Genomic DNA, 144,179 nt, shown 5'->3' with positions numbered 1-144,179 from the left:
GTAATGCATGGAATGCATTGATTCTGGCTTTGTAGTAACCGGAAGAACAGAGAGAGGCAAATGAGGGAGGAGCTTTCTGTAGCTTCCCTTAAAAAATTTCACATAGGGTAAAGGACCAAATGTGATGATTCTGGCTTTGTAGTCACTTCTCCAATAAAGAGACACCTATGAGGCAAGCACATTCTGCAGCTCCTCTCAGAAATACTTCACGAAGTGTAATGGATAAAATGCGATGATTCTGATTTTGTAATAACCTTACCAACAACGACACGTCTTTGAGGGAGGAGCTTTCTGCAGCTCCTCTCAGAAATAGTTCACATAGGGTAAGGGATGAAATGTGATGATTCTGGCTTTGTAGTAACCATACCAACAAAGAAACAGAAATGAGGGACGAGCTTTCTGTAGCTTCTTTTAAATACCTCACATCAGGTAGTGGATGAAATGTGATGATTCTGTCTGTGTAGTAATCATACCAACAAACAGATGTAAATGAGGGAGGAGCTTTCTGTAGCTTCTCTTATGTACACCACATCAGGTAATAAATGAAATGTGATGATGCTGTCTGTGTAGTAATCATACAAACAAAAATTGCAAATGAGGGAAGGGCTTTCTGTAGCTTCTCTCAGAATTACTTCACATAAGGTAATGGATGAATTGCGATGATCCTGGCTTTGTAGTAACGTTACCAACAAATGTACACGTATGAGGGGAGAGCTTCCTGCAGCTTCTCTCTGAAATACTTCACATGGGGTAATAGATGAAATGCGAATATTCTGGCCTCTGAAGTAATCATACCAACAAACAGTCACAAATGAGGGAAAAGCTTTCTTTAGCTTCTTTCAGAAATACTTCACATCGTGTAATGGACACCCCATGAACAATGGACCTTCCCAATCGTGGGGAGGCTTGCGTGTCTCTGTGATACAGATAGCCATACCGTAGGTGCAACCACAACGAAGGGGTATTTGTTGAGAGGCCAGACAAATGTGTGGTTTCTGAAGAGGGGCAGCAGCCTTTTCAGTAGCTGCAAGGGCAACAGTCTGGATGATTGACTGATCTGGCCTTGTAACAATAACCAAAACGGCCTTGCTGTGCTTGTACTGTGAACGGCTGAAAGCAAGGGGAAACTTCCTGAGGGCATGCAGCTTTACTGTATGATTAAATGATGATTGGGTCCTCTTGGGTAAAATATTCCGGAGGTAAAATAGTCCCCCATTCTGATCTCCAGACGAGGACTACTCAAGAGGATGTCGTTATCAGGAGAAAGAAAACTGGTGTTTTACGGATCGGAGCATGGAATGTCAGATCCCTTAATCTAGCAGGTAGGTTAGAAAATTGGTGAAGTTCCGTGGCAGGAGGAACAAGACTTTTGGTCAGGTGACTACAGGGCTATAAACACAAAATCAAATAGAGGTAATGCAGGAGTAGGTTTAATAATGAGTAGGAAAATATAAATGTGGGTAAGCTACTACAAACTGCATAGTGATAGCATTATTGTGGCCAAGATAGATACGAATCCGACACCTACTACAGTAGTACAAGTTTATAGGCCAACTAGCTCTGCAGATGATGACTAAATTGAAGAAATGTATGATGAGATAAAAGAAATTATTCAGATAGTGAAGAGAGGTGAAAATTTAATAGTCATGGGTGACTGGAATTCGAGTGTAGGAAAAGGGAGAGAATGAAACATAGTAGGTGGATATGGATTGGGGCTAAGAAATGAAAGAGGAAGCCGCTTGGTAGAATTTTGCACAGACTTCAACTTAATCATAGCTAACACTTGGTTTAAGAATCATGAAAGAAGGTTGTATACATGGAAGAACCCTGGAGATACTAAAAGGTATCAGATAGATTATATAATGGTAAGACAGAGATTTAGGAATCAAGTTTTAAATTGTAAGACATTTCCAGGGGCAGAGGTGGACTCTGACCACAATCTATTGGTTATGACCTGTAGATTAAAACTGAAGAAACTGCAACAACGTGCGAATTTATGGAGATGGGACCTGGATAAACTGAAAGAACCAGAGTTTGTACAGAGTTTCAAGGAGAGCATAAGGGAACAATTGACAGGAGTGGGGGAAAGAAATACAGTAGATGAAGAATGGCTAGCTTTGAGAGATTAAGTAGTGAAGGCAGCAGAGGATCAAGTAGGTAAAAATACGAGGACTGCTAGAAATCCTTGGGTGACAGAAGAAATATTGAATTTAATTGATGCAAGGAGAAAATATAAAAATGCAATAACTGAAGCAGGCAAAATGGAAATCAAACGTCTCAACAATCAGATCGACAGGAAGTACAAAATGGCTAAGCAGGGATGGCTAGAGGACAAATGTAAGGATGTAGAAGCTTATCTCACTAGGGGTAAGATAGATATTGCCTACAGGAAAATTAAAGAGACTTTTGGAGATAAGAGAACGACTTGTATGAACGTCAAGAGCTCAGATGGAAACCCAGTTCTAAGCAAGGAAGGGAAAGCAGAAAGGTAGAATGAGTATATAGAGGGTCTATACAAGGGTGATGCAATTGAGGACAATAATATGGAAAAGGAAGAGGATGTAGATGAAGATGAAATGGGAGATACGATACTGCGTGAAGAGTTTGACAGAGCACTGAAAGACCTGAGTTGAACCAAGGCCACCAGAGTAGACAACATTCCACTGGAACTACTGACAGACTTGGGAGAGCCAGTCCTGACAAAACTCTTATCATCTGGTGAGCAAGATGTATGAAACAGGCGAAATACCCTCAGACTTCAAGAAGAATATAATAATTCCAATCCCAAAGAAACCAGGTGCTGACAGATGTGAAAATTACCGAACAATCACTTTAATAAGCGACAGCGGCAAAATACTAACACGATTTCTTTACAGACGAATGGAAAAACTAGTAGAAGCTGACCCCAGGGATGATCAGTTTGGATTCTGTAGAAATACTGGAACACATGAGGCAATACTGACCTTACGACTTATCTTAGAAGAAAGATTAAGGAAAGGCAAACCTATGTTCCTAGAATTTGTAGACTTAGAGAAAGCTTTTGACAATGTTGACTGGAATACTCTCTTTCAAATTCTAAAGGTGGCAGGGGTAAAATACAGGGAGCGAAAGGTTATTTGCGATTTGTACAGAAACCAGATGGCAGTTATAAGAGTCGAGGGGCATAAAAGGGAAGCAGTGGTTGGGAAGGGAGTGAGACAGGGTTGTAGCCTCTAACTGATGTTATTCAATCTGTATATTAAGCAGGCAGTAAAGGAAACAAAATAAAAATTCTGAGTAGGTATTAAAATCCATGAGGAAGAAATAAAAACTTTGAGGTTTGCCGATGACATTGTAATTCTGTCAGAGACAGCAAAGGACTTGGAAGAGCAGTTGAATAGAATGGAGAGTGTCTTGAAACGAGTATATAAGATGAATATCAACAAAAGCAAAATGAGGATGAGGGAATGTACTCGAATTAAGTTGGGTGATGCTGAGGCAATTAGATTAGAAATGAGACACTTAAAGTAGTAAATGAGTTTTGCTATTTGGGAAGCAAAATAACTGATGATGGTCAAAGTAGAGAGGATATAATATGTAGACTGGCAATGGTAAGGAAGGCATTTCTGAAGAAGATAAATTTGTTAACATCGAGTATAGATTTAAGTGACAGGAAGTCATTTCTGAAAGTATTTGTATGGAGTGCAGCTATGTATGGAAGTGAAACATGGACGATAACTAGTTTGAACAAGAAGAGGATGCAAGCTTTCTAAATGTGATGATTCTGGCTTTGTAGTAATGTTATCAACATAGAGACGCCTCTGAGTGAGGAGCTTTCTAAAGCTCTTCTCAGAAATACATCACATACAGTAATGGATAAAATGTGATGATTCTGGCTTTCTAGTAACCAATCAAAGAAACGGATATGAGGGAAGAGTTTTCTGTAGCTTCTCTGATAAACTTCATATCAGGTAATGGATGAAATGTGATCATTCTATCTGCATAGTAATCATACCAACAAACAGACGCCTATGAGGGGGCAGCTTTCTCCAGCTTCTCTTTGAAAAACTTCACATAGTATAATGGATGAAATGTGATGATTCGCGGTCTGTAGTAAACCTTCCAACAAAGAGACACAAATGAACATGGAGCTGTCTGTAGCTTCTCTCAGAAATGCTTCACATAGGGTATGGATGAAATACGATGATTCTGGCTATGTAGGAACCCTAACAACAGATAGATGCCTATGAGGGAGGAGCTTTCTGCAGCTTCCCTCTGAAATACTTAACATAGGGTAATGGATGAAAATGATTATTCTGGCTTTAGAGTAAGCTTACCAACAAAGAGACACAAATGAGGGAGGAGCCTTCTGCGGCTCCTCTCATAAATACTTCACATCAGGTAAAAGATGAAAAGTCATGATTGGGTCTGTGTACTAATCATACCAACAAACAGATACAAGAGAGGGAGGAGCTTTCCGCAACATCTCTCAGATATAGTTCAAATAGGGTAATAGATGGAATGCGAATATTCTGCCTTTGTACTAACCATACCAACAAAGAGACGCAAGTGAGGGAGGAGCTTTCTGTAGCTTTTATCTGAAATACACCACATAGGGTAAAAAATGAAATCCGATGATTTTGGCTTTGTAATAACCATACCAACAAACTAATGCAAATGAGGGAGGAGCTTTCTGTAGCTATACTCAGAAATACTTCACATAGGGTAATAGGTGAAATGCGATGATTCTGGCTTTGTAGTAAACATACTAACAATCAAACGCAAATGAGGGAGGAGCTTTCTGAAGCTTCCATCAGAAATACTTCACACCAGGTAATGGATGAAGTGTAATGATTGTGTCTGTGTACTAATTATACCAATAAAAGATGCAAGTGAGGGAGGAGCTTTCTGCAGCTTCTATCAGAAATACTTCACATAGGGTAATAGATGAAATGGGATGATTCTGGGCTTATAGTAACCATACCAACAAACAAACACAAGTGCGGGTGGAGCTTCCTGTAGCATCCCACAGAAATATTTCACATCAGGTAAGGGATGAAAAGTAACCATAGTGTCTGTGTACTAATCATACCAACAAACAGATGCAAGTGAGGGATGAGCTTTCTGCAGCTTTTCTCTGAAATACATCAAATAGGGTAATAGATGAAATGCAATGATTCTGGCTTAGTAGTAAACTTACCAACCAATGCACGACAATGTGGGAGGTGCTTTCTGTAGCTTCCCTCAGAAATACTCCATATCAGGTAATGGGTGAAATGTAATAATTGTGTCTGTGTACTAATCATACCAACTAACAGATGCAAGTGAGGGAGGAGCATTCTGTAGCGTCCCTCAGAACTACTTCACTTCAGGAAATGGATGAAATGTAATGATTGTGTCTGTTTAATAAAACCAACAAACAGATGCAAGTGAGGGAGGAGCTTTCATCAACTTCTCTCTGAAATACTTCACATATGCTAATGGATGAAATGAGATTATTTAGGCTTTGTAGTAACCATACCAACAAAGAGACGTAAACAAGGGAGGAGTGGGAGGAGCGTCCTGCAGCATCTCTCAGAAATACTTCACATAGGGTAATAGATTAAATGCGAGGGTCTGGCTTTGTAGTAACCATACCAAGAAACAAACACAAAAATAGGGTGGAGCTTTGTGTAGCCTCCCTCAGAAATACTTCACATCAGGTAATGGATAAAATGTAATGATTGTGTCTGTGTACTAATCATACCAACTAACAGATGCAAGTGAGGGAGGAGCATTCTGTAGCGTCCCTCAGAACTACTTCACATCAGGAAATAGATGAAATGTAATGATTGTGTCAGTTTAATCAAACAAACAAACAGATGCAAGTGAGGGAGGAGCTTTCATCAGCTTCTCTCTGAAATACTTCACATATGCTAATGGATGAAATGAGATTATTTAGGCTTTGTAGTAACCATACCAACAAAGAGACGTAAACAAGGGAGGAGTTGGAGGAGCGTCCTGCAGCTTCTCTCAGAAATACTTCACATAGGGTAATAGATTAAATGCGAGGGTCTGGCTTTGTAGTAACCATGCCAACAAACAAACACAAATGAGGGTGGAGCTTTCTGTAGCCTCCCTCAGAAATACTTCACATCAGGTAATGGATGAAATGTAATGATTGTGTCTGTGTACTAATCATACCAACAAACAGATGCAAGTCAGGGAGGAGCTTTCTGCAGCTTCACTCATAAATACTTCACATAGGGTAATAGATGAAATGCGATGATTCTGGGCTTGCAGTAACCGTACCAACAAACAAACACAAGTGCGGGTGGAGTTTTCTGTAGCATCCCACAGAAATATTTCACATCAGGTAAGGGATGAAATGTAACCATAGTGTCTGTGTTGTAATCTTACCAACAAACAGATGCAAGTGAGAGAGGGGCATATTACAGCTTGTCTCAGAAATACTTCTCATATGGTAGTAGATGAAATGCGATGTTTCTGGCTTTGTAGTAACCATACCAACAAACAAATCCAAATGAGGGGGGAGCTATCTGTAGCTTCCCTCAGAAATACTTCACATTAGGTAATGAATGAAATATAATAATTGTGTCTGTGTACTAATCATACCAACAAACAGATGCAAGAGAGGGAAGAGCTTTCTGCATCTTCTCTCTGAAATACATCAAATAGGGTAATAGATGAAATGCAATGATTCTGGCTTAGTAGTAAACTTACCAACAAATGCACGTCAATGAGGGAGGAGCTTTCTGTAGCCTCCCTCAGAAATACTCCATATCAGGTAATGGATGAAATGTAATGATTGTATCTGTGTACTAATCATACCAACACACATATGCAAGTGAGGGAGGAACTTTCTGCAGCTTCTCTCTGAGATACTTCACATAGGATAAAAATGAAATGCGATGATTCTGGCTTTGTAGTAACCATTCAACAAACAAACTCAAATGGGGGACTGTAGCTTCCCTCAGAAATACTACACATCAAGTTATGGATGAGATGTAATGATTGTGTCTGTGTACTAAAATGCAAGTGAGGGAGGAGCTTTCTGCAGCTTCTATCAGAAATACTTCACATAGGGTAATAGATGAAATGGGATGATTCTGGGTTTGTAGTAACCATACAAAGAGAAAAACACATATGAGGGTGGAGCTTTCTCTAGCTACCCTCAGAAATAGTTCACATTAGGTAATTGATGAAAGGTATTAAATGAGTCTGAGAACTAATATTACCAACAATCAGATACAAGTGATGGAGCAGCGATCTGCAGCTTCCCAACAAAAAACTTCACATAGAGTATTAGATAAAATGCGGTTATTCTGGCTTTGAAGTAACCATACCAGCAAACAAACGCAAATGAGGGAGGAGCTTTCTCCAGCTTCCCTCAGAAATGTTTCACATCAGGTAATGGATGAAATCTAATGATTGTAACTGTGTATTAATCTTACCAAGAAACAGATGCAAGTGATGGAGGAGTGTTCTGCAGCTTCTCTCAGAAGTACTTCACGTAGTGTAGTGGAAGAAATGCAAAGATTCTGGCTTTGTAATAACGATAACAACAAAGTGACGCAAACGGGGGAGTAGCTTTCGGTGGCTTCTCTCTTAAATACTTCACATTAGCAATGGATGAAATGTAATGATTGTGTCTGTGTACTAATCATACCACAAAGAAGAAGCAGGTGAGTGATTAGCTTTCTGCAGATTCTCTCATAAATACTTCGCATAGGGTAATGAATGAAATTTAATGATTCTGGGTTTGTAGTAACCATACCAACAAACAAACACAAATGAGGGATGAGCTTTCTGTAGCTTCCCTCAGAAATACCTCACATCAGGTAATGGATGAAATGTAATGATTGTGTCTGTGTAGTTATCATACCAACAAACAGATGCAAGTGAAGGAGGCGTTTTCTGTACCTTTTCTATGTAAAACATCACACACGGTAATGGATGAAATGCAATGATTCTGGCTTTGTAGTGACCATACCAACAATCAAAAGCAAATGAGCTAGGAGAATCCTGCATCCTCTGTCTGAAATACATCACAAAGGGTAATGGATGAAATGCAATTATTGTGGCTTTGTAGTAACCATATCAACAATCAAACCAAAATGAGGTGGGAGCTTTCTGTACCTTTTCTCAGCAATACTTCACATAGGGTAATAGATGAAATGCAAGGATTCCGGCTTTGTAGTAACCTTACCAACAAACAAACACAAATGAAGGAGGAGCTTCTGTAGCTTCCGTCACAAATAATTCACATCGGGTAATGAATGAAATGTAATGATTGTGTCAGTGTACTAATCATACCAACAAACATATGCAAGTGAGGGTGGAACTTTCTGCAGCTTCTCACTGAGATACTTCACATAGGGTAAAAATGAAATGCGATGATTCTGGATTTGAAGTAACCATACCAACAAACACACACAAATGAGGGAGGAGCTTTCTGTAGCTTCCCTCACAAATACTTTACATCAGGTAATGGATGAAATGTAATAATTGTGTCTGTGTCCTAATCATACCAACAACAGATGCAAGTGAGGGAGGATCTTTCTGTAACTTCTCTCAGAAATACATCACATAGGGTAATAGATGAAATGCGATGATTCTGGGCTTATAGTATCCATACCAACAAACAAACACAAGTGCAGGTGGAGCTTTCTGTAGCATCCCACAGAAATATTTCACATCAGGTAAGGGATGAAATGTAACCACAGTGTCTGTATAGTAATCTTACCAACAAACAGATGCAAGTGAGGGAGGAGCGTCCTGCAGCTTTTCTCAGAAATACTTCACATAGGGTAGTAGATGAAATGCTATGTTTCTGGCATGGTAGTAACCATACCGACAAACAAAATCCAGATGAGGGGGGAGCTTTCTGTAGCTTATCTCAGAAATACTTCACATTAGGTAATGAATGAAATGTAATGATTGTGTCTGTGTACCAATGATACCAACAAACAGATGCAAGTGAGGGATGAGCTTTCTGCAGCTTCTCTCTGAAATACATCACAGAGGGTAATGGATGAATTGCAATGATTCTGGCTTTGTAGTAACCATACCAACAATCAAACGCAAATGAGGGAGGATCTTCCAGCAGCCTCTGTCTTAAATACATCACAAAGAGTAATGGATGAAATGCAATTATTCTGGCTTTGTATTAACCATACCAACAATCAAACCAAAATGAGGTGGGAGCTTTCTGTAGCTTGTCTCAGAAATACTTCACATAAGGTAATGAATGAAATGTAATGATTGTGTCTGTGTACTAATCATACCAACAAACAGATGCAAGTTAGGTTGTAGCTTTCTGCAGCATCTGTCATAAATAAATCGCATTGGGTAAAATATGAAATACGATGACTCTTGCTTTCTAGTAACCATACAAAAAAACAAACACAAATGTGGTAGAAAGCTTTCTGTAGCTTTTGTCAAAAATATTTCTCGAAGTCCAATAGATGAAATGTGTTGATTCTGGCTTTGTAGTAACCATACCAACAAACAAACGTAAATGAGGGGCGAGCTTTCTGTAGCATCCCTCAGAAGAACTCAACATCAGCTAATGGATGAAATGTAATGATTGTGTCTGTGTGATAATCATACCAACAAACAAATGCATGTGAGGGAGGAGCTTTCTGCAGCTTCTCTCTGAAGTGCATCATTAAGGGTAAAAAATGAAATCCGATGATTCTGCCTTTGTAATAACCATACCAATAACCTAAGGCAAATGTGGGAGGAGCTTTCTGTAGCTATTCTCAGAAATAGTTCACACAGGGTAATAGATGAATTGCGATGAATCTGGCTTTGTAGTAACCATACCAACAAACATATGCAAATGATTGAGGAGCTTTCTGTAACTTCCCTCAGAAATACTTCACATCATGCAATAAATGAAATGTATTGATTGTGTGTGTGTACTAAACATACCAACAAACAGATGTAAGTGAGGGACGAGCTTTCTGCGGCTTCTCTCAGAAATACTTCACATTGGTGAAAAATGAAATGCTATGATTCTGGCTTTGTAGTAACCTTAAGAACAAACAAACACAAAAGAGGGTGGAACGTTCTGTAGCTTCCATCAGAAATATTTCACATCAGGTGATGTGTGATATGTAATGATTGAGTCTGTATTCTAATCATATCAACAAACAGATGAAAGTGAGGGTGAAGTAACTGCAGCTTCTCTCTGAAATACATCACATAATGTAATAGATGAACTGCGATGATACTGGCTTTGTAGTAACCATACAAACAAACAAACGCAAGTGATGGAGGAGCTTTTTGTAGTTTCTCTCAGAAATTCTTCACATTGTGTAATAGATGAAACGCGATGTTTCTGGCTTGTAGTGACCGTACCAGCCAACAGATGCAAGTGAGTGAGGAGCTTTCTACATCTTCCCTCAGAAATACTCCACATCAGGTAATGGATGGAATGTAATGATGGTGTCTGTGTACTAATCATACCAACAAACTGATGCAAATTAGGGAAGAGGTTTCTGGAGCTTCTCTGTGAAACACATCACGTAGGGTATTGTGTGAAACGCAATGATTCTTACTTGGTAGAAAACATACCAACAATCAAATGCAATTGAGGAAGGAGCTTTCTTTAGCTTCCCCCAGATATACCTCACATCTGGAAATGGATGAAATGTAATGATTGTGTCTGTGTACTAATCATACCAACAAACAGTTGCAAGTGAAGGAGAAGCTTTCTGCAGCTTCACTCTGAAATACATCACAAAGGGTAGTTTATGAAATGCAATGAATCTGGTTTTGTAGTAACCATACCAACAAACAAACGCAAATGACGGAGGAGCATTCAGTAGCTTCTCTCAGAAATACTTCACATCATGTAATAAATGAAATATAATTGTTGTGTCTGTGTACTAATCATACCAACAAACAAATGCAAGTGAGGGAGTAGCTTACTGCAGCATCTGTCTGAAATACATCACATATGGTAAAATATGAAATACGATGTTTCTTGCTTTGTAGTAACCATACCAAAAAACAAAACCAAATGAGGTAGGAGCTTTCTGTAGCTTTTCTTGAAAATATTTCACATAGTGCAATAGATGAAATGCGTTGATTCTGGCTTTGTAGTAACCATACCAACAAACAAACATAAATGATGGGCAAGCTTTCTGTAGCATCCCTCAGAAATACTCCACATCAGGTAATGGATGAAATGTAGTGATTGTGTCTGAGTACTAATCATACCAACAAACAGATGCACATGAGTGAGGAGCTTTCTGTAGCTTCTCTCACAAATACTTCATATACGTATAGGATGAATTGCGATGATTCTGGCTTTGTAGTAACCATACCAACAAACAAACGCAAATGAGGGAGGAGCTTTCTGTTGATTTCCTCAGAAATATTTCACATAGTTTAATAGGTGAAATGCTATGATTCTGGCTTTGTACTAACCATACCAACAATCAGATTAAAGGGAGGGTGGAGCTTTCTGCAGCTTCTCTCTGAAATACATCACATAGGGTAATAGATGAAATGCAATGATTCTGGCTTTGTAGTAACCATACCAACAACCAAACGCAAATGAGGGAGGAGCTTTCTGTAGCTTACCTCAGAAATACATCACATCAGGTAATGGATGAAATGTAATGACTGTGTCTCTGTACTAATCATAAAAACAACCATATGCAAGTGAGGGAGGAGCTTTCTGAGCTTCTCTCTGAAATACATTACATTGGATAATAGATGAATTCTGATGATTCTGGCTTTGTAGTAACCATACCAACAAACATACGCAAATGATTGAGGAGCTTTCTGTAGCTTCCCTCAGAAATACTTCACATCAGGTGATGGATTAAATATAATGATTGTGATGGTGTACCAATCATACCAACAAACAGATGCAAGTGAGAGATAAGCTTTCTGAGGCTTCTATCTGAAATACACCACATAGGGTAAAATATGAAATACGATGAATTTGGCTTTGTAACAACCATCCCAACAAACTAACGCAAATGAGGGAGAAGCTTTCTGTAGCTATTCTTAGAAATACTTCACTAAGGGTAATAGATGAAGTGCGATTATTCTGGCTTTGTAGTAACAATACTAACAAACAAACGTAAGTGATGGTGCAACTTTCTGTAGCTTCCCTCAGAAATACTTCACATCAGGTAATGGATAAGTAGCTGGAACTATTCTGGAATTTGTATCTATCATCGCCACCAAGAAATGACAGAGTCCAGCAATTCTACCCGCAATTCCACCTACTGACATGCAGTCGCCACTACATTGCGCAATCACTGTAATCGAGTACTATAATGATGTACAGTGATGGATCAGCCAAATGGATGTGTTAGTGTGCTCAAATATAAGGTAATTTATAACTGAGTTTATGTACCTACCTTGATTTTTCTCCTTACCATAACACCTATCAGGTTCCTCTCCGTTTGAAGTAAAGAGATTTCCAAGTGTCCCTACTGAAAGAACATTAAAGACCAGTGTTTTTGCTAATTAATGCCTCTTGAACATAGAAAAAGAAAGTTAATGAAAGTAATTTTCCTAATAATACTGCTTATTAATGCATTGTTGCCAACTTCAAATTAAAAAGTTCGTGAGGCTGAGGCTTATAAAGTTTTGCTTCGTAAATGTTCTCATTACCACCTGTTGTAAATCACAGAAGGTGAGTCAGTATCTTACATATATGTTAATTTTGTGTGTCAATGTAGTAAAAGTGGAAAACTGCAGTGTGGAACATTATATACTCAAGTCTGCTAAGTGTATGTCTCTCCTGTGTTTTAGAAGTGCTTATTAATAATATAACAGGATCCACAGTTTGTATATTGGGTTAATGCTTGGTAACAAGTAACAGAAAGACCACTAATTAGGAAAACCTTAATTTCTTTAATCAAATGATAGTGAGGAGCAACCTGTAAGTGGATTCAAATTAACTTTCATTTTAAATAGTAACGCACTGAACTGAGAGAGACTTAACCTATATCCAATTAATGATTCTGCAGTTAGTGGTAATAATGTTATAAAGACCATTCAGTTTGTGTAAGCCCTGAAAGTAATAGTGTGTTTCAGTATCTGTTATAATTTTGCAAATAGTTTGTGCTGCTTTAACTGTTAGTTTCAATCTTACCGTACCCACATGAATGTGTCAAGAGTATACTGCTCTCGCATGTGACAATGTATAGGTTGTGTTTATCCATTCAAGTTACTAATAACTATTTTCTTGAACGAGAATGTTAATCATTCTCTTGCCTACTTAGGCTGGCGACCGTTTTCTTTACCTGTTAAACAGTGCAGATAGGCAAAATTTTGTTTATTACTGTTCAAATATTTCCGTAATTCTGACTTTCATTTCCGATAAGCCACTTCCGTTAGGTACAACACGGTCAACACAACAAAATTCCTCCCAGAGGGTAACACTGCTCTGTTGCATTTACCATAATTGCTTTAATAATATTGTTTTACTTCACAACCTGCTTTAAGGTTATGGTTCAGCAGCAGCAGACAATAGTGTTATAAGCTTTCTGCAGCTTCCCGCAGAAATATTTCACATCAGGTAATGGATGAAATGTAATGATTGTGTCTGTGTAGTAATCATTCCAACAAACAGATGCAAGTGAGGGAGGAGCTTTCTGCAGCTTCCCTCTGAAATACATCACATAGGGTAATAGATGAAATGTGATGATTCTGGCTTTGTAGTAACCACACCAACAAACAAACGCAAATGACGGAGGAGCTTTCTGTAGCTTCCCTCAGAAATACTTCACATCAGGTAATGGGTGAAATGTAATGATTGTGTCTGTGTACTAATCATTCCAACAAACAGATACAAGTGAGGAAGGAGCTTTCATCAGCTGAAATAAATCACATAGGGTAATGGATGAAATGCAATGATTCTGGATTTGTAGTAACTATACCATCAAACAAACGAAAATGAGGGAGGAGCTTTCTGTAGATTTCTTTAGAAATACTTAACATTGGGTAATAGATGAAATGTGATGATTCTGGATTTAAAGTAGCCATACTAACAAACAAATGCAAATGAGGGTGGAGTTTTCTGTAGCTTCCCTCAGAATTATTTGACATCAGGTAATGGATGAAATGTAATCATTGTGTCTGTGTACTAATCATACCAACAAACAGATACAAGTGAGGGAGGAGCTTTCTGCTGCTTCTCTCTGAAATACCTCACAGAGGGTAATGGGTGAAATGCAATGATTCTGGCTTTGTAGTAACCATACCAACTAACAAACGCAAATGAGTGAGGAGCTTTCTATAGCTTCCTTCAGAAATATTTCACAACAGGTAATGGATGAAATGTAATGATTGTGTCGGTGTACTAATCATACCAACAAACAGATGCAAATGAGGGAGGAGCTTTCTGCAGCTTCTATCTGAAATACATCACATAGGGTAAAATATGAAATAAGATGATTCTGGCTTTGTAATAACCAGCCCAACAAACTAAGGCAAATGAGGGATGAGCATTTTGTATCTATTCTCAGAAATACTTCACATAGGGTAATAGATGAAATGCAACGATTCTGGCTTTGTAGTAACCATACCAACAAACTAAACGCAAATGACACTTGAGCTTTCTGTAGCATTTTTTAGAAATACTTCACATAGGGTAATAGATGAAATGCGATGATTCTGGATTTGTAGTAACCATACCAACAAACAAACACATTTCACTCATAAATACTTCATATCAGGTAATGCATGAAATGTAATGATTGTGTCTGTGTACTAATCGTACCAACAATCAGATGCAAGTGAGGGAGAAAATTTCTGCAGTCTCTTTCTGAAATACATCGCATGGAGTAATAGATGATATTCAAAGATTCTGGCGTTGTAGTAACCATACCAACCAACAAATGCAACTGTGGTAAGATCTTTCTGTAAATTCCCTCAGAAATACCTCACATCAGGTAATGGATGAAATGTTATGGTTGTGTCTGTGTACTGATAAGAACAACAAACAGATGCAAGTGAGGGTGAATTGTGAATTGTGAATTGTGTTTTATTCATCTCATGACGTACATTTGCAATCCATTTGGTTTGCGTACAGGAGACATGTCAAAAATTTATAAAACAATTACAATGATTTTTACATTAATTAATGATAGCACTATAATAAATAACAACACTATAAGGATATTTCTTGGAACATGTAACACATTGTACCCAGCTCAAATTTCCAGATTGTCCTGCATGAATTCATCCACTGAGTAATAACACTTCATTGTCAGTACCTCATATAGCTTTCTTTTAAGTGAACCTAAATTCATCTGCATCAACTTGTTCCCTTTTAATTTATTAAAAATTTTCATTCCCATGTATTGAGGTCCCTGGGCAAACAGTCTGAGGCGGTGGGTGGGGAGCATAAAATTTTCTTTGTTTCTGGTATCATGTGAATGGACAAAATGGTTTCCCTCAAATAATTCGCGTCTGGAGTACAAAAATATAATAATCTCATATATGTATAAGGATGGCAGAGTTAATATTTTGAGTTTCCTAAATAATGGTCGACATGGTTCTTTGTGATTGGCAGTGCACATATTTCGTATGATTTTTTTCTGTATTTTTAGTATCCGCACTATGTTTGTCGAGTTACCCCAAAAAACAATACCATACCTAATAATGGATTCAAAGTAGCTTGTATATGCTACTTTCCGCGTGTCAATGTCCGTTGCAGTTGATAATATTTGCATTGCAAATGCAAAGCTGCTCAATTTGTTTGCAAGGTATTCAATGTGTGCCTGCCACCTCAAATTTTCATCTACTTTTAGACCTAAGAATTTGACTGAGTCAACTTCTTCTATAACTTGGTTGTTGTGTACAATCTTAATTTGCTCACATTTTGACTGTTTGGTTTTGAACTGCATCACGTGAGTCTTAGATATGTTTAGATTCAGCCCATTTAGCTGAAACCAAGTTTCTAAGGTACTGAGGGTACTGATCACAGATTTGAGAATTTTTTCTGAATCCTGATCTTCAACTAAGACAGAAGTATCATCTGCGAACAGAACTGATGGGGAGCTGATATTTAATGGTAAGTCATTAACATAAAAGAGAAATAGGACTGGGCGTAATATGGAGCCTTGTGGAACACCCTGAGTAATTTTTTTCCAGTCAGAAAAATAATATGCGCCATTTGAAGAAATGCTAACTCTTTGCTTTCTGTTGGATAAGTAGGATTTAAGCCATTGTAGGGCACTGCCGCCAATGCCATACTTTTCAAGTTTGTAAACAAGCAATGCGTGGTTTACGGAATCGAATGCCTTTGTGAGGTCGCAGGGAAGTGCTTTCTGCAGCTTCCCGCAGAAATACTTCACATCAGGTAATGGATGTAATGTAATGAGTGTGTGTGTGTATTAATCATTATAACAAACAAATGCAAGTGAGGGAGGAGCTTTCTGCAGATCCTTTCTGAAATACATCACATAAAGTAATAGATGAATTGTGATGATTCTGGCTTTGTAATAACCGTACCAACAAACTAAAGCAAATAAGGGGGGAGCTTTCTGTAGCTATTCTCAGAAATTCATCACATGGGGTAATAGATGAAATGCGATGATTTTGGCTTTGTAGTAACCATACCAACAAATGAAACCCAAATGAGGGTTGTGCTTTCTGTAGCCTCCCTCTGAAATATTTCACAACAGGTAATGGATGAAATTTAGTGATTGTGTCTGTGTACTAATCATAACAAAAAAGGAGCAAGTGAGGCACGAGCTTTCTTCAGCTTCTCTCTGAGATACATCACATAGGATAATGGATGAAATGCGATGATTCTGGTTTTGTAGTAACCATAAAAACAAACAAACGCAAATGACACATGAGCCTTCTGTAGCTTTTCTCAGGAATACTTCACATAGTGTGATAGATGAAATGCGATGATTCTGGCTTTGTAGTAATAATACCAACAAACAAACGCAAATGATTGAGGAGCTTGCTGTAGCCCCCCTCAGAAATACTTCACATCAGGTAATGGATGAAATGAAATGATTGTGTCTGTGTACTAATCATAACAACAAACAGATGTAGGTGAGGGATGAGCTTTCTGCAGCTTCCCTCATAAATACTTCACATCCAGTAATGGATGAAAAGTAATGATTGTGTCTGTGTACTAATCATACCATAAACAGATGCAAGTGAGGGAAGAGTTTTCTGCAGCTTCCCTCAGAAATACTTCACATCAGGTAATGGATGTTATGTAATGAGTGCGTGTGTGTATTAATAATTATAACAAACAGATGCAAGTGAGGGTGGAAGTTTCTGCAGCTCCATGCTGAAATACATCACATAAAGTAATATATGAATTGCGATGATTCTGGCTTTGTAGTAACCATACCAACAAACAAACGCAAAGGACACTTGAGCTTCCTTTAGTTTTATTTAGAAATATTTCACATAGGGTAATAGATGAAATGCGATGACACTATATTTGTAGTAACCTTACCAACAAACAAACGCAACTGAGAGAGGAGCTTTCTGTAGCTCCCCTGAGAAATATTTCACATCAGGTAATGGATGAAATGTAATGATTGTGTCTGTGTACTCATCATACCATAAACAGATGCAAATGAGTAATGAGCTTTCTGCAGCTTTTCTCTGAAATTCATCACATAGGTTAATAGATTAAATGCGATGATTCTGGCTCTGTAGTAACCATACCAACAATCAAACGCAAATGAGGGTTGTGCTTTCTGTAGTTTCCCTCAGAAATATTTCACATCAGGTAATGGATGGAATGCAATGATTGTGTCTGTGTACTAATCATACCATAAACAGAAGCAAATGAGGGATGAGCTTTCTGCAGCTTTTCTCTGAAATACATCAAATGGGGTAATAGATGAAATGCAATGATTCTGACTTTGTAGTAACCATACCAACAAAGAAACACAAATGAGGGAGGAGTTTTCTGCAGTTTTTTTGAGAAATACTTCACATTGGGTAATAGATGAAATGTGATGGTTCTGGCTTCGTAGTAACCATACCAACAATCAAACGCAAATGAGGGAGGTGCTTTCTGCAGTAATCATTCCAACGAACCGATGCAAGTTAGAAAGTAGCTTACTGCAGCTTCCCTCTGAAATACATCACATAGGGTAATAGATGAAATACGATGATTCAGGCTTTGTAGTAACCCCACCAACAAACAAACGAAAATTACGAGGAGCTTTTACAGCATCCCTCAGAAATACTTCACATCCAGTAATGGATGAAATGAAATGATTTTGTCTGTGTACTAATATTGCCATAAACATATGCAAGTGAGGGAAGAGCATACTGCAGCTTCTCTCTGATATACATCACATGGGGTAATGGACTAAATGCGATGTTTCTGGCTCTGTAGTAATCATACCAACAAACAAACGCAAACGAGGGAGATGCTTTCTGCAGATTCCCTCAGATATATTTCAAATCAAGTAATGGATGAAGTGTAATGATTGTGTCTGTGTATTAATCACAACAACAAACAGTTGCAAGTGAGGGACGAGCCCTCTGCAGCTTCTCTCTGAGATACATCACATAGGATAATGGATGAAACACAATGTTTCTGGCTTCGCAGTAACCGTACCAACAAACAAACGCAAATGAGGGAGGAGCTTTTCTGTAGCTTCCCTCAGAAATTCCTCACATCAGATAATGGATAAAATGTAACGATTGTGTCCCTGTACTAATCATACCAACATACAGAGCAAGTGAGTTAGGAGCTTTCTGCTGCTCCTCTCTGAAATACCTCATATATGGTAATAGATGAAATGCGATGATTCTGGCTTTGTAGTAACCATACCAACAAACAAATGCAAATAAGGGAGCTGCTTAGAGAGCATCCCTGAGACATACTTCACATCATCTAGTAAATGAAATTTAATGTTTGTGTATGTGTACTAATAATAGCAACAAACAGATGCAAGTGAGGGAAGAGTTTTCTGCAACTTCTCCCTGAAATACATCACATAGAGTAATAAATGAAATGCAATGATTCTGGTTTTGTAGTAAGAATACCAACAAACAAATGCAAGTGAGGGAGGAGCTTTCTGCTGCTCCTCGCTGAAATACATCACATATCCCAATGGATGAAATGCAATGATTCTGGCTTTGTAGTAACGGTAGCAACAAACAAACGCATATAAGACAGGAGCTTTCTGTAGCTATTCTCAGAAATAAATCGCATAGGGTAATAGATGAAATGCGTTGATTCTGGCATTGTAGTAACCCCACCAACAAACTTAACGCAAGTCATGGAGGAGCTTTCAGTAGCTTCCGTTTGAACTATTTCACATCAAGCAAAGGGTGAAATCTACTGATTGTGTCTGTGTACTAATCATTCCAACAGACAGATGCAAGTGATTAAGGAGCTTTCCTCGGCTGAAATACATAGGGTAATGGATGAAATGCAATGATTCTGGCTTTGTAGTAACCATACCAACAAACAAACGCAAGTGACGCTTGAGCCTTCTGTAGCTTATCTCAGAAATACTTCACATCCGGTAATGGATGAAATGCGATGATCCTGGATTTGTAGTAATAATACCAACAAAGAAACACAACTGAGTTAGGAGCTTCCTGTAGCCCCCCTCAGAAATACTTCACATCAGGTAATGGAGGAAATGCAGTGATTGTGTCTGTGTAATAATCATACCATAAACAGATGCAAGTGAGGGAAGAGCTTTCTGCAGCTTTGACATGAAATACATTACATAGAGTAATAGATGAAATGCAATGATTCTGGTTTTGTGGTAACTAAACCAACATCCAAATGCAAATGAGAGAAGAGCTTTCTGTAGCTTCCCTCAGAAATATTTCACATCAGGTTATGGATGAAATGTAATGATTGTGTCTGTGTACTAATCATAACAACACACAGGTGCAAGTGAGGTACAAGGATTCTGCAGCTTCTCTCTGAAATACATCACATGGGGTAATAGATGAAATGCAATGATTCTGGCTTTGTAGTAACCATACCAAAAACAAACGCAAATGAATGAGTAGCTTTCTTTAGCTATTCTCAGAAATACTTCACATAGGGTAATAGATGAGATGCGTTAATTCTGGCTTTGTAATAACCAGACCAACAAACAAACACAATTGAGGGAGGTGCTTTCTGTAGCTTCCCTCCGATATATTTCACATCTGGTAATGGATAAAATGTAATGATTGTGTCTGTGTACTAATCATACAAACAATCAGATGCATGTGAGGGAGTAGCTTTCTGCAGCTTCTCTCTGAAATACTTCATATAGGAGAATAGATGAAATGCAATTATTCGTGCTTTGTAGTAACCATACCAACAAACAAACACAAATGAGGGAGGAGCTTTCTGTAGCTTTTCTGAGAAATATTTCACATAGGGTAATAGATGAAATCCAATGATTCTATCTTTGTAGTATCCATACCAACAATCAAACGCAAATGAGGGAGGAGCTTTCATTAGCTTCCCTCAGAAATACTTCACATCAGGTAGTGGATGAAATGCAATGTTTGTGTATACGTACTAATCATACCAACAAACAGATGTATGTGAATGAAGAGCTTTCTGCAGCTTCTCTCTGAAATAAATAACATATTGTAATAGATGAAATGCGATGATTCTGGCTTTCTAGTAACCATACCAACAAACAAACGCAAATGAGGGAGGAGCTTTCTGTAGCTTCCCTCAGAAATACTTCACATCAGGGAATGGATGAAATATAAGGATTGTGTCTGTGTACTAATTATTCCAACAAACAGATGCAAGTGAGGGAGGAGGGTTTTGCAGCATCTCTCAGAAATACTTCATATAGGACAATAGGTGAAATGCAATTATTTTATCTTTGTAGTAACCATACCAACAAACAAACACAAATGAGGGAGGAGCTTACTGTAGCTTTTCTGAGTAATATTTCACATAGGGTAATATATGAAATGCGATGATTCTGGCTTTGTAGTAACTATACCAACAATCAAACGCAAATGAGGGAGGAGCTTGCTGTAGCTTCCCGTCAGAAATACTTCACATCAGGTAATGGATGAAATGCAATGATTGTGTCTGTGTACTAATCATACCAACAATCAGAAGAAAGTGATGGAGGAGCTTTCTGCACCTTCTCTCAGAAATACTTCACGTAGGGTTGCGTACTAATCATACCAACTATCAGTCTTTAGCATTCTGCACCTTCTCTCCTAAATACATCACATAGGGTTATAGATGAAATGCGATGATTCTGGCTTTGTAGTAACCATACCAAAAAACAAACGCAAATGAGGGAGGACCTTTCTGTAGCTTTTCTCAGAAATATTTCACATAGGGTGATAGATGAAATGCCATGATTCTTCCCTCAGAAATATGTCACATCAGGTAATGGATGAAATGTAATGGTTGTAGTAACCATACATAGGGTAATGAATGAAATGCAATGATTTTGGCTTTGTAGTAACCATTCCAACAAACAAACTCCATAAAAGAAATGTAATGATTGTGTTTGTGTACTAATCATACTAACAAAGTGATGCCATTGAGGAGGCCTTGCGCCACCACTTTTATTCCATCTTAGCCACGTATCACGGCTCTGGCATTGTCTACACTGTTGGTTTGATGGTTGCTGGTCATGTCGGTTATGCCCTAACTCTAGTGGACCATTGTGAACAAGTTTCATTACCGGCTGGCTGCAGTTTTTACACTGCTTACGTGGTCACCATCTTTCGAGCTCTAGAGTATCTCCGCTCCTGCTCAGGTGAGTCCTTCATTATCTGTGGCGATTACCTGAGCGGTTTACCAGCTCTCGACCAGTGTTTCCCTCATTCTCATCTGGTGATGGCTATCCAGTTGTCCCTGCATAATCTTGCCCGTTGCGGCGGATCTGTTGTCTTTGTTTGGAACCCAGGCTATGTTGAGATAGCTTGCAATGAAACTGTTGACTGCCTGGCGAAAGAGGCCACCAGTAAAGCATCTCTGGAGATTAGCCTCCCGGAGACTGATTTGCGGGCAATATTACGCCAAAAAGTTTTAGATTTATGTTACAGTGATTGGCGCAACCTGCCCATGAAAAACAAACTCCGTCATAACAAGGAGACGATGACTGTGTGGTGGTCATCCATGCGAGCCATCGCAGGGACACAGTCATCCTTTGTCGTCTCCGCATTGGCCACACCTGACTGATGCATAGTTATTTCCTGTGTCGTGAGGATCCACCTCTTTGTCGTTGTGGGGCTTCCTTGACAGTGGTCCATATTCGGTTGGAGTGCGCCCTTTTAACTGTACTCAGGCAGACTTTTGCGATGGCTGAAATGCTCTCTGCGCTTTTAACTTATGACTGTTCCATAGCAGACTTAGTTTTGCATTTTATTCGGGCAGGGGGATTTTATTGCTTAATGTAAATGTGTGTGTTTTTGTGTTGATTCTGGCCTATGGGCTACAATTTTAGTCTGCTTTTTTTAATGTGTTTCTCGGTGGTTGGCTTTTCCTTTTCTGTTTCTATGGTCGGCCACCCACCATCACTCTCCGTATGATTTTAGTTCTTCTTGTCTGGTCTTTGTCTCAGTTTCTCTCATTCTGTGTCATCTGTCCTCTCGTTTGTTGATTGTTATTATTCTCTGTGGGTGTTTTTAGTATTAGAAAAAGGGACCAATGATCGTAGCAGTCTGGTCTCTTTAACCCCCAAAAACCAACCAATCCTAAGATGTCTACCTCAGTCGGAGATGAAATGTCAGAAATAATTTTATTCATCGACTGTGCCGTCCTCCCACAAGCCAGTCCAGAAGTTTTGACTAATGTGAACAGTCGCTGTGAAAGCCTATGTTGTGTAAATGTGTGCTTGTCTCCTGAAGTGTACCTTGTGAAAGGAGGAGTAGGAGGTGATTTAATGCTCGTGGTGTGAGTAGCTTCGCAATATTTTCTATCTTTCATGTAACATGTGTTTTCATTCTTGATAAAACACTGAATATTAGTCATCGAGAAAGTATTTGTTGTAGCTCGTGTATTTAGAGGAAACAGCACTAACCTGGCGTACATGTTTCCTTGGGATTGAACTAGAATGTCGTGAATTTCAGCCACAGTCTCCAACTTTTGTCACTATTTAACTTAAATTATTATAGGACCTGTCTGAGGAAATGTGTGTCAAGTAATGTACTTCAAAAGGCCTTTCTGCTGTGCTCTAATTCCTCATGTTCATATACAGGATTGAAGCAGTTGAGAGTTGAGAATCGTTATGGGTTTGGGAAAGAATAAGATCTTTAGTCGACGTGAAAACACAGACAATGCTATTGTGGTAAACTGCAGTATTAAAAATTCTGTAACTTTACAAAAGGTCTAAAAGAGTCAGTAGAATCAGGTGTGACTGGTAAACCATTCTTTTTCTGGTGGTATACATTTTGTTATTTTTCATTTATAAATGTATATCTATCCGCTCCAGGAGATACATTTTCCTGCCACTGGAATGAATATGCAGGTTTTTCTGCATATCATTAATAATGTGTTTGTTGTAGAACATGTCTTCCACAGTGGCCGACATTGAAAAATGATTTGAGTGAAAGCCATTTCCTTCTGTAAATGAGTGTCCTATGTCTGTGTGGTAAGGCAGGGCAACTTGGCCATTGTATTTTATATTCTGTACCATTGCAAGTTGAAATCAAGCTTCACACACACACACACACACACACACACACACACACACACACACACAGACAGACACACACACACACACACACTAACTACGTAGATCCTCTTTAGTTACATCTGAGCTTCCAGTGAACATAATTCATATTTATGCATTATATTTAGCACACGGGGAACATGTGCAAACTCAGTTGATGAGAAATAAAGGATATAATGTAAGTAACTAATTCATTTTTCACCTAATTAAATCTCTCCTCACTTTCAGGCAGAAAGCCTTAATCTATGTCACAGTGAAAGCCACATGCAGACAGTGGCCAATAGCCGCTCTCTCCGGTTTCGTAATAGGGACCCGCTCTGCCCTAGTCCAGCCAGTCTGGCACTCGCTCTGGGTTTTGTTTCTATCTCGGTTGTAGTGCATTCTGATTGTTGCTCGTTGCTGACATTTGCCTGCCTCTGGTTCCGAGTGGATTTACGTTTGGTGTTTGGTGTCCACAAGCCTCTGTTGTTTATCTCTTCCTCCTTGTGTCGCCTATAGTTGGTAGCGGTTGGTTGTTGTCAGGTGTCATTGGTCTGTCGTCCGACTTGTCCTGTGTTTACCTTGTGGTGCGTGCTCCACCGCTGGCGTCTTCCCTGCCTGGCGGCTCCTATCCACAGCCCAAGCCATTCCTGCTGTTGGTTGTGGTTACCACAATTTACTTCGCTCCTACCACATTGTCGTCAGTAATTGCAGTAGTCATTTTCAACATCTTCTCAACCATCTTTGAAACATTTGTACCACTTGTAAACTCTTGTACTCGTAGTAGAGTCGCCAAAAGCCACATTCGATGTTTCCAATGCGATACTGCACTTTGTTCCATTTTTAAACAAAATTTAATGGAGAATCTTTGATCCATCTTTTTCGAAAGTAAAAATTCTCTGAGCACTCAAAAACAAAGACCTCCTTTTCCACTGTCAACAATGAACTAAATACTGAAAATAGATGTAAATATATGTACGGTACATCAGGAACACGTGTACTAATAAGAAAAGAACAAAAATGTATACAGCCGACAGAATTAAATTCCTGTAACTTTTTGATCACACCTCGTATGCAGTGTCTGGAAAAAGGAAATAAAGCACCCATAACAGTGTAACTTTGTACAAGTACAAACTATTAGCGGGCATGTAAACAATTAGAGCAGTGGTTCTCAGCAAAAGTAGAAAGGCCACTAGTGTTGATGGTGGAGGGTATACAAGAGGTGTGAGCACCATCGGGTAGACTACTGATGAGAGGTGTCACATTGTGTTCAGTGTTGAATCACGGTTCTGCACTATCCCCGATGACCACTGTCAGCACGTGTGGCGGCAGCTTGGGGGACATTCCATTCTTCCAATGTTTTGGAAAGGCACAGTATGGCCAGCAAATGGTTATGAATGTAGGTTGCAGTTGATAGTGATTGAGGGAACTGTGATGGAACAACAATCATTCAGATGTCGATAATCCTCGTGTTACATCTTGTATGACAGTATCGTGATGTTATTTCCAACACAACAGTGCTCATCCACATAGTGACATGTGTATGTATCAATTGTATGCATGGTATTAGCTGCTCCCATAGTCAGCAAAATCCTTAGATATGTTCCCTGCAGAGCATATGTGGCACGAGCTTGGACGTAAACTCTGCCCCAGTGTCAGTATCCAGAATATTGTGGACCATTACAACAGTTTGAGGCCAGCTTGCCCGAGGAAGGAATCTAGTGGCCTTACGACACCCTCCCAAACAAACAAGTGTATGCAAGAAGGGCAATTGGGTGCATGTCATATTGATAAGTGAGCTCATACTGCCAAGTTCTTTGTAAATCTGACTCAATTTTGTAATCACTAAAGTAACATCACATACCGACTGAACCCATGGCATTTCTTTTCTTTCTGTGAATTTCAATTTCTTAGCCGGGCAGTGTTTATGAACATCTTGGGCTGAAAGAAAATCAGCATGATATAGAGACGTAAAACTATTAGAGACGTAATTAAATGTAAAAGTGTCACTAAAAACACATTTAAAGTGAAAAAGCCTGAAAAAACACCAAGTTGTGTGTCCAGAAAATCTGTATCACAATGGGTTAACAGTGAGCAGCAACTGCAACCAAATGGGAAAAATATCTTCTTCCGACCCAGGATGTTGTAGCAGATTTTCTGCAACTTCACATTCCTAATGCTTCTGTATATTTTTTCCTGTTTCTACAAAGTCCATTCCTGGCAACTATAATTTAAAATGATCCAAGTCACTGTCCTTCCTCTTTGTATACTAAGGTGTCTGTCTGTAAATAATTTACTCATATTTCTGAAGGCTTGGGCATTCCAATTCTTCTCTTAATATCTACTAGCTTTTGCCCTCAACTATGTTGGCACGGATCTTGAACCTGCATGAATTTTGAGTAGCCCTGAAACTTATTATCCATGGGAAAAATTGATATAAAGAACTGAAAGTGAAGTTGTCAAAACGATCCAATGGTAAAGAATTGATATGTTTGTAAGCACAGATACAGATATTTGAAGTATGAAATAGCAAAACGCCTGGATAGGGGAACAAGCTGATGGCGTATTTAATGAAAATACAAAAAATTAAAGAATCTGTAGTTACAAATAAGTCAGTTCTTTACTGTTGCACCCTTTTGACAGTGTCACCTTCAGTCTTTTATATCTGTTTTTCTTGCTAATAAGCTTCAGGATATTTATGAACATTCATGTCAATGAAGTCGTTTGCTTAATAAGCTTATCAGTGACAATAGTTACAGTAATTTGTGAATGAATTCAAGAATGTCTGTGGGTAATGGAATTAAACTGTTAACATTAGTAATATTTTGGAAAGTTTCATCATCATAACACTATTTACTACTTTTTACTGATTTTTCTCATTTCTGGTCCTGGTTTGTTTCGTTAAGTTTTATAAAACTTCCACTGTCCCGATGTTTTTTTCTTCCAGTATAATGAAATGATGCTTATATGAAACTGAGTTGATCCACATAAAGCACTTGCAGTCCCTTGCAGGCCTGCATACAATAAAAAGTATTTAATATTGCATTTTTTGTAATCAGTTCAGCATGCATCTCTGTATACATAACCTGTCAGTAGCTGCCCACAGAGTTATTTTCAATTTTCCTGTAATTTAATAACATAAAACATGATAAATAGATGTAAAAACTTTTTATAATATGGAAAAATGCCTGTACACCATTATTATTTGCAGTATGTAGATAGTCACAGGATATGTGATGCATTCCCTTATGGATCTGAGTTACTGGGTACACATTTGTTTCCATACTATTCGGGCCCACATAGTTAAATGTACAGTTCAGTTTATCATGTTTTATAGATAATTTCACTTCAAAATTTCTCTGAGGGTTGAAATGCTTTTATAAATATGTAATGTTGAATCATTGGCTGTTGTCAGCTTAGCATATAATTTTAATGGTCTATTATCCATTCTGGATCTTTCTGAACTCATCAGCTGTGAACAAATGTTGATTAAAAATGCAACCAACCATGAGCAATTCTAAAAGTATTTATTTAAATGCCATTACCAGTCTCAAGCTATTATGTCTGTCTACAGGTTTTTATTTTATTTACTTACTTTTTTTAAAGTAATTGCAACAATGTGCTAATATACGTGTATTTGATAAAATATAAAATGAAATACTTACATACCCTCGATTTGTTTTGTCGGTATCATTTAGGCTTTCTTTGGTCCTTAAGCATTTTCAGCATGACACACGAAGAGTTAAGAATTATAGACAATGCACTTCTTCTAAACAATCCACTATGTTGTGCACACACTTCACAGTATTTTTCATCAGTTGCAGCCTTTGACAAGTACTTCACATGTAATGATTTTGCTTACAGTGAAAAGTCTATCCACTGACCAACGATATCACTCATTTCTCAACAAGGAAACGTCTCATCTACTGTATGTTAAGTAAAGAATGTGTGGACGATACAAATCTAAATAACAGAAAAATGCTTTGTCCAGAAAAGTGCACTTCTTACAAGTGAGGAACTCTAATTGTAGCATGTCATAGGAGAAATTAACAAGAAGATTTATCAGGCTACTCTCGAGAAGCAATGGCATGTGTTTTGATTTTGGTCCCTGACAATATTCTTCAATGGATGTTAAGTTGGGCAGCTAGTGGAATAAGGATACCCTTGTTCAGAGTCCTAACACAGACCAATCATGTTTAATTTGTGTGAAAAGTGCAATGAACATTTTCAGGATTGTTTGTTAGCCAGCTGTAGTTGCTCATTTAGAATTTACTGAGATGAATTGAAGGTGTGAATGCATATTTCTAGTTATTTTAAGATACCCATTTTCCTCCATAAGTTAGTTGTATATTTTGTTTGTAGATTATCTTTAGTGTTTGAAACGCTGTATCTATATTGAGCCATGTGAGTGGCAGTTGCAGATGTAGTTAAATGTTTTTAGTCTAAAAGCATCCTTTTATTTAAGATATCTTGAAGTTGCTGCCAGTCAGACCAAGATAAAATCTGATGCAATTGTCACAATCAGTACTGTGTACTCCTCAGTTTTTAGTGATCCAGCCCAATGGTTTTGGTTTTATGTACTATGTTATGTTGCAGCATTTGGTGTACATCTATGGGCTTAAAGTCGAAATTGTGCAGAATTAGTAAGTTACTTTATTCAACCATAGAATGTTTATGAAATATTACATATGTCATGTTAATTGAAAGAGGAAACAGTATTTTAATTAACTAATCCATACATACAGCAATAACATCTTTTACAGTTGTAGATGATGATGATCTGCTGTTAATTTTGAAGTGTTTTGTACAATTTTTTATACACACTGCCAAACAAGTTTACAATTTACGTAAAAAAAAAAAAAATACAGTTTGTGTCGGATAAATACACACTGGGTGAGCAAATATTTGTAGTTTGGGCACTGCATTTCAGCTGTCTTAAGTACCTTGACAATACTTTTAGCATCCCCTTGTATTCTTTGTGTTGTCTCTTTAGCCCATTTGAAAAAGCAGAGTCATCAGCTCACCACAATGTTAAGATGACAAAATTGGATGAAGTATGGAAATTATCCATCACAGACCCTGGGTGCAGAATTTCACATTATTTCTAATTAAATAATAATAATTTTTTCAATGCCTGCTTGATGTTACATAAATAATCATGGACTTTTTAGTATTAACTATTTGAGAGGTATGCTTCATTTTTTTTAATATTAGGGTTTTAATGCATTCAAAAAATTTATGGTGCAGTTTTATTCCTTTGTAGAAAATACTGGCTGTTGTTTTGTTTATCTTGAAACATGAGTCGGACAAAACTGACATTTACTCAGATCATGTGAATACAGCTGTTTGTGAGATAACTGCTTTGTTCTGTATAAGCCAAAAATATTGTTATTCAGTCTGATATTATGTAATTGCCCAAACTATGAGGTTTGTGGTGGGATTATTTGGGACAGAGATGCTACATATTAGTATGTTGTGCAAACAATAATGTAAAATGAATGACTTACAGAGGATGATGTGAAGTTTGCACTATGTGCATATTTAGACTGCTCAGCTATAACTGAAGTTGTATTTACCAAATGTTGAAAATTGATCTTCTACCTTAAACTTATAATTACCTTTGATGTTTACATTCTGTATGTAGCAAACATCACTATAGAAATCTGCCATTATGCTGCTTGTAAAAGTTGTAACTGCTTGATAGTAATTTGTCATGTTGACATAATGATTATTCCTTAATCTAGAATGTTTCTAGTTACGTAAGTACTTTTATTCATGTTATATAGTAACCTGTTTATACATTATGTATGTAAATGTTTATTGTTCGCTAGGAAACTTAAGTTTGGGTCAACACAATTCCAAACAGACAGTTATAATTTATGATAATAATTAAAATAGTTGATGCACAATTATCTTAAAATATTCAAAATTAAATGTAAACTTAGTAACATTCAGATTAATGTTTAAAGACATTCTTTCCTTTCATACTGTACACTGATTTCTGCAGGCATTTTTAAGTGTAAAGATGCCTTGCTGGTACCTGATACTTAATGCTGTAAATGTTAGCTGTGTTAGCTTCAGTTTTGCTTGGTTACTTTATATTTGTATGCATCATATAGGAGAAGTCAAAACAATACTACTTTTGTGTAAAACAAATGAGCTCTGTATTCGCATGTTAACAATACTATCAGAGCTAATGACATTCTGTGATAATCAGAAACGTCATTTCTATGATGTTTCTGGATGTAACAGCATAACTAGTGCTACGATGGGGCTGATTTGACGATGGGACTAGTGCTACAATGGGACTGGCGTGGAGATGAAAACATTCTTGAGTGGATGACCATCTCTGGGGTGCAAGAATTTCTCTTGATAGGTGTGCAGCCACCAGGATTACACTCTGTTCCTAGCTGTACTGGACATTCCATATTTCTTAGACTCCTGGATCAATCTGTACTGCTATCACGCTGTCTACCACACCCTGTTCTTTGTACCTCCCTTTGCAGGTGCAGTGGGTAACATGTCACTTGTGAAGAGGCTTCAGTTTCCTTTCCAAGAGAAAATTGGTCCTACACAGACCCATCCTCACTCCACCCATGAACAACAGTTCTCAAATTTTATATGGATATGAATCTGTATGTGCATCAAAGCCCTTCTTATGCAGCACAAGACATGGGTAGCCAACATACGTTTGCGGCACTGTGAACTGTAACTTGACAGCTTACCACTACCTTATCCAAGACTGCCTCTAAAGTAGTGGCAATAAAGGCTGTGCATATGTGGCATGTACTTCTTTTTGAGAACATCCATCAAGGGTTTCAGAGTATTTAATTCTACAGCATCAAATGTGTCACAAAGTGCTCTTTGACCCAGTTAAGTTATAACATTATATAAATAACACACAGCACAGTGAACAGTATTAATGGCGATGATAACGATGTCGATGACATGAACAACAATTATAATAGTCTATTCACTGGACAGTAAATTTGTAATTATTTATTTATTCTGTTAGATGAGTTGATTGTTAATCAGTGCAATGATGACTGCATTACCACCTGAAGCAAGACTGCTTAATACAAATTTCTGCTTTATTCATTAAATTTTTGGTGTGCACATATGTTGCTGCAACAATAAAGTAAAATTAAATGATATGATTGAATTGTTCATTTGATGGAATTCTGTATTCATTTGGATGCTAAATACACCAGTGTATCATTTCTTTAATGCCTCTTCTGAATCCTTGTCAGTATAGCCATTTTTATCTCGAATTTATGTATAGCATTGCCTAACACTTGTTTGTAATTTAGTTTTCAAAGTTATAATTGTAAAAAAAAAAAGTTGTTTGTGTTTAATATGTTGTTTAAGTTTAGTATGTTGTTTCACTGTTAGTATGTTCTGAACATTAAAGAATATTACTAACTATCCTGAAATACATTATTAAAGTTATCCCCTACTGTCACTCGCAGTGTTTTTTGTAAGTCATTGTAATATGTTGATGCTGATTTACAATTTTATGGCCACTTACCATTATTTTGTTACTGATCTCTTATAAAAGCAAATTCTTGATTTATATACATCATCTATTTTTATATCTTTATTGCCTGTTGCGGAAAGTGGATGTTAACAATGTTGTTGGATTATAGTGTAAGCGGCTATGCCTTCATCCAGAAAGAAATAAAAATATGTTTGACATGTATAGGTATTTTAATTCATCTCCCTAAGGATATCTCACATATAACTTATTTCATCTCTGGCAGTGTTTATTAATTTGATGTGGTAGTCAGGAAGCAACCTCAAGATGTAAAACAAACTCTTGCAACATTTTTGTCCATAAAATTTGGAATTGGGAAGAAAGATAATAGTGGCAAGTGCTGTTATCAAATACACAACACTGAGATGGTTGTATCTGAGTGGTTATACACTACATTAGAACAGAATTTTCCAATAATCAAAATTTCTTTTGTGACAGCATTATGGGATAATTTTCTTCTATTCCCACATGAGGGTGCACAGATAGCTTGAGCATTTGGGAGCTTCTTCCATACTCAGTTAAGAGAGTTAGCTCTGCCAGTAACACTGTGACAGTTTTTTACATACAGAGGATGACAGTGTGCGGTTCAACAGGCAGGTCCTGTCAATAACAGAGAAGCTGTTAAAAGCTTGATTTCTCCCTAAAACCTTAAGGGGCAAGTAAATCTGAAAAACATTTCTAAAAATTTCATAATCTTGTTCTGATTGTGTAGAAACAATTGTTACTCCTAAGTAACACTCGGACGCAATAAATAAGCCCTGTTGTGGTAAGTAAATTTACACTCGTATTTAGGGTACGCTAATTATCACATTCGTTTAGGGAGTGACTCTTTATCATGTTAAGGCACCATTTTCTAAATTTTAAGTGGTATGTAAAATCTTGTGGCTTTTGCAAACTGAAAAAGAGGAACTTGCAGTTTATTCCATGCCATCAACAGGAAAACTGTGAAGGCCTAATGATGTAAACAGAAAGGTATACTAGGGTTTAACGTCCCATTCTTAATGATGCTTTCACCGTGCTCTCCCAGAAAGTGGGTGGTCACAAGTGCATGGCATACTGTCTCATCTGTTCCAAAACACAAATATTAGAGTATGAGATTGATAACCATTTACCATTCATTGTTCCACAGTGAGAAATATTTATTGGATTTTTCAGATTGGTGCAACAGGTAAATCAAATATACTGGTGCCCGTTGAAATTTATTGCTTCAAAATACCTATAGAAACAACTGTGGGAGCTCTCACACAGAATCTTTGGTTTGTCATCTCTCTGTACTTATGTCTGGTTTAGGCAGCGCACGTTCCACATCTCCATTCAACAACCTGTAGTAGTATTCACGGAAATCCATAGGAAACCCACCGTTCCATAGTAACACTCTTGTCTCTCATTTGCTGTGAATAGATCTTTAAATTTGCTGCTGCACTTTGTACTTTCTTGATGCAGTGGAGCTGCTGTGCAGTACCAATACTTCTCGCCATGTAATTTTATTTCTGTTTGCTGATGATTGAGGACCGTAAGAAAGCACATATCTACTCAGACTCATGATAAAGTAATTTAACCACTCTTAACAAACTCCTCTAATGAGACGAGTGTTCAACTGAAACAATGGTATTCTCAGGATTGCCCCTAGGGAAGTGTTTTCTGTAAACATAATGATTTGGCAGGCAGGGTGGGGAATAATTTGCGGTTGTTTGCAGATGATGCTGTGGTACAAGATGATTTAGACAACATTTATGGTTGTGTGTGTGAGTGTGTGTGTGTGTGTGTGTGTGTGTGTGTGTGTGTGTGTGTGTGTGAGAGGAGAGAGAGAGAGAGGGAGAGAGAGAGAGAGAGAGAGAGAGAGAGAGAGAGAGCAGACAGAGAGAGAGAGAGAGAGAGAGAGAGAGAGAGAGAGAGAGAGAAGGATGTGTTAACGGTATTTTCAAATGACATGTAAGTTGTACATAGATGCTTTGGGAACTTGTATGGGAATCCCTGGAGAGAAAGCAATATTCTCTTTAAGGAACACTGTATAGAGAAATTTAGAGAACTGGCATCTAAAGCCGATTGCAGAATGATTCTACTGCCAGCAGCATACATTTTGCATATGAATTGTAAAGATAAGCTATAAGATACTGGGGCTTACACAGACGCATATAGATATTCATTTCTCCCTCACTCTTTATGCGAGTGGAAGAGGAAAGGGAATGACTAGTAGTGGTACAGGGTACACGCACACTACAGCTTCTGGTGGAATATGTATGTAGGTGTGGCCAGGCTCATAACAGGAGCTCTCATTCAATCTGGCTGTGACAGAAAAGTTTCAGGATCATTGTCGCCAGTGTCCATTTTCTCCTCGAGTTCAAAGACACTGCCAAGCCATGACTTCAACCCACAGGTGGACCTCCACAGCAGGGTGGAAGCACAAACACTGCTGTGCCTTGCTGATCTTAATTAGTTAACTCCACTTTTCACAAATCTATACATACACGACAAATGGCACACACGGTTGGTTGGCCCACACTTACTGATTACTTAAAATATGTTTTTAACAATTACGAATGTCGTTCCTCGGCGTGAGAGATAATACATGCATTTCAAGTTCTTGTTAAGATTGATCACACTTATAACATTTCCAGTTAAGTGTAATAGTATGTAATTAATTCGTAAGGACATAGTTTATAACCATGTTTTGGTGGAAATAGTTTAACTGTTCTTTACCATAGGGAGTCACATGATGATGCTGGGCTCTGTACTGCACTACGTTACTTCAAATCTGATTTGTGACAAATATTAAATGGTGTCTCTGTACAGGTTGACTTGTCATTTTCCAGCTAAGTCTCTTTACTTTTGACTATTTTGGAGACTATGTCATTATTGTGACACAACATCACATTGCAGCTTAAGATATTTGTAGCACCAACATTTACAACTCAATTTTTGGACAGACACTGTGTACATATATTATTTTTGAGATGATATTGTCCCTTCTTTTATACCTCCATACAAAAATAGTATAGGTAATTTCCTCTATGTATCCACCTGACCCCAGGTAACACCATCCCTCCTATGGGTCCGTCTATGTCCCCCTCACTTCCATACATAAAATGGGGTTCACTGAACTTAAAAATTGAAACTATATCTCTTTCTGTGTCAAAAGTGTCTACATAGCATATTTAAGTTTTACTTGATACATGGGTTTCCTAATACTTTCCATTCTGTCACTCTTACTGTGCCTTTCACAGAGTCATACCTTCCCTCCATGTTATATTAACATATAATAATGTGCTTTCTCTGATACAAACTTAAGATTAACTACAGACTGTTCATTAAGACCTCATTTGCTGTTACACACGGAAATGTTGTTATCCAGTTTGTTCTTATCAATAGAGTTGTGCACCACTCATTTTGAAATCATGAAGTAGTACTGAGAATACAGAAGTTTCCTTTAATTTGTTACTTTTCCTCTCAACTACTTTGTCATATACTAGGTATATATGTGATACAGCAGCTTTTCACTTTCCACTGAGAACACATCTATCTTTTTGTTAATCCCAATTGAAAAAAACATTAAATTATCAAACTCAAAACCTTTATTTATTGTGTGTCAAACACCTTATGCCCAATTATGTAACATATGTATAACTATCAGCTTTTTCATACACTTTGACACGTATAAGGTTCACACACAAGTTAATAGCATTTTCGTTTCGCATGTTGCTACGGGTTTCTTTATCAATTGCCATTTTAATTTGTGGTTCACTGTTGCTATCTCAGTTTACATTTTTCCATTTGGAGATAGTGAGTGGAGCTGTGGACGCTAGAAAGTGGAGTGCCAAATGGAATAACCTGAACATTTTCTTCTTGAGTTCAGTAGAGGGGTGACAGCAGTGAAGGCAGCCAGAAACATCTGCACCATATGTGGGGATAATGCTATTCATCAGAGCACAGCAAGAATATGGTTTTCTCATTTAAAGGAGGACCATTTTCACATTAGTGACCCACTAAGTTCATAAAAATGCGAAGGCCTTCCTGAAGATCATGGAAAGATTAATCCACAGTGATGCATGCCAGTGTATTCAAGATCTGGGTCATTGATGATCATGATCATTCCACCACTGTGCAAATTTTGCATGCAACAGAAAGGTTACAAAATGAGGTGTATGAGTACCGCATGTCCGAAGTGAAAATCGCAAAAATCAGTTGGTGGCCATATCTATCTCTATTTGCTCATCATCAAGCGGCTCATGAAATACTGAACATTACAATTGTGGTGGGGTTAGGGGTCAAACCCGGGACTCCACATGGCAGACCAGAAGCTGGGACCCACCACACCGTATTTCATCAGGAGGCCGAGCAAGTTCAAGAATTTTGAGAGGCAGTGCAGAGTGATACAGCAGTATTCAGTAACATTGCTTTATTCAGCTGATTTACAGTATTTGATGGTGAAGCGTAGTGTCAGCGTGCTGCCCGCCCGATGTCCTGCAAGTCCAGCCGGCTCAGCAGACTCCTGGTATGCCGATGCCACTGCTGTTGTTATCAAGGCTGCCTGCCAACGGAACTTGGCCGCCGCTCTCCCGGTCACCACCCAGCGATGAGTAGCGCCTTGCGACTTACTCCGCCCCATTAGGCCTGCTCTGCCTGACCAAGGGATGAAGGTGGATGTACTGGTCACCCGTGGCCCTCAGGCCACCGCTGCTCCCAACACATGACCTGATTCAAACCCACGCGCACCTGGATTCTGTGCTGAAATTTTCCGCTAATGGTGCTTGCCGGATGGCAACACCCACTGCCATCTCTGGCGCTGTCGTAGCGCTGCTCTGCTACCCTCAGGGTACGCCTCGCCCAGTCACAGTATGCCAGGTGGGAAGCAAACTTGGCCACTACACTAGAGTGGAACTGAGTCCCTCCTGGACCTGCTGCAGACCTCTCTCACTGCCAATTTTCAGGCAGACCGTGCTATCTCCAAGTGGAAGGAAGCCATTCCACACTCCCCTGGCGTTGTGTCCCCCGATGCAGAATATAGCCCGAGCAACAACATAGAAACAAAGTACAAATTTATACAGAATGCTTATAATATTGCTGCCAGACTGGCCACTATAAGCATAGAGCAGCACAGGTCTGTCCCGACGTTCCATTGACCTGGCAGACCCTGTCAAGCTAAACTTGCCCGTCTATTTATATTGGTTTCTCCCTTGCTTCTGACATAGTGTCAGAGAGAGACACTAACAAGTGTAGGATAAGTTTTTACAGGTCAGCCATTTACAAATATCCACTCCTGGCTCTGGCCTAGTGCCCCACCTAATATATCCACTAACTAAGAGCAACGCTGCAGTTTCCTACCTTGTTGTTGCTCCATTCAAAACAAATCATGCATGCAATACCGCTGTCACAGCTCTGCACCGGCAGGTGCCATGTTTACCTTGCCTGGCCTGCTGGCTGTCGTCCAATATGCCACTCTGCCAGCGGCCCCAGATTTCATCCCCCAACAGCGCCTTCATTGAATTTCGAAAAAATTTCCCTTTCCCTTGACTAGATTGACACTAGTGCAGCACTATCCTGGTGATGAAAAATTGTGTCTGTATTCTAACATAAGGAAAGGAAAGGATTGGTTGAGGCCAAACAAAGGAGCAACATCCCATTCAAAAATCTGCATGCTTTCACAAAAGATAATGTTATGCATCTAGTGGGACGACGATGGTGGGGTGTATTATGAATTGCTTCCGCAAGATGTAACCGTCATTGCTGACATTTTCTGTCAACAGAAAAGATGTCTTGCATATACAGTCTAAGAACAGCAACCAGGAAGTCCACGTGAAGCAATATTGATCCATGAGAGAGCCTGCCTGCATTCCGTACAGTATTTTTTTGTCAGTCTAGCAAAAGTTGGGTTGGGAAGTCATGTCACACCCACCTTATTCACCTGATCTTGTGCCTCAGATTTGAGCCTTTTCCACTCTCTATCAAATAACTTTCATGGAACTTCCCTTTCGGATTAAGAAAGTGTTCTGAAGATGACTCAATGAATTCTTCCCCAGAAAACCATGCCATTTACATTTCGCAGGATTGAAAATTTCCCCAATGTTTGCTGTCCATTGTAAGCACTGAAGGATGATATATTATTGTACGCTGAAGTCTCTGTTATGTTTATTAAATCTATAGAAAAAGTATACAAACTAATGCACCAGCTACATACCTGTGTTGGGGCCTAGCGCAATGGTTATCATATAAACATGATGTAGAAGGTTGTTGGATCAAAAAACGACAAATGAAACTTTTTTACAATTTATAAATCCGATCAAAAGAATGTGATTATTATTTTTATTCAATTAATTTGTTTACATGTAATTTTTGATATTATTGTTTGTTTTATTTACCCTTATTTTTCTTTCTGTCATTTTTTTTTCTCCTGGAATCTGCCTGTGTCACCTATAATGTGGAAATAATTGTTAATGTGTGTGTGTCCGTCTCGAGTTGCTTCATAGAGGTTAGCTTTAACCACCATAAACAAAGCAAGTGCGATTTTTAAATCTGCACAGATTGTTGATTGCTATTCTTGCTATTCTCTCTGATGCATTTCACATCATGGGGTTGTGGTTAGCTTAGGACACAAATTTGAATTCAGGGCTTTGTCTGCCATGGTTGTCCTTTCTCACTTGGAATCAGCTGTCCATAGACCATCTCACATTTCCAACGTACCTGGCAGTGGCTGCCTCCGACATTACTCTGCATTAATTGGTGCATAGTAATGAAGTAAAACCAATTAATATTTCTACTTTGACAGTTCTCTGCAATTTATTGCATAATTTGGTAAACCATAGTGTTTTTTCTGACATGCTCTGGTGGTTTCCGGTGATTAAGGGTGTCAGTGTGGTACTGGTGTGCAAGACTCACACTCCCTCTTGGCTATCAAACTTACTTGGAGTTGCTTCGCCGATCATCTTTTCAGGATAGCCAGCTGTGATGTCCTGCACGACTTCTTCTCTGAATATAGGATGCTACATGGAGGAAATTTTTTATACTTTAAAATATTCTCGAGTGTACAGAGTTATTTTAAAACTCAATCTCACTGTATTTTCATCACACACAACAGTTTCTGACAGACCGGAAGGTTCCAAGCTTACAAAATATGTTTTAGTTGTATGAAAACTATCACATTAATTTTTCCATAAATACAGTCTACAAATCTCACAAAGTTTAACAAGACAACTGTCTAGACCTTACTTATTGATTCTTTCTCTTACATTCGTAATTGTCCCTTCTCTTCTTTCAACAACATTCAAATGTTCACACAGTAATGTTTTATGTCGCATGGAGTACGGCGCGTTTATTCCGACTACCTGCCCATGCCGATCATCCGTCCCATACACGTCTGTCCTGCACACACATAACTGTGGTGTAGTAGACACAGATCTACTCATCTCTAAAATAACGCGTGTTCAAGATGGTGGAAATACGAGGGTCTCTAGAATTTACTCCGAAATTCCTTAGACATTACAATGCCTTCCAGAATGCTGGAAGTTAGAAAAGTATAATTATTAAATTGTCATTACTTCAACACCCCCCCCCCCCCAATCAATTTAATAATTTCCTAAATTGCCCATAAAATTCACTATCCCCAGCTTTTAACACAGTCTATTGAAACGTGCACTCTTAGCTACTTTTGGTAAAATATGGGCCATTTGTTCCTCGGAGCTAATGTATTGAACATTCAGATGGCCTTTGTTGTATAGCTCTTGCATAGAAAGGATTTCACATCCACATGCTTCAGTCATCTATGTTCCCACTTCCGTAATTGACAGATTCTTCAAAAAGATGCTTAAGCCATGGGGTGTCTGTCATAGCTGTCGACGAAGCTGGATATTCTGCTTCTATTTCATAGTGAAACTCATCCGTCTCCTTGTCACAAGAAACAGTATTTTCAAACAAAAAACTATAAGAAAGTGAAGAAGACAGAAGCTCTACAACATAACACAGTCAGAATCAACATAGCAGTAATAGCATTTAAAATTTCCTTTTTGTATCACAGGCCAACATCAAGTGTTCCTTTAATATATCAAAGAATTCATTTCAAAAATTTCTACTCTAATTCTGTTGGTTTATTTTGCTGTCTACTAAAATAGTTAAGTGATGCACTTCGTCTGGTCATAGCTGTCATTATATACATTGAAAAACACAGTAATTGTCCATCTGGTTTAAATTCATCCATTTGACCACAAGCATCTCCACTGCATTTGACTTCCATCGATGTTCTCAGTGTTTACAGTCTTCCATGTTGAATCTTTTCAATAAGTATTCAAGATGAACATAGTGACAAAGAAACATTTTGCCACTGTTGCTCTGCATATTTATTCTGAGGAATGATTTTGGTTCTCCGAGTTCTCACATTCGACATTTTAACTAGTTCTTAATGTAGGTGACTTTTTTTTTACTATTACATCCAGCTGGAATATTATCTACATATGGAAGCAAATTGAGTATAATGATCATCAATGCTTTCAACATAGAGACATCTGCCAATTTTGGGTTGTCGAAACATGATTTCCTTCATAAAACTGTCAAAAGTTTTTTTTTTTTTTTTTTAGTTTGCATACAAGCCTTTTCTTAATCTTTACACCAGGTCTCAATGCAGGAATCAATTTTGTACATCTGTTTGTTCCATAAATGAATTATGTTCCTTCACCACACAAAGGAGCATTCTTAGTGTTGTGAATTGAGCAAGTGGAGTATAGTCATATCTCTTTCAATATTTCCAGACATGTCTATTTTTACTTTGAACATCCTCTTACTGTCAGTGATACTTTTATTTGCTGTAAGTGGTTCATAAGTCAAAGTTCCATTAGATGACTGAGAGTCCAATTTTTCCTTAATTTTTTTTTTTTCCATTCTTCTCCTACATCTCCTTCATGATGCCTTACCTGAACGTCTTCAGACTTCTGAGGTAAGTTTTCCCACGAATGTTTTTGCATTCAAGGGAAACACTGCATAATCCTTGAAAAATCTAAATTTTCTTGTTATTCTATTGCTTTTCCACAAAGTTTCTGCTCGCTTCCACTTCTTCTGACATCGTGGGCCTTGAGTTACTTTCAACAGTTTGCACAAAATCAAGGACTTCAAAACAGAACTAACTTTGAGGAAACTGAAGAATGTTCTGAATTACATTGTTCACTTGAATGGTCTTCTTCAAGATTCAATCATCACTGCTTTCACCTTCAAATAGAAACATATCTTTTTCAAAAATTACATCTCTCCCAAATACAACCTTGTGTTGCTTGGCACACCATATTCTGTGGCTAATTAGACAGTTTCCAGTCACGAAACATTTTAATGGGATAGTTCCTTTTCAATACTTTCCTTGGAATGTGCCACTATACAACACACCCAAAGTCATATTTGTTCAAATTTGGCTTTCTTCCATCCGATAGCATTTCTAGAATTTCTGCATCTAAAACTGAAGTATAACTATGGTTAATGATAAAAGTATCTGCCAGTAACTTTTGACTAAAATTGCTTTCAAACTTCGCGTCCAAAAATTGTGCAATGAGCCTTTTCAATGACAGTATGATTTAGTCGCTCTGCCACTCCATTTCGTAATTGACTTTGCAAATATACTCATGACCGTTGTCACTTTTAAATCTACTGATTTTCAGCAAATACATACTTTGGAAATACGAAGCAAGAATTGTTACCAATATTGTATCGACCACTGTGCCATACAGTTCAGTGAGCAGACACATGGGTATTATATACTGTAGGACTGAAAGTTTCGGAGTGTTTTTCTCGTGAGTGGCTAGCCATCTGGCCGTATGGCTGGGGCGTTGTAACTCTATGGGGTAGTGCTGCCAACACATGCCATCCCACTCTTAACTTCATTTCCCAACCCTCGCACTCCCCTTGTTAGTGTGTGTATATACACAATTGAATCATTTCTGTGAGCTGCAGCTATAGCTATCACACTTTTGAATTGAACCCGCTGAATTTTTAAAAACAAGCATCCTCCAGCCATTTATAGTTTATGCACTGACAATTAATTATTTAGTGAACCTGACACTAGAAGAGCAACTTTTAGTTTTAATTTGAAATTCCAGTCCACAAACTATGCTTTCAACATAAATTTCTCCAACCTTTATTCTTATTTGATTCACCAGTTTGTTCACATCCATCAAAGAACAGATTAATTAACTAAATATCCTGTTACCCTCAAATCTAGAAACCAATCCACTTTGCCACCTGGAAAATTTCCAGTAACAGCTGAGAAAGAAAAGTTACCTTCATTTCTGTTTATTTTTTGGAGAGATTTAGCTAAATTTGCAGAACTATACTTCTATGCGTTTGTGGCAATCTAACATTGTATTTTTCCCCAATAATGGCATTGTTTCCCACGTCTGTAACACATATATTGGGTTGATACATAAGTTTGTTGCGTTTTTCTGTACGTTTGAAAAACACAACAGATACACATACACACCCTACTCATCCATAATTATTCTCCTTCACTATTTACAACAGTCTGTCAATGCTGAGATAACTTTTTGATTCCATGACTGTAGACATCGAGTGGTTTTGAGGTGAAGAACTCGCCGAGCCATGGTAGGAGAACCTTTTGCATCCGGCAAAGCTTAGCTTGAAGTTTGTTCGATAGGGAGCAGGAAAAACTGAGGGTGCAAGATCAGTTGAATAAGGTGAGTGCAGAATGACCTCCCAACCCAACTCTAGTATAAAGTTTTTGGTCAGTCTAGCAGAATGGGCGCGGGCGTTATCGTGGAGTAGCATCACTTTTCGCAGTCTGCCTGGTCGTTGTCCTCAAATTGCGTCCACAAGATGTCTCAGTTACTGACAATAAATATCATCAGTGATGGTTACATCTCAGGGAAGCAATCTGTACTACACCACACCATCACTGTTCAACTAGATGCATAATATTATGGATGCATGCAGGCTTTTATATGGGGAGTTGCTGCTTTGTTTGGGGGCAACCATTCTTTTCTTTTCCTTATGATCTTAGGATAAAGACACCATTTCTTGTCACCTATAAGGCTATAACGATACAAGTTAGGAATGGTCAACGTTGCTTTCAAGCAAATTAATCACGAACAATGAGAAAAGCACATACATTCACCTGCTGATTTATGTGTTTTCGGCTTAGAGCATGTGGTAACTTTTTTCAAACTTCTCCATTGCATGCAAATGTCGCACAATGGTAGAATGATCACAGTTAATAACATTTGCCAGTTCTCGAGTTTGCTGACATTGATTATTGTGGGTTAATGTGTTTAAACAATCTTTATGAAACTTCGACTGTCTTCCTGAATGTGCTGAATCACTTATGTCAAAATGATCCTTCTTAAAACGAGAAAACCGCATTCTTGCCATGATCTGTCTCATGGAATTATCCCCCTCCCACATGTGGCGTGAATGTTACTGACTGCCTCCGTAGCTGTCATTCCTATTGAACTGTAATAGAAGAATACATCAGAAATGTTTAGATTTCTCCACTAGGCACTCCATTTTCTAGTGTCCAAACCTCCACTCATTATCTCTATACTTCAAAATGACAATATGTGAACTCATATAGCAACAGTGAAATACAAAGTAAAAAATGACAACTCCTAGCATCCACAGTATCAACCAAAATCTTATTTTTAGACAAAGCTTTGGCTGCATCATACATAGCTTGAGACTTGGTTGTCTCTGAATACATCATTTTACCTTTCTGTCAGATGCTGTCGACGATGGCAATTCATTTACTGTCCAGTTGTTACCTTTAGAATTATTAAGTTTTGCTTCTTTGTCTAGTAATCTACCCTTTAAGAAATCCGGTTCCAATTCCTCACTTGAGAAGGTATTCAGAGCAGTAACAACTACTTAGGATTCTGGTGGAATTGTTTGTAAGTAACCGCATACTATATCAGTTCCTGCAATATTATCATCCGATCCTTCAAATTACCCATTAACTTACGAAACTCCAAAAAATTAATTTCAAGAGTTATTGTCGTTTGCAGTAAACTTTAAAGGCCGTTCTTAATAAAAGCCGTACCTTTCAGCTCAAATGTTTGAATTAATGTATTTCTTATTTTTGGTGTAGGCCTACTCCAAGCAACTTTGTGAAATTCTTTGGATTACTTGAGACTTACACTTCTTATCGGTTTTGCCATTCAGCTGTCTCAGCCATGTCCATGTATCTCTTTCAGACAAAACTCACTTCCAGCTCACATAGAAGTATTTCAGTCCTAAATTTTCAGTTGCTAAAGTTCTTCCCATTAAACAACAGTACCTTGTATTCCTCCTCTTCTTGAGCCATGACTCTAAATTAGGTACTGGATTAATTTTTTCCACCTTTATTTGTTGTACTGTAACACCTGGCACCTGGGTCCATGACCACTTGCTAAGAAAATAACACTTATTTAGGATAAATAATTTCAACTCGTTACTTCACACAATTTACAATTACAACCACGGGACAACAATGAAGACAAAATACAAACAGAGCGAAGAAACACAGAAAAAACACATAAAAAAGACAAAGAGAAAATAACTCAAATGATTATTATTACATTATCATCATTTCAACACACTTTGTATTAGATAGGAAACTCCATGTCCAAACAATGAACAATGGCACCATTTAACCAAGATACAGAACAGCCTGCCACCACAAGTAAAAAACATAGCCTTGATTTTAGAAATCTGAAATCATTAACTGATCATTGCTCTGAATTGTGTGAATTTTTGGTCCATATGTGTACAGTGAAATATCAAACAAGCTGCAAGTGCATGAATAATTTTTATAAAATTAATACTCACTGTGAATGAGACTTTTATACAATGTGTAGCTATCTCCATACTGTTGTCTTTGTCCATGTTTGTACTGTATTGTAACACTCTTTTGGTCTCCTTCAACTATTATTTATGCTACTTGTCAACTCAGATTATACAACCTGGGTCCAGCAAAAATTGTCATTTTAACAGCCCTGGACATCTGCTGCCGTTTAGGTTACGGAATCTTCTTCTTGATACAGTTATGAAGTGTAGTGGCATGACCGAGAGGGAATTTGTTCTCGCTTGATATGGCTAATAACTATATGACATTGTTTGTCGTCTATCTTGATATATACACTCCTGGAAATTGAAATAAGAACACCATGAATTCATTGTCCCAGGAAGGGGAAACTTTATTGACTCATTCCTGGGGTCGGATACATCACATGGTCACACTGACAGAACCACAGGCACATAGACACAGGCTACAGAGCATGCACAATGTCGGCACTAGTACAGTGTATATCCACCTTTCACATCAATGCAGGCTGCTATTCTCCCATGGAGACAATCGTAGAGATGCTGGATGTAGTCCTGTGGAACGGCTTGCCATGCCATTTCCACCTGGCACCTCAGTTGAACCAGCGTTCGTGCAGGACGTGCAACCGCGTGAGATGACGCTTCATCCAGTGCCAAACATGCTCAATGGGGGACAGATCCGGAGATCTTGCTGGCCAGGGTAGTTGACTTACACCTTCTAGAGCATGTTGGGTGGCACGGGATACATGCGGACGTGCATTCTCCTGTTGGAACAGCAAGTTCCCTAGGAATGGTAGAATGATGGGTTCGATGACGGTATGGATGTACCGTGCACTATTCAGTGTCCCCTCGACGATCACCAGAGGTGTACAGCCAGTGTAAGAGATCGCTCCCCACACCATGATGCCGGGTGTTGGCCCTGTGTGCCTCGGTCGTATGCAGTCCTGATTGTGGCGCTCACCTGCACGGCGCCAAACACACATACGACCATCATTGGCACCAAGGCAGAAGCGACTCTCATCGCTGAAGATGACACGTCTCCATTCGTCCCTCCATTCACGCCTGTCGCGACACCACTGGAGGTACAATGCACGATGTTGGGGCGTGTCCGGAGCAAGTATGGTTGGCCTGACACATCAGTGTCAATGTGTTCTTTTTTCCATTTCCAGGAGTGTATATAAGGCTGTAAAAATGAATTTTACTGCAGATGTTTTCCCCAGTATTCAGTAAATCAGTATCTCCTGGCGTAATGGTGTACATTAGAGGTGACAAGAAAATAACATAACTGATAGAAGTAACTGATTATTGAGAAGTAGCAGTTACTGTGATAAGGGCTCATCTGATACTAGCAGTTACTTAAATAACAGTGTTTGCCGCCACCTGTTTACAGAAGATCATACTATGCTTTCACGTCAACTAATCTGAGATCTGGCTATGATAGAGAGGGATATATCATCTGGAAGAGGTTCTACATGTCATGGAAATAACAGAGACTATGCGCCATCTATTGATACAACTATGTGTTATTTTGTGCGCTCTCACTACTTTCAGCACAAAAATTAAATAAAGTTAATGTCAGAGTGGTTGCTGATAGGAGCAAACTTAAAGGTATTGTACATGTACTAGAGTTCCCTTGGGTCATTAGTTTGGGCAGTTAGTACAAATAAAGCAATTGGAGCGACAATGGAAATAACTGTCAGAGGTTGTTATTTTTCTCTAGCTGTTATTATTCTCTCTAAGTTTCATTCTCTGACACTTAACACGCTACCACTACAGGTAACCCAGTGACATTTCCGGAGAGAATAGTTACTGGAGTGAGCAAAATATTTTTGTACCGCTATGGAAATAACTATCTAGAACCCCCAGTGTCCAGCAGTTGACAACTAATGGGATTCTGTTCTTTCCATTTCTTGTAGTTCCTGTAACAGTTGACCTTCTATCTGGCCTTTGGTTGTGTTAGAGGGTATTGTTAATAGTTTTTAGGGTTTTACACATATTGAAATATTTGAGCATTGTAGGTGATCTAAAAATGGAAAATAGTGGAGTACCTTCTCAAAGAACACCATAGCCCCAATGCCTAGTGGCACCATTATGATGAAAAAACGCTGGTGCTGTATGTAATTAGTGTATCTTATCAACTTGAGTACAAAAAACTTGTGTAATTTCATAAAACTTGTCTTTGTGGCTTTACTAAGAAAAATGAGCTTTCTCAATTTGTACATATACACTGCAAATGGACTTTTTTTATTTAATTGTTTATTGGCTACTGATTTTGAATCATTTTCCACATAGTATTGAGCACATCAGTTTTATACAGGGAAATTGTACAATGGAATATTTACACTTCACACACAAGTATGGAAAATTAACCATTTGATCGCAGCATAGATGGAATGAATACAGGTATGCTTACAACAATAGTCAGATCAGGTACTTTGTCAGGAGCATTCAAATAAAAATATAGATTTACTTATATTAGGGTCTTCTTGTACTTGGGCATTCTACATGAAATTTTTTGAATAATATATGCTCTTTCTGTTTTGAAAGAGGCCAAGGGAGTTCATTTTGGCCCTTTGGCCCTTTATTTTAAGTGCTCATCTATCTCGGTCATGAATTAGTATAATACATATTCAAATAATGGAAAATCCAGGATAGAATGTAACAATATTACGAGAAAGAAAGCTGCTACTCACTATCTAGCAGAGATGCTGTGTCGCTGATACACACAACAACGACTCTCACAATTCACACACACACACACACACACAGACACACACACACATACACATAGCAACATTGCATGATGGGAGTGGCAACTGGGTGGGGGTATGGAGGATACTGGGGCAGGGAGGGAGGGTGGGTAGTGATGTAGAGTAAAGTGCTGCAGGTTAGACCATGGGCAGGGGAGAGGTGGGGAGGGGAGCAGAAGTAGCAGAAATGGAGGGAAATAAAAAGACTGGGTGTGGTGGTGGAATAATGGCTGCATAGTGCTGGAACGGGTGCAGGGAAGGTGTGGGATGGATGAGAACAGTGACTAATGAAGGTTGAGACCAGGAGGGTTATAGAAATATCGGATGTATTGCAGGGAAAGTTCTCACCTGCACAATTCAGAAAAGCTGGTGTTGGTGGGTGCCCATAGCCATACCCTGAATTTGTTTGTGGGTAATGCCTCCAAAGCAGAAGAAATTGTGTGTGAGGATAAACTTGTCATGGTGACTAGATTGGTGGTTTTGAATCTGTCAATCTTTGGGAAAGGGAGTGTTCAATAACAGGAAGGCTATGGGCATTAGGAACATTAATGTACAGGGAGGTGGCACCAATAGTGACAAGCATGGCACTTTGTGGTAAAGAGTCAGGAATTGTGGAGAGTCAGTGAAGGAAATTGTTCAAATGCCTCTGAGCACTACAGGACTTAACTTCTGAGGTCATAAGTCCCCCAGAATTTAGAACTACTTAAACCTAACTAACCTAACGACATCACACATATCCATGCCCGAGGCAAGATTCAGACCTTCAACTATAGCGGTCGCGCGGTTTCAGACTGTAGTGCTTAGAACCACTCGGCCACTCTGGCTGTCTGGAGGAAATGGTTGGTATCTTTTAAATAGGAAGGTATGTTAGGGGTAATAGATTGTAGGGGTTGGTCTATGAGAGCAGCAATTCTCTCAGTAACTGGCCACAATGGGGCGTCTTGGGTGATTAGGTTTATGGACTTTAGGAATCATGTAGAAGGTAGGATTTATTAGTGGAGTGAGAGAGGTGAGCCGAGGCATGGACCCCAGGGAGAGGGTCTGAGGTGGGCATAAGGATTTGAGTAGTGAATGGAGATCTTGCTGGATTACTGGAATGGGGTCGCTGTGGCAAGGTTTGTAGATAGAAGTATCTGACAGCCAGAAGAGTCCTACTGCCAGGTAATCCTTGCAGTTAAAAACAACAGTGGTGGAGCCTTTGTCCACAGGTAGGATTAGAAGGTCAGGATCAGTTCTTATGTGGTGGACTGCAGCCCATTTCTGCAGATGTAAGGTTAGAATGCATGTTGAGGGATTTGGGGAAAGATAGTGAGGCAACTGTTTATGCCATGCTCTGGCAGTTTCCGGTGATTAAGGGTGTCAGTGTGGTACTGGTGTGCAAGACTCACACTCCCTCTTGGCTATCGAACTTACTTGGAGTTGCTTCTCCGATCTTCTTTTCAGGATAGCCAGCTGTGATGTCCTGCACAACTTCTTCTCCCAAGATAAGATGCTACTTTGGAGGAAACGTTTTATACTTTTAAAATAACTCCGTACACTCGAGAATATTTTGAACTCAATCTCACTGTATTTTTATCACACATAACACTTTTCATACAACTAAAACATTTTTCCCCTCATGAACCATGGACCTTGCCGTTGATGGGGAGGCTTGCGTGCCTCAGCGATACAGATGGCCGTACCGTAGGTGCAACCACAACGAGGGGTATCTGTTGAGAGGCCAGACAAACATGTGGTTCCTGAAGAGGGGCAGCAGCTTTTTCAGTAGTTGCAGGGGCAACAGTCTGGATGATTGACTGATCTGGCCTTGCAACATTAACCAAAACGGCCTTGTTGTGCTGGTACTGGGAAAGGCTGAATGCAAGGGGAAATTACAGCCGTAATTTCTCCTGAGGACATGCAGCTTTACTGTATGATTAAATGATAATGGCGTCCTCTTGGGTAAAATATTCTGGAGGTAAAATAGCCCGCCATTTGTATCTCCAGGCGGGGACTACTCAGGAGGACGTCATTATTAGGAGAAAGAAAACGGATCGGAGCATGGAATGTTAGATCCCTCAATCGGGCAGGTAGGTTAGAAAATTTAAAAAGGGAAATGGATAGGTTAAAGTTAGATATAGTGGGAATTAGTGAAGTTCTGTGCAGGAGGAACAAGATTTTTGGTCAGGTGAATATAGGGCTATAAATACAAAATCAAATAGCGGTAATGCAGGAGTAGGTTTAATAATGAATAAAAAAATAGGAGTGCGGGTAAGCTACTACAACCAGCATAGTGAACGCATTATTGTGGCCAAGATAGACACAAAGCCCATGCCTACTAGAGTAGTATAATTTATATGCCAACTAGCTTTGCAGATGATGAAGAAATTGATGAAATGTATGATGAGATAAAAGAAATTATTCAGGTAGTGAAGGGAGACGAAAATGTAATAGTCATTGGTGACTGGAATTCGTCGGTAGGAAAAGGGAGAGAAGGAAACATAGTGGGTGAATATGGATTGGGGCTAAGAAATGAAAGAGGAAGCTGTCTGGTAGAATTTTGCACAGAGCATAACTTAATCATAGCTAACACTTGGTTGAAGAATCATAAAAGAAGGTTGTATACATGGAAGAATCCTGGAGATACTAAAAGGTATCAGATAGATTATTTAATGGTAAGACAGAGATTAAGGAATCAAGTTTTTAATTGTAGTAGATTTCCAGGGGCAGATGTGGACACTGGCCATAAACTATTGGTTATGACCTGTAGATTAAAACTGAAGAAACTGCAAGAAGGTGGGAATTTAAGGACATGGGATCTGGATAAGCTGAAAGAACCATAGGTTGTACCGAGTTTGAAGGAGAGCATAAGGGAACAATTGGCAGGAATGGGGGAAAGAAACACAGCAAAAGAAGAATGGGTAGCTCTGAGGGATGTAGTATTGAAGGCAGCAGAGGATAAAGTAAGTAAAATGACGAGAGCTGCTGGAAATCCTTGGGTAACAGAAGAAATATTGAATTTAATTGATAAAAATGCAGTAAATGACGGAGGCAAAAAGGAATACAAAAGGTCTCAAAAATGAGATTGACAGGAAGTGAAAATGGCTAAGCAGGGATGGCTAGAGGGCAAATGTAAGGATGTAGAGGCTTATCTCGCTAGGGGTAAGATAGATATTGCCTACAGGAAAATTAAAGAGACCTTTGGAGAAAAGAGAACCACTTGTATGAAGATCAAGAGCTCAGATGGAAACCCAGTTTTAAGCAAAGAAGGAAAGGCAGAAAGATGGAAGGAGTATATAGAGGGTCTATACAACGGCGATATACTTGAGGACAATATTATGGAAATGGAAGAGGATGTAGATGAAGATGAAATGGGAGATAAGATACTGCTTGAAGAATTTGACAGAGCACTGAAAGACCTGAGTCGAAACAAGGCCCCAGGAGTAGACAACATTCCATTAGAACTACTGACAGCCTTGGTAGAGCCAGTCATGACAAAACTCTACCAGCTGGTGAGCAAGATGTATGAGACAGGCGTAATAACCTCAGACTAAATAAAGAATACAATAATTCCAATCCCAAAGAAAGCAGGTGCTGACAGATGTGAAAATTACCTAACTATCAGTTTAATAAGTCACAGCTGCAAAATACTAACGCGCATTCTTTACAGACGAATGGAAAAACTGGTAAATGCGGACTTCAGGGAGGATCAGTTTGGATTCCGTAGAAATGTTGGAACACGTGAGGCAGTACTGACCTTATGACTTATCTTAGAAGAAAGATTAAGAAAAGGCAAACCTACGTTTCTAGCATTTGTAGACTTGGAGAAAGCTTTTGACAATGTTGACTGGAATACTCTCTTTCAAATTCTGAAGGTGGCAGGGATAAAATACAGAGAGCGAGAGGCTATTTACAATTTGTACAGAAACTAGATGGCAGTCATAAGAGTCGAGGGGCATGAAAGGGAAGCAGTGGTTGGGAAAGGAGTGAGACAGGGTTGTAGCCTCTCCCCGATGTTATTTAATCTGTATATTGAGCAAGCAGTAAAGGAAACAAAAGAAAAATTCGGAGTAGGTATTAAAATTCATGGAGAAGAAGTAAAAACTTTGAGGTTCGCCGATGACATTGTAATTCTGTCAGAGACAGCAAAGGACCTGGAAGAGCAGTTGAACGGAATGGACAGTGTCTTGAAAGGAGGATATAAGATGAACATCAACAAAAGCAAAACGAGGATAATGGAATGTAGTCAAATTAAATCGGGTGATGCTGAGGGAATTAGATTAGGAAATGAGACGCTTAAAGTAGTAAAGGAGTTTTGCTATTTAGGAAGTAAAATAACAGATGATGTTCGAAGTAGAGCGGATATAAAATGTAGACTGGCAATGGCAAGGTAACCATTTCTGAAGAAGAGAAATTTGTTAACATTGAGTATAGATTTATGTATCAGGAAATCGTTTCTGAAAGTATGGAGTGTAGTCATGTATGGAAGTGAAACATGTATGATAAATAGTTTGGACAAGAATAGAATAGAATCTTTCGAAATGTGGTGCTACAGAAGAATGCTAAAAATAAGGTGGATAGATTACGTACCTAATGAGGAGGTATTGAATAGAATTGGGGAAAAGAGCAATTTGTAGCACAACTTGACTAGAAGAAGGGATCCGTTGGTAGGACATGTTTTGAGGCATCAAGGGATCACAAATTTAGCATTGGAGGACAGCGTGGAGGGTAAAAATCGTAGAGGGAGACCAAGAGGTGAATACACTAAGCAGATTCAGAAGGATGTAGGTTTCAGTAGGATCTGGGAGATGAAGAAGCTTGCACAGGACAGAGTAGCATGGAGAGCTGCAGCAAACCAATCTCAGGACTGAAGACCACAACAACAACAACAACAAAACATTTTTCGCAAGCTCGGAACCTTCTGGTCCGTCAGAAACTATCACATTCATTTTTCCATAAATACAGTCTACAAATCTCACAAAATTTAACAAGACAACCGTCTGGACCTTACAAAAGTAAGAGAAAGAATGAATAAGTAATTGTTCCTTCTTCTCTTTCAACAACATTCAAATATTCACAAATAATGTTTGACATCGCACTGAGACGGCGCGTTTGTTCCTTGAGCTGGACGTGTAACTCCTTACAAATGGAAGGCCTCAGACATGGCCAACCGATTCGGCTCAAATTTGGCAGGTCGCTTGTGTACAACTTAAAACGGAGGAATCTAAGATATTTTAGGTCAACACCACCGCGTTATTGAAAAAATCACCCCTAAAAGTTATGAAGAGCAATCGACTCAAAATTGGCGGGATCGATAGATAACTGTAAATAGAGCATTTTTCATCATCAGCTATGGTATCCGAAAACGCATACTATTCCAGAAATCGAGGAAAGAAAGTTTTACAACTGTCGCTTCTGTTCCAACTTTTTAAACGGTTTTTGCCGACAGCACTGAAAGCGCAACAGCCAAGGTAATTGGCTGGGAATCTGAGAACCCGGGTTCGAATCGCGAGGAAACCCAGTGGATGTTATTATTTTCCTTTGTACTTTTCCATATCTCAATTGATAGGAATAGGAGGGTTAATAAGGTAAGTAAATCTATAAGGAACGATAAAAATAAGGTAGGTAAATAAATTTCTGAAACTTCTTGGGGTAGTAAACATCTAAAATGTTACTCCAGGTCACTTTAGAATGGCTCTTCCAGTCACTGTTACGTGTCCTCATTTTTCGTCGAACAACTAGATGGGTGGTACTTGTCACATAAAAATTTGAAACAAATATACTCACGGCACCAAGAACATCTAATGAATGCAATCTTTCGAAAGCTACACTGTTCCTTCCCAAGAGTAGGCGGAAAACAAACTTGGTTTACATTTAAAAATGTCTTTTTCGGGAATTAATTTTGATGCGTACCACGCATACGATATCATTGCGTGAAAAATCGATGCTGAAAGTTGGATATGAATTATGTTGTAAATAGTTATTGTATCCGTGCGGTTGTCCAATTCCCGCTGGGTTTCCAGAAGCACACTGCAATCCTGAAGCCTGGAAATAAAGTTTTTAACCTGGCGATAGAAATCAACATCACACGGCTGGTACACAGGTGTACAGTTGGGCGGTATTACTTTTACCGTGCACGTCGGCTGACCCTCGCCATTTATAATCATTGTGTCATATAATATAGCATTACTTTGTCCACTCCAGGAATCCACTACTAGAAAAAACTTGGTATAGGGAACGTATGGTTTTAAAACATTCTCAAGAAATGTTCTGTAAATCGCATTCGTCAGTTTGGAGAAGGTAATGTAAACATTTTTCAACGAGTCGGTTAAACGGTTGACCTCTTCTATAACCTGAGGACCAAATGTAACATTCGTTTCTTGTAAACATAGGAAAACCTTACGTAACCGTTTTCCAGAGGCTGTAGTGGCATGTTGCGCCGTGTACGAATGTGTTAGTAGGTTTTTACTGCCAACTGCGACAAGGATTCGTTTTTCTCCCTTATGCGATAACGTGCGTCGAATGTTCACCCAATACTCGCATCCTGTATGACTGGTGTTGATCACGTAATCACTATTAAAACCGGTCATAAGTGACGCCGTTTGCCTGTTGAAAAGAGCTCCCACTTTCTGTATATCTTCTATATTTTGTACCTCCTTATGAGAGACGTATTTAGTGACTCACCGTTGACGAATTTTATACCCCGATCTGAAATTTTTTGCCCAAGATAATGATGCAGCAGACGTAGAATCCTTGTTGGCCGTATATTGAAGCGCTGCACCTGCAGCCCACTCCTGAAGTATTGTCGCTGTTACATTCTCGTTACGTCAACAAGATTCGACAAATCGGTCGTAAGTCCACATATTTATCGCCTGGTATTTGTCGTATCTTGTCCCTCCTTTAACGATATCACTTTCCCACAATTTCAAGTCCTTCTTCTGCTCCAGGGCTGTTGTTGCTCCATTCTTTTGCAGTGTTTGTAAGTTCAAATTTGGATGATTCCTGGCTAGCGCTACCGCCTTAACTTTTACTTCAAGGGGTATAGAGCTGTAGTTAAGTCGTTTAGTAACCGGTTCGTGATACTCATCGGGAACGGATGAAGCACATATTCCCAGAGAAGTGGAGATTTCTGAAGTGTTATGACAATTTAGGGATTCAGTAGTCGGGATATCTTCCACTGAATCACCTTCTGCTTCGTCTTCATGGTATACTACCTCAGTATCAAGAAAAGTCATTTCGTTCGTCACCACCAAAAATCTCTCGACCATAGCCGTTCTTATCAAACTGGAACGCCGAGAAACAGACCTGGCTGCTTCCGGTAGTGCGTTGATAATGCATCTGTATTTTGCAAACCAAAACACAGTGACGGTAACTTCCCGCTTGCCATCGTCTGTGACAGGCTCCCAACTATATATTACAACGCTAGTCGAAGGGTGTACATCCTCCGTTACTCAGATTATGCACCTGAAAGATATGACAACAAATAATAACTAGTTACTACGGCATAAACAGACGAGCTAATTTCTACAAACTACATACAACACTCGTCATATGTTACTTACAGAATAACACTGTATTCATTCACGAAACTTATTTCATTCGGCACATTAATGATGGAAAAATCACTACTGTATCCGCCAGGATCACGGCAGCCTAATGACGGAAAACAACTCTTTCCGATTTACGTCTATAAGGCTCGTGCTGGACACCTTCTCTCTTCCAGATTCACAACTATGATATGACGAAGAGGCAACCGGGACAACATAACTCTCCCCGCGTGCATTCTGCCCCGTGCCTCGCTGTAAACAAGCGTCGCGCGGTTGGCTGTCTGTGATCCCTCGTGAGGAATTCGAAGCACTCTTACAAGGGGAGGCCGCCAATTGTGAAATTCAGATTCAATTCATACTGCGCATAATAAAAGCTCATAGCCAGAGGTGCTGTGTGGGAAAGCACCAAGAAGTACTTCTCAGCCGCTATCGAGAAAATCGACAGTTAAAAGAAACCGGCGTGAAATACTCACTACGATTGATAGTTTTCTACAGCGTTGTGGCGCAGCGGTAAGCTCTCGGGTTCGGGTTCGTAATTCCGAAGTTCGCCGGTTCGAATCTCGCGCCATGCAACCATTTTTTTTTAGTATTTGTTTTTTGTAATTCAAATGTTTGTACATACACACAATATATATATAATTCCCAGCAATCAGTTGCAACAATTATGCATATAATAAGTTGTTGAAAGTCGTTTGTCGTGGAAAAACTGGCAACTTCAAACATCATTATGTTTTCCGCAAACAAAGTTGTATTTCATTAATGTTATTAATTGTGTTCATAATGTTAACCAAGTATAGTTAACGGAAGACGTAGAAACGATATTCCGAAACGAATACGTATAGCGTAAATCAAACGTTCGAATTAGAATACAAACCCCACGTACACAAATTTGCTGTGGCAGGTATGAAATATAAACTCCGTTACTCGCTCGTTACACTCGAAGGACAGATGTTGAATGGGCCGAAACGAGCCGCCGCATAAGAGCGTAGTTGCCTGCTAACTTCGAAAGAAGGTAGGTGCGGTCCCTAGCGCAACTTATAACATCGTCGAAAATCAGTGCGGACGTGAGAGCTTTGGTACACCCTGTTAAACAAACGGAAAAATTGAGGCGGTACAATTGGACAGCGATCCGCCTTCACCAACATGTGTAAGCAATTCATATATGAATTACAAAACACTAATAATAAAAAATGTTGCATGGCGCGAGATTTTTTTTTTTTTATTTTTCCGCCTCTCCCGACACGCTTCATATACCCTGCACTGCTTATGCTGCTAATTAGTTGGTTAGGCGTTCCATTGATTTTTTTATTTTGTTTATTTTTTTTATTTCATTTTTGTTCATTGTATCTGCTCGGGGCAGACATCGCAAGACACCCGTTTCAGTTAGTCGTTGATCTATTAACTCAGTTTTTTTATTACAGACGGCAGCTAACACACTGACCGAACGCGCTAAGCTACCGTGCCGGCTGTTCGATCCGGCCACCTTCGGATTACGAACCCGAGCGTTTACCGCTGATCCACGACGCTGTAGAAAACTATCAATCGTAGAGAGTATTTCACCGCAACGGTTTCTTTTAACTGTCGATTTTCTCGACAACGGCTGAGAAGTGCATCTTGGTGCTTTGCCACATTACACCTCTGGCCATGAGCTTTTATTATGCGCAGTAGGGATCGAATCTGAATTTCACAATTGGCGGCCTCCCCTTGTTAGTCGTAGTTGTGGTCATGTGACAAGCCTTAAAAGTTTAATACTTTACTAACCAACGGCGTTGGGGTCATTAGTTTGCCTACTTTATTATTATCATTCTTTATTAATTTACTTACCTTATTAACCATACTATCCCTATCAATTGAGATATGGAAAAATACAAACGAAAATAATAACATCCGCTAGGGTTCTCCGATTCCCAGCCAGTTAGTTACCTTAGCTGTTCCGCTATCGCCGCTGTCGGCGAAAAGCGTTTACCATGTGGGTACAGGAGCGACAATTGTAAAAGTTTCTTTCCTCAATTTTTGGAAAAGTTTGCGTTTGCGGACCCCATACCTGATGATGAAAAATGCTCTATTTACAATTATCTATCGATCGCTCTAATTCTGAGTCCGTTGCTCGTCAAAAACTTTAGGGTTGATTTTCTCAAAATCGCGGGGGTGTTGACCCAAAAGATCTTGGAGTATTTCATTTTAGGTTCTACACAAGCAACCTGCCAAATTTGAGCTGAATCGGTTGGCCGTGTCTGAGGCCTTCCCCTTGTTAGCCAGGATCGGCGACTACCTGCACGCGCCTATCATCCGTCCCATACATGTCCGTCCTGCACACACATAATTGTGGTGCAGTAGATACATTCTACTATACCACACTCGTCTCTAAAATAACCCGTGTTCAAGACGGTGGAAATACGAGGGTCTCTAGAATTTACCCCGAAATTCTCGAGACACTACAATGCCTTTCAGAATGCTGGAAGTTAGCAAAGTATAATTATTAAATTGTCATTACTTCAACACCCCCATCAATTTAATACTTTCCTTAATTACCCGTAAAATTCACTATCCCCAGCTTTTGACATATTTTACCAAAAGCAACTAGGACTGGACATTTCAGTAAACTGCCATTTGTTCCTCGGAGCTAATGTATTGAACATTTAGATGGCCTCGCCCTGTATAAAGAACAACAGCCGTTCTATCACATTTCGTTGTCTCTGATGAACCCTCACCATCGAGGACAACATACTGCGTACTATTTTTCAAGAAGTTTTCGAGCCATTCACATATCTGTGAACTTATACGATATACTCGTAGTTTCTTTAACAATCTGCAATGGGGCACGATGTCAAATTCTTTCCGGAAATCTAGAAATATGGAATCTGCCTGTTGCCCTTCGTACATAGTTCTCAGTATGTCACGTGAGGAAAGGGCAAGCTGAGTTTCGCACTTACGATGCTTCCTAAAGCCATGTTGATTCGTCGACGTATGTTGCTTAGCCTCACGTAAGTCTATTATAATCGAACTGAGAATGTGTACAGGGAGTCTGCAGCAATCAGAAGTTTGGGATATTGGTCTCTAATTTTACGGGTCCGTTTCTTTACCTCTCTATATACTGGAGTCATCTGCGCTTTTTTTCCAGTCGCTTGGAACTTCGCGCTGGGCGAGGGATCTACGACAAATGCAGGTAAGGGACCAATGACGTATAACACTCCTTGTAAAATCCAAAACCTATAACAATATTAATATACAGAAGAAAACGCTGCGATCTTATGCACCATCCTAATAGCTTGCGATCTCAGAATTTGCGGCGTGAGGCACCGTCACACGTCGCGAGGGCCAGAGAAGACCACCCTCCCTTGGAAAAAGCACTTGCATTAACGTGCCTGTATACTAGACTTGCAGTCATTACGACACTCGCTTTCTAAGTGGCGCACACATTCCGCCAGTATCACGGTTATCGCCTGCTCGTTAGACAGCCAGCTATACACGCCAGCTCCTATCTAGCTCAGCTCCACCTGTCTGTCAAAACAGTGCGCAAATAGCCGCGCCAGTCTCTCGTACTCTGCGCGAGAAAATTCAACATTTCTTCTTTTAAAATATGTAAAATTAAATCAATACGTTTTTCAGTTTACTGCAAATATTACTTTTTGAAGCACTGTAATCATTTTCTTTCTTTAACTACAAATAGTGGGGATAATATGAAAAATGTTCTCAAACATAATTTTGAGTGTCGAGTGTAGAGTATATACGAAATTTGGAAGGCTTCCTAACACCAAACGCTGACTGGAAGTATCTTGTATGATGAGGGGCCCTGTAGTCTGCAGGTTGACAGAAACTGTTCCGTCAGTGGAGGCGCGCCTATTTGGTAAAACATCCACACCACGTCTCCGTGCGACTTATCGCCAGCCACGGGTGGGTCTTGCACCTGTCCTGGAGAGTGGTGGCGTGTTTCAGCCCGAATTAATGGAGCGCTCTGTTAGTTCAGAGACAGGTCTCCGTGCCGGCGCTGACGCACGGCGTGGTAGGAGGTCCGCAAAACCTCAGGCGTGGTGGGGATGTTTTGGACTTTGCGAGGGAAATAAGGAATCAACTTTTACATTAGTATGGCCAGTGTAGCGGGCTGTGTGTAGCCTTCTTATCTTGAGAATCTGCAACTCTATTGGAATTTTCGTAAGAATCTTTACATACTTCTGCAGAACTGATATTTTTCATGTTCATTAGTGAATGACGGCGCTGCTGTTATTACGCAGTTTAATCTTAGTGATTCAGCTCATATAATGTGAGTTACTTTTTCGTTGTTTAATGAAGCTGTTTAATTAAACAGTAATAAAGTACCCAATATCAATCTGGAAATATCCACCAGGCTGTGGCTAAGCCATGTCTCTACAAAATCCTTTCTTCCAGGAGAGCCAGTTCTGCAACGCTCGCAGAAGAGCTTCGGTGAATTTAGGAAGGTACAATTGAAGCTGTGAGGACGGGTCGTGAGTCGTGCTTGGGTAGCTCAGACGGCAGAGAACGCCCTGAGGCAAATATCCCGAGTTCGAGTCTCGGTCCGGCACACAGTTTTAATCTGCCAGGAAGCGCCAGTAATAAAGTAAACTTTCATTACATCAGATTGTTGCTGCTTACAAGTGTTACTCCACAGTGATGGCCCATACGAAGGAATGAACACCGCAGCTGCAACAAATCCCAGCCACCAGGTTATGCGATGAAAGCTGCCTCGTTGTGGAATTGTGGTTCTGGCTCGGAACCTGGGTCATTTTCTTGCAGGTATCGCCAGTTTTTCTCATCCAGATCGTTGCCCGAGTCAGAATGTGTGGCATGAGAACACCCATGCGTAGCGGTCTAGATATGAGATGCACACAGACGTATATCTCATTAAGGATATTATGAATGCAGTTACCATGTTAGTTTGGTCGCGGTACGTGGTAGTGGCTGAGTGAAGTAGGCAAAATCCGCGAAATATGGAGCAATAAATACTCTTCGGTAATACTAAATAATATGCACTGAAGCGCCAAACAGACTGGTATAGGCATGCGTATTCAAATACAGGCTGAATACGGCGCTGCGGTCGGCAACGGTAATATAAGAGAACAGGTGACACGCTCAGTTGTTAGATCCATTACTACTGCTACAATGACAGGTTATCAAGATTTAAGTGAGTTTGAACGTGATGTTATAGTAGGCGCACGAGCTATGGGACACAGCATCTCCAAAGTAGCGACGAAGTGAGGATGTATGTGTAGTGAACCGTGAATATCAGGAATCCGGTAAAATATCAAGTCTCCCACATCGCTGCGTCCGAATCATTTAACGAAACATCATCGATATGGGCTTTCGGAGCTGAAAGCCCACTCGTGTATCCTTGATAACTGCACGACACAAAGCTTTACGCCTGCACTAGGCCCTTCAACACCGATATTGGACTATTGGTGACTGGAAATATGTTGCATGGTCGGACGACTCTCGTCCAAAAGAACGGACACAATTGCTGACCTGAGGCCGTCTAGAACGAAATTACGATTGTATTAATACCTTGAGCTGCTGACGGGCGTTGACGTATAGCAACGGGGACTGGTGAAAATGTGTGCCCGACCGGGATAGAGCGTCCTTCATGTAAGCAGGAGATCCCGGGTTCGAGTCCCGGTCGGGGCACACATTTTCACCTGTGCTCGTTTATATATATCAAAGCCCATCAGCAGCTGAAGGTGTTAATGTAATTCTAACCTCAGACATTAGTCGAGCCATGCCACGTCGAGTTGCGGTACTTCCGTGTACTCACGGGGGCTTTACAAGATGTTAGGGAGGTGTCCCAGTTTCTTTGGCTCTTCAGTGTATATGACTTAGGAGCATTGCCATATATGTAAAAGTTTTTTGATTGTATCACTTATGATGCAATTTAGTGGTGATAGAGTCTTCAACGTGTTTCATCAGTACTGTGGTGGCCTGAGGTGAGTGATTGTGGTTGGCAGATACCTCAGTGTACTGTGGGATGTAGAACACTTAGTTCTCTCAGAAAAGGCTATATTCTCTATTACCTTTGAACTTTACCGCATTACTTAATATACTCGCTTATACAATCCTCTCCCTGTTGCATCCATACTGGCATTAACGTTGCGTTACGCGACATATTTAACAGCAGTAATACTCTCTTAAAATAATACTATTTAAATGAAGCTCGAAATGCGAGGAAGCTGCCTTATGTCATTAGGCATGTACTTTTCATTGCATATATGTAATATATTGTTTTCATAATATTTTCTTACAGACTATATTTGCAGTTACTGACGGAAACGCGCAAAATCGTGAAAAGCATTATACATATGAAGAAAAAGCGAAATGCTTATGCGAGATCACTGTAGAGAATCGTTCGGTTACTCATTTGTTTGTTACGAGTGGTTTTACCTCGTAGTATATCTGGATTTTTTTTCTTTGTGACTCTGTTGATTGTCGGCAAACTGCAATTAACGAAAACGCACTGGAACATTAAAAACTGATATATTTATTAAAGTTTGAATAATGAAACTGGGCAAGCATCGTATGGCGTCTGTCAAATGAAACAATAAACGCATTTTCATATGTACGGTAAAGTTCGTAAATCACAGAGTATGTAGCTCTTCCTAAGAGTATTTGTTGCTCAGTATTTCGCGAATTTCTGTTCGCCACACTTATCCACTGTCACGCACCAAGACAGAAGTCCCTTACTATCTTACTAACAGCGTGAGACCAAGCGATAGCTACGAACATAACAAGGAGTCGGTGGCAGTCCGTCATGCAGGAAAGTGTGTAAGTAAAAGAAAGAAAAGAAAATTAAAAGGAAACATTCCTACGGCCTACCCAAACCATTGTTTCTTGTTTCCCAATCGCGGTAGATGGCGCTGTAATCGACGAATATCCACTGTGCCTGTTTTTGCATTTAAGACACAAAGTATTTACGATGTAAATGAAAACCTTTCTGTTCAAAAGGTACATACTGATCTTCAGACATTGCTTGAGTGTGTTGTAAATGTGTACGGGGCAAATAAAAGACATTTCTAGCAAATAAGCTACTTGTATGGTAACGTAGTTTTCTGTTTCCTACGGGGTGGCTGTGATTGTATCACTTATGATGCAATTTAGTGGTGATAGAGTCTTCAACGTGTTTCATCAGTACTGTGGTGGCCAGAGGTGAGTGATTGTGGTTGGCAGATACCTCAGTGTACTGTGGGATGTAGAACACTTAGTTCTCTCAGAAACCACGTGAATGCATCGCCGGGCGTTGTGGCCGAGCGGTTCTAGGCGCTTCAATCTGGAACCGCGCGATCGCTACTGTCGCAGGTTCCAATCCTGAGTTCTGAGTTGTAGGGCACTGATGACCTCAGATGTTAAGTCCCATAGTGCTCAGAGCCATTTGAACCATTTGAAGCTGAATGCTTCACTTCGGTCGCCTCCCTTGACCGATTTAGATGTGCGTTTCCGCCCAACCGCTGTAAATCTCACGCTGGCCGCTACGCGGAACACAAACCACTACCACTCTAATAAGTTAAAATGCCCACAAGGTGATAATGACAGGCTCACCTGTCATGGATACTCAACGAAATCAAGCATTCCAATGGTGAGCGGCATGGGTGCTCAGCGATAGTAAGCATCCCGATGGAAACAAAATAATATTACCTCAAAAACTTGTTACTGGATCACGTTAAACGTCGATTCTGAGCAGGCCCTGGAACCGGTAACCACGTTACACTCTACAGTCCAATTTGGAAGAGTCAAGTAGGTATCCCACTGCTGTCCAGGGCGCCTCCAGACGCACTTTCGCTCAGTTCGATGCCGGACTCAAGAATGAAGACAGCTCTACCCCAGCCAATGAGATTCCAGGCCGAAGGCGTTTGTGGAAACCTCATGGACAGTGGTGGTATACCACCATACGACCCGACAACCAGGAGTCATGCTCCGGGGTGCCATAACTTTTCACAGTAAGGCCTCTTTGGTTGTCAGCCGCGACACCCTTACAGCACAGCAGTCCAAGACATTGCACGTGCTGTTTTTTTTTTTTTTTTTTTTTTTTTTTTTTTTTTTTTTTTGTTCTTCATGAGAAGCCATTCTGGTCTGACACTTCAGAAAGACAATGCCTGTCAGCACACGGCGAGAGTTTCTACTGCTTGTCTTCGTCCTTGCCAAACCATACCTCGGCCGGCAAGATCGCCTGGTCTCTCTCCAACTGAGAACGTTCGGAGCATTATGGGCAGCACCTCATCTGCATGGATACTCTGCAAATTACATTTAAGTGCCTGGCAGAGGGATCATAGAACCACCTTCACAATCCTCTATTATTCGAAACTCATAAACCTCGCGGAAACAACGAACACCCTTATCTTTTCGTACGAGCTCTGCTTTCCCTTATCATGGTGATCGTTTCTCCCTGTGTAGTCAGTGTCAACAATATATTTTCGCATTCGGAGGGGAAGGTTGGTGAATTTCATGACAAGATTCCGTCGGAACGAAAAACGGCTTTCTTTTAATGATGTCCAGCCCAAATCCTGTATCATTTCTGTGGCACTCTCTCCCATATTTCGCGATAATACAATACGTGCTGCCCTTCTTTGAACTTTTTCGATGTACTCAGTCAGTCGTATCTGGTAAGGAACCCACACCACGCAGCAGTATTCTAAAAGAGGACGGACAAACGTAGTGTAGTCAGTCTCGTTAGTAGATCTGTTACATTTTCTATGTGTCCTACCAATAAAACGGAGTCTTTGGTTAGCCGTCCCCACAACATTTTCTTTGTGTTCCTTCCAATTTTTGGTTGTTCGTAATTGTAATTCCTAGGCATTTAGTTGAATCTACGGCCTTCATATTTGACTGATTTATCGTGTAACCGAAGTTTAACTGATTCCTTTTAGCACTCAAATGGATGACCTCACGCTTTTCGTTATTTAGGGTCAATTGACAATTTTCGCAGTATACATATTTTCTAAATCGTGTTGTAATTTGTTTTGCTGTTCTCACGACTTTACTAGTCGATAAACGACAGCGTCATCTGCAAACAATCTATGACAGCTACTCAGATTGTCTTCCAAATCGTTTATAAATATAAGGAACAGAAAAGGGCCTATAACACTACCTTTGGAACGCCAGAAGTCACTTCTGTTTTACTCAATGGCTTTCCGTCGATTGCTACGAACTGTGACTTCTCTGACAGCGAATCACAAATCCAGTCACAAAACTGAGACGATGTTCCAAAGCACGCAATTTCACTAAAAGCCGCTCATGTGGTACAGTGTCAAAAGCCTTCTGGATATCCAGAAATACGGAATCGATTTGAAATCACTTGTCAATAGCAGTCAACACTTCACATGTTACATAAGAACGATCTTCACTAAATCCATGTTCACTGTGTGTCAATAGGTCGTTTTCTTCGAGGTAATTCATAATGTTATCCTACTACCTTTCTTGAATATTGGTGTGACCTGTGCAACTTTCCAGTCTTTGGGTATGGATCTTTCGTCGAGATTTCGCCGATCTAACGCGTCAGTTCGACAGAATTTTGGCACGATATACCTCAGGAGAACATCCAATAACTGTACTTAATAATGCCGAATCGAATAAATACCTGAATAAGCACCAGATGTGGATCAACGCGTTACTTACTTGCTCGATTTCTGAAGCACTTTGTGTTGGATAAATCATCCACATTGTTCTGTACATGTACTACACATCGACGGATTTTCGTCTCATTCGCATTATTCTTTCATGGCCTATAGTTTTTATGTGTGTTATAACGTATATCCATACTCCCAGAATGACTAGGAAGATGCGTTATAAATATGGTGAAAATAATGTTTAATTATTTGCAGTATCCTTAATATGGGAAAACCAATAATAATTAGTCTACAACAGATTGCTGTTCAAAAAGGACTGTCATCTGTTTTTTGCAAAGCATTTGCTGAAGAGAACGCTTCTGCTCATATAATGTGTTTACCTTTAATCAGTTTCAACAGATGGTTCAAATTGCTCTGAGCCCTATAGGACTTAACATCTGAAGTCATCAGTCCCCTAGACCTGGAACTACATAAGCCTAACTAACCTGAGGACATCACACACATCCATGCCCGAGGCAGGATTCGGACCTGCGACAGTAGCAGCAGCCCATTCCCGGACTGAAGCGCCTAGAACCATTCGGCCATTGCGTCCGGCAAATTCCAATAGATCATCGAAAATTGAGAACAGCTGAAATCTCTCAAATTGAATGAAGCTCCATGGCTCGACCGATCCCTTAACACGGTGCATTGTATTTGCAGCTGCGTTAGCAGTTCTGTTAACTATAATCCATCGCCCATCGCACGAACAAAAGCCCTGCCCTGTAGTTGGAAGAAATCACAGATCGTACCCGGTATCCTTGATATCGATTTGTTATAGAATCTTCGAATATATTCTAAATTTAAAAAATAACGAGGTATCTCTGACAGAATGACCTCCCCATGGCAACCTGTATGATTTCCGAAAACAATGATCACGTGAAACCCAACTCGCTATTTTATCAGATGACTGCTAAAAGTAATGGACGAAGGCAGATAAATGCAGTATTTTTCGATTTTCGAAAAGTATTTGATTCAGTACCACGGCTATACTATTATCAAAAGTAAGGCACTATGAGGTATCAATGAAAATTTGCGTCAGTTGAGGATATTTGATAAGGAGAATGTAGCTTGTAATCTTGGATGAAGAGTCATCATTAAATATCAAAGTAACTTAGATTGTGCCCCAGGGAAGTGTCTTGGAAGCCTTGCTGTTGATATTGTGCAGGGATATGCTAAAGTCCGTATTATTTCAAAAGTCAATATTTCACGGAATAATGCAGGTAGAGAGAGCCGCACGCGGTAGCCGATTTGTCTTGGGCGCCTTGCCACGGTTCGCACGGCTCCCCTCGGAGGTTCGAGTCCTTCCTCGGGCCACGGGTGTGTGTTTTGTCCGTAATGTAAGTCAGTTTAAGTTAGGGACCGATGGTCTCAGCTGTTTGGTCCCATAGGAGCTTACCACAAATTTCCCAAATTTAGGTTTTTACTGAAACTAAAGAAAGTGCAAATGACAAATAATACTGAGTTAATAACGAGCATCAAAACCGTTATAGGGATTAGTGAACACAGGGTTGTCGTAGTGAGACTGTATATTGTAATCCCGAAATCCTCGAAAAACAAACAAAAAGTATACCTATTCAAAAATGCTGATAAAAATTCACTTGACGCCTTCCTGAGAGACTCATTCCAAATTAATAATATAAGTGTAGACCAGAAGTCGTTTGCATTCAAAAAATAGTATCGGCAGCAATTGAGAGATTTATACGAAATAAACTAAGAAACGGCGGAGCTGATCCTCCGTGGTACACAAAACGGGTTAGAACACTGTTGCAGAAACAACGAAACAAACATGCCAAATTTAAACAGACGCAAAATCCCTAAGATTGCGCTAAATTCCGGGCTTCTCTAAAGGATAGCCAGAGTTCAATGCGAGATGCCTATAACAGTTTCCACGACGAAACTTTGTCTCGAAACCTGGCAAACAAATCCAAGATATTCTGGTCGTATATGAAGTATGCTAGTGGCAATTTACAATCAATGCCTCCTACATCTACATCTACGTCTACATGACTACTCTGCAATTCACATATAAGTGCTTGGCAGAGGGTTCATCGAACCACAATCATACTATCTCTCTACTATTCCACTCCCGAACAGCGAGCGGGAAAAATTAACACCTAAACCTTTCTGTTCGAGCTCTGATTTCTCTTATTTTATTTTGATGATCATTCCTACCTATGTAGGTTGGGCTCAGCAAAATATTTTCGCATTCGGAAGAGAAAGTTGGTGACTGGCACAACTTGACCAGAAGAAGGAATCGGTTGGTAGGACATGTTCTGAGGCATCAAGAGATCGCCAATTTAGTATTGGAGGCCAGTGTGGAGGGTAAGAATCGTAGAGGGAGGCCAAGAGATGAATACACCAAGCAGACTCAGAAGGATCTAGGTTGCAGTAGGTACTGGGAGATGAAGAATCTTGCACATGATAGAGTAGCAGGGAGAGGTGCATCAAACCAGTCTCAGGACGGAAGACCACAACAACAACCACAACAACAACAGTGTAATGGACGAAATGCGATGATTCCGAGTTCGTAATAACCTTACCAACAAAGATATGCCTATGAGGGAGGAGCTTACTGCAACATCTCTCAGAAATACTTCACATAGGGTAATGGAGGAAACGCGATGATTCTGGCTTTGTAGTAACCATACCAACAAAGAGAAGCAAATGAGTGAAAAGCTTTCTTCAGCTTCTCTCAGAAATACTGCATATAGGGTAAAGGGTGAAGTGCGATGTTTCTGGCTTCATAGTAACCATACCAACAAAGACATGCAAAGGAGGGAGGAACTTTCTGTAGCTTCTCTCAGAAATATTTCACATAGGGTAATGCATGAAACGTGATGATTCTGTCTGTGTAGTAATCATACCAACAATTAGACGCAAATGAGGGAGGAGCCTTCTGTGGATCCTCTCATAAATACTTCACATCAGGTAAATGCTGAAATGTCATGATTGGGTCTGTGTACTAATCATACCAACAAACAAATACAAGTGAGGGAGGAGCTTTCTGCAACATCTCTCAGAAATACTTCAAATAGGGTAATAGAAGAAATGCGATTATTCTGGCTTTGTACTAACCATACCAACAAAGAGACGCAAGTGAGGGAGGAGCTTTCTGTGGCTTCTCCCATAAAAACTTCACATCAAGTAATGGATGAAATGAAATGATTGTGTCTGTGTACTAATCATAGCAACAAACAGATGCAAGTGTGGGAGGAGCTTTCTGCAGCTTCTCTCTGAAACACATCCATAGGGTAATGGATGTAATGATAATATTCTGGCTTTGTACTAACCATACCAACAAAGAGACGCAAGTGAGGGAGCAGCTTTCAGCAGCTTCCCTCAGAAATCCTTCACATCAGGTGATGGATTAAATATAATGATTGTCACCGTCTACTAATCATACCAACAAACAGATGGAAGTGAGGGAGTAGCTTTCTGTAGCTTCTATCTGAAATACACCACATAGGGTAAAAAATGAAATCCGATGATTTTGGCTTTGTAATAACCATACCAACAAAGTAATTAAAATCAGGGAGAGGCTTTCAGTGGCTTCTATAATAAATACCTCTCATCAGTTAATGGATGAAGTGTAATTATCTTTTCTGTGTAACAATCAAACCAAAAAAGAGATGCAAGTTAGGGAGGATCTTCCAACAACTTCTCTCAGAAATACATCACATAGGGTAATAGATGAAATGCGATGATTCTGGGCTTCTAGTATCCATACCAACAAACAAACACAATTGCAGGTGGAGCTTTCTGTAGCATCCCACAGAAATATTTCACGTCAGGTAAGGGATGAAATGTAACCATAGTGTCTGTATTGTAATCTTACCAAAAAACAGATGCAAGTGAGGGAGAAGCGTTCTGCAGCTTGTCTCAGAAATACTTCACATAAGGTAGTAGATGAAATCCGATGTTTCTGGCTTTGTAGTAACCATACCAACAAACAAAATCCTAATGAGGGGGGAGCTTTCTGTAGCTTCCCTCAGAAATTCTTCACATTAGGTAGTGAATGAAGTGTAATGATTGTCTCCTTGTACCAATCATAACAATAAACAGATGCAAGTGAGGGATGAGCTTTCTACAGCTTCTCTCTGAAATACATCAAATAGGGTAATAGATGAAATGCAATGATTCTGGCTTAGTAGTAATCTTACCAACAAATGCACACCATAGAGGGAGGAGCTTTCTGTAGCTTCCCTCAGAAATACTCCATATCAGGTAATGGACATAATGTAATGATTGTGTCTTTGTACTAATCATACCAACATACAGAGCAAGTGAGGGAGGAGCTATCTGCTGCTCCTCTATGAAATACCTCACTTAGGGTAATAGATAAAATGCAATGATTCTGGCTTTGAAGTAACCATACCAACTAACAAATGCAAATTAGGGAGCAGCTTTCTGTAGCATCCCTCAGAAATACTTCACATCATCTAGTAAATGAAATTTAATGTTTGTGTATGTGTACTAATAATACCAACAAACAGATGCAAGTGAGGGAAGAGCTTTCCACAACTTCTCTATGAAATATATCACATAGAGTAATAAATGAAATGCGTTGATTCTGGTTTTGTAGTAACCATAAAAACAAACAAACGCAAAAGACACTTGAGCCTCCTATAGCTTCTCTCAGGAATACTTCACATAGGGTAATAGATGAAATGCGATGATTCTGGCTTTGTAGTAATAATACCAACCAACAAACGCAAATGATTGAGGAGCTTGCTGTAGCCCCCCTCAGAAATACTTCACATCAGGTAATGGATGAAATGAAGTGATTGTGTCTGTGTACTAATCATAACAAGAGACAGATGTAGGTGAGGGATGAGCTTTCTGCAGCTTCCCTCAGAAATATTTCACATCAGTTAATGGATGAAATGCAATGATTGTGTCTGTGTACTAATCATACCATAAACAGAAGCAAATGAAGGATGAGCTTTCTGCAGCTTTTCTCTGAAATACATCACATAGGGTAATAGATGAAATGCGATGATTCTGGCTTTGTAGTAACCATACCAACCAACAAACGCAACTGAGGGAGGATTTTATTGTAGCCTCACTCAGAAATGCTTCCCATCAGGTAATGGATGAAATGTCATGATAGTGTCTGTGTACTGATCAGAACAACAAACAAATGCAATGAGCGAAGAGCTTTCTGCAGCTTCCCTCAGAAATACTTCACATCAGGTAATGGGCGAAATGTGATGATTGTGTCTGTGTATCAATCATTCCAACAAACAGATGCAAGTGAGGGAAGAGCTTTCTGCAGCTTCTTTCTGAAATACATCACATTAGGTAATAGACGAAGTGCGATGATTCTGGCATTGTAGTAACCATACCTACAAACAAACGCAAAGGAGTGAGAAGCTTTCTGTAGCTTCCCTGAGAAATACTTCACATCAGGTAATGGACGAAATGTGATGATTGTGTCTGTGTATTAATCATTCCAACAAACAGATGCAAGTGAGGGAAGAGCTTTCTGCAGCTTTTATTTGAAATACATCACATAGGGTAATAGATGAAATGCAATGATTCTGGTTTTGAGTTAAACATACCAACAAACAAACGCAAATGGGAGTGGAGCTTTCTGTAGCTTCCCTCAGAAATATTTCACATCAGGTAATGGATGAAATGTTATGATTGTGTCTGTATACTAATCATAACAACAAACAGGTGCAAGTGGGGAATGAGGATTCTGCAGCTTCTCTCTCAAATACATCACATAGTGTAATGGAGGAAATGCTTTGAATCTGGGTTTGTAGTAACCATAATACAAACAAACGCAAATGAGGGGGGAGCTTTCTGTAGCTTCCCTCAGAATTACTGCACATCAAGTAATAAATGAAATGTAATTATTTTGGCTGTGTACTAATAATTCCAACAAACAGATGCAAATGAGGGATGAGCTTTCTGCAGATTTTCTCTGAAATACATCACATGGGGTAATAGATGAATTGCAATGATTCTGGCTTTGTAGTAACCATACCAACCAACAAACGCAACTGAGGGAGGATTTTATTGTAGCCTCACTCAGAAATGCTTCCCATCAGGTAATGGATGAAATGTCATGATAGTGTCTGTGTACTGATCAGAACAACAAACAAATGCAATGAGCGAAGAGCTTTCTGCAGCTTCCCTCAGAAATACTTCACATCAGGTAATGGGCGAAATGTGATGATTGTGTCTGTGTATCAATCATTCCAACAAACAGATGCAAGTGAGGGAAGAGCTTTCTGCAGCTTCTTTCTGAAATACATCACATTAGGTAATAGACGAAGTGCGATGATTCTGGCATTGTAGTAACCATACCTACAAACAAACGCAAAGGAGTGAGAAGCTTTCTGTAGCTTCCCTGAGAAATACTTCACATCAGGTAATGGACGAAATGTGATGATTGTGTCTGTGTATGAATCATTCCAACAAACAGATGCAAGTGAGGGAAGAGCTTTCTGCAGCTTTTATTTGAAATACATCACATAGGGTAATAGATGAAATGCAATGATTCTGGTTTTGAGTTAAACATACCAACAAACAAACGCAAATGGGAGTGGAGCTTTCTGTAGCTTCCCTCAGAAATATTTCACATCAGGTAATGGATGAAATGTTATGATTGTGTCTGTATACTAATCATAACAACAAACAGGTGCAAGTGAGGAATGAGGATTCTGCAGCTTCTCTCTCAAATACATCACATAGTGTAATGGAGGAAATGCTTTGAATCTGGGTTTGTAGTAACCATAATACAAACAAACGCAAATGAGGGGGGAGCTTTCTGTAGCTTCCCTCAGAATTGCTGCACATCAAGTAATAAATGAAATGTAATTATTTTGGCTGTGTACTAATCATTCCAACAAACAGATGCAAATGAGGGATGAGCTTTCTGCAGATTTTCTCTGAAATACATCACATGGGGTAATAGATGAATTGCAATGATTCTGGCTTTGTAGTAACCATACCAACCAACAAACGCAACTGAGGGAGGATTTTATTGTAGCCTCACTCAGAAATGCTTCCCATCAGGTAATGGATGAAATGTCATGATAGTGTCTGTGTACTGATCAGAACAACAAACAAATGCAATGAGCGAAGAGCTTTCTGCAGCTTCCCTCAGAAATACTTCACATCAGGTAATGGGCGAAATGTGATGATTGTGTCTGTGTATCAATCATTCCAACAAACAGATGCAAGTGAGGGAAGAGCTTTCTGCAGCTTCTTTCTGAAATACATCACATTAGGTAATAGACGATGTGCGATGATTCTGGCATTGTAGTAACCATACCTACAAACAAACGCAAAGGAGTGAGAAGCTTTCTGTAGCTTCCCTGAGAAATACTTCACATCAGGTAATGGACGAAATGTGATGATTGTGTCTGTGTATTAATCATTCCAACAAACAGATGCAAGTGAGGGAGGAGCTTTCTCCAGCTTCCTTCTGAAAGACATCACATTAGGTAATAGATGAAATGCGATGATTCTGCCATTGTAGTAACCATACCTACAAACAAATGCAAAGGAGTGAGGAGCTTTCTGTAGCTTCCCTGAGAAATACTTCAATCAGGTAATGGACGAAATGTGATGATTGTGTCTGTGTATTAATGATTCCAACAAACAGATGCAAGTGAGGGAGGAGCTTTCTGCAGGTTCTCTCTGAAGTACATTACATAGGGTAATGGATGAAATGCAATGATTCTGACTTCGTAATAACCATTCCAACAAACAAACGCAAATGAGGGAGGAGCTTTCTGTAGTTTCCCTCAGAAATACTTCACATCAAGTAATGGACGAAATGTAATGATTGTGTCTTAGTACAAATCATATCAACATACAGAGCAAGTGAGGGAGGAGCTTTCTGCTGCTCCTCTCTGAAATACCTCACATAGGGTAATAGATAAAATGCAATGATTCTGGCATTGTAGTAGCCATAGCAATAAACACATGCAAATGACGGGGAGTTTTCTGTAGCTATACTCAGAAATACTTCACATAGGGTAATAGATGAAATGCGATGATTCTGGCTTCGTAGTAACCATACCAACAAACAAATGCAAATTAGGGAGGAGCTTTCTGTAGCATCCCTCAGAAATACTTCACATCATGTAATAAATGAAATGTAATGTTTGTGTCTGTGAACTAATCATACAACAAACAGATGCAAGTGAAGTAGGAGCTTTCTGCCACTTCTCTCTGAAATACATCACATTGGGTAATAAATGAAATGGGATGATTCTGGCTTTGTAGTAACCTTACCAACAAACAAATGCAAATTACGGAGCTGCTTTCAAACGATATTTGAGAAATACTTCACATCATCTAGTACATGAAATTTAATGTTTGTGTATGTGTACTAATAATACCATCAAACACATGCAAGTGAGGGAAGAGCTTTCTGCAACTTCTCCCTGAAGTACACCACAAAGAGTAATAAATGAAATTCAATGATTCTGGTTTTGTAGTAAGGATACCAATGAACAGATGCAAGTGAGGCAGGAGCTTTCTGCAGCTTTTCTCTGAAATACATCACATAGGGTAATGGATGAAATGCAATGATTCTGGCTTTGTAGTAACCGTACCAACTAACAAACGCAAATGAGGTAGGAGCTTTCTATAGCTTCCTTCAGAAATATTTTACATCAGGTAATGGATGAAATGTAATGATTGTGTCGGTGTACTAATCATACCAACAAACAGATGCAAATGACTGAGGAGCTTTCTGGTGCTTCAATGTGAAATACATCACATAGGGTAAAAAATGAAATCAGATGATTCTGGCTTTGTAATAACCAGCCCAACAAACTAACGCAAATGAGGGAGGAGCATTTTGTGTCTATTCTCAGAAATACTTCTTATAGTGTAATAGATGAAAGGCAACGATTCTGGCTTTGTAATAACCATATCAACAAACTAACGCAAATGAGGTAGGAGTTTTCTGTAGCTATTCTCAGAAATACATCACATGGGATGATAGATGAAATACGATGATTCTGGCTTTGTAGTAACCATACCAACAAACTAAACGCAAATGACACTTGAGCTTTCTGTAGCTTATTTAGAAATACTTCTAATAGGGTAATAAATGAAATGCAATGATTCTGGCTTTGTAGAAACCATACCAACAAGCAAACACATATGATGGAGGAGCTTTCTGTAGCTATCCTCAGAAATACTTCACATATGGTAATAGATGAAATGCGATGATTCTGGCTTTGTAGTAACCATACCAACAAACTAAATGCAAATGACACTTAAGCTTTCTGTAGCATTTTTTAGAAATACTTCACATATGGTAATAGACGAAATGCGATGTTTCTGGTTTTGTAGTAACCTTACCAAAAAAAAATGCAAATGAGGGAGGAGCTTTCTGTAGCCCCCCTCGGAAATACTTCACATCAGGTAATGGATGAAATGCAGTGATTGTGTCTGTGTACTATTCATAACGAAAAACATGTGTAAGTGAGATAAGAGCTTTCTGCAGCTTCCCTCAGAAATATTCCACATCCGGTAATGGATGAAAAGAAATGATGGTGTCTGTGTACTAATCATACAATAAACAGATGCAAGTGAGGGAAGAGCTTTCTCCCGCGTATCTCTGAAATACCTCACATAGGGTAATGGATGAAATGCAATGATTCTGGCTTTGTAGTAACCATACCAACCAACAAACTCAAATGAGTGAGGAGCTTTCTATAGCTTCCTTCAGAAATATTTCACATCAGGTAATGGACGAAATGTGATGATTGTGTCTGTGTATTAATGATTCCAACAAACAGATGCAAGTGTGGGAGGAGCTTTCTGCAGGTTCTCCTTGAGGTACATTACATAAGGTAATGGATGAAATGCAATGATTCTGGCTTCGTAGTAACCATTCCAACAAACAAACGCAAATGAGGGAGGAGCTTTCTGTAGCTTCCCTCAGAAATACTTCACATCAGGTAATGGACGAAATGTAATGATTGTGTCTGTGTACTAATGGTACCAACAGTCAGATGGAAGTGAGGGGGGAGATTTCTGCAGTCTCTCTCTGAAATACATCACATGGGCTTATAGATAAAATGCGATAATTCTGGCTTTGTAGTAACCATACCAGCAAACATACGCATCTGAGGGAGGATCTTTCTGTAGTTTCCCTCAGAAATACTTCACATCAGATAATGGATGAAATGTAATGATTGTGTCTGTGTATTAATCATTCCAAAAAACAGATGCAAGTGTGGGAGGAGCTTTCTGCAGCTTCTTTCTGAAATACATCACATTAGGTAATAGATGAAATGCGATGATTCTGGTTTTGTAGTAACCATTCCAACAAACAAACGCAAATGAGGGAGGAGCTTTCTGTAGCTTCCCTCAGAAATACTTCACATCAGGTAATGGATGAAAGGTAATGATTGTGTCTTAGTACTAATCATATCAACATACAGAGCAAGTGAGGGAGGAGCTTTGTGCTGCTCCTCTCTGAAATACCTCACATAGGTTAATAGATAAAATGCAATGATTCTGGCTTTGTAGTAACCATACGAACAAACTAAACGCAAATGACACTTCAGCTTTCTGTATTCTTTCTTTAGAAATACTTCACATAGGGTAATAAATGAAATGCAATGATTCTGGCTTTGCAGTAACCATACCAACAAGCAAACACATAAGATGGAGGAGCTTTCTGTAGCTATTCTCAGACATACTTCACATATGGTAATAGATGAAATGCGATGATTCTGGCTTTGTAGTAACCATACCAACAAACTAAATGCAAATGACACTTAAGCTTTCTGTAGCATTTTTTAGAAATACTTCAAATAGGGTAATAGACGAAATGCGTAGATTCTGGATTTGTAGGAACCATACCAACAAACAAACACATTTCTCTCAGAAATACTTCACATCAGGTAATGGATGAAATGTTATGGTTGTGTCTGTGTACTGATAACAACAACAAACAGATGCAAGTGAGCGAAGAGCTTTATGCAGCTTCCCGCAGAAATACTTCACATCAGGTAATGGATGTAATGTAATGAGTGTGTGTGTGTATTAATCATTATAACAAACAGATGCAAGTCAGGGAGGAGCTTTCTGCAGATCCTTTCTGAAATACATCACATAAAGTAGTAGATGAATTGCGATGATTCTGGCTTTGTAATAACCATACCAACAAACTAAAGCAAATGGGGGAGGAGCTTTCTGTAGCTATTCTCAGAAATTCATCAGATGAGGTAATAGATGCAATGCGATAATTTTGGCTTTGTAGTAACCATACCAACAAATGAAACCCAAATGAGGGTTGTGCTTTCTGTAGCCTCCCTCTGAAATATTTCACATCAGGTAATGGATGAAATATAATGATTGTGTCTGTGTACTAATCATAACAAAAAAATGAGCAAGTGAGGCACGAGCTTTCTGCAGCTTCTCTCTGAGATACATCACATAGGATAATGGATGAAATGCAATGATTCTGGCTTTGTAATATCCATTCTAACAAACAAACGCAAATGAGGGAGGAGCCTTCTGTAGATTTTTTTAGAAATATTTCACATAGGTTAATAGATGAAATGTGATGATTCTGGCTTGGTAGTAAATAAACCAACAAACAAACACAACTGAGAGAGGTGCTTACTGTAGCTCAACTCAGAAATACTTCACAACAGGTAATGGATGCAATGTAATGATTGTGTCTGTGTACTAATGATAACAACAAACAGATGCAAGTGTGGGAAGAGCTTTCTCCTGCTTCCCTCAGAAATACTTTACACCCGGTAATGGATGAAATGTAATGATTGTGTCTGTGTACTAATCATACCATAAACAGATGCAAATGAGGGATGAACTTTCTGCAGCTATTCTCTGAAATATATCGCACAGGGTAATAGATGAAATGCGATGATTCTGGCTTTGTAGTAACCATACCAATGAACTAAACGGAAATAAGGGTGTTGCTTTCTGTACTATTCTCAGAAATACTTCACATAGGGTAATAGATGAAACAAATGATTCTGGCCTTATAGTAACCTTTCCAACAAACAAATGCAAATGAGGGATGTGCTTTCTGTGGCTTCCCTCAGAAATACTTCACATCAGGTAATGGACAAAATGTAATGATTGTGTCTTTGTACTAATCATACCAACATACAGAGCAAGTGTGGGAGGAGCTTTCTGCTGCTCCTCTATGAAATACTTCACATAGGGTAATAGATGAAATGCGATGATTCTGGCTTTGTAAAAACCATAGCAACAAACAAATGCAAATTAGGGAGGAGCTTTCTGTAGCATCCCTCAGAAGTACTTCACATCATGTAATAAATGAAATGTAATGTTAGTGTATGTGTACTAATAATACCAACGAACAGATGCAAGTGAGGGAAGAGCTTTCCACAACTTCTCTCTGAAATATATCACATAGAGTAATCAATGAAATGCGATGATTCTGGTTTTGTAGTAAGAATACCAACAAACAGATGCAAGTGAGGGAGTAGCTTTCTGCAGCTTCTCTCTGAAATACATCACATAGGTTAATAGATGAAATGCGATTATTCTGGTTTTGTAGTAACCATAAAAACAAACAAACGCAAATGACACTTGAGCCTTCTGTAGCTTTTGTCAGGAATACTTCACATAGAGTAATAGATGAAATGCGATGTTTCTCGCTTTGTAGTTATAAAACCAACAAACAAACGCAAGTGATTGAGAAGCTTGCTGTAGCCCCCCTCAGAAATACTTCACGTCAGGTAATGGATGAAATGAAATGATTGTGTCTGTGTACTAATCATAACAAGAGACAGATGTAGGTGATGGATGAGCTTTCTGCAGCTTTCCTCATAAATACTTCACATCCGGTAATGGATGAAAAATAATGATTATGTCTGTGTACTAATCATACCATAAACAGATGCAAGTGAGGGAAGAGCTCTCTGCAGCTTCCCTCAGAAGTAGTTCACATCAGGTAATGGATGATATGTAATGAGTGTGTGTGTGTATTAATCATTATAACAAAACAGATGCAAGTGAGGGTGGAGCTTTCTGCAGCTCCATGCTGAAATACATCACATAAAGTAATAGATGAATTGCGATGATTCTGGCTTTGTAATAACCATGGCAAAAAACTAAAGCAAATGAGGGAGTAGCTTTCTGCAGCTATTCTCAGAAATACATCTCATGGGGTAATAGATGAAATGTGATGATTCTGGCTTTGTAGTAACCATACCAACAAACAAATGCAAATGACACTTGAGCCTCCTGTAGCTTTATTTAGAAATATTTCACATAGGGTAATAGATGAAATGCGATGACACTATATTTGTAGTAACCATATCAACAAACTAACGCAACTGAGAGAGGAGCTTTCTGTAGGTCCCCTGAGAAATATTTTACATCAGGTAATGGATGAAATGTAATGATTGTGTCTGTGTACTAATCTAAACAACAAACAGATGCAAGTGTGGGAAGAGCTTTCTGCAGCTTCCCTGAGAAATACTTCACATCAGCTAATGGATGAAATGCAATGATTTTGTCTGTGTAGTAATCGTACCATAAACAGAAGCAAATGAGGGGTGAGCTTTCAGCAGCTTTTCTCTGAAATACAAAACATAGGGTAATAGAGGAAATGCAATGATACTGGCTTTGTAGTAACCATACAAAACCAACATACGCAAATGAGGGAGGATTTTATTGTAGCTTCACTCACAAATACTTCACATCAGGTAATGGACGAAATGTGATGATTGTGTCTGTGTATTAATCAGTCCAACAAACAGATGCAAGTGAAGGAGGAGCTTTCTGCAGCTTCTTTCTGAAATACATCACATTAGGTAATAGACGAAATGCGATGATTCTGGCATTGTAGTAACCATACCTTCAAACAATCGCATAAGGTGTGAGGAGCTTTCTGTAGCTTCCCTGAGAAATACTTCACATCAAGTAATGGACCAAATGTGATGATTGTGTGTGTGTTTTAATCATTCCAACAAACAGATGCAAGCGAGCTAAGAGCTTTCTTAAGCTTTAATTTGAAATACGTCACATAGGGTAATAGATGAAATGCAATGATTCTGGTTTTGAGTTAAACATACCAACAAACATACGCAAATGGGGGAGGAGCTTTCTGTAGCTTCCCTCAGAAATATTTTACATCACGTAATGGATGAAATGTTATGATTGTGTCTGTATACTAATCATAACAACAAACAGCTGCAAGTGAGGGATGAGGATTCTGCAGCTCCTCTCTAAAATACATCACATAGGGTAATGGACGAAATGCTTTGAATCTGGGTTTGTAGTAACCATAAAACTAACAAACACAAATGATGGGGAGCTTTCTGTAGCTTCCCTCATAATTACTTCACATCATGTAATAAATGAAATGTAATGATTTTGGCTGTGTACTAATCATTCCAACAAACAGATGCAAATGAGGGGTGTGTTATCTGCAGCTTTTCTCTGAAATACATCACATGGGGTAATAGATGAAATGCAATGATTCTGGCTTTGTAGTAACCATACCAAAAACAAACGCAAATGAATGAGTAGCTTTCTGTAGCTATTCTCAGAAATACTTCACATAGGGTAATAGATGAAATGCGATAATTCTTTCTTTATAGTAAACATTTAAATAAACAAACGCAAATGAGGGAGGATCTTTCTGTAGCTTCCATCAGAAATACTTCCTATCAGGCAATGGATGAAATGTAATGATTGTGTCTGTGTACTAATTTTACCAACAATCAGATGGTAGTGAGGGTTGAGATTCCTGCAGTCTCTCTCTGAAAACATCACATGGGGTAATAGATGAAAAGCGATATTTCTGGGTTTGTAGTAACCATACGAGCCAACAAACTCATCTGAGGGAGGATCTTTCTGTAGTTTCCCTCAGAAATACTTCACATCAGGTAATGGATGAAATGTAATGATTTTGTCTTAGTGCTAATCATACCAAAATACAGAGCAAGTGAGGGAGGATCTTTCTGCTGCTCCTCTCTGGAATACCTCAGATAGGGTAATATGTAAAATGCGATGATTCTGGCTTTGTAGTAGCCTAGCAACAAACAAATGCAAATGACGGAGGAGCTCTCTGTAGCTATACTCAGAAATACTTCACATAGGGTAATAGATGAAATGCGATGATTCTGGCTTCGTAGTAACCATACCAACAAACAAATGCAAATTAGGGAGGAGCTTTCTGTAGCATCCCTCAGAAATACTTCACTTCATGTAATAAATGAAATGTGATGTTTGTGTCTGCGTACTAATCATACAACAAAATGATGCAAGTGAAGGAGGAGCTTTCTGCAACTTCTCTCTGAAATACATCACATTGGGTAATAAATGAAATGGGATGATTCTGGCTTTGTAGTAACTATACCAACAAACAAATGCAAATTAGGGAGCTGCTTTCAGAGCATACCTGAGAAATACTTCACATCATCTAGTAAATGAAATTTAATGTTTGTGTATTCTCAGAAATACTTCACATAGGGTAATAGATGAAATGCAATGATTCTGGCTTCGTAGTAACCATGTTGTTGTTGTTGTCTTCAGTCCTGAGACTGGTTTGATGCAGCTCTCCATGCTACTCTATCCTGTGCAAGCTGCTTCATCTTCCAGTACCTACTGCAACCTACATCCTTCTGAATCTGCTTAGTGTACTCATCTCTCGGTCTCCCTCTACGATTTTTACCCTCCTCGCTGCCCTCCAATGCTAAATTTTTGATCCCTTGATGCCTCAAAACATGTCCTACCAACCGATCCCTTCTTCTAGTCAAGTTGTGCCACAAACTTCTCTTCTCCCCAATCCTATTCAATACCTCCTCATTAGTTACGTGATCTATCCACCTTATCTTCAGTATTCTTCTGTAGCACCACATTTCGAAAGCTTCTATTCTCTTCTTGTCCAAACTAGTTATCGTCCATATTTCACTTCCATACATGGCTACACTCCAAACAAATACTTTCAGAAACGACTTCCTGATACATAAATCTATATTCGATGTTAACAAATTTCTCTTCTTCAGAAACGCTTTCCTTGCCATTGCCAGTCTACATTTTATATCCTCTCTACTTCGACCATCATCAGTTATTTTACTTCCTAAATAGCAAAACTCCTTTACTACTTTAAGTGTCTCATTTCCTAATCTAATTCCCTTAGCATCACCCGATTTAATTTGACTACATTCCATTATCCTCGTTTTGCTTTTGTTAATGTTCATCTTATATCCTCCTTTCAAGACACTGTTCATTCCGTTCAACTGCTCTTCCAAGTCCTTTGCCGCCTCTGACAGAATTACAATGTCATCGGCGAACCTCAAAGTTTTTACTTCGTCTCCATGAATTTTAATACCTACTCCGAATTTTTCTTTTGTTTCCTTTACTGCTTGCTCAATATACAGATTGAATAACATCGGGGATAGGCTACAACCCTGTCTCACTCCTTTCCCAAACACTGCTTCCCTTTCATGCCCCTCGACTCTTATTACTGCCATCTGGTTTCTGTACAAATTATAAATAGCCTTTCGCTCCCTGTATTTTACCCCTGCCACCTTTAGAATTTGAAAAAGAGTATTCCAGTCAACATTGTCAAAAGCTTTCTCTAAGTCTACAAATGCTAGAAACGTAGGTATGCCTTTTCTTAATCTTTCTTCTAAGATAAGTCGTAAGGTCAGTATTGCCTCACGTGTTCCAACATTTCGACGGAATCCAAACTGATCCTCCCCGAGGTCTGCATCTACCAGTTTTTCCATTCGTCTGTAAAGAATTCGCGTTAGTATTTTGCAGCCGTGGCTTATTAAACTGATAGTTCGGTAATTTTCACATCTGTCAGCACCTGCTTTCTTTGGGATTGGAATTATTATATTCTTCTTGAAGTCTGAGGGTATTTCGCCTGTCTCATACATCTTGCTCACCAGCTGGTAGAGTTTTGTCATGACTGGCTCTCCCAAGGCCGTCAGTAGTTCTAATGTAGTAACCATACCAAAAAACAATTGCAAATTAGGGAGGAGCTTTCTGTAGCATCCCTCAGAAATACTTCACATCATGTAATGAATGAAATATAATGTTTGTGTCTGTGTACTAATCATACAACAAAATGATGCAAGTGAAGGAGGAGCTTACTGCAACTTCTCTCTAAAATATATCACATCAAGTAATAAATGAAATGCGGTGATTCTGGTTTTGTAGTAAGAATACCATAAACAGATGCAAGTGAGGGAGGAGCTTTCTGCAGCTTCTCTCTGAAATACATCACATTGGGTAATGGATAAAATGCAATGATTCTGGCTTTGTAGTAACAATACCAACAAACAAACGCAAATGACGCTTGAGCTTTCTGTAGCTCTTTTCAGAAATATTTCACACATGGCAAAAGATGAAATGCGATGATTCTGGCTTTGTGGTAACCATACCAACAACAAAACGCAAATGAGGGAAGAGCTCTCGCTAGCCCCCCTCAGAAATACTTAACATCAGGTGATGGATGAAATGCACTGATTGTGTATGTGTACTAATCATACCATAAACAGATGCAAGTGAGGGAAAAGCTTTCTGCAGGTTTTTTTTTCTGAAATACAAAACATAGTGTAATAAATGAATTGCGAAGATTCTAGATTTGTAATAACCATACGAAGAAACAAATGCAAATGAGGGATGAGTTTTCTATAGCTATTCTCTGAAATATTTGACATAGGGTAATAGATGAAATGTGATGATTCTATCTTTGTAGTGATCATACAAACAAAGAAATGAAAATTAGGGAGAAGCTTTCAGTAGCAGCCTTCAGTAATATTTCACATCATGTAATAAATGAAATGTAATGATTGTGTCTGTGTACTAATCATACTATAAATAGATGCAAGTGAGGGAAAAGCTTTCTGCAGCTTTTATTTGAGATACATCACATAGGGTAATAGATGAAACGCAATGATTCTGTTTTTGAGTTAAACATACCAACAAACAAACGCAAATGGGGGAGGAGCTTTCTGTATCTTCCCTCAGAAAAATTTTACATCAGGTAATGGATGAAATGTTATGATTGTGTCTGTATACTAATCATAACAACAAACAGCTGCAAGTGAGGGATGAGGATTCTGCAGCTCCTCTCTAAAATACATCACATTTGGTAATGGACGAAATGCTTTGAATCTGGGTTTGTAGTAACCATAAAACAAACAAACACAAATGAGGGGGGAGCTTTCTGTAGCTACCCTCATAATTACTTCACATCATGTAATAAATGAAATGTAATGATTTTGGCTGTGTACTAATCATTCCAACAAACAGTTGCAAATGAGGGGTGAGTTATCTGCAACTTCTCTCTGAAATACATCACATGGGGTAATAGATGAAATGCAATGATTCTGGCTTTGTAGTAACCATTCCAAAAACAAATGCAAATGAATGAGTAGCTTTCTGTAGCTATTCTCAGAAATACTTCACATAGGGTAATAGATGAAATGCGATAATTCTTTCTTTATAGTAACCATTTCAATAAACAAATGCAAATGAGGGAAGATCTTTCTGTAGCTTCCGTCAAAATACTTCACATCAGGTAATGGACGAAATGTGATGATTGTGTCTGTGTATTAATCATTCCAACAAACAGATGCAAGTGAGGGAAGAGCTTTCTGCAGCTTCTTTCTGAAATACATCACATTAGGTAATAGATGAAATGCGATGATTCTGGCATTGCAGTAACCATACCAACAAAGAAACGCAAATGAGGGTTGTGCTTCCTGTAGCTTCCCTCAGAAATATTTCACACCAGGTAATGGATGAAATGTAATGATTGTGTCTGTGTACTGACCAGAACAACAAAAACAAATGCTATGAGCGAAGAGCTTTCTGCAGCTTCCCTCAGAAATACTTCACATCAGGTAATGGACAAAATGTGATGATTGTGTCTGTGTATTAATCATTCCAACAAACAGATGCAAGTGAGGGAGGACCTTTCTGCAGCTTCTTTCTGAAATACATCACTTTAGGTAATACATGAAATGCGATGATTCTGGCATTGTAGTAACCATACCTACAAACAATCGCAAAGGAGTGAGGAGCTTTCTGTAGCTTCCCTGAGAAATACTTCACATCAGGTAATGGTCGAAATGTGATGTTTGTGTCTGTGTATTAATCATTCCAACAAACAGATGCAAGTGAGGGAGGAGCTTTTTGCATGGTCTCTCTGAATTACATTACATAGGGTAATGGATGAAATGCAATGATTCTGGCTTCGTAGTAACCATTCCAACAAACAAACGCAAATGAGGGAGGAGCTTTCTGTAGCTTCCCTCAGAAATACTTCACATCAGGTAATGGATGAAATGTAATGATTGTGTCTCAGTACTAATCATACCAACATACAGAGCAAGTGAGGGAGGAGCTTTCTGCTGCTCCTCTCTGGAATACCTCACATAGGGTAATAGTAAAATGCGATGATTCTGGCTTTGTAGTAGCCTAACAACAAACAAATGCAAATGACGGAGGAGCTCTCTGTAGCTATACTCAGAAATACTTCACATAGGGTAATAGATGAAATGCGATGATTCTGGCTTCGTAGTAACCATACCAACAAACAAATGCAAATTAGGGAGGAGCTTTCTGTAGCATCCCTCAGAAATACTTCACTTCATGTAATAAATGAAATGTAATGTTTGTGTCTGTGTACTAATCATACAACAAAATGATGCAAGTGAAGGAGGAGCTTTCTGCAACTTCTCTCTGAAATACATCACAATGGGTAATAAATGAAATGGGATGATTCTGGCTTTGTAGTAACTATACCAACAAACAAATGCAAATTAGGGAGCTGCTTTCAGAGCATACCTGAGAAATACTTCACATCATCTAGTAAATGAAATTTAATGTTTGTGTATTCTCAGAAATACTTCACATAGGGTAATAGATGAAATGCAATGATTCTGGCTTCGTAGTAACCATACCAACAAACAATTGCAAATTAGGGAGGAGCTTTCTGTAGCATCCCTCAGAAATACTTCACACCATGTAATGAATGAAATGTAATGTTTGTGTCTGTGTACTAATCATACAACAAAATGATGCAAGTGAAGGAGGAGCTTACTGCAACTACTCTCTAAAATACATCACATAGAGTAATAAATGAAATGCGATGATTCTGGTTTTGTAGTAAGAATACCATAAACAGATGCAAGTGAGGGAGGAGCTTTCTGCAGCTCCTCTCTGAAATACATCACATTGGGTAATGGATGAAATGCAATGATTCTGGCTTTGTAGTAACAATACCAACAAACAAACGCAAATGACGCTTGAGCTTTCTGTAGCTCTTTTTAGAAATACTTCACACATGGCAAAAGATGAAATGCGATGATTCTGGCTTTGTGGTAACGATACCAACAACAAAACGCAAATGGGGGAAGAGCCCTTGCTAGCCCCCCTCAGAAATACTTAACATCAGGTGATGGATGAAATGCAGTGATTGTGTATGTGTACTAATCATACCTTAAACAGATGCAAGTGAGGGAAAAGCTTTCTGCAGGTTTTTTTTTTCTGAAATACATCGCATAGGGTAATAAATGAATTGCGAAGATTCTAGATTTGTAATAACCATACGAAGAAACAAATGCAAATGAGGGATGAACTTTCTATAGCTATTCTCAGAAATATTTGACATAGGGTAATAGATGAAATGTGATGATTCTAACTTTGTAGTGATCATACAAACAAAGAAATGAAAATTAGGGAGAAGCTTTCAGTAGCAGCCTTCAGTAATATTTCACATCATGTAATAAATGAAATGTAATGATTGTGTCTGTGTACTAATCATACCAACAAACAAACACAAATGAGGGAGGTGCTTTCTGTAGTAATCATTCCAACGAACTGTTGCAAGTGAGAAAGGAGCTTTCAGGAGCTTTCCTCTGAAATACATGACATAGGGTAATAGATGAGAAATACGATGATTCTGGCTTTGTAGTAACCCCACCAACAAACAAACGCAAATGACGGAGGAGCTTTTTTAGCTTCTCCCACAAATACTTCACATCCGGTAATGGATGAAATGTAATGATTGTGTCTGTGTACTAATATTGCCATAAACAGATGCAAGTGAGGAAAGAGCATACTGCAGCTTCTCTCTGATAGACATCACATGGGGTAATGGACGAAATGCGATGATTCTGGCTTTGTAGTAATCATACCAAAAAACAAACGCAAATGAGGGAGGTGCTTTCTGTAGCTTCCCTCAGATATATTTCACATCAAGTAATGGATGAAGTGTAATGATTGTGTCTGTGTACTAATCACAACAACAAACAGTTGTAAGTGAGGGACGAGCTTTCTGCAGCTTCTCTCTGAGATACACCACATAGGATAATGGATGAAACACAATGTTTCTGGCTTCACAGTAACCATACCAACAAACAAACGCAAATGAGGGAGGAGCTTTCTGTACCTTCCCACAGAAATACTTCACATCAGGTAATGGATGAAATGTAATGATTGTGCCTGTGTACTAATCATACCAACATACAGAGCAAGTGAGGGAGGAAATTTCTGCTGCTCCTCTCTGAAATACCTCAGATAGGGTAATAGATGAAATGCGATGATGCTGGCTTTGTAGTAACCATAGCAACAAACAAATACAAATGAGGGAGGAGCTTTCTGTACCTTCCCCCAGAAATACTTCACATCCGGTAATGGATGAAATGTAATGATTGTGTCTGTGTACTAATATTGCCATAAACGGATGCAAGTGAGGAAAGAGCATACTGCAGCTTCTCTCTGATATACATCACATGGGGTAATGGACGAAATGCGATGATTCTGGCTTTGTAGTAATCATACAAAAAAAACAAACGCAAATGAGGGAGGTGCTTTCTGTAGCTTCCCTCAGATATATTTCACATCAAGTAATGGATGAAGTGTAATGATTGTGTCTGTGTACTAATCACAACAACAAACAGTTGCAAGTGAGGGATGAGCTTTCTGCAGCTTCTCTCTGAGATACACCACATAGGATAATGGATGAAACACAATGTTTCTGGCTTCACAATAACCATACCAACAAACAAACGCAAATGAGGGAGGAGCTTTCTGTACCTTCCCTCAGAAATACTTCACATCAGGTAATGGATGAAATGTAATGATTGTGCCTGGGTACTAATCATACCAACATACAGAGCAAGTGAGGGAGGAAATTTCTGCTGCTCCTCTCTGAAATACCTCAGATACGGTAATAGATGAAATGCGATGATTCTGGCTTTGTAGTAACCATAGCAACAAACAAATGCAATTGAGGGAGGAGCTTTCTGTAGCTATTCTCAGAAATACTTCACATAGGTTAATAAATGAAGTGCGATGATTCTGGCTTTGTAGTAACCATACCAACAAACAAATGCAAATTAGTGAGGAGCTTTCTGTAGCATCCCTCAGAAATAATTCACATCGTGTAATAAATGAAATGTATTGTTTGTATCTGTGTACTAATCATACAACAAACAGATGCAAGTGAAGGAGGAGCGTTCTGCAAGTTCTCTCTGAAGTACATCACATTTGGTAATAAATGAAATGGTATAATTCTGGCTTTGTAGTAACCATACCAACAAACAAATGCAAATAAGGGAGCTGCTTCCAGAGCATCCCTGAGAAATACTTCACATCATCTAGTAAATGAAATTTAATGTTTGTGTATGTGTACTAATAATAGCAACAAACAGATGCAAGTGAGGGAAGAGCTTTCTGCTACTCCTCCCTGAAATACATCACATAGAGTAATAAATGAAATACAATGATTCTGATTTTGTAGTAAGAATACCAACAAACAGATGCAAGTGAGGGAGGAGCTTTCTGCTGCTCCTCGCTGAAATACACCACATATCGCAATGGTTGAAATGCAATGATTCTGGCTTTGTAGTAACCATAGCAACAAACAAACACATACAATGCAGGAGCTTTCTCTAGCTATTCTCAGAAATAAATCACATAGGGTAATAGATGAAATGCGTTGATTCTGGCATCGTAGTAAGCCCACCAACCAAAAAACGCAAATCATGGAGGAGCTTTCCATAGCTTCCCTTTGAAATATTTCACATCAGGCAATGGGTGAAATGTACTGATTGTGTCTGTGTACTAATCATTCCAACAAACAGAGGCAAGTGATTAAGGAGCTTTCATTGGCTGAAATACATCACATAGGGTAATGGATGATATGCAATGATTCTGGCTTTGTAGTAACCATACCAACAAACAAACGCAAGTGACGCTTGAGCCTTCTGTAGCTTTTCTCAGAAATACATCACAAAGGGTAACAGATGAAATGCGATGATCCTGGATTTGTAGTAATAATACCAACAAACAAACACAACTGAGGTAGGAGCTTCCTGTAGCCCCCCTCAGAAATACTTCACATCAGGTAATGGATGAAATGCAGTGATTGTGTCTGTGTACTGAAAATAACAACAAACAGATGTAAGTGAGGGAAGAGCTTTCTGCAGCTTCCCTCAGAAATATTTCACATCCGGTAATGGATTAAATGTAGTGTTTGTGTTTGTGTACTAATCATACCATAAACAGATGCAAGTGAGGGAAGAGCTTTCTGCAGCTTTTCCATGAAATACATTACATAGGGTAATTGATGAAATGCAATGATTCTGGTTTTGTGGTAACCATACCAACAAACAAATGCAAATGTGGGAGGAGCTTTCTGTAGCTCTCCTCAGAAATACTTCACATAGGGTAATAGATGAAATGCGATGATTCTGGCTTTGTAGTAACCCTACCAACAAACAAAGTCCATAAAAGAAATGTAATGATTTTGTCTCTGTACTAATCATACCAACAATGGGATTCAATTGAGGGATTAGCTTTCTGCAGCTTCCCTCAGAAATAAATCACATCAGGTAATGGATGAAATGTAATGATTGTGTCTGTGTACTAATCATACCAACAATCAGATGAAAGTGACGGAGGAGCTTTCTGCACCTTCTCTCAGAAATACTTCACGTAGGGTAGTGTACTAATCATACCAACGATCAGATGAAAGTGAGGGAGGAGCATTCTGCACCTTCTCTCTGAAATACATCACATAGGGTTATAGATGAAATGCGATGATTCTGGCTTTGTAGTAACCATACCAAAAAACAAACGCAAATGAGGGACTACCTTTCTGTAGCTTTTCTCAGAAATATTTCACATAGGGTGATAGATGAAATGCCATGATTCTGGGTTTGTAGGAACCATACCAACAAACAAACGAAATGAGGGAGGAGCTTTATGTAGCTTCCCTCAGAAATATGTCACATCAGGTAATGGATGAAATGTAATGATTGTAGTAACCATACATAGGGTAATGAATGAAATGCAATGATTTTTGCTTTGTAGTAACCATTCCAACAAACAAACTCCATAAAAGAAATGTTATGTTTGTGTCTGTGTACTAATCATACCAACAAAGTGATGCCATTGAGGGAGGAGCTTTCTGCAGGTTTCCTCAGAAATACTTCACTTCAGGTAATGGATGAAATGTATTGATTGTGTCTGTGTACTAATTATACCACATAGTGTATGCTGCCTTGGTGTGTGCCTCGCCCTTGCCTTCGGCTGTAATTGGCACAGTGCCCGAAGGACTCAGTCCCTCCGGAGGTCTTGCGCCACCACTTTTATTCCATCTTACCCACGTATCACGGCTCTGGCATTGTCTACACTGTCGGTTCGATGGTTGCTGGTCGTGTTGGTTATGCCCTAACTCTAGGGGACCATTGTGAACATCTTTCATTTCCGGCTGGCTGCAGCTTTTACACTGCTGACGTGGTCACCATCTTTCGAGCTCTAGAGTATCTCCGCTCCTGCTCAGGTGAGTCCTTCATTATCTGTGGCTATTACCTGAGCGGTTTACCAGCTCTCGACAAGTGTTTCCCTCATTCTCGTCTGGTGATGGCTATCCAGTTGTCCCTGCATAATCTTGCCCGTTGCGGCGGATCTGTTGTCTTTGTTTGGAACCCAGGCTATGTTGGGATAGCTTGCAATGAAACTGTTGACTGCCTGGCGAAAGAGGCCACCAGTAAAGCATCTCTGGAGATTAGCCTCCCGGAGATTGATTTGCGGGCACTATTATGCCAAAAAGTTTTAGATTTATGGGACAGTGATTGGCGCAACCTGCCCATGCCAAACAAACTCCGTCATAACAAGGAGACGATGACTGTGTGCTGGTCATCCATGCGTGCCACCGCAGGGACTCAGTCATCCTTTGTCATCTCCGCATTGGCCACACCTGACTGATGCATAGTTATTTCCTGTGTCGTGAGGATCCACCTCTTTGTCGTTGTGGGGCTTCCTTGACAGTGGTCCATATTCTGTTGGAGTGCGCCCTTTTAAGTGTGCTCAGGCAGACTTTTGCGATGGCTGAAATGCTCTCTGCGCTTTTAACTTATGACTGTTCCATAGCGGACTTAGTTTTGCATTTTATTCGGGCAGGGGGATTTTATCGCTTAATGTAAATGTGTGTGTTTTTGTGTGTGTTTTTGTGTTGATTCTGGCCTATGGGCTACGATTTTAGTCTGCTTTTTTTAATGTGTTTCTCGGTGGTTGGCTTTTCCTTTTCTGTTTCTATGGTCGGCAACCCACCGTCACTCTCCGTGTGATTTTAGTTCGTCTTGTCTGGTCTTTGTCTCAGTTTCTCTCGTTCTGTGTCATCTGTCCTCTCGTTTGTTGATTGTTCTTATTCTCTGTGGGTGTTTTTAGTATTAGAAAAAGGGACCAATGACCGTAGCAGTCTGGTCTCTTTAACCCCCAAAAACCAACCAATCCTAAGATGTCTACCTCAGTCGGAGATGAAATGTCAGAAATAATTTTATTCATCGACTGTGCCGTCCTCCCACAAGCCAGTCCAGAAGTTTTGACTAATGTGAACAGTCGCTGTGAAAGCCTATGTTGTGTAAATGTGTGCTTGTCTCCTGAAGTGTACCTTGTGAAAGGAGGAGTAGGAGGTGATTTAATGCGCATGGTGTGAGTAGCTTCGCAGTATTTTCTATCCTTCACGTATCATGTGTTTTCATTCTTGATAAAACACTGAATATTAGTCATCGACAAAGTTTTTTGCTGTAGCTCGTGTATTTAGAGGAAACAGCACTAATCTGGCATACATGTTTCCTTGGGATTGAACTAGAATGTAGTGAATTTCAGCCACAGTCTCCAACTGTTGTCACTATTTAACTTAAATTATTATCGGACCTGTCTGAGGAAATGCGTGTCAAGTAATGTACTTCAAAAGGCCTTTCTGCTGTGCTCTAATTCCTCATGTTCATATACAGGATTGAAGCAGTTGAGAGTTGAGAAGCGTTGTGGGTTTGGCAAAGAATAAGATCTTTAGTCGACGTGAAAACACAGACAATGCTATTGTGGTAAACTGCTGTATTAAAAATTCTGTAACTTTACAAAAGGTCTAAAAGAGTCAGTAGAATCAGGTGTGACTGGTAAACCATTCTTTTTCAGGTGGTATACATTTTGTTATTTTTCATTTATAAATGTATATCTATCTGCTCCAGGAGATACATTTTCCTGCCACTGGAATGAATATGCAGGTTTTTCTGCATATCATTAACAATGTGTTTGTTGTAGAACATGTCTTCCACAGTGGCCGACATTGAAAAATGATTTGAGTGAAAGCCATTTCCTTCTGTAAATGAGTGTCCTATGTCTGTGTGGTAAGGCAGGGCAACCTGGCCATTGTATTTTATATTCTGTACCATTGCAAGTTGAAATCAAACTTCACACACACACACACACACACACACACACACACACACACACACACTAACTACGTAGATCTTCTTTAGTTACATCTGAGCTTCCAGTGAACATAATTCATATTTATGCATTATATTTAGCACATGGGGAACATGTGCAAACTCAGTTGATGAGAAATAAAGGATATAATGTAAGTAACTAATTCATTTTTCACCTAATTAAATCTCTCCTCATTTTCATTCAGGAAGCCTTAATCTATGTCACAGTGAAAGCCACGTGCAGACAGTGGCCAATAGCTGCTCTCTCCGGTTTCGTAATAGGGACCCGCTCTGCCCTAGTCCAGCCAGTCTGGTACTCGCTCTGGGTTTTGTTTCTATCTCGGTGGTAGTGCATTCTGGTCGTTGCTCGTTGTTGACAATAGCCTGGCTCTGGTTCTGAGTGGATTTACGTTTGGTGTTTGGTTTCCACAAGCCTCTGTTGTTTATCTCTTCCTCCTTGTGTCGCCTATAGTCGGTAGCGGTTGGTTGTTGTCAGGTGTCGTTGGTCTGTCGTCCGACTTGTCCTGTGTTTACCTTGTGGTGCGTGCTCCACCGCTGGTGTCTTCCCTGCCTGGCGGCTCCGATCTGCAACCCCAGCCATTCCTGCTGATGGTTGTGGTTACCACAATTTACTTCGCTCCTACCACATTGTCGTCAGTAATTGCAGTAGTCATTTTCAACATCTTCTCAACCATCTTTGAAACATTTGTACCACTTGTAAAGTCTTGTACTCGTAGTAGAGTCGCCAAAAGCCACACTCGATGTTTCCAATGCGATACTGCACTTTGTTCCATTTTTAAACAAAATTTAATGGAGAATCTTTGATCCATCTTTTTTGAAAGTAAAAATTCTCTGAGCACTCAAAAACAAAGACCTCCTTTTCCACTGTCAACAATGAACTAAATACTGAAAATAGATGTAAATATATGTACGGTACATCAGGAACACGTGTAATAATAAGAAAAGAACAAAAATGTATACAGCCGACAGAATTAAATTCCTGTAACTTTTTGATCACACCTCATATGCAGTGTCTGGAAAAAGGAAATAAAGCACCCATAACAGTGTAACTTTGTACAAGTACAAACTATTAGCGGGCATGTACACAATTACAGCAGCGGTTCTCAGCGAAAGTAGAAAGGCCACTAGTGTTGATGGTGGAGGGTATACAAGAGGTGTGAGCACCATCGGGTAGACTACTGATGAGAGGTGTCACATTGTGTTCAGTGTTGAATCACGGTTCTGCACTATCCCCGATGACCACTGTCAGCACGTGTGGCGGCAGCTTGGGGGACATTCCATTCTTCCAGTGATTTGGAAAGGCACAGTATGGCCAGCAAATGGTTATGAATGTAGGTTGCAGTTGATAGTGATTGAGGGAACTGTGACGGAACAACAATCTTTCAGATGTCGATAATCATCGTGTTACATCTTGTATGACAGTATCATGATGTTATTTCCAACACAACAGTGCTCATCCACATAGTGGCATGTGTATGTATCAATTGTATGCATGGTATTAGCTGCTCCCATAGTCAGCAAAATCCTTAGATATGTTCCCTGCAGAGCATATGTGGCACGAGCTTGGACATAAACTCTGCCCCAATGTCAGTATCCAGAATATTGTGGACCATTACAACAGTTTGAGGCCAGCTTGCCCGAGGAAGGAATCTAGTGGCCTTATGACACCCTTCCAACCAAACAAGTGTATGCAAGAAGGGCAATTGGGTGCATGTCATATTGATAAGTGAGATCATACTGCCAAGTTCTTTGTAAATCTGACTCAATTTTGTAATCACTAAAGTAACATCACATACCGTCTGAACCCATGGCATTTCTTTTATTTCTGCAAATTTCAATTTCTTAGCCGGGCAGTGTTTATGAACATCTTGGGCTGAAAGAAAATCAGCCTGATATAGAGACGTAAAACTATTAGAGACGTAATTAAATGTAAAAGTTTCACAAAAACACATTTAAAGTGAAAAGCCTGAAAAAACACCAAGTTGTGTGTCCAGAAAATCTGTATCACAATGGGTTAACAGTGAGCAGCAACTGCAACCAAATGGGAAAAATATCTTCTTCCGGCCCAGGATGTTGTAGCAGATTTTCTGCAACTTCACATTCCTAATGCTTCTGTATATTTTTTCCTGTTTCTACAAAGTCCACTCCTGGCAACTATAATTTAAAATGATCCAAGTCACTGTCCTTCTTCTTTGTATACTAAGGTGTCTGTCTGTAAATAATTTACTCTTATTTCTGAAGGCTTGAGCATTCCAATTCTTCTCTTAATATCCACTAGCTTTTGCCCTCAACTATGTTGGCACGGATCTTGAACCTGCATGAATTTTGAGAAGCCCTGAAACTTATTATCCATGGGAAAAATTGATATAAAGAACTGAAAGTGAAGTTGTCAAAACGATCCAATGGTAAAGAATTGATATGTTTGTAAGCACAGATACAGATATTTGAAGTATGAAATAGCAAAACGCCTGGATAGGGGAACAAGCTGGTGGCGTATTTAATGAAAATACAAAAAATTAAAGAATCTGTAGTTACAAATAAGTCAGTTCTTTACTGTTGCACCCTTTTGACAGTGTCACCTTCAGTCTTTTATATCTGTTTTTCTTGCTAATAAGCTTCAGGATATTTATGAACGTTCATGTCAATGAAGTCGTTTGCTTAATAAGCTTATCAGTGACAATAGTTACAGTAATTTGTGAATGAATTCAAGAATGTCTGTGGGTAATGGAATTAAACTGTTAACATTAGTAATAATTTGGAAAGTTTCATCATCATAACACTATTTACTACTTTTTACTGATTTTTCTCATTTCTGGTCCTGGTTTGTTTCGTTTAGTTTTATAAAACTTCCACTGTCCCAATGTTTTTTTCTTCCAGTATAATGAAATGATGCTTATATGAAACTGATTTGATCCACATAAAGCACTTGCAGTCCCTTGCAGGCCTGCATACAATAACAAGTATTTAATATTGCATTTTTTGTAATCAGTTCAGCATGCATCTCTGTATACATAACCTGTCAGTAGCTGCCCACAGAGTTATTTTCAATTTTCCTGTAATTTAATAACATAAAACATGATAAATAGATGTAAAAACTTTTTATAATATGGAAAAATGCCTGTACACCATTATTATTTGCAGTATGTAGATAGTCACAGGATATGTGATGCATTCCCTTATGGATCTGAGTTACTGGGTACACATTTGTTTCCATACTATTCGGGCCCACATAGTTAAATGTACAGTTCAGTTTATCATGTTTTATAGATAATTTCACTTCAAAATTTCTCTGAGGGTTGAAATGCTTTTATAAATATGTAATGTTGAATCATTGGCTGTTGTCAGCTTAGCATATAATTTTAATGGTCTATTATCCATTCTGGATCTTTCTGAACTCATCAGCTGTGAACAAATGTTGATTAAGAATGCAACCAACCATGAGTACTTCTAAAAGTATTTATTTAAATGCCATTACCAGTCTCAAGCTATTATGTCTGTCTACAGGTTTTTATTTTATTTACTTACTTTTTTTTAAGTAATTGCAACAATGTGCTAATATACGTGTATTTGATAAAATATAAAATGAAATACTTACATACCCTCGATTTGTTTTGTCGGTATCATTTAGGCTTTCTTTGGTCCTTAAGCATTTTCAGCATGACACACGAAGAATTAAGAATTATAGACAATGCACTTATTCTAAACAATCCACTGTGTTGTGCATACACTTCACAGTATTTTTCATCAGTTGCAGCCTTTGACAAGTACTTCACATGTAATGATTTTGCTTACAGTGAAAAGTCTATCCACTGACCAACGATATCACTCATTTCTCAACAAGGAAACGTCTCATCTACTGTATGTTAAGTAAAGAATGTGTGGACGATACAAATCTAAATAACAGAAAAATGCTTTGTCCAGAAAAGTGCACTTCTTACAAGTGAGGAACTCTAATTGTAGCATGTCATAGGAGAAATTAACAAGAAGATTTATCAGGCTACTCTCGAGAAGCAATGGCATGTGTTTTGATTTTGGTCCCTGACAATATTCTTCAATGGATGTTAAGTTGGGCAGCTAGTGGAATAAGGATACCCTTGTTCAGAGTCCTAACACAGACCAATCATGTTTAATTTGTGTGAAAAGTGCAATGAACATTTTCAGGATTGTTTGTTAGCCAGCTGTAGTTGCTCATTTAGAATTTGCTGAGATGAATTGAAGGTGTGAATGCATATTTCTAGTTATTTTAAGATACCCATTTTCCTCCATAAGTTAGTTGTATATTTTGTTTGTAGATTATCTTTAGTGTTTGAAATGCTGTATCTATATTGAGCCATGTGAGTGGCAGTTGCAGATGTAGTTAAATGTTTTCAGTCTAAAAGCATCCTTGTACTTATTATATCTTGAAGTTGCTGCCAGTCAGGCCAAGATAAAATCTGATGCAATTGTCACAATCAGTACTGTGTACTCCTCAGTTTTAGAGACCCAGCCCAATGGTTTTGGTTTTATGTACTATGTTATGTTGCCGCATTTAGTGTGCATCTATGGGCTTAAAGTCGAAATTGTGCAGAAAATATTAGTAAGTTACTTTATTCAACCATAGAATATTTATGAAATATTACATATGTCATGTTAATTGAAAGAGGAAACAGTTTTTTAATTAACTAATCCATACATACAGCAATAACATCTTTTACAGTTGTAGATGATGATGATCTGCTGTTAATTTTGAAGTGTTTTGTACAATTTTTTATACACATTGCCAAACAAGTTTACAATTTATGTAAAAAAAAAATACAGTTTGTGTCGCATAACTACACACTGGGTGAGCGAATATTTGTAGTTTGGGCACTGCCTTTCAGCTGTTTTAAGTACCTTGACAATACTTTTAGCATCCCCTTGTATTCTTTGTGTTGTCTCTTTAGCCCATTTGAAAAAGCAGAGTCATCAGCTCACCACAAAGTTAAGATGACAAAATTGGATGAAGGATGGAAATTATCCATCACAGACACTGGGTGCAGAATTTCACATTATTTCTAGTTAAATAATAATAATTTTTTCAATGCCTGCTTGATGTTACATAAATAATCATGGACTTTTTAGTATTAACTATTTGAGAGGTATGCTTCATTTTTTTTAATATTAGGGTTTTAATGCATTCAAAAAAATTATGGTGCAGTTTTATTCCATTGTAGAAAATACTGGCTGTTGTTTTGTTTATCTTGAAACATGTGTCGGACAAAACTGATATTTACTCAGATCATGTGAATACAGCTGTTTGTGAGATAACTGCTTTGTTCTGTATAAGCCAAAAATATTGTTATTCAGTCTGATATTATGTAATTGCCCAAACTATGAGGTTTGTGGTGGGATTATTTGGGACAGAGATGCTACATATAAGTATGTTGTGCAAACAATAATGTAAAATGAATGACTTACAGAGGATGATGTGAAGTTTGCACTATGTGCATATTTAGACTGCTCAGCTATAACTGAAGTTGTATTTACCAAATGTTGAAAATTGATCTTCTACCTTAAACTTATAATTACCTTTGATGTTTACATTCTGTATGTAGCAAACATCACTATAGAAATCTGCCATTGCGCTGCTTGTAAATGTTGTAACTGCTTGATAGTAATTTGTCATGTTGACATAATGATTATTCCTTAATCTAGAATGTTTCTAGTTACGTAAGTACTTTTATTCATGTTATATAGTAACCTGTTTATACATTATGTATGTAAATGTTTATTGTTCGCTAGGAAACTTAAGTTTGAGTCAACACAATTCCAAACAGACAGTTATAATTTATGATAATAATTAAAATATTTTATGCTCAATTATCTTAAAATATACAAAATTAAATGTAAACTTAGTAACATTCAGATTAATGCTTAAAGACATTCTTTCCTTTCTTACTGTACACTGATTTCTGCATGCATTTTTAAGTGTAAAGATGCCTTGCTGGTACCTGATACTTAATGCTGTAAATGTTAGCTGTGTTAGCTTCAGTTTTGCTTGGTTACTTTATATTTGTATGCATCATATGGGAGAAGTCAAAACAATACTACTTTTGTGTAAAACAAATGAGCTCTGTATTCGCATGTTAACAATACTATCAGAGCTAATGACATTCTGTGATAATCAGAAACGTCATTTCTATGATGTTTCTGGATGTAACAGCATAACTAGTGCTACGATGGGGCTGATTTGACGATGGGACTAGTGCTACAATGGGACTGGCGTGGAGATGAAAACATTCTTGAGTGGATGACCATCTCTGGGGTGCAAGAATTTCTCTTGATAGGTGTGCAGCCACCAGGATTACGATCTGTTCCTAGCTGTACTGGACATTCCATATTTCTTAGACTCCTGGATCAATCTGTACTGCTATCACACTGTCTACCACACCCTGTTCTTTGTACCTCCCTTTGCAGGTGCAGTGGGTAACATGACACTTGTGAAGAGGCTTCAGTTTCCTTTCCAAGAGAAAATTGGTCCTACACAGACCCATCCTCACTCCACCCATGAACAACAGTTCTCAAATTTTATATGGATATGAATCTGTATGTGCATCAAAGCCCTTCTTATGCAACACAAGACATGGGTAGCCGACATACGTTTGCGGCACTGTGAACTGTAACTTGACAGCTTACCACTACCTTATCCAAGACTGCCTCTAAAGTAGTGGCAATAAAGGCTGTGCATATGTGGCATGTACTTCTTTTTGAGAACATCCATCAGGGGTTTCAGAGTATTTAATTCTACAGCATCGAATGTGTCACGAAGTGCTCTTTGACCCAGTTAAGTTATAACATTACATAAATAACACACAGCACAGTGAACAGTATTAATGGCGATGATAACGACATTGATGACATGAACAACACTTATAATAGTCTATTCACTGGACAGTAAATTTGTAATTATTTATTTATTCTCTTAGATGAGTTGATTGTTAATCAGTGCAATGATGACTGCATTACCACCTGAAGCAAGACTGCTTAATACAAATTTCTGCTTTATTCAATAAATTTTTCGTGTGCACATATGTTGCTGCAACAATAAAGTAAAATTAAATGATATGATTGAATTGTTCATTTGATGGAATTCTGTATTCATTTGGATGTTAAATACACCAGTGTATCATTTCTTTAATGCCTCATCTGAATCCTTGTCACTATTGCCATTTTTATCTCGAATTTATGTATAGCATTGCCTAACACTTGTTTGTAATTTAGTTTTCAAAGCTATAATTGTAAAAAAAAGAAAGTTGTTTGTGTTTAATATGTTATTTAAGTTTAGTATGATGTTTCACTGTTAGTATGTTCTGAACATTAAAGAATATTACTAACTATCCTGAAATACATTATTAAAGTTATCCCCTACTGTCACTCACAGTCTTTTGTAAGTCATTGTAATATGTTGATGCTGATTTACACTTTTATGGCCACTTACCATTATTTTGTTACTGATCTCTTATAAAAGCAGATTCTTGATTTATATACATCATCTATTTTTATATCTTTATTGCCAGCTGCGGAAAGTGGATGTTAACAATGTTGTTGAATTATAGTGTAAGCGGCTATGCCTTCATCCAGAAAGAAATAAAAATATGTTTGACATGTATAGGTATTTTAATTCATCTCCCTCAGGATATCTCACATATAACTTATTTCATCTCTGGCAGTGTTTATTAATTTGATGTGGTAGTCAGGAAGCAACCTCAAGATGTAAAACAAACTCTTGCAACGTTTTTGTCCATAAAATTTGGAATTGGGAAGAAAGATAATGGTGGCAAGTGCTGTTATCAAATATACAACACTGAAATGGTTGTATCTGAGTGGTTATACACTACATTAGAACAGAATTTTCCAATAATCAAAATTTCTTTTGTGACAGCATAATGGGATAATTTTCTCCTATTCCCACATGAGGGTGCACAGATAGCTTGAGCATTTGGTAGCTTCTTCCATACTCAGTTAAGAGAGTTAGCTCTGCCAGTAACACTGTGACAGTTTTTTACATACAGAGGATGACAGTGTGCGGTTCAACAGGCAGGTCCTGTCAATAACAGAGAAGCTGTTGAAAGATTGATATCTCCCTAAAACCTTAAGGGGCAAGTAAATCTGAAAAACATATCTAAAAATTTCATAATCTTGTTCTGATTGTGTAGAAACAATTGTTACTCCTAAGTAACACTCGGACGCAATAAATAAGCCCTGTTGTGGTAAATAAATTTACACTCATATTTAGGGTACGTTAATTATCACATTCGTTTAGGGAGTGACTCGTTATCATGTTAAGGCACCATTTTCAAAATTTTAAGTGGTATGTAAAATCTTGTGGCTTTTGCAAACTGAAAAAGAAGAACTTGCAGTTTATTCCATGCCATCGACAGGAAAACTGTGAAGGCCTAATTATGTAAACAGAAAGGTATACTAGGGTTTAACCTCCCATTCTTAATGATGCTTTCACCGTGCCCTCCCAGAAAGTGGGTGGTCACAAGTGCATGGCATACTGTCTCATCTGTTCCAAAACACAAATATTAGGGTATGAGATTGATAACCATTTACCATTCATTGTTCCACAGTGAGAAATATTTATTGGATTTTTCAGATTGGTGCAACAGGTAAATCAAATATACTGGTGCCCGTTGCAATTTATTGCTTCAAAATACCTATAGAAACAACTGTGGGAGCTCTCACACAGAATCTTTGGTTTGTCATCTCTCTGTACTTATGTCTGGTTTAGGCAGCACACGATCCACATCTCCATTCAACAACCTGTAGTAGTATTCATAGAAATCCGTAGGAAACCCACCATTCCATAGTAACACTCTTGTCTCTCATTTGCTGTGAATAGATCTTTAAATTTGCTGCTGCACTTTGTAATTTCTTGATGCAGTGGACCTGCTGTGCAGTTCCAATACTTCTGGCCATGTAATTTTATTTCTGTTAGCAGATGATTGAGGTCCTTAAGAAAGCACATATCTACTCAGACTCATGATAAAGTAATGTAACCACTCTTAACAAACTCCTCTAATGAGACGAGTGTTCAACGGAAACAATGGTATTGTCAGGAATGCCCCTAGGGAAGTGTTTTCTGTAAACATAATGATTTGGCAAGCAGGGTGGGGAATAATGTGCGGTTGTTTGCAGATGATGCTGTGATACAAGATGATTTAGACAACATTTATGGTGTGTGTGTGTGTGTGTGTGTGTGTGTGTGTGTGTGTGTGTGTGTGTGTGTGTGAGTGAGTGAGAGAGAGAGAGAGAGAGAGAGAGAGAGAGAGAGAGAGAGAGAGAGAGAGAGAGAGAGAAGAGAGAGAGAGAGAGAGAGAGAGAGAGAGAGAGACAGAGAGAGAGAGAGAAGGATGTGTTAACGGTATTTTCAAATGACATGTAAGTTGTACATAGATGCTTTGGGAACTCGTATGGGAATCCCTGGAGAGAAAGCAATATTCTTTTTGAGGAACACTGTATAGAGAAATTTAGAGAACTGGCATCTAAAGCCGAATGCAGAATGATTCTACTGCCAGCAGCATACATTTTGCATATGAATTATAAAGATAAGCTATAAGATACTGGGGCTTACACAGACGCATATAGATATTCATTTCTACCTCACTCTTTATGCGAGTGGAAGAGGAAAGGGAATGACTAGCAGTGGTACAGGGTACATGCACACTACAGCTGCTGGTGGAATATGTATGTAGGTGTGGCCAGGCTCATAACAGGAGCTCTCATTCAATCTTTCTGTGACAGAAAAGTTTCTGGATCATGGTCGCCAGTGTCCATTTTCTCCTCGAGTTCAAAGACACTGCCAAGCCATGACTTCAACCCACAGGTGGACCTCCACAGCAGGGTGGAAGCACAAACACTGCTGTGCCTTGCTGATCTTAATTAGTTAACTCCACTTTTCACAAATCTATACATACACGACAAAGGGCACACACGGTTGGTTGGCCCACACTTACTGATTACTAAAAATATGTTTTTAACAATTACGAATGTCGTTCCTCGGCGTGAGAGATAATACATGCATTTCAAGTTCTTGTTAAGTTTGATCACACTTATAACATTTCCAGTTAAGTGTAATAGTATGTAATTAATTCGTAAGGACATAGTTTATAACCATGTTTTGGTGGAAATAGTTTAACTGTTCTTTACCATAGGGAGTCACATGCTGATTCTGGGCTCTCTACTGCACTACGTTACTTCAAATCTGATTTGTGACAAATATTAAATGGTGTCTCTGTACAGGTTGACTTGTCATTTTCCAGCTAAGTCTCTTTACTTTTGACTATTTTGGAGACTATGTCATTATTGTGACACAACATCACATTGCAGCTTAAAATATTTGTAGCACCAACATTTACAACTCAATTTTAGGACAGACACTGTGTACATATATTATTTTTGAGATGATATTGTCCCTTCTTTTATACCTCCATACAAAAATAATATAGGTAATTTCCTCTATGTATCCACCTGACCCCAGGTAACACCATCCCTCCTATGGGTCCGTCTATGTCCCCCTCACTTCCATACATAAAATGGGGTTCACTGAACTTAAAAATTGAAACTATATCTCTTTCTGTGTCAAAAGTGTCTACATAGCATATTTAAGTTTTACTTGATACATGGGTTTCCTACTACTTTCCATTCTGTCACTCTTACTGTGCCTTTCACAGAGTCATACCTTCCATCTATGTTATATTAACATTTAATAATGTGCTTTCTCTGATACAAACTTAAGATTAACTACAGACTGTTCATTAAGACCTCATTTGCTGTTACACATGGAAATGTTGTTATCCAGTTTGTTCTTATCAATAGAGTTGTGCACCACTCATTTTGAAATCATGAAGTAGTACTGAGAATACAGAAGTTTCCTTTAATTTGTTACTTTTCCTCTCAACTACTTTGTCATATACTAGGTATATATGTGATACAGCAGCTTTTCACTTTCCACTGAGAACACAACTATCTTTTTGTTAATCCCAATTGAAAAAAAACATTAAATTATCAAACTCAAAACCTTTATTTATTGTGTGTCAAACACTTTATGCCCAATTATGTAACATATGTATAACTATCAGCTTTTTCATACACTTTGACACGTATAAGGTTCACACACAAGTTAATAGCATTTTCGTTTTGCATGTTGCATTCCACCACTGTGCAAATTTTGCATGAAACAGAAAGGTTACAAAATGAGGTGTATGAGTACTGCATGTCCGAAGTGAAAATCGCAAAAATCAGTTGGTGGCCATATCTATCTCTATTTGCTCACCATCAAGTGGCTCATGAAATACTGAACATTACAATTGTTGCAGGGTTAGGGGTCAAACCCGGGACTCCACATGGCAGACCTGAAGCTGGGACCCACCACACCGTATTTCGTCAGGAGGCTGAGCAAGTTCAAGAATTTTGAGAGACAGTGCAGAGTGATAAAGCAGTATTCAGTAACATTGCTTTATTCAGCTAATTTACAGTATTTGATGGTGAAGCGTAGTGTCAGCGTGCTGCCCGCCCGATGTCCTGCAAGTCCAGCCGGCTCAGCAGACTCCTGGTATGCCGATGCCACTGCTGTTGTTATCAAGGCTGCCTGCCAACGGAACTTGGCCGCCGCTCTCCCGGTCACCACCCAGCGATGCATAGCGCCTTGTGACTTTCTCTGCCCCATTAGGCCTGCTCTGTCTGACCAAGGGATGAAGGTGGATGTACTGGTGACCCGTGGCCCTCAGGCCACCGCTGCTCCCAACTAGTGACCTGACTCAAACCCACGCGCACCTGGATTCTGTGCTGAAATTTTCCGCTAATGGTGCTTGCCGGATGGCAACACCCACTGCCATCTCTGGCGCTGTCGTAGCGCTGCTCTGCTACCCTTAGGGTACGCCTCGCCCGGACCCAGTATGCCAGGTGGGAAGCAAACTTGGCAACTACACTAGAGTGGAACTGAGTCCCTCCTGGACCTGCTGCAGACCTCTCTCACTGCCGTTTATCAGGCAGACTATGCTATTTCCAAGTGGAAGGATGCCATTCCACCCTCCCCTGGCGTTGTGTCCCCCGATGCAGAATATAGCCCGAGCAACAACATAGAAACAAAGTACAAATTTATACAGAATGCTTATAATTTTGCTGCCAGACTGGCCACTATAAGCATAGAGCAGCACAGGTCTGTCCCGACGTTCCACTGACCTGGCAGACACTGTCAAGCTAAACTTGCCCGTCTATTTATATTGGTTTCTCCCTTGCTTCTGACATAGTGTCAGAGAGAGACAGGAACAATTGTAGGGATAAATTCCTACAGGTGAGCCATTTACAAATATCCTCTCCTGGCTCTGGCCTAGTGCCCCACCTCATATATCCACTAACTAAGAGCAACGCTGCAATTTCCTACCTTGTTGTTGCTCCACTCAAAACAAATCGTGCATGCAATACCGCTGTCGCAGCTCTGCGCCGGCAGGTGCCATGTTTACCTTGCCTGGCCTGCTGGCTGTCGTCCGTTATGGCACTCTGCCAGCGGCCCCAGATTTTATCCCCCAACAGCGCCTTCATTGAATTTCGAAAAAATTTCCCTTTCCCTTGACTAGATTGACACTAGTGCAGCACTATCCTGGAGATGAACAATTGTGTCTGTATTCTAACATAAGGAAAAGAAAGGATTGGTTGGGGCCAAACAAAGGAGCAACATCCCATAGAAAAATCTGCATGCTTTCACAAAAGATAATGTTATGCATCTAGTGGAACGACGATGGTGGGGTGTATTATGAATTGCTTCCGCAAGATGTAACGGTCATTGCTGACATTTTCTGTCAGCAGAAAAGATGTCTTGCTTATACAGTCTAAGAACAGCAACCAGGAAGTCCAAGTGAAGCAATACTGATCCATGAAAGAGCCTGCCTGCATTCCGTACAGTATTTTTTTGTCAGTCTAGCAAAAGTTGGGTTGGGAAGTCATGTCACACCCACCTTATTCACCTGATCTTGTGCCTCAGATTTGAGCCTTTTCCACTCTCTATCAAATAACTTTCATGGAACTTCCCTTTCAGATTAAAAAAGTGTTCTGAACATGACTCAATGAATTCTTCACCAGAAAACCATGCCATTTCTATTTCGCAGAATCGAAAATTTCCCCAATGTTTGCTGTCCTTCGTAAGCACTGAAGGATGATATATTATTGTACGCTGAAGTCTCTGTTATGTTTATTAAAACTGTAGAAAAAGTATACAAACTAATGCACCAGCTACATACCTGTGTTGGGGCCTAGCGCAATGGTTATCATATAAACATGATGTAGAAGGTTGTTGGATCAAAAAACGACAAATGAAACTTTTTTTCAATTTATAAATCCGATCAAAAGAATTTGATTATTATTTTTATTCAATTAATTCGTTTACATGTAATTTTTGATATTATTGTTTGTTTTATTTACCCTTATTTTTCTTTCTGTCATTCTTTTTTCTCCTGGAATCTGCCTGTGTCACCTATAATGTGGAAATAATTGTTAATGTGTGTGTGTCCGTCTCGAGTTGCTTCGTAGAGGTTAGCTTTAACCACCATAAACAAAGCAAGTGCGATTTTTAAATCTGCACAGATTGTTGATTGCTATTCTCTTTGATGTATTTCACATCATGGGGTTGTGGTTAGCTTAGGACACAAATTTGAATTCAGGGCTTTGTCTGCCATGGTTGTCATTTCTCACTTAGAATCAGCTGTCCATAGACCATCTCACATTTCCAACGTATCTGGAAGTGGCTGCCTCCGACATTACTCTGCATTAATTATTGCATAGTAATGAAGTAAAACAAATTAATATTTCCACTTTGACAGTTCTCTGCAATTTATTGCATAATTTGGTAAACCATACTGTTTTTTCTGACATGCTCTGGTGGTTTCCGGTGATTAAGGGTGTCAGTGTGGTACTGGTGTGCAAGACTCACACTCCCTCTTGGCTATCAAACTTACTTGGAGTTGCTTCGCCGATCATCTTTTCAGGATAGCCAGCTGTGATGTCCTGCACGTCTTCTTCTCTGAATATAGGATGCTACATGGAGGAAATTTTTTATACTTTAAAATATTCTTGAGTGTACGGAGTTATTTTAAAACTCAATCTCACTGTATTTTCATCACACACAACAGTTTCTGACAGACCGGAAGGTTACAAGCTTACAAAAAATGTTTTAGTTGTATGAAAACTATCACATTCATTTTTCCATAAATACAGTCTACAAATCTCACAAAGTTTAACAAGACAACTCTCTAGACCTTACTTATTGATTCTTTCTCTTACATTGGTAATTGTCCCTTCTCTTCTTTCAACAACATTCAAATGTTCACACAGTAATGTTTCATGTCGCATGGAGTACGGCGCGTTTATTCCTTGAGCTGGATGTGTAACTATAGGCGCCTACCTGCCCACGCCGATCATCCGTCCCATACACGTCCGTCCTGCACACACACATAACTGTGGTGCAGTAGACACAGTTCTACTCATCTCTAAAATAACGCGTGTTCAAGACGGTGGAAATACGAGGGTCTCTAGAATTTACTCCAAAATTCCTTAGGCATTACAATGCCTTCCAGAATGCTGGAAGTTAGAAAAGTATAATTATTAAATTGTCATTACTTCAACACCCCCCCCCCCCAATCAATTTAATAATTTCCTAAATTGCTCATAAAATTCACTATCCCCAGCTTTTAACACAGTCCATTGAAACGTGCACTCTTAGCTACTTTTGGTAAAATATGGGCCATTTGTTCCTCGGAGCTAATGTATTGAACATTCAGATGGCCTTTGTTGTATAGCTCTTGTGTAGAACGGATTTCACATCCAAATGCTTCAGTCATCTATGTTCCCACTTCCGTAATTGACAGATTCTTCAAGAAGATGCTTAAGCCATGGGGTGTCTGTCATAGCTGTCGCCGAAGCTGGATATTCTGCTTCTATTTCCTAGTGAAACTCATCTGTCTCCTTGTCACCAGAAACAGTATTTTCAAACAAAAAACTATAAGAAAGTGAAGAAGACAGAAGATCTACAACATAACATAGTCAGAATCAACATAGCAGTAATAGCATTTAAAATTTCCTTTTTGTAACACAGGCCAACATCAAGTGTTCCTTTAATATATCAAGGAATTCATTTCAAAAATTTCTACTCTAATTCTGTTGGTTAATTTTTCTGTCTACTAAAATAGTTAAGTGATGCACTTCGTCTGGTCATAGCTGTCATTATATACATTGAAAAACACAGTAATTGTCCATCTGGTTTAAATTCATCCATTTGACCACACACATCTCCACTGGATTTGACTTCCATCGATGTTCTCAGTGCTTACAGTCTTCCATGTTGAATCTTTTCAATAAGTATTCAAGATGAACATAGTGACAAAGAAACATTTTGCCACTGTTGCTCTGCATATTTATTCTGAGGAATGATTTTGGTTCTCCAAGTTCTCACATTCGACATTTTAACTAGTTCTTAATGTAGGTGACTTTTTTTTTTTACTATTACATCCAGCTGGAATATTATCTACTTATGGAAGCAAATTGAGTATAATGATCATCAATGATTTCAACATAGAGACATCTGCCAATTTTGGGTGTTCGAAACATGATTTCCTTCTAAAACTGTCAAAAGTTTTTTTTTAGTTTGCATACAAGACTTTTCTTAATCTTTACACCAGGTCTCAATGCAGGAATCAATTTTGTACATCTGTTTGTTCCATAAATGAATTATGTTCCTTCACCACACTAAGGAGCATTCTTAGTGTTGTGAATTGAGCAAGTGGAGTATAGTCATATCTCTTTCAATATTTCCAGACGTGTCTATTTTTACTTTGAACATCCTCTTACTGTCAGTGATACTTTTATTTGCTGTAAGTGGTGCATAAGTCAAAGTTCCATTAGATGACTGAGAGCCCAGTTTTTCCATTATTGCTTTTTTTCCATTCTTCTTCTACTTCTTCTTCATGATGCCTAACCTGAACGTCTTCAGACTTCTGAGGTAAGTTTTCCCACGAATGTTTTTGCATTCAAGGGAAACACTGGATAATCCTTGAAAAACATAATTTTCTTGTTATTCTATTGCTTTTCCGCAAAGTTTCTGCTGGCTTCCACTTCTTCTGACATTGTGGGCCTTGAGTTCCCTTCAACAGTTTGCACAAAATCAAGGACTTCAAAACAGAAATAACTTTGAGGAAACTGAAGAATGTTCTGAATTACATTGTTCACTTGAATGGTCTTCTTCAAGATCCAATCATAATTGCTTTCATCTTCAAATAGAAACTTATCTTTTTCAAATATTACATCTCTCCCAAATACAACTTTGTGTTGCTTGGCGCACTATATACTGTGGCTAATTAGACAGTTTCATTTTAATGGGCTAGTTCCTTTTCAATACTTTCCTCGGAATGTGCCACTATGCAACACACCCAAAGTCATATTTGTTAAATTTGGCTTTCTTCCATCCGATAGCATTTCTAGAATTTCTGCATCTAAAACTGAAGTATAACTACGGTTAATGATAAAAGTATCTGCCAGTAACTTTTGACTAAAATTGCTTTCAAACTTCGCGTCCAAGAATTGTGCAATGAGACTTCTCAATGACAGGATGATTTAGTCGCTCTGCCACTCCATTTCGTAAATGACTTTGCAAATATACTCATGACCGTTGTCACTTTTAAATCTCCTGATTTTCAGCAAATACATACTTTGGAAATACGAAGCAAGAATTGTTACCAATATTGTATCGACCACTGTGCCATACAGTTCAGTGAGCTGACACATGGGTATTATATACTGTAGGACTGAAAGTTTCGGAGTGTTTTTCTCGTGAGTGGCTAGCCATCTGGCCGTATGGCTGGGGCATTGTAACTCTATGGGGTAGTGCTGCCAACACATGCCATCCCACTCTTAACTTCATTTCCCAACCCTCGCACTCCCCTTGTTAGTGTGTGTATATACACAATTGAATCATTTCTGTGAGCAGCAGCTATAGCTATCACCCTTTTGAATTGAACCTGCTGAATTTTTAAAAACAAGCATCATCCAGCCAATAATAGTTTATGCACTTACAATTAATTATTTATTGAACCTGACACTAGAAGAGCACCTTTTAGTTTTAATTTGAAATTCTAGTCCACAAACTATGCTTTCAACATAAATTTCTCCAAACTTTATTCTTATTTGATTCACCAGTTTGTTCACATCCATCAAAGAACAGATTAATTAACTAAATATCCTGTTACCCTCAAATCTAGAAACCAATCCACTTTGCCACCTGGAAAACTTCCAGTAACAGCTGAGAAAGAAAAATTATTTTCATTTCTGTTTATTTTTTGGAGAGATTTAGCTAAATTTGCAGAACTATACCTCTATGCTTTTGTGGCAATCTAACATTGTATTTTTCCTCAATAATGGCATTGTTTCCCACGTCTGTAACACATATATTGGGTTGTTACATAAGTTTGTTGCATTTTTCTGTACGTTTGATAAACACAACAGATACACATACACACCCTACTCATCCATAATATATTCTCCTTCACTATTTACAACAGTCTATCAATGCTGAAATAACTTTTTGATTCCATGACTGTAGACATCGAGTGGTTTTGAGGTGAAGAACTCGTCTAGCCATGGTAGGAGCACCTTTTGCATCCGGCAAAGCTTAGCTTGAAGTTTGTTCGATAGGGAGCAGGAAAAACTGAGGGTGCAAGATCAGTTGAATAAGGTGAGTGCAGAATGACCTCCCAATCCAATTCTAGTATAAAGTTTTTGGTCAGTCTCACAGAATGGGCGCGGGCGTTATCGTGGAGTAGCATCACTTTTCGCAGTCTGCCTGGTCGTTGTCCTCGAATTGCGTCCATAAGATGTCTCAGTTACTGACAATAAATATCATCAGTGATGGTTACATCTCAGAGAAGCAATCTGTACTACACCACACCATCACTGTTCAACTAGATGCATAATATTATGGATGCATGCAGGCTTTTATATGGGGAGTTGCTGCTTTGTTTGGGGGCAACCATTCTTTTCTTTTCCTTATGATCTTAGGATAAAGACACCATTTCTTGTCACCTATAAGGCTATAACGATACAAGTTAGGAATGGTCAACGTTGCTTTCAAGCAAACTGATCACTAACAATGAGAAAAGCACATACATCCACCTGCTGATTTATGTGTTTTCGGCTTAGAGCATGTGGTACCTTTTTGCAACCTTCTCCATTGCATGCAAATGTCGCACAATGGTAGAATGATCACAGTTAATAACATTTGCCAGTTCTCGAGTTTACTGACATTGATTATTGTGGGTTAATGTGTTTAAACAATCTTTATGAAACTTTGACTGTCTTCCTGAATGTGCTGAATCACTAATGTCAAAATGATCCTTCTTAAAACAAGAAAACTGCATTCTTGCCATGATCTGTCTCATGGAATTATCCCCCTCCCACATGTGGCGTGAATGTTTCTGACTGCCTCCGTAGCTGTCATTCCTATTGAACTGTAATAGAAGAATACATAAGAAATGTATAGATTTCTCCACTAGGCACTCCATTTTCTAGTGTCCGAACCTCCACTCATTATCTCTATATAACAAAATGACAATATGTGAACCCATATAGCAACAGTGAATTACAAAGTAAAAAATGACAACTCCTAGCATCCACAATATCAACTAAAATCTTATTTTTAGACAAAGCTTTAACTGCATCATACATAGCTTGAGACTTGGTTGTCTCTGAATACATCCTTTTACCTTGCTGTCAGATGCTGTCGACGATGGCAATTCATTTACTGTCCAGTTGTTACCTTTAGATTTACTAAGTTTTGCTTCTTTGTCTAGTAATCTACCCTTTAAGAAATTCGGTTCCAATTCCTCACTTGAGAAGGTATTCAGAGCAGTAACAACTACTTCGGATTCTGGTGGAATTGTTTGTAAGAAACCGCATACTATATCAGTTCCTCCAATATTATCATCCGATCCTTCAAATTACCCATTAACTTACGAAACTCCAAAAAATTAATTTCAAGAGTTATTGTCATTTGCATTAATCTTTAAAGGTCGTTCTTAATAAAAGCCATAACCTTTCAGCTCAAATGTTTGAATTAATGTATTTCTTATTTTTGGTGTAGGCCTACTCCAAGCAACTTTGTGAAATTCTTTGGATTACTTGAGACTTACACTTCTTATCGGTTTTGCCAATCTCTCCCAGAAGAGTTTTCTTCCATGCACACTATTCAGCTGTCTCAGCCATGTCCATGTATCTCTTTCACACAAAACTCACTTCCAGCTCATATAGAAGTATTTCAGTCCTAAATTTTCAGTTGCTAAAGTTCTTCCCATTAAACAACAGTACCTTGTATTCCTCTTCTTCTTGAGCCATGACTCTAAATTAGGTACTGGATTAATTTTTTCCACCTTTATTTGTTGTACTGCAACACCTGGCACCTGGGTCCATGACCAGTTGCTAAGAAAATAACAGTTATTTAGGATAAGTAATTTCAACTCGTTACTTCACACAATTTACAATTACAACCATGGGACAACAATGAAGACAAAATATAAACAGAGCGAAGAAACACAGAAAAAACACATAAAAAGGCAAAGAGAAAATAACTCAAAGGATTATTATTACATTATCGTCATTTCAACACACTTTGTATTAGATAGGAAACTCCATGTCCAAACAATGAACAATGGCACCATTTAACCAAGATACAGAACAGCCTGCCACCACAAGTAAAAAACATAGCCTTGACTTTAGAAATCTGAAGTCATTAACTGATCATTGCTCTGAATTGTGTGAATTTTTGGTCCATATGTGTACAGTGAAATATGAAACAAGCTGCAAGTGCATGAACGATTTTTATAAAATTAATAATCACTGTGAATGAGACTTTTATACAATGTGTAGCTATCTCCATACTGTGGTCTTTGTCCATGTTTGTACTGTATTGTAACACTCTTTTGGTCTCCTTCAACTATTATTTATGCTACTTGTCAACTCAGATTATACAACCTGGGTCCAGCAAAAATTGTCATTTTAACAGCCCTGGACATCTGCTGCCGTTTAGCTTACGGAATCTTCTTCTTGATACAGTTATGAAGTGTAGTGGTATGACCGAGAGGGAATTTGTTCTCGCTTGATATGGCTAATAACTATATGACATTGTTTGTCGTCTATCTTGATATATACACTCCTGGAAATTGAAATAAGAACACCATGAATTCATTGTCCCAGGAAGGGGAAACTTTATTGACTCATTCCTGGGGTCAGATACATCACATGATCACACTGACAGAAAAACAGGCACATAGACACAGGCAACAGAGCATGCACAATGTCGGCACTAGTACAGTGTATATCCACCTTTCACATCAATGCAGGCTGCTATTCTCCCATGGAGACAATCGTAGAGATGCTGGATGTAGTCCTGTGGAACGGCTTGCCATGCCATTTCCATCTGGCACCTCAGTTGGACCAGCGTTCGTGCTGGACGTGCAACCGCGTGAGACGACGCTTCATCCAGTCCCAAACATGCTCAATGGGGGACAGATCCGGAGATCTTGCTGGCCAGGGTAGTTGACTTACACCTTCTAGAGTACATTGGGTGGCACGGGATACATGCGGACGTGCTTTGTCCTGTTGGAACAGCAAGTTCCCTTGCCGGTCTATGAATGGTAGAACGATGGGTTCGCTGACGGTTTGGATGTACCGTGCACTATTCAGTGTCCCCTCGACGATCACCAGAGGTGTACAGCCAGTGTAAGAGATCGCTCCCCACACCATGATGCCGGGTGTTGGCCCTGTGTGCCTCGGTCGTATGCAGTCCTGATTGTGGCGCTCACCTGCACGGCGCCAAACACGCATACGACCATCATTGACACCAAGGCAAAAGCGACTCTCATCGCTGAAGACGACACGTCTCCATTCGTCCCACCATTCACGCCTGTCGCGACACCACTGGAGGCACGATGGACGATGTTGGGGCGTGTCCGGAGCAAGTATGGTTGGTCTGACACATCGGTGTCAATGTGTTCTTTTTTCCATTTCCAGGAGTGTATATAAGGCTGTAAAAATGAATTTTACTGCAGATGTTTTCCCCAGTATTCAGTAAATCAGTATCTCCTGGCGTAATGGTGTACATTAGAGGTGACAAGAAAATAACGTAACTGATAGAAATAACTGGTTATTGAGAAGTAGCAGTTACTGTGATAAGGGCTCATCTGATACTAGCAGTTACTTAAATAACAGTGCTTTGCGCCACCTGTTTACAGAAGATCATACTATGCTTTCACGTCAATTAATCTGAGATCTGGCTATGATAGAGAGGGATATGTCAACTGGAAGAGGTTCTACATGTCATGGAAATAACAGAGACTATGCGCCATCTATTAATACAACTATGTGTTATTTTGTGCGCTCTCACTACTTTCAGCACAAAAACTAAATAAAGTTAATGTCAGAGTGGTTGCTGATAGGAGCAAACTTAAAGGCATTGTACATGTACTAGAGTTCCCTTGCGTCATTAGTTTGGGCAGTTAGTACAAATAAAGCAATTGGAGTGACAATGGAAATAACTGTCAGAGGTTGCTATTTTTCTCTAGCTGTTATTATTCTCTTTAAGTTTCATTCTCTGACACTTAACACGCTACCACTACAGGTAACCCAGTGACATTTCCGGAGAGAATAGTTACTGGAGTGAGCAAAATATTTTTGTACCGCTATGGAAATAACTATCTAGAACCCCCAGTGTCCAGCAGTTGACAACTAATGGGATTCTATTCTTTCCATTTCTTGTAATTCCTGAAACAGTTGACCTTCTATCTGGCCTTCGGTTATGTTAAAGGGTATTGTTAATGGTTTTTAGGGCTTTACACATATTGAAATATTTGAGCATTGTAGGTGGTCTAAAAATGGAAAATAGTGGAGTACCTTCTCAAAGAATACCATATCCCCAATGCCTAGCTGGACCATTATGATGAAAAAACGCTGCTGCTGTATGTAATTAGTGTATCTGATCAACTTGAGTACAAAAAAACTTGTGTAATTTCATAAAACTTGTCTTTGTGGCTTTACTAAGAAAAATGAGCTTTCTCAATTTGTACATATACACTGCAAATGGACTTTTTTTATTTAATTAATTATTGGCTACTGATTTTGAATCATTTTCCACATAGTATTGAGCACATCAGTTTTATACAGGGAAATTGTACAATGGAATATTTACACTTCACACACAAGTATGGAAAATTAACCATTTGATCGCAGCATAGATGGAATGAATACAGGTATGCTTACAACAATAGTCAGATCAGGTACTTTGTCAGGAGCATTCAAATAAAAATATAGATTTACTTATATTAGGGTCTACTTGTACTTGGGCATTCTACATGAAATTTTTTGAATAATATATGCTCTTTCTGTTTTGAAAGAGGCCAAGGGAGTTCATTTTGGCCCTTTGGCAATTTATTTTAAGTGCTCATCTATCTCGTTCATGAATTAGTATAATATATATTCAAATAATGGAAAATCCTGGATAGAATTAACAATATTACGAGAAAGAAAGCTGCTACTCACTATCTAGTGGAGATGCTGTGTCGCTGATACACACAACAACGACTCTCACAATTCACACACACACACACACACACACACACACACACACACACACACACACACACACACACACACACACACACACACACAGCAACATTGCATGATGGGAGTGGCAACTGGGTGGGGGTATGGAGGATACTGGGGCAGGGAGGGAGGGGGGAAGTGATTTAGAGTAAAGTGCTGCAGGTTAGACCACGGGCAGGGGAGAGGTGGGGAGGGTGGCAGAAGTAGCAGAAACGGAGGGAAATAAAAAGACTGGGTGTGGTGGTGGAATAATGGCTGCATAGTGCTGGAACGGGTGCAGGGAATGTGTGGGATGGATGAGAACAGTGACTAATGAAGGTTGAGACCAGGAGGGTTATGGGAATATCGGATGTATTGCAGGGAAAGTTCCCACCTGCACAATTCAGAAAAGCTGGTGTTGGTGGGAAGGATCTATATAGCACACACTGTGAAGCAGTCATTGATATATCATGTTTGGCAGCATGTTCAGCAACAGGGTGGTCCACTTGTTTCTTGGTTGCAGTTTGTTGGTGACCATTTGTGTGGACAGACAGCTTGTTGGTTCTCATTCCTACATAGAATGCAGCACAGTGGTAGCAACTTAGCTTGTAAAGCACATGACTAGTTTCACAGGTAGGCCTGCCTTTGATGGGATTAGTGGTGATGGTGCCTGACCTGGAGTAGGTGGTGGCAGGAGAATGTATGGATGTAGGTGTGTTACAGAGGTATGAACCATGAGGTAAGGGATTGGGAGCAGGGGTTGTGTAAGGATGGGTACATTATGTAGGTTCGGTGGATGACAGAATACCATGTGAGGCATGGGAAGGATAGTGGTCTGGATACATCTCATTTCAGGCCACGACAAGAGGTAATCAAAACCCTGGCATAGAGTGTAATTCAGTTTCTCCAGTCCTGGGTGATGCTGAGTTATGAGGGGCATGGTTGTCTGTGGTCAGACAGTGGGATTTTGGGAGGTGATGGGAGACTGAATAGATAAGGCATGCAAGATTTGTTATTATACAAGGTTGGGAGGATAATTATGGTCAGTGAAGGCTTCAGTGAGGTAGTTAGATTGGGGCTGCTCATCACTGCAGATGCGGTGACCAAGTGGGGATAGGCTATACGGAAGGGACTTCTTGGTATGGAATGGATGGCAATTGTTGAAGTGGAGGTATTGCTGGTGGTTAGTAGGTTTGATATGGACGGAGGTACTGATGTAACCACATTTGAGGTGGAGGTCAACATCTAGGAAGGTAGATTGTTGGGTTGGGTAGGACCTTGTGAAGCAAATGGGGGAGAAGTAGTTGAAGTTCTGGAGGAATGTGGATTGGGTATCCTTATCCTCACTCCAGATAGCAAAGATGTAATCACTGAATCTGAACCAGGAGTGGGGTTTAGGATTCTCTGTTTTTAGGAAGGGTTCGTTTATATGGCCCATGAATAGGTTGGCATTAGATGGTGCTATGAGGGTGCCCATAGCCATACCCTGGATTTGTTTGTGGGTAATGCCTTCAAAGCAGAAGAAATTGTGTGTGAGGATAAACTTGTCATGGTGAATAGGTTGTTGGTTTGGAATCTGTCAATCTTTGGGAAAGGGAGTGTTCAATAGCAGGAAGGCTATGGGCATTAGGAACATTAGTGTACAGCGAGGTGGCACCAATAGTGAGAAGCATGGCACTTTGTGGTAAAGAGTCAGGAACTGTGGAGAGTCAGTGAAGGAAATTGTTCAAATGCCTCTGAGCACTACGGGACTTAACTTCTGAGGTCATAAGTCCCCCAGAATTTAGAACTACTTAAACCTAACTAACCTAAGGACATCACACATATCCATGCCCGATGCAAGATTCGGACCTTCAACCATAGCGGTCGCGCGGTTTCAGACTGTAGTGCTTAGAACCGCTCGGCCACTCTGGGTGGCTGGAGGAAATCGTTGGTGCCTTTTAAATAGGAAGGTATGTTAGGGGTAATAGATTGTAGGGGTTGGTCTATGAGAGCAGCAATTCTCTCAGTAACCGGCCACAATGGGGCGTCTTGGGTGATTAGGTTTATGGACTTTAGGAATCATGTAGAAGGTAGGATTTATTAGTGGAGTGAGAGAGTTGAGCAGAGGCATGGACTCCAGGGAGAGGCTCTGAGGTGGGCATAAGGATTTGAGTAGTGACTGGAGATCTTGCTGGATTACTGGAATGGGGTCGCTGTGGCAAGGTTTGTAGATAGAACGGAGGGGTATCTGTTGAGAGGCCAGACAAACATGTGGTTCCTGAAGAGGGGCAGCAGCCTTTTCAGTAGTTGCAGGGGCAACAGTCTGGATGATTGATTGATCTGGCCTTGCAACATTAACCAAAACGGCCTTGTTGTGCTGGTACTGGGAAAGGCTGAAAGCAAGGGGAAACTACAGCCGTAATTTTTCCTGAGGACATGCAGCTTTACTGTATGATTAAATGATAATGGCGTCCTCTTGGGTAAAATATTCTGGAGGTAAAATAGTCCGCCATTTGTATCTCCAGGCGGGGACTACTCAGGAGGACGTCATTATTAGGAGAAAGAAAACTGGCGTTCTACGGATCGGAGCGTGGAATGTTAGATCCTTTAATCGGGAAGGTAGGTTAAAAAATTTAAAAAGGGAAATGGATAGGTTAAAGTTAGATATAGTGGGAATTAGTGAAGTTCTGTGCAGGAGGAACAAGATTTTTGGTCAGGTGAATATAGGGCTATAAATACAAAATCAAATAGCGGTAATGCAGGAGTAGGTTTAATAATGAATAAAAAAATAGGAGTGCGGGTAAGCTACTACAACCAGCATAGTGAACGCATTATTGTGGCCAAGATAGACAGAAAGCCCATGCCTACTAGAGTAGTATAATTTATATGCCAACTAGCTTTGCAGATGATGAAGAAATTGATGAAATGTATGATGAGATAAAAGAAATTACTCAGGTAGTGAAGGGAGACGAAAATGTAATAGTCATTGGTGACTGGAATTCGTCAGTAGGAAAAGGGAGAGAAGGAAACATAGTGGGTGAATATGGATTGGGGCTAAGAAATGAAAGAGGAAGCCGTCTGGTAGAATTTTGCACAGAGCATAACTTAATCATAGCTAACACTTGGTTGAAGAATCATAAAAGAAGGTTGTATACATGGAAGAATCCTGGAGATACTAAAAGGTATCAGATAGATTATTTAATGGTAAGACAGAGATTAAGGAATCAAGTTTTTAATTGTAGTGGATTTCCAGGGGCAGATGTGGACACTGGCCATAATCTATTGGTTATGACCTGTAGATTAATACTGAAGAAACTGCAAAAAGGTGGGAATTTAAGGACATGGGATCTGGATAAGCTGAAAGAACCAGAGGTTGTACCGAGTTTGAAGGAGAGCATAAGGGAACAATTGGCAGGAATGGGGGAAAGAAACACAGCAGAAGAAGAATGGGTAGCTCTATCAGTTTAATGTGATGTAGGTGATATTATTATATATATATAATATTATCGAAATCGAAGAGGATGTAGGTGAAGATGAAATAGGAGATATGATACTGCGTGTAGAGATTGACAGAGCACTGAAAGACCTGAGTCGAAACAAGGCCCCGGGAGTAGACAAGATTCCATTAGAACTACTGACAGCCTTGGGAGAGTCAGTTCTGACAAAATTCTACCATTTGGTATGAGACAGGTGAAATACCCTCATACTTCAAGAAGAATATAATAATTCCAATCACAAAGAAAGCAGGCGTGGACAGATGTGAAAATTACCTATCAGTTTAATAAGTCACAGCTGTAAAATACTAAAGTGCATTCTTTACAGACGAATGGAAAAACTTATAGAAGCCGACCTCGGGGAAGATCACCTTGGATTCCATAGTAATGTTGGAACACGTGAGGCAATACCTACCCTAAGACGTATCTTAGAAGAAAGATTAAGGAAAGGCAAATCTACGATTCTAGCATTTGTAGACTTAGAGAAAGCTTTTGACAATGTTGGTTGTAATACTATCTTTCAATTTCTGAAGGTGGCAGGGGTAAAATACAGGGAGCGAAAGGCTATTTACAATCTGTACAGAAAGCAGATGGCAGTTATAAGAGTCGGGGGGTATGAAAGGCATGCAGTGGTTGGGAAGGGAGTGAGACAAGGTTGTAGCCTGTCCCCGTTGTTATTCAATCTGTATATTGAGCAAGCAATGAAGGAAACAAAAGAAAAGTTCGGAGTAGGTATTAAAATCCATGGAGAAGAAATAAAAACTCTGACAGAATTACAATGTCATCGGCGAACGTCAGAGACAGCAAAGGACTTGGAATAGCAGTTGAACAAAATGGACAGTGTCTTGAAAGGAGGGTATAAGATGAACATCAACAAAAGCAAAACGAGGCTGATGCTGAGGGATTTTTGTTTAGGAAATGAGACACTTAAAGTTGTAAAGGAGTTTTGCTATTTGGGGAGCAAAATAACTGATGATGGCCGAAGTAGAGAGGATATAAAATATAGGATGGCAATGGCAAGGAAAGCGTTTGTGAAAAAGAAAATTTTGTTAACATCGAGTATAGATTTAAATGTCAGGAAGTGGTTTCTGAAAATATTTGTATTGGAGTGTAGCCATGTATGGAAGTGAAACATGGACGATAAATAGCTTAGACAAGAAGAGAATAGAAGCTTTCGAAATGTCGTTCTACAGAAGAGTGCTGAAGATTAGATGGGTAGATCACATACTTAATGAGGAGGTATTGAATAGAATTGGGGAGAAGAGGAGCTTGTGGCACAACTTGACTAGAAGAAGGGATCGGTTGGTAGGACATGTTCTGAGACACCGAGGGATCACCAATTTAGTATCGGAGGGCAGCTTTGAGGGTAAAAAACGGCGAGGGAGACCAAGAGATGAATACACTAAGCAGATTCAGAAGGATGTAGGTTGCAGTAGGTACCGGCAGATGATGAAGCTTGCACAGGATAGAGTAGCATGGAGAGCTGCATCAGACCAGTCTCAGGACTGAAGACCAAAACAACAACCAATATTGTCTAGATTCTCCAGTAATAATAAACATGCAAGGTGTACGATTGCTCCTATCACACCTCCTTTTATACTCTAAAAATCCACAGTGATGGCACATGATCACCCCAATCAAACTATTTTGTGAGCTGGATGTCCATTGTACTAATGCACCAATACCCCCAAGGAGGATGAAGCATTTTATGTGTTAAACTGTACCCAATTATAAGGGGGATATTTCCAGAGTCGGTGTCCAATGTTATGAGATTAGGGCTGCAAGTGTAATATTTAATTCTAATTACAGCGATAAATAAATTTTGCTGGTTTCCTAGGACGACGCGGTTTCGAATGTGAGGCGTGTGCCAGAGGAGGCATGTGGCCAGAACAAATGGGCTTTTCTGGCAATCGGTGGTTACAACGAGAAGTTCCAGTAGGCCAGCTAGTCGGTTATTGCACACAGCTACAGGAGTAAGTCCCAGCCACAGTGCCCTTTCGATAGCTAAACAGCAAACTAATACACAGTGTGCATTGGGCTGTCTCTGTGATCGCATGTGTTGCATGTATTCCCCTTGGAAAACTGAGTCATTCAATATCGATAACTGCCAAGTGTTGGCAATGAACGTGTTGATAACATCCTAATTCCTACCACTCCAATCACTTCCAGACGCCCTCCACGTCAGGGTGGTGCACTCTGGCGGACACACGCGTCCACCAAACTGGCTACGGCCGTCCGACCTCTGAGCGTTGGCGCTGGTTGCTCATGAGGAGATTGGCGAGTGACGTGTGGACACTGGGCATGTGCATTCAGGATGTATTTCAGCGATATCCAACATCTGGCCATGACAACTACTGCTACGGCCTGGATTGTGGTATTTTCTGTGTCTTTGTCCTATCCCCTAACACACCCTTTCTCCTCCTCCTCCTCCTCCTCCTCCTCCTCCTCCTCCTTCCGAATGTAGTGGAGAGAACCAATTTAGGAATTCTATAAAGGTTTAAAAATCCAATCGCAATATCCAATCCCCGTTTAATCAATTTATTGTTGTTGCTTTATTGCGAGCACACATACCAGTCCGAAATCTCCACAGATTTTCTATGGACACAGCATGCAGCTGAGCTGAAATTTGAAATTTTCAGCTACCTCCAGCTTAATGGACTTTCTATAAATGACTTAACTGTATCAGTATACACCAATAGGAGGCAACGGGAATAAATAACAGTAGGGTTCGGAAATTGGGAAGCTGTAGGATCGAATCCCGTCAAATATTATAATCCTAGTAATCCACCAATAGAAAGCAACGGAAAACTGTCCCACACGAAGGGCATCGATTTAATTAATTAGACAATCAATCTGATGGAGATATTACCTCACTCTAAGAAATGCACAGGTGGGGTTTACTAGGTAAATGCTGCTTTGTGTGTGATTCGATCCGACCATGGCCAATGGTGAATGCAGTCCTAGCAGGGTTACACTACAGGACATGACCGGTTGTGAGGAGGGGGGGGTGGAGGGAGAGATAGGGTGATAGGGGAAAGAGAGAGAGCGCATGTGCTTGAACAGGAATTTCTCAGCAATCAAATAATAAAGGACAGCCACCATCAGAAGCTCTTTTGTTTGGGGATTACTGCAACGTCTGCTCTCATAGTGGCCAGTCACGGACCTGAGCAGGGGTAGCGTGGCCTCCACATATAGTAATACGTGGAATGACAAGCCCAGTGAAGTGTTTGGGAGTGTGGGCTAAAAAAAAAAATTTCGAAGTTGTTTAATATACCAAGTATCTTCTCACCCTCAAAGAATTTGTAGGGAATGGAATTTTGTGTATTTAAATATTTAAAGTAAATAAATGAACTATATGATATACACTGCCTTGTATCCCTTTAATTGTTTAAATAAAGAATCTTTCACACATTGTCTTGTGTATGAGAAACTTTTTAACTCTTTATTTGGCAAATGGTGAAAATAAAAAGAAATTAAGTGCTTATATCTATTTATTATACTTAAAGAAATACAATTCAGTCAGTCTTAGAAATTTTTGACAAAAATTATGAAAATTATGAAACGTTGCTTACAAGCAACATTGCCAGCAGTAGATCACACTTATACATATTATAGGAAAAAGGAGTTTGCCGATAACCTGAAGCAAAATGTTTGCCGTACGTGAATAATTTAATTTATAAACACATTTATGCATTCCTGCTGTGTAATAGAACTGTTTCATTTTCCCTTCTTGTTCTTCTTGCAATGGAATTTTTGGAAACAGTTCCTCTTTGGATCGAAGTACAATACTAGATTGCAATTGGAACACATGACTGTAGAATATTCAGACGGACAATAACGACAACGACCTTTGGGACCGTATACGGGCCAATGCTCCATATTATCAAATCGGGCATCTTGTGTAACAGTCGGAGCTGTTGCCTTCCTCCTCTTCTTTTATGGTGGTGGTTTGTCTGTTGAAGGTCTTCCTACTTTACTTTTACCTGAAAATATCAAACCATTGGCAGTATCTGCCCTAAATGACTTTGATGAGGTCTTTTTGTCCAGAGATTCTCTTCGAAAAATGCAGGCAAGCATTTAAAACACTCAGATCTAGAATAAATCTAAACCATCTCATGTACCATCGCCTAGTTTTCATTGGTACTCTGTAGAGCTCTATCAGCATACCAGCAAGATCAACTCCTCCCATGTGCTTGTTGTACTGACGTACATTACTGGGACAGGGCACATCAATTCTTTTTTGATTGCTGTCCCATCGTTTTCCTTTTGAGAGTGGTTGGACACCAAAAAACGAGCTTGCAAGTGTCACGATTTTATAGCCTGCCCACCTTACTAAAATGAGGTCGGAGTGACTGTCCTTCCTGTAGTCATAGCTGACTCGTCATTCAGTAACCGCTTCTCGTCATGTAGAGGACAGTTCTTTATTCAGTTCTTCCTTATGGTGCCCATGGACTCAATGTTTTGATGTTTTTTAAGTATGTTTTAAGTTCAAGGCTGCAAAATAAATTGTCAAAATAAAAGTATTCCAATTCCATTATTTTCACGTCATCAGCAAGATCAGTTATCATCCCCTTGCCAGTATAGGGAAGAAAATCATAGACAACTCTAGACACACCAGCACGAACAAAAATCTTAAAACGCCACTTGTGTGGCTTATTTGAATATATTGGCGCAAATTACCTGCTCTTGTACCTTTATATGCAACCATCTTCTCATCTGTAGAAAATGCCAACTCTTGTTTCTGCTCACGGCAGTTCTATACAATTGACTCAAGAACAGGTCTTATTTTCAAAAGTCTTTCAGAACAGTTCACAGCATTCTCATTGCTCGTAAAATGCATGTATCGGCGGAGTTTCTGAATGCGCTTCAAACTGAAAATGCTGGTGAATTTTTCACAGTTCATTGACTGAGACCAATAGTCAGTCTACTAAGACATAGAAACAAGACCCATGTATATCAGAACACCGAAAAATTGTTCTATTTAATTTATATTGCTGTTTACTGACGTGTAGTTCGTTGGTCAGAGTTTAAGTTCGTTTCATGCACAATTTTGTCAATTAGTTCTGAATCAAAGAATCTTCTGAAATAACCCAGTGGTGTATTGCCTTCATCAGAAAACACAGGAGAGAGACTTTCTGCCCTAGCAGTTGTATCTTCCTTCACCCACATGTAAGTGACTGCTTTTGTAATTTACTTTTTCACTTGACTGCCACTTGCACTAGAAGGATTCACTGCAGAAGGTCCTTGCACATGTTCAGCTTCTGAGATTTCACTTCCTAAATCAGAATCAGTGTCTGGTATAACTTGGTTATGGAACTGAGATTGACGCTCTGGAATCACTACAGCCTGCCAAAGCTTCGAGTTCAGTGTCATCAGATTCACTTAGATCAGACAAAGCCGGGTTTTCTAGTGGAACTACTATTCCTCTCGCTTTTTCGATTCCATAAAATATTCTGGGATCCATTGCTAAAAAGCCCCTAAAAATAAAAATATCTTCTCTGTCACACCGTAAACATGTGTAATATACTAATGGCACATGTCCCAACTATAGGCAATGTTGCTCACAGGCAACATAAAAGTTTTATACTACTTACGTATTTCCAAACAAAGATTGAAATATTTCTGCTGTAAACTTACCTCTGGGTATATCTTGCCAGTAATCTTAGCAGTTTTTCTTCAATCTATTTAAATCCACTCTTTTAGAACCAAAATAAGACACCTCTGTTGCTCACACGAGGAGATCTCTGTAACACCACTGCACAAACTGCTATCTCGTGTGGAAAACCTTAAGCTATTACAAAAACTGGCGTTGGCAGTGTGTAAAGGAATGTTGCCTGGAGGCAGTAATGCCAGTAAAATGCACTGGGAAGAGTTTGTTGTCCCATAAGGCCAAGGTAAATGTGATGTTGCTTGAAAGCAACACTGCCAAATAAAGGGTTAAACAATATTCCATACACTGCAATCAATTTTCCACCTGCTAGCCAATCAATTGGGTCTTTTTCTAGACAAATTCCTGGAGGGGGAGGGGAGGGGAGGGGAGGGGAACTGCTGGGGGTGTCCCAAATAGGGAGAGGTTAATTAATTGGTCGATTTAATTAATTAGTCAAATGGGTCCATATCATAAGTGTGCTTGCATTGCGAGACAATTTCCAGAGGGGTGGTGGAAAAGGAGGAGAAGTGGGGAGAAGGAGAGGGAAGGGAGGAGTGTGGAGGGTTTCTTGGAATGACGGATTATCCTCAGATGGTCATAATCCACTTAGCAAAATAGTAAGTTAAGGACTTGTCAATCAAAAGAGACCAATAGGTTTTCCACTGAATGTATGCTTGCTCCTGATGTAGGCAACCTGCGCTAACAAAATGTGCTGATCCTTTCCTTACCCAACTACTCCTGTTCACAGATAAATGTGAGTTCACTGGGGAGGGACTGTGTTCTGAATTCGCTAAACAGCCATGTCTGGCAGCCAAAAACCCTCATGCTAAGCACATTCCGAGGCTTCGGTGCCTGTTGGATATTTGTTTGTTGGCAGGCATTCCAGACTGTCGTGTAACTGGGCCGTACCTCCTTCCACTCTAACTGGTCTTGCATATCTTATGTTTCTACAAAAGATATTGGGGCCGTTCTTGAAAGTTGTGCCACTGATTGCCCATCAGGAAATGTGGTTTAAGCATGATGATGCACCAACTCGCTTGTATCGTGCAGTTCGCAGACATCTGAACAAACGATATGGTGACAGATGGACAGGGCGAGGAGTCTTAACACAAACAAATGTGCTTAAGTGATAAACAGGTGTTCCGTTATGTTTCATTTCGAATTGTTTTGTATTGCCTTATGCGTAATTTAATCCCTCAAACAGAAGTGGATGAGTTAAAAATCGAAGTTGAAACCATTGTAGAACTGAAACGGTACATTCCTGGGCATGGGTTTGTACTCAAAATATTCTTTCCTGTCTCCCTTCTACAAGTCCTAGAAGTTTGTCCGAACACCTGGCATTCAGATTTTTTGTTCGACTATCGATCGTTTATATGCTTGGACAGCGTTTTGTGTCTGTTCTTAGTTTTGACAATTATTAGCGAAAAGTGTTTTACCGTGGAACACACTTCAGACTTTCACACTTTAAAAGACCTTTACTCCATTTTGTTATTCTATTTTGAAATGACAGCATTCACTTTAGGAGTGGTGCACTTTCTTTCTGAAATTACAATTACTCCGGAAAAGTAAGATTTTTGACAAATGAGAGACTGTTCCAAGATACAACATGGTCATGTTCCTATGTACAAATATCAGTTCAAATCGCTGCAATCGAGAAAAAATTTTGTCAGTAGTCTATTTCTCTATGAGAAATGTCTTACGTTATTACTCTACTACACAAGAATAATCAGCAAGCGAAATCAATCGTTTTATCAAAAACCAGTTAGAAGTTAACAACGATCTGAAATAGAAGCTGTTGCAGCTATCACAAATTTCCCTTTTCGAGACAGGTAACTTCGTTAATACATTACATAAACTTACTTCTTTTGCAAATCTCATATACTCCATGGTGCAAGGTCTTCCGTTTGAAGGTACGAGATGGTTTGTGACTCACGAACTATAACTTATTCATCCACACGTTATGTAACTAGTCAAAATTTAACAATATTTTATTCACCACAAAATTCTTTAACCATAGAACAGACAGTATCCTCCAAATATCTTTAATATATTACACAACACTAAATATGTATAACTCGTTATATTTGCAAACCCTGCAGAAAACAAAACCTCAGGCCCCACAACAGCAGCAGTCGAAAATGCCAGGAACTACTTACCGCGTCCTCTAGTACGCGTTGCTTCATATAGTTCTAAAATCGGTGACTAACTGAAACACCGACCAAGAAAGAAGATGTGCTTGTAGGTACACTATCCTATGCCCCCCCCCCCCCCCCTTATTCTCATATTGTCATAGCCGGAGCAGCAGAAACCGATATTGCTTACATACAGTTGTAGTCAGTTTCGTATTATAGGATCCCAATCACATTTCTTTGGAATAGTAAATAGCGTTTTCAGGAGCTCTTAATTTTAGTCTCTGAAAGTACCGGTTCACATGCGATTAACTTTAATCTTCAGCATATACTCGACAAATGAAGATCAAGTACTTTCAACTAAATTCAGTCCTTCATACAATAAAGGAGCCGCCACAGTGGTATGGAATCAGCTCCCGTGGTCTCACTTCACCCCAATAGACCCCGTCAGACCTTTTTCGTTTTCGATTATAGTGCTTTGCGAAACTCCGGGCCAGAGTAACTTTCACATGTTGTGTCACTGTCAAGCAAAATAGAAATAATTGTTGCTGCATGGTACAGATGGTAACAAAGAAACATGCAATGATACGAACATAACTGACGTTTTTGTTCAAAGACAGTAGTCACATTGCAAAAGGCAGAACGTGTTCTCCATAAAGCATCTGATCACCAAACACAGCTATGCGTGCTCTGTAACCAGCTCCCAAGCTGGGCACGAGGTTGGTAAGGAAATGTGGTAGAGCGTTCCATTCCTCAACAAGTTTGACTGAGAACTCTGGATGGTAGGTGGAACATGTAGGCGAGCTGCGGTATGCATCCCCAATGCATAACGACGTGGCCCACGGGGTTTAAGTTTGCCGAACATCCACTCATTCAAAGACCTCCTACACCAGTGCTTTCGATGCGATCACGCATTGTCGTCCTTAAAAGTACAGTGACGGTCGCATACAGCCTTAAAAGATACGCATGGGAAACGAATGCAGTGTCACAATGCCGCTGACCTGCGAGTGTACCATGATCAATTTGCCCAACCAACGGTATGCCTCTCCAAAACATAACATGTGAGCATCGGAACGATTATATGGAGAATTCTCATCGTATCCTCATATGGCCAGAAGTGGGAGCACGTAATGCACCCAGGAACGTCGCCGAATTTCAAGATCACTTACTGCCCTCCAGTTTTTGAGAAGCAAGACGACCCGCAAATAATAACTATAACCTCTTCTATTCGTAAGCTGTTCATCGCAAGGAGACGGTATTTTCGTTGTGCACAGCGGCCAAAATGAACGATCAGTTACTTAACACAATTCGCTCGTCTTGTATGATTATAGAGATCGTTTATTTATTGGCGAGAGATAGTAATTTCGATTTTCCCTTGGTTTGTATTGTTTCAAGATACAGAGATCACAGCTTCCGCAGCAAAAGGAGCAAAAAAGGTCATGCGGACATATGGCCGGAAATGCGTTCCCAGTGAGGTAGGCCATTTTGATGGCGAAGGTAAGAGATCATTATCAGAGAAGGTATCAATGACACTTGAGAGCGCACCAGACGAATGGGAATGTTCTGCCTCTATCAGTGTTCCAGCTGCACACTCTAGGGGGCGCAATGTTATCCACGAGGGCGGTGCACTCGCACTTTGTTATCAGGGGCTACGGCCGTGCACCGCAAAGTTATGTGCAGACTATGAACGTAACTATACAGACGATTTTGGTAGGCTTTACGTTAGTCAAATATTCGAATCAGTTACATTTTTTGAAAATTTGAAGCAAGCCATGTTAATAAGCCAGTATCTTTCACTACTACCTCATTTATCGCTTTCGCCGGCCGTTGTGGCCGATCGTTTCTAGGCGCTTCAGTCCGGAACCGCGCTGCTGCTACGGTCGCAGGTTCGAATCCTGTCTCGGGCATGGATGTGTGTGCTGACCTTAGAACTACTTAAACCTAACTACCCTAGGTCTATGGGACTGATGACCTCAGATGTTAAGTCCCATAGTACTCAGAGCCATTTGAACCATTTATCACTATCTCTGTTGGTGTCTCGTTGTTTACATTGACAATAATTCATTAAGATCATAAGAAAGAACTAATTCATTGACCGGAGACTGTTGAATGACGGAAGTCTGTCACCTGTCATAATGTTTTTATTGTACACTAGCTGACAGCCGGCACTGCCGGTCGGGGTGTTCACTTTGCCAGTTTTCCACAACGAGGAACCTTGCACGCACACCTGCCAGTAGGCTCGGCGTGGGATGATGCGCTTGGCACAGCTACTTGGAGTATCTGCACGCCTCTGTGGCGAGGCCTACAACCGTTTGCGCCTCATAGTTGAAAGCTGCCAAAAGCGCTGCCTGGAGTCACTTCACTCGACTGCACGAGTGGCTCGGCAGTAAAGAGTCCTACAACGATGCATTCATGTAGGCGCATTCAGCGGCGTATGTCGATACCGTCAGCAAAATATGTTGCTAACAGAGTGAGCAGCAAGGATAAATATAAACATTAGGCACACTCCGGCAGTTCTTCACACATCTTGGTGTTCATGACGTCGGATCTCCCGAATCATGTGTGGCATCATGATATAGTTTTGTATGTGCCTTTCGCTGCGAATGTCTGCGAAATTTGTTACGAATAGAGTTAGTAGTACAGAAGCAAATTTCAACATCAGGCATGGTGCGGCTGATTTTCATGCATCTCATCGTTTATGATGCCGCACCTCCTGAATTATGATTGTTACCTGTCAGTAAGTGGTATGTGCACAAACTTTGGTCCATATCAGTCCAGTGGTCTAGGGGGAGATGTGCCACATATGTACATACATCAATTTTTTGTAATATGTGTGGGTTCTTTCCACGTAAACAGTGCAGTTACAATCGTCTACTGTGTGTATCTGAATAACCCAATTCCTTCTGTCCTTCACTTGAGACAGTTCCACACCACCAGTCAGAGACGTTAATCACACCTACCGTTATCTAAGATTAACACAGCTATTTCATGGAGACTACGAAAATATTCAGATTTCGTAAGTCCCCCAAATAAAAAATAAGAGTAGTCATAACAGTTATGAGAGAACTAGTTCTGTATTTGTTTTTCGCATTTACCACTACATATTTCCCGTGTGTCTTTCCTAAAATAAGCTCGTATAGCATATAGAAATAGTACTGTGTTTACGACACAATAAATTCTTTTAAAGCTGAGGGCCTCATGAGCTAAATGAAGAAGAGAGTTTCAACTACAGGGTGAGGCATAATAAAGAGCGATTTTTGAAAAGCTGTTAAATAAAGACACTTTTTCTATTTCATAATCTTAAAATATACGAAAAATTATTTTCTGTAACAGTAAAACGTCAGTTACTTTTTCACCGAGCGAGGTGGCGCAGTGGTTAGCACACTGGACTCGCATTCGGGAGGACGACGGTTCAATCCCGTCTCCGGCCGTCCAGATTTAGGTTTTCCGTGATTTCCCTAAATCGCTTCAGGCAAATGTCGGGATGGTTCCTTTGAAGGGCACGGCCGATTTCCTTCTCCATCCTTCCCTCACCCGAGCTGGCGCTCCGTCTCTAATGACCTCGTTGTCGACGGGACGTTAAACACTAATGTCCTCCTCCTCCTCCTCAGTTACTTTTTCAAGATAACTGTCTTATTATGGCGTCCGCTTAGAAGCACGCATTCCTCCAGCCAGACCTTGTACTGGCTCATCACACTTCCTGTCGCATCCACTCTTTCAGGGCTTCAGTTGTTCGAGGTGGGTTATCTTGCTAAACTTTCCGCTTCAGATAACCCCAAAGAAAAAGTCACAAACATGTGTCGTCCAGTGAACGAGAGGGCCATGCAATGTACCCATTTCGGGAGGCCATATCTTTGGAAACAAACGACTGACTATATTCATGCTTACTAGCGTATCTCTGCGAAGTCACTGTTACAACTTAAAAATAGTTTGGCCTTATGATCCCTAATTGAAGACATTACGAACCACACAGTAACTTTTGCCCAGTGCAGTGGTTGCTGATGCAGTTCTCTAGTATTAACGTCACTGCAAGATCGAAAGTTCTGCTTGTTCACATAACTGGAGAGACGGAAGTGAGCTTCATCCCTCATCCACAAACGGTTTACAATGTCCTGGTCCCGAATAATCATGACCAAAACTTTTAATCAGAAGCGGCTGCGGATCACATAATCTATTCCCTTAAGGACCTGTACCGTTTAGATTTTGTAGGGGTGAAAGTGCAAATCCTGGGGTTAAATCCTTCCTACCGTTCTCTTTGAAATCCCAAGTTTAGCGCGCGTTTTTGCAACTTCACAGGTTCAAATGGGACCGCGCAAACTGCGACGCGACGCGACTGGGACGCGACACGCGCCTGCGCCAGGTCGCGCGGCTTTGTGGTAGCGGCGCAGTTTCTCGCGCCGCGCGTCACGCGGGTACTGACGGATGTGTGAGGCGGGGAGCGGGAGGGCAGTTCTGCCATATACTCACTTCGGCATGGCGCATACGGGCAGTGGAAGTATTGTCCATCCGAAGAGTACGGCCTGTAATGTAAACTGAAGTTTTCTATCACTGAGCAGTGTTCTTTTTTTCGCTGTTTAAGCGCTCCGTCCATTTTCGTTAGCACGTAATAGTTTTCATTTACATACATATGTACAGTTCTTTTGTTTTGTTTATTCTTTGTCAAAAAACCCAATGCACAGTTCAATAACCGGTGAGCCATTAGCCACTGAAAGTATATCGTCTGCCTCCACAATTTTTTCATAACGTAAGAAGGGACAGACGATTTACCGTGAGGGTAGTGAATAAGGAAGTAAGGAATATTATAAAATCGTGTCATCTAGAAGCAAGACAGGAAAGTAAAACAAGGTTACCTACTTGCTGCCTCTTATGCTGAAGTATCTCTGCGATCCATTACAAAAAGTCGGGAAGGCATAATTTCCACAGGTATGACCCCTTTGCGCTCCTGGTAAAAAGCGTCCGAGATAGTAAAACTTAAGTACTTCATATCATCATGTGGATATGGGTCTAATAAGAGACGTTATACTTCGTACATGTGGACGTGACATTTCCATTGCAAGCCCGAAATAGTCGAGAAGCCCTCGTAAATAACGATGTTTTAATCGGCTCGTCGTGACGAGGAAAAGTATTTCAGTGGTTGCATACACGCTATCAGCATTAATAAACTAATTACACAACAGGCTACACAAAGGAATTAGTGGTCGGTACTATTATAAAAGTAGGAATATCCTGAAAGAGTGTGGTGATATGTAGAAATGTAATGGTGACAATGTTTTCGGAACGATGTGAACTCTTCCTCTCACAAAGCATACTTTCTGGCTTCCGCATTCCTGTCGCGCGATTTATTCCCAGCTGCTGACGATACACTGGCCATTGTGTTGTGCCACGTATCAGTTGTTTACTTTTCTCAGTAACAACTATTTTATTCGCGAACCACGGACTGTCAGTTTGGCAAGGCGTTGGTGAGGAACCGCCATCAGTAGTGTGCGTGGTATCCCGCCTGAAGACCACGCTCTTCATTACTTTGCTATTGCTCAGATGAAGGAAAGGAATAAAACTCTTTGGTAAGTTTCCATTTCAGTCGCTCGGTGTTAAAAATAAAATGGGTTGTGAGATTCAACAAAAATTCCAACAGAATTAGCGATTTATTTTCGTGTGAGTTGTTAACCTCGTCTCATTCGAAGATGCAATACCATTTGCGAGTAACGGCCACACTTCTCTTGTTGAAGGGTTTGAGAGCACTTCTTTTGCCAAAACACAATATGATTTGCATAAACTCATTTTTGCAGCAGTTATTGTGACACACTGTTTTAGAAATCTGTCTCATTAAACAAGTAACTGGCGACCAGAGAGCCGAATATCTTATCAAAAAACTCATTGTGACGGTTTGTGGCAACATAAGAGAAGAAATTTCATGTTTACTTTCATATTAGGACACTCTTGTCTCACTAGCTGTCGATAACTCTAAAAAAATTAGACAGTGGAATGAAAAAAAATAAATAAATAGGGAAGTGTAACTACTGATATACCGTGATAGATAAGAAAGCTCAGTGTGTTTACGACGTGGCAAAGTATGGTTCAAATGGCTCTGAACACTATGGGACTTACAATCTGAGGTCATCAGTCCCATAGAACTTAGAACTACTTAAACCTAACTAACCTAGGGGCATGACACACATCCATGCCCGAGGCAGGATTCGAACCTGCGATCGTAGCGGTCGCGCGGTTCCAGACTGAAGCGCCTAGAACCACTTGGCCACACCGGCCGGCGTGGCAAAGTACTCTCTTCCTTGTATCATTATTAACCAAAATCTTGTTTCCATGTCTCGAGCGGTTTAGGAAATACCAGTGATGAAGGAATATTTCATTCCCGTGGCGTAAGATTGGGAGTGAATGCTCTACATGGGATCCATTTTCTCGAAATCGAAGACAGATGGAGACCTCCTCCTAAGTCTAAACAAAAATTTAATATGTTAGCTGAATTTCATACTCATAAACATATGGTGTAATACGCACCAAACGCTAAATCATAGCGCCCCCTATTTTTCATTGCAAACTTTTTGAGTTTTGCGTAGTGACTTACTAAAATGTGTAGATCCCAGTAAGCATGACAATTAGCGAGATGATGGGCACTTGGCCAAGACGTTCACACATAAAGCTACAAGTACGGAAAAAAATCAAATATTTTCAGTGAATAGTTTCTGTAAATTATTAGAGAAAGATAAGAAGGTGCGCGCGCTTCGGTTCTGTCATTGCAGAGCGTCGCCAGTCGGCGCGTGCTAAGTACGGTGTACGTGTCGCAATATGCACTGCAGCCGCGCGACTCGTGCGGCACGTGCGTGTCGCGCTGTAGTGTCGTGTCAAGGCACACGTGCTATACGCGTTTCATTTGGCGTACACGTTCGATGTTTTTCAGGCGAGTGCACAGTTTTTGGTTTCCCCGTTGGCGCCGTCTCCTCAATGTTCCCCAGCCACTTTTTAATCGCCCAGGCAGGTGCACCGGCCGATTTCGATTAACGCTGAAGTGGTTGCGGATTGCACGACGTGCTAGCTGGTACGAACTACCGTTTTGATAAAATGCTTTGACAGTGTACGCTCCATTATGACTAAATGCTATTTCGCGTCAAACGTAACTGAAGCTTTCCCCTCCACCTCTATCCGACGCAACTTGATTTACTCGCTTTTTAAAATCGCTAAATATTATATCTCACTGTGCATAAAACTATAAAAAGGTAGCACGTGCAAGAATGTAATGAATCATGAAGAAATCCCAAGAAAGATCATCGAAATGCCAGCAAGATTATTACCGAAGTAGACGCCTTGTGATTAACCGAAGAACCTTAACTTGGAAGCCACGGTCACATTATTTGCTACTGGTGGATGTCTGCTCATGTCCGAGAAAAGTGAACTAATAATACAAATTAAGCCCATAATACTGAAGTAGCCAGATCAGTTATTCATGTTTTCCGAGTGAGCTACGTGGTGTGCTTACAATTTAAAGCCACAGTGGCCACAAGACGGCAGCCTTTTCTGATGAACGGAGTGCTCCAGTATTCATCTACAGACAAGAAAACGAAGTAAACGCGCTCTCATACGGCTTGTATTTGACTTTCTCTGCAGGAAAGCCACAACAACGACAAGACTAAAAAAATACTTGCATTAAGGTCTATGCCCATTCTGTTTGAATGTTTTTTGTTTTGTCATATTTTGCCTGATAAAGAGGTGATAGCTCGAAACGCGTTGCAATATTAAATAATTTAAGTAAGTGAACTGGTAGGAATTTCTGAAAAACCTGTTTGTAAAGTCCTGTGATAATATTCTTTTGTACTCGCTTTCGAAAGATGTATTCGAATCCAGGCGGATTGCTTCGGTTTACGCTTTCGACGACACCACCTCAGAATGGGTTTTTGATGTCGCCGTAGAGAACGTCACAACTACTTCTCACCTCAGTTGTGTACAAAACGGTGGGACCCCGAGTGAGTAAACAAAAGAGTTACTATAACGGATTCAGTTTTTAGACTACAATAACGCACCGATAACTGATTACCGCCCGAATGCACGGTTATTGGTTGCGGGACTGAATTAACGCAAAAGATAACTGCAGGAACGAATCGCCTTACGTAACAGGTTAAAGAGTGACTGATACGGCGCACTCGGAGTGTCTCTTAAAAACAGTGTAAATTACCAGTCTGTGTGAGAGGATCTCTTGAAAAATACTCACCCAGTAAGCAACTACGTCGTTCCACTATACGAAAGGTATCGACTGGCTTTATTACCTAATTCTGCCTCAAGTAAAACGTGTGAAAATGTAATTTTATTTACGTTTCGTACTCCTAACACAAAGTACCTCTTAGAAAGCCACCGAATGATTTTATAAAATAAGGGCAACAAAATATATTAGGAAAATACTTTAATCGGTCTTAATGATCAACTCCATTAGTCACGATACACTTCTGGCTACATTTATAAAGCTGGAACTGTTCTTCGGACAGATTCAAGCATTACCGCCACACTACTTCGGATGTCTGTTCGGATACCAACCACACAGCTACACCCAACTACCGTAAAGGCTACCTAAACCGTTCTGGGTTGAACTATTAGTACTACGTTTTTTTGAGGATCAACCTCAATAGCCACGAGGCTAACGATGTAGCTTGTATTCTTTTGGGAAACGATTTCGATAAGGGAGAAACCACGAATAGATCTTACATCAAACCTCCTCCAACCTTTCTGGTGCGATAGAAACGCTTGCATATAATTTTATATGCAGGGAACAAAACCAGATCTACACGTAGGGTGGAAAAAAGTTAGCATAAATCAAGAGAACCACCCACAACGTTAATAAATATTGAAGGCATCTTATGTTCGTCACTCTTCTTTCAACCTGTAGTGCAAAGTGTCGAATATTTCGAGAGGTGGGGCTGTCCACCAAAACAAGAAAAAAAATCCATTACACGTTGTAACATTACAGGACATATTGGGACATATTGAAGTATTCGATACTGTAGACTTTTAGGGGATGTCGATACAGATATGCAAAATGTAAAGGGAAACTTTGGTGATGTTTAAATATTGTACTGTGTCAATATTAGGACTTTTGCACAGAAAGAACAAAAATAGAATTAATGTAAATATATATTAGTGTTAGTAATCTATTTTCATTCAATTTTGTAATTATATTTCATTTTGTAAAAGAAAGACACACTGTTTGCTGTAGCTCTGATTAATTGTATAAATTATCAGTTTTGAGCTAAATTATTTCGTATAATATGGACAAGATACTTTTAAAAACTCTCCAGCTAACGAGAAAGTCTGTAAATGAACGTTTAATGCACACTTCTGGAACTTTCAATGGAGAAATTCTATATTATGATCGCAAAAATAGGAAAACTTGTGAAAACTGTTTCATAACCTAATTTCGAAAGACGATTTGTATCAAGAACTATTGCTAAAAAGATTTATTTACGTTTTGAAACACGATTTAAATCATTTTACATATAAATAGTTGTTCTAAATCACTCAAGAAATATCCAGAATCAAATGTCAAAATATTTCTGGGAACACCGGTACAAATCTGGTGAAGGTTATCCAGAAGCTGGTAGAAAAATGTTATGAAATCTATTTGTAAATAATGCTTGTAAGAATTTATATGTACTGATCCTCTTACTTACTTTAATCTGTACTAAAATTCTGTAATGTCTAATTTAGTTTTAAGTCGTGAATTGCTATCGTGTTCTAAACAAAACATTGTCAAAGACTCTCATTGTTTGGAAAGATATTAATACACCTAGGAGTTATCAGTTGCCAGTTCGGATATGCAGTGCGGTTAGCTCGGAGAGTCAGTTGTTGAGTCTGTGAAGTCTGTCAGTTCTGTTTGTATATAAACGTCTGTAACGAAGAATTACTTGTTGTCGTCAATATGAACTTAAGACCTTTTGCACGAAGCAGACACCTCCTAATGCAACGTTTTAACTTGGTGTTGAGGAGCTGAAATGTTATAATTTGGTGCAGAAAGTCCTGGGACGTTATAATTTGGTTGAGGAAGCTGGGATGTCATAATTTGGTGGAGGCGCTGGAGCTGGGATATTTTAATTTGGTGGAGGAAGCAGACTATTTGACGACCACCCAGTGATTCTTCTAAATAAAATACGTCTCTTCTGGGATCACAAGAAGTAAATACGTCGATTCTGGGGTCACTAGAAGAGGAGTGAATCAACCGAGTGAAACCATCCTGGAATTGAAGAAATTTCGCAAAACACGGACACCAACGACCGCCGACGGACACTAAGATAAGTAACTGCCTCCTAAAATAATGGAAAAAGACGCAGATTTCAGTACTGACAGCGGTGTAGCGAGTACACCTATTAGGGAAAGTGCTTCTGACAGTGTAGGAATGTTGGAAATGTTAAAACAAATGTTTTCAGAGTTAAACTCGAAGATGGACGATTCTCGTGCCGAATTACGTCAACAAATTGAACAGACACAACAGATGGACAGGTCGATTTCGAAGGCTGTGTGTGATTTAAAATCAGAAATAAACTCAAATACAGAACAGATTGCTCACACTAATCAGGTTCTCGAAGAATGGCGAATTACTTTTGAGTCAAACCAAAAAGAAGTTAGTTGTCGTGTGGACACGGTTGAGTTCAAAATTTCTGTCCTTGAAACTGATTTAAGTAACGAAATTTCAAATAACCAGTCAAAACTTAAAAAAGTTGTTGATTTTGTAAATGAGGAAAATTCTCAATTGAGAAATGAATTTGACCAGACAAAACGATTTTTTGAAAACGAAATTGAATCTTTCAAATCTGATACGGAATCTGATACGGACAAAAAGGTCACAGAAATTTGTAGTAGAGTAGGTAATGTCGAAAAAACTGTAGACGGAAAATTTGTAGAAATACAAGAAACTATGTTTCAAAAAGGTTTTAGTAATAGTTGTAATGGGATATGGGGAAATTTTCCAATTAAAACTTATCCCGGTGACAAGAATATACACCCAAAAGACTTCATGCAATTCTGCAAGGAGCAGTTCACGTCCATAATGACAGATAGTGTTAAGATAAAATTTGTAAAGAAATTACTTGATGGTGAGGCGCTTTCGTGGGCCAATCAGAATTGTTATGTGGAAATGTCCTTTGAAGATTTCGAAAAAATGTTTTCTAACCAAATTTTGGTCTGAAACTGAGCAAGCTCGAATCAAAAGTGAATTCTTGAATGGTCCTAGTTACAGAGAATCTGATGGGTCAATGAAAGCCTATTGTGAGAAACAGTTGCAAAAATTAGTGCATCTGGATAAGCCATTTGATGAGCTAACTCAAATTGATGCACTAAACCGGAGACTTCCGAAAAGAGTACAATGGGGTTTAGTATATGGTCCAGATGAGTCCATACAACAATTCTTGAAATATGTGGACAAACTTGATAGAGCCTTTGAACAAAACAACACATTCAACGACTTTGTAGGTTCAGCACACAGAGGGTGGGAACCGAACCGTGCAAATAATAACAGTAATAGTGAATGAAGAAACTTTAACAACAGGGATAATTATAATAGCAATGACAGAAGAAATTTTGGTAGGAATGATCAGCACTTTAATTCAAACAGAGAATGGGAAAATCGAAACAGGTCCTGGGGTAATGACATGAGAGAAGGTAACCCGAGGCAGGGAAACGACAGACATAGGCCTTTAAACGACTAAATGCTCCACTGGGAGTCTGTCAGTTTGAGGCAAGGAATTTTCAAAATCAGGCTAATTTCACTCGGAACAGACAGCACTATAATCAGAGACCTAACCAGTATAGACAGTATGCTATGATCGATCTGTAGATAGAGGTAATGAAAAAATTAAATTTGACAGGAAATTTTGGAATGTCATCAGAGAAAATACTAGAAACAACTGTAATAGGAACCAGGCTACCGTTGATGAAGTAGGCCTAGAAGATGATATAATTGCAAATTTATATAATCAAGAAGAAGCACCTAATGCTGAAATGAAAGGTAAGAATAACTTTGATAATTTTGGATTGTACAAACGTATGTGTGGTGATGTTTTAGATGTAAGTTGTCATAATGATGTTCGTACTGAAGTTTCTGGAGAGTCTGATATTCATGTGGATGTGGTTGGTGAAGATGGTGTTGTGAGTAATGTTGGTGATACTAGTAGTGTTTGTAGTGTAAGCTCAGGCAATGATGATGATAATGTTGATGTTAAGGCTAATGGTGATTATGTACTAGAAGATTTTGATGGTGAATTGGATGGAATAGTTTATGTTGAGATTAAGGAGGATGTTATAAGCAATAGTGTTGAGAATAGTTGTGCCAGGAACTCTAACTACATTCCACATGAGAATCAGATTGTGCCAGTTCAGCTTAGTAATACATCAGGAGACAGGGGGGTTGATTGTGCTGATGCATCTGTGATTATTTTGAAATCTGTTTGGGACAAATTTAAAGATTACAGTGATGACAATGATGTTAAGATCAAATTAAGGGAAATTTGTGAACCAGTTTCTGCTTTTAAGCCTAATGAAATCATCAAACGGGGTACTAGTCAGGATGTGAGTGAGGTAAATAGTAATCCAGACATTCCAGTAAATTCCAGTAGACCTAGAAGTTTGAAGAAAGTATTGCCTAATAAAGGAAACCTAAATATGGAACAGAGGTATGATGAGATAGCAGAAGATCTTTTGTATGAAGAACAGGAAGAAAGGGAAAACACCACTATGGGTTGTCCATACATAAAAATTAAAGCTGCAGGTTGGGAAGGGTATTGTTTGATTGACACATGGAGTCCAATTAGTGCCATTTCAAGCAAATTAAGAGATATAATTAACCATGATCCTGACTTTGTTGAATTACCTGTTGTTGGAATAAAAATTAGAGGCATTACTGGCAAACTGAGCAAAATTGTTAATAGACAGATGTTGTTGTCCTTCAGTATAAATGATGTACAGTTTACCCAAGGATGTCCTGTAATAAGTGACCTAAATGAGAATGTACTGTTGGGTATGGACTGGATATTAAAAGCTAATGCAGCATTTGATTGGGAAAAGAGTTTGTTTACCTTTATTGATCCTAAGACGAGAGTATGTTCCAGTACTGACATGTCGGTTCAAAACTGTGCTGATAAGGGAATTGAAATTAGGGACGTTACATTTTCTAAAGACAGTGGTTATTGTGTAGATGAAATTACTGAGGATTATGATGATGGAGAATATGGGGATATAGTTCAAGAAAAATTACGGGAATCAGATAATTTGAACCAAGAACAGAAGGTAGAGTTAGAAAGATTATTGTGGAATTACTGTGATGTTTTTGATGATAGACCTGGCAGAGAAAAGAATTACCAATGTAAACTCAGGTTAAAACCACATGAGCCATTCTTTATAAAACCTTATAGTGTACCCATTGCAAAGAGAAAAGATGTAGAAAAGTAACTTCAAAAGATGGAAGAGTGGGGCATCATTGAGAGAAGTAAGAGCCAATACAATAATCCTTTGGTAGTGGTTGCAAAACGTGATGGCAGTGTCAGGCTTGTACTAGATTCAAGACACCTAAATAAGTATGTGGAAAGAGAGACCGATCATCTCGAGAATATAGACGAACTACTTCATAAATTTGAAAGAATGAAATATATGACCAGTTTAGATCTCACACCAGGATTTCACCAAGTAGAATTAGAAAATGATTCCAAAAAGTATACTGCCTTTTTGTATGGGGGAAGATGTTACCAGTATTGTGTGGTACCATTTGGGCTGAATGTCTCAGTAGCCGAATTCATTAGAGCACTTGACTTTGTTTTGGGAAAAGATCTTTTATCAAAATTAACTGTGTATGTAGATGACATTATGATCACTGGAGAAACTTGGGAAGAACATGTTAATACTTTGAGGGAGGTTTGCAATAGATTAAGGAAAGGGGGAATGTCACTTAAATTATCTAAATGTAAGTTTGGTATGAAAAAATTGAAGTTTCTGGGGCACAGTATTTCTGAGGATGGTATTTTGCCAGATCCTGAAAAACTCAAGGCAATTGCAAAATTCCCAATTCCAAAAACCAAGAAACAACTCAAGTCAATTTTCGGGATGTGCGGTTAGTACAGAAAGTTCATTAGTACCCAAGCTCTAATTGCTCCAAGTCTTAACAGATTGCTGAAGAAAACGCAATGTGGGTTTGGGATCAGGAATGTGAAGCTGCTTTTGAAGAAATAAAAACACAGTTATGTAACAGTAAAATTTTGTACCATCCTGATTTAAGTTTACCTTTTTGCATTATGGCAGATAGTAGTGATTATGGCCTAGGTGCTCACCTTTTCCAAGAAGTAAATATAAATGGGAAAATAGAACACAGGCCTATTGCTTTTGCTAGTCAAACCTTGAAAAAACATGAGAGGCAATACACTGTTACTGAGAAAGAGCTTTTGGCCATTTACTGGGCATTTTCTAAATTCAGAAATTGTTTATTGGGAAACCAGGTAGTTGTCTACACACACCATAAGGCATTAATTTATATTCAAGAATGTAGGTTGCATCATGGAAGGATTACCAGGTGGGCACTCTTGTTACAACAAATTAATTACTCAATAAAATATCTTAGAGGACCCGATAATGTAGTTGCTGATGCTTTATCTAGACTACCTGTGGGGGGTGACTTTGAAGATGACAGTGGGGAATGTGAAAAAGAATTCAAAATTATGTATTTAAGAGGGGTGGACAATGAACAAGAAATCAGAGACATTTGTAATGACATCCGACGGAATCAGAACCACGATGAGAACTGTAAACTGGTCAAAAGTTATTTAGGGAAATAGGGACATGAAAAAGTGGGAGATTATTACAAAATCTACAAAGGGATTCTATTCAAGAGAAACAGTGTAGATAGCGATGTATGGAAATTATGTTGGTCTGAACAGTACATCAATGTACTCATCAAGTACATTCATGAAAGTTTTGGTCATTGTGGGATTCAAAAGTGTATCCAGAAAATCCAAGAAAATGTGTACTTTAACAACATAGCCAGGAGGGTTAGAAAAATTTTAACGGGTTGTGACAGGTGCCAAAGAGTAAAAGTATCCAACCAAACTTGTCGAGGATTGATGCAAAACATCTTACCGAAAGAACAACACGAGTTTGACGCTGTCAAATTATATGGACCATTACCGAAGACCAGAGGAGGCTATTGCAACATTTTTGTTATGGTTGATGTTTTTTTCAAAATTCATTAAGTCATACCCTCTTCGCAAGGCAAACAGTAAGAGCATTATTTCAAAAATCAGAGGAGACTATTTTGGCAGGGTTGGAAAACCTCAGAAAATATTATCAGACAATGGGACTCAATTTACTTCTGGAGTATGGAAAGCTTTTGTTGAAGATGAAAATATAAGTCACATTCTTATTTCAGCTTATCATCTGTCAGGAAACCCTTCGGAGAGATACATGAGGGAAATTGGGCGATTCTTTAGAACCTACTGCAATACTGATCATGCTAGTTGGATTGACTATGTTGAGAAATTCGAAGATGTTGTGAACAGCCTACAGCATTAGTGTTTTCGCCGTATGAAATACAGTATAATAGCAAACCACCACATCCAATTAGTGATTTCATTGATTTTCCAGTCTGCAAACCATTAAGTACTCAAGAGAGAGAGAGGAAATAGTGAGAAAGACCATGAAATCTCAAGGTGATAAGAGGAAATGTAGACGTGACAAAAGATTGGAGCCTACTCAATTTAAAATTGAAGACTTGGTCCTTGTTAAAACACAAGAGAAGTCTAAAGCCATCAGTGGTGAATTAAAAAAGTTTTTTGACATATACATTGGACCTTTCAAGATTCAGGACAATCCTCATCCAAATGCTTACCATCTAGTCTACCCAAATTCTTGGAGACTGTTTGACCTACAAAACGTGACCGAACTGAAATTGTATAAAAAAATGTAAAAAAGTGTTTTAGATAATAGATGTTTATAGACTTTTATATGTAATCTTACCAGGATATTTTTGTATACTTTGTTATGTTGTATTTATCTGATTCCTCAGGGGAGCATACATTCTTTGTGTGCTAAGTGTTTGGCGAGCACTAGGTCCCCTAGCTATGCAATTGTCATATTTCATGTTAGTATTCTGGCATTGCATCTTACACTTATTCTGTGATCCTGTATAATCAATTTTCTCCACCTGTCAGTCTATCCTCTCTTAGCTTTAAGAAATTATTTAGAGTAAATTTTCTTGAGTAATTAGACTTTAGAGAATTCAAATTTCTGTGTCCTTAAAAACCGGTGCACCGACTATTAAATGCTTTTGCTAATGTTTAACTGGGTTTGACCACTGTGTGCTGTATATTCATAGCGGACTGTGCTATTGCAGCCTGTGATTGCATGCAGTGTATATGGAAACCATACGGACTGTGAAGATGAGACTGAAATACAGTGTGCGGCATTGAGGTATACCGACCTTTAAGGAAGAAGATCACTGACCTTCAAGAAAGAAGATCACCGGTCTTCAAGAAAGAAGACACCAAAGATATGTGTAAAACTTTTCTGTTTTGTAATGTAAGGACATCAACCCTTCCGTGTTTCACGTGGAAGTGCTGATGGGGGGGTTGTGTAACATTACAGGACATATTGGGACATATTGAAGTATTCGATACTGTAGACTTTTAGGGGATGTCGATACAGATATGCAATATGTAAAGGGAAACCTTGGTGATGTTTAAATATTGTACTGTGTCAATATTAGGACATTTTGCACAGAAAGAACAAAAATAGAATTAATGTAAATATATATTAGTGTTAGTAACCTATTTTCATTCAATTTTGTAATTATATTTCATTTTGTAAAAGAAAGACTCACTGTTTGCTGTAGCTCTGATTAATTGTATAAATTATCAGTTTTGAGCTAAATTATTTCGTATAATATGGACAAGATACATTTAAAAACTCACCAGCTAAAGAGAAATTCTATATTATGATCGCAAAAATACGAAAACTTGTGAAAACTGTTTCATAACCTGATTTCGAAAGACGATTTGTATCAAGAAATATTGCTAAAAAGATTTATTTACGTTTTGAAACACGATTTAAATCATTTTACATATAAATAGTTGTTCTAAATCACTCAAGAAATATCCAGAATCAAATGTCAAGATATTTCTGGAAACACCGGTACAAATCTGGTGAAGGTTATCCAGAAGCTGGTAGAAAAATGTTATAAAATCTATTTGGAAATTATGCTTGTAAGAATTTATATGTACTGATCCTTTTACTTACTTTAATCTGTACTAAAATTCTGTAATGTCTAATTTAGTTTTAAGTCGTGAATTGCTATCGTATTGTAAACAAAACATTGTCAAAGACTCTCATTGTTTGGAAAGATATTAATACACCTAGGAGTTGTCAGTTGCCAGTTCGGATATGCAGTGCGGTTAGCTCGGAGAGTCAGTTGTTGAGTCTGTGAAGTCTGTCAGTTCTGTTTGTATATAAACGTCTGTAACGAAGAATTACTTGTTGTCGTCAGTATGAACTCAAGACCTTTTGCACGAAGCAGACACCTCCTAATGCAACGTTTTAACTTGGTGTTGAGGAGCTGAAATGTTATAATTTGGTGCAGAAAGTCCTGGGACGTTATAATTTGGTTGAGGAAGCTGGGATGTTATAACGTGGATCGGGAAATGCATACTTTCTGTGATCTGTACACTTGTCCATACGAGCCGTCCATCCTGATATCCGTTAATGACATTTCTCATATGAGGTGCTCAACGTGACGTTCCTCCAATGGAAATGTATCGCTCTGATCCTCAGCTTAAGAGATCACGCACTCTCCGAAATACGCTTGCTCGTAGTTGCGTCGAAGACGCGATACTGTAGTGTCTGGGTATCATTGACCGGCGTGGCGTCGGCTGAAATGTTACAAGCAATCTGGGTTGCTCCATCCATTGATAAACTAACACCACCCACTCCTTATGACGGAGAAATGCTGGAAGACGATTCTCATCACTTTATTAAACTCTCATTAATATACTTGATTTTCACTATTGTGCCTGATAAAAATTCCAGAGGTTGTGTGTCTTAACTTACATCACTTCAGCTGAGAGAATTCGTGGGAACCTCGGAGTTCGTTTCCCCAAGAGTTGTAGAACGTCAGAGGCACACAACAATGGGAATAAGGGAGGGACAGCCTGCTCACAGCTCAGAGCATTGAGTCCCCGGTTATAAGTCCGGCAGGGCAGCTACATTGGGGCCCGCAGGGGTCACGCGCCGTTTGGAGGAGGGTGGGATCTTTGGTGTTGCGTGCGCTACTGGCGGCTAGCAGGTCTGAGTCTCAAGACCCGGCGTTAATTCCTTAGCTTTCTGGGATTGTGACTCGCGACGTCGCGCCAAAGGTACCCAGTGCTGCCGCTAGGTGTCACACTCAGCGAGTCGGCACCAGAGACGGAGAGAGAGAGACAGAGAGAGAGAGAGAGAGAGAGAGAGAGAGAGAGAGAGAGGGAGGCCAACGCCGCGACTGTGCGGCAACCGGGTTTCTCTCCAAAAATGTAGCGGAACATACGAATGGATGACAGCCAAGCGCAAACTCTATTGTTGTACCTCTGACACTGAGGCAAGAACGTAAGATCAAATTGCGGAAAATGAGGTAGTAAACGAGTTTTGAAGTATTGTACGCTTACTGAATCTATAATGCACCTCCCTAGCGCTATTTACGCTAACAGTGTATACAGTTCTGTACAGACAAAGTAAAAATGTACATACATCAAAAAAGTTTCGCATCACCTCGGCTCCAAGAGCTCCGGAACCTGTACACAAAATTGGAATTGAGATCAACATGAATATCCTTTGCACCCTTTTTATTGCTAATGTAAGTCAGGCATTGCATCTTGTACCACCATACAGGGACACCTTCGGAGGTGGTGGTCAACATTGCTGTACACACCTCTCCCTCTAATAGCCAGTAGCACGTCCTATTGCATTGATTCGTGCCTGTATTCGTAGTGGCATTTTAGCCATAAGTTCATCAAGGCACTGTTGGTCGAGATTGTCCCACTTCTCAACGGCGATTGGGCGTAGATCCCTGAGAGGGTTGGTGCGTCACGTCTTCCATAAACAGCCCTTTTCAATCTATCCCAGACATGTTCTATAGCGTTCATGTCAGGAGAAGATGCTGGCCACCCTAGTCGAGCGATGTCGTTATCCTGAAGGAAGTCATTCAAAGGATGTGCACGATGGGGGCGCGAACTGTCGTCCATGAAGACGAATGCCTCACCAATATGCTGCCGACATGGTTGTACTATCGGTCGGAAGGTGGTATTCACGTATCGTACAGCCGTTACGGCGCCTTCCATGACCACCAGCGGCGTACGTCCGCCCTCCATAATGCCATCCCAAAAGAGAAGGGAACCTCCACCTTGCTGCACTCGCTGGACAGTGTATCTTGAGGCGTTCATCCTGACCGGGTTGCCTCCAAACACGTCTCCGACGATTGTCTGGTTGAAGGCATATGCGACACTCATCGGTGGATAGAACGTGATGCCAATCCTCAGCGGTCCATTCTGCGTGTTGTTGGGCCCACCTGTACCGAGCTGCAAAATGTCGTGGTTGCAAAGATCGACTTCGCCATGGACGTCGGAAGTGAAGTTGCGCATCATGCAGCCTGTAGCGCAAAGTTTGAGTCGTAACAAGACGTCCTGTGGCTGCACGAAAAGCATTATTCAACATGGTGGCGTTGCTGTCAGAGTTCCTCCGAGCCATAATCCGTAGG

This window comes from Schistocerca gregaria, unplaced genomic scaffold (assembly GCF_023897955.1).
Source record: "Schistocerca gregaria isolate iqSchGreg1 unplaced genomic scaffold, iqSchGreg1.2 ptg000614l, whole genome shotgun sequence".
NCBI lineage: Eukaryota > Metazoa > Arthropoda > Insecta > Orthoptera > Acrididae > Schistocerca > Schistocerca gregaria.
This window is presented reverse-complemented; position numbering follows the sequence as displayed.